Consider the following 144,179-nt stretch of genomic DNA (forward strand, 5'->3'; position numbering starts at 1 on the left):
AAATACCTTGTCCAGATGAAGCAAAGAACTTGAGGCACTTCGACAATTTCTTATATTTAAAATAATAGTCCCCCAAACCTAAATACTATATTAGACTTTTGGTGAAAATAAGTAATAATCCTTAAATTTAACACAGTACTATAACATGAATACTTACTTAAAAAAGAATAAAAATTTACACTATATAAATTTTAAATAAATAGCCATGATAGGTGCACCAAGTTTTATTTGTGTTTAAACGATACAAATAGAACAAATATGTTATTCAAAATAATAAATCTTCTTGAATTTTACATAAGAAAAAGAAACTGAAGTGAAACTGTAGGAATTGCTGAACTTCAGATAAATGTTTCTTCAAAACAAGAGATATTAATTCCTAAAAGATTCCTCTAAAGTTAAAAAAAGATTAAGAAAAACATTAAGCCACTGGGTTAGTATGTTAAAAAAAACCTACATGTTTCTTAATGGACATATGTTTACATTTACAGATAGTAAACTCAGTCTCCTGTCTCATAAAACACAGAAGACATCACTATGTCTAAACTAAGCAAAAAAATAAAGGACTCTTTTCCATATTAAAAAACTTTTAAAACCTAAATCTACCTTAACATTATTTTCCAAGAAAACTTAATAGGGAATGGCTAATCTGAAAGCAAAATGTTGTACAAATCACTTTCAAGAAAGGGAATACACCATGGGATTATGCTTATAGCTAGCAGTATCAGCTAAAACCCCAAACAATGACACATGAACTCAGAGTATCAGCCGGTCCTCTCCTCCCTCCTGAATTACCTGACCAATGGAAGTTTGGCTTTGTTGTTTCAGAAAGCACTGTTTCTTACATTCCATCAATTGTTCAAAATCACGCCACATTTTCACTTGTTTCATATTGGGACCATGACTTTCTCGTACAGCTTTTTGTTTTTCCCGGAGTTTCTATTGTTAAAAAAAAAATCAAGAATAATTAAATCTCATATACGGATTTACTTCTATTGTTCTAATCAGAAGAATATGGTATGCTTTGTACATCTGATGAATAATAGCTAAGCCAGGTTCTCCTATGATAGATGAAAACCAAGATGATAAAAGTTAACTAAATTTATGATAGATCTAGGACAACCTGAATTTAAAAAGAACAGAAAAATGTAAAAGAAAGGAAGGGGGGAAAAAAATAAAGGGAATCTGGAAAGTGGAGCAGTAACATGGTATATAAAAATACGCAGATTTTGGAAGTCAGAAGACTTGAGTTCCAACTCTGGCTGTCACTAGCTGTAGGGAAGACAATTTCTCTGGACTGCAGTTTTCTCAATTGTTAATTAAGGCTAATAATAGGGGTAATTATAAAAGTATCTGCTTTATAAGATTATTTTTTCCACATGACAATAGATATGGAAAAAATTATAAACTACCATGTGTTATACATGTTATTATTATTAAATACTGTATTCTTTCCTGAATCAGTATGCTCTAAGGGTATGCTCTATACCCAAATAAATCAAATTGTATGTAAATATTCCTCAGGGAGAAGGTCTACTGATATTCTAAAAAGGCCCAAATCCTTATCAGAATTGTTTTTGTTACTACTAGCCTATATAGTTCCACCTGCCAAAACTGTTCTACTTACTGACTCTAAAATTATAAATAGGAATAAGAACATTTTTCAGTACATTGCAAAACTATACTTTGGTTCTCTATTATGGCAAATTGAGGAGAGTGACAAAGAAAGGGAGGCACAAAGTCAGCGACAATGAGAGGAAAGAAAAGAAGGAAGGAAAGAAGCGAAAAACAGAGATGATAGTACACACATAAGGAAACAGTGTGACAGAAATACATACACTGACACAGTGTGAGAAATCACCAAGAAGGGCAGAAAAACAAGCAAAGACACAGAAACAGATTACACAGGAATATCTCCATCTTTTCCTCTTTTAGTATACACGGTTGATTTAACAGGTGACCTAAGCACATAAGTGAAAAGGCTGGTCATTGGTACTTGCCCAAATAAGAGGCTAAACTAAACTGAGGCCAGGTTCAAAACGCTTACTAAAGACTGCCCTCTCCATCTATGGTTAATGAAAAGCAAAGTTAACAGCAAATAGCAACAGGAAACAAAACAGAATTAAGAAAATATAATTTAAACATAACCAGCAATTTTTTGACACAATGCCTGGCATGCAAATACATCTATTTAAGTCTATGTTACAAATAAAGTATCTTACAACAAATATTTTTATCCTCATAAACTAAAACAAAAGTAGTAAGTCAGATCAAGAGTACTGAGCATGATTTTAAGATTAAGGTACTACTTAACTGTAACTTTTCTTATATTATTGGAATAATTTCCTTGTCAAAATCCTAACAACCTATAAAAAGTTATTTAAAGAACCAAAGACAGGAGGTGGGGACTGTCTGTATCAGAAATATTATATTACTGTCACTTATTACAGATTTATTTTGTGGATAGTTGCAATGCACAAAAAATACTTGTCACAGATTTCATTGTTCTTAAAAGGAAGAGGTGGTACAGGAGGAGGAAAGTTACAACTTTCAGTACAATATTCCATCTTGGTAAGGCAAATTCTAGTATATGATAGTGTGAATTGTAGCACTATAGCTTGATCTAATTTCAGAAGCTCAGTTGGCATGAGAAGGTCTGTGGATGTCTAGTCTTTGCTGGTTTGGAAGGCATATGCTATTGTCAGTTTCAAAGCCTAGGTATGTTCTGTGTTTGCCTTGAAAATTTAGATCCACTCTAGGAGTGAGAGGATCAAGAAGCTTTGTTTCTTAAATGATACAGCCTGACAATCGGGGCATGAACTAATCAGTGGCTCATTTTGCTGGAACATGCTTGACGTCAGACTGCTGCTACTGCTTTCCCCCAAAATCCTGCAGTAAAACACTACACTGGAAGGGGAAAGAATAATTTTTAATCATATTTAGCAATTAAGTTTGGGTCTTTGAAAGGATTCAAAGTTTGACAAATATTTCTCTACATATAGCATCCATCCAGATACTTTTCAAAACAAATGAAATAGAGGAATATTTTCATATAAAAAATTATATTATTTATGAAATACCTGGATGAAAGTCAATTATTGACAATCATACTAAATCCTAAAACCCCCAAAATCTCTAGTTAAAATACTGTACAAATGAATGTACAACTTGATTCAAATGCATACGTTCAAATATGAAAATTATTTTTTCCTTTTGAGTATGGCATGTCATTTCATAAATGGAATAAGGTGTACAGAACTCAATTTCTCTGATGAAATGGAAGAATCAGCTTTAATGTTTCTTTTTATTTTTTACTTAGATTAATATGATGGACATCTATTCACAATTCATACAAAAAGAACAGATGAACATTTTTTATAGATATGGCTGATTCCAGATTGGGGACAGGAAATGTACAGAATGAGCCTTTTGTCTGGAACATTTTGTCATTCCAGAAAATAAAAAAGCCATCAAAACCTAGTAGGATTGTTTCAAAAGGATTCAGGAGCTGACTTCAAGAGGCTTCCACCGGCCAAACATGGGGCAATTTGGATAGGAATAATAATAAATATTAAATAAATAAAAAAAATAATAAATATAATAATAATAATTGCAATAGATTGAAACATATAAAACATGTTAAATCTGGGAGTTATAAACATACTTTTAAAGGATGATAAAAAATGAACTCATCATTTTGAAAACCAGTAATAAACAAATCAAGCAGTTATTCTGCCTTTCCTATATGACCTGTACTTTAGAGTAACCGGAGTTGGTAAGATGCTCTTAACAGAATTATTCCAGCCAATAAATGAAGAAGGAACAACATAATTAGAATATGACTGTTTTGCAACCTCTAATGAATTAATGGACTGAGGAAGTGATTTTCATTGGCTGCCTACATTACAAAAAGAGAGATTCCCAAATATTGAATTGCATTTAATCAAGTCTCTAAACCCAACTGCCAATTCACAGGACATACTGGGGACGGAAGAACATGCTAACTGACACTACAGGGAGGCCATCAACAAAGCTCAGAATGCTGGAAAATGACAAATGATCAGGGTTTTTTTCTTCCAACAAATAAATTGTAAAGAAAAAAGATGGACTAGTAACCTAGAGAAAAAGGGACTTAAGAAATATATCAAATAATAGCAATGTATGAACTCTTATTAGGATCCTGATCTGAACAAATAAACCATTAAGAAATTATGAGATAATTGGTGAAGTTTGAACACTGACTGGGTATTGGGTATTATGCAATTATTGTTAAATTATTTTTGGCATGATAATAGTATTGCAGTTATGTTAAAAAAAAAAGAGTCTTTATGATACATACTGAAATATGACCAGATAAAACAATTAAATCTCTGAGATTTGCCTAAAAATGGGCAAATCTGGGAGTGGGACTATAGATAAAACAAGACTGGTCACAAATTTAATTACTGAAGTTGAGTGATGGTTACATGTGAGTTCTTTACATTATTTCCTCAATTTTTTATTTAGGCTTGAAATTTTCCATAATAAAAACTTTTAATTTTTTTAGTTCTTTTTAAAGTTTTTTTCAAAAAGACATTTAAAAAGTCTACTTAGCAATTACTTCATTGCTTTCTACACTATTTGTTTTTCTGAAGTTCATCGTTAGAATATTACTTACAGGTTTATGGGAGCTAATTCAGCTTTTATGTAAAAGCAGATATATGTAAATATGTTTTTAATAATGACTCAAATGAAAGTAAGAATGAATAATTTTACTATCACCAATGTATTGAGTCAGACCAATAGCTAAACTGTACAATGCATTAAGACTGAAACAAAGCCATATTTTTCATTTGTACTATTAGGATGGACAAGCCTATATATGTATATAATAAAATCATTTCCAGGCTGCAGCCTCAAGAATATTTGAACGTTGAAATTAGACACCCATATATAATCAGTATTTTAAATGAAAAACTGCAGCCAACAATTTCTAACTCTGATGCTACAAACTTGACACTCCTATTAGAAAAACTTATAAGGAACTTCAATTTTCAATAGTGAAACTAAGTAAAAAACAGATAAAATGGCGTATAGTGAAGCATGGTTAGCATTCACTATGCAACATGGATTTAAAATCATTGAAGATTAGAATCAATTAGAAAAATCAATTAGTCATTTAAGCCCTGATGTTCAAGGCCCCACCACCTCTTCTACTAGGAGTGGCTCAGAGAACTGAGAAAACAAGACTCAATCACATGCTCCTATTTTTAGTAGCCCTCATATAAGACTGGCAGGTAGGGAGTGAGTATCTTAAGTAAAGTTTTTCGATTATTTGTATTAATTGAATCAATGTTTGTAAAGGACTTAAACTAGCCCCTGGCTCATAGTAAGAGCTTTGCGTTTATTAAATAAAATAAATGAATAAGTTTACACTTATAAGTATAATCCCAGTATTCCCAGATACCTGGGGATAAACTGAAACTTGTAGTTCATTAAACGTGGCATTTTGTTTGTTACGCATGAACTCTTTGTTATTTAAAACTGGATTTCCCCCCTCCTCCCAAATTCATGTGCCTTCACTTTTATAAAACTAAATTCCTAAAGAAGAGTCTTCATCTTTGAAAGGGAGTAAGAAAGTTCCAATTTCCTCTATAACCTTAAAAAAAATGACAATGGCATAACCATGTACTGAAAGCCTGAATAGACACATTAAAAAAAACAACATTCTTGGGACTTCCCTGGTGGTGCAGTGGTTAAGAACCCCCCCCCCCCGCCAATGCAGGGGACACAAGTTCGATCCCTGGTCCAGGGAGATCCCACATGCCACGGAGCAACTAAGCCCGTGCGCCACAACTACTGAGCCTGTGCTCTAGAGCCCACATACCACAACTACTGAGCCCACGTGCTGCAACTACTGAAGCCTGTGTGCCTACAGCCCGTGCTCCGCAACAAGAGAAGCCATAGCAATGAGAAGCCCGTGTCCCTGCTCGCTGCAACTAGAGAAAGCCTGCGTGCAGCAACGAAGACCCAACGCAGCCAAAAAAAAAAATGCATTCTTACCTTTCCAAGATTTTCCTGTTCAGCAATATTTTTGGTATACTGTTCCCTGGGGAGTAAACATAATGATTTAGTTTACATTTACTTCAATCGATTTGATCATACAACTAAATTATAAATTAACATATCTATCTAAATATATTAGACAATACAGTTTATAGAGTACTAGAGTCAGAATGAAACCCATTATCAAACACTCCCTTTTCCAATCTTTAGTCAGTTCATCTAATAAACAGTAATATAAGGAAAAAACCAAGGCAAAATATCATGTAAGAAGTTAAGTACCATTTCCAGTTAATCTACACTTAAATCAATGGTAATCCATTTGCTTAAATTACACTTTTTTTTTAAAGAGGTTTGCAGAAGAGAGAAAGGATACACATTTTTAAAAAACATTAAATAGCATCTAACCCAGCAATCCAACTTCTAGGAAGTCATCCTACAGAAAAACTCTCATAAGTTAATAAAGATGAAAGCAAAGACTATTACTTCACCATTGCTTATAGTAGTGAAAATCTGCAACCAACTAAATGTTGATAGACGGGGAAATGTTTAAATAAATTATGGTACATCCGTTCAAAGGAATAATACAGAGTTGTAAAAAAAGAATGAGGTAGATCTATAAATACTAAAGTGGAAAAAATTCTAGATAAATTATTAAGAAAAAAACTGTATATGTAGCTTAATTTTATTTATGTATACACACATATACAGACATATTAGCAAAAGCATGGGAAAAGAATATGGGATAATATGCAACAAAATATTAACAGTAGACATTTATGAGGTATGGCAGTGTGGACAACATTCAATTTTTGTGTGCTATACTTGATAATGGTTACTTTTTGTTTTTATAAGTATTTCTTTTGTAAGCTAAAAAAGTTACAAATTTTTAATGTAAAAATAGAAATACAAATAACGTATTGTATTTTTAAACAAAGGTATAATTATATTTTAATATTATATAAGACAAAAAGTGAGATTTGAAGTGTTAAGGACAAAGATTGAAGGATGAGGACACAGGAACCAAGGACAAAGGAACCAGTGACAAGAAGATAAGAGACTTTAGACCTCAAATTTGTATGGAAAAAGACTATATTTCTGTGTAAAGCTACACAGTAGTACTTAAGAAGAAATTAAACAACACAAAATTGGGAATCTAAGAAATCATAAACCACAAACTCTAGCAGCTTAAGTGAAGAAAGATTTGCATTTATGTCAAAAGGGAGGTAAACATGATTAGAACAGAGAGAATGGCAATCAAAAGTACCTGAAGCCCTTACAGAGCTGAAGTGAAGGTAGAATTTGTGCACAGGAATAAGAATGGAAGGGAATAGACACAATCTTGATGAACCTTCATTTTGCCCTTAAAATTTATGAGACACTAAGTCAAAATTGTTTACCTTTCTAGCTCTTCAATGAAAAAAAGCTGGGAGGAACTAAATGACATATCCCTCAAGAAGAATGTATGATTATTATTAAGAGAGCTTTAAATAATTCATTTATTACCCTAGGCCCGAGGAATGTCCAAACTGTTTTAGAATTTCCATTTATATTTTATCAAGAAATCGACAGGCACATGCTCTTTCCCCATAACAGTAATATGTAATTTTAATTTATTCAATGAATTTATTCAAGAAATAATTACAGAGCACCTGTTATGTACCAAGCATGCCCTGGGATTTCAAAAAGAAAACAGGACAGACAGGGTCCTTGCCCTCTAGGAATTCATACTATATCATTTCTAAAATACTGCTGCATACATTATATTTAACTTGAGCCTCTGTGGTATATATTATTCTCCTTATTTTATAGATGAGGAATGATTTGTCCAAGGTCACAAAATAGGAACTGGAAAAATCAGGTTAGAAACAATTTTATGGTCTCTCTCTAGTACTTTCATATATAATATGCTGCCTCTTTAAGTAAAATTAAAATTTGCAGATGATCTTTCAAAACCAAGCTAATTTCTTACACCTTTGGCCTTACCAGGAAGTACCATAAAAGTAGAAAATGAAATAACATTAAAAATATTGTGTCTACAATAGTTATAATATTTTAAACATGTATCAGTGAGTTTAGAGTATAATTAACTCCATTTTATTCTTAACATTCTTATCATGTACTACTCTAGCCAGGGCGCAGTATTTTTCTATTGGAAAACTGAGGAATGGTAAAGGTTTACAATGATTTTTAAAATGATGAAGAGGAATATCTAGCTAGAAAACTGATAAGAAAACCAATAGTTCAGGAGCTATACTTCCTTTTTTACTATTTATATTGATCACTTTGGAAGAAAAGAAACAATTTCTAAAACTTTTATTTTTCAAGAACAAAATTAACTTCTCACATTTGTGAAATATTAGCATTGACTATATAGATTTAATGAGCAAAGTTTACATTCAATGAAAGAATTTGTATAAGTACATTCAGTATGTTTTTTTAATGTAGACTTATTATTTTTTTTTAATATTTATTTATTTATTTGGCTGTGTCGGGTCTTAGTTGCGGCATTTGGGATCTTTCGTTGCGGTGCGCGGACTCTCTAGTTGTGGCGCGCAGGCTCCAGAGCGTGCGGGCTTCACTACATGCAGCACACGGGCTCTCTAGTTGTGGCACGTGGGCTCTGGAGTGCGCAGGCTCAGTCGTTGCAGCATGTGGGCTTAGTTGCTCTGCGGCATGTGGGATCTTAGTTCCCTGACTAGGGATCGAACCTGTGTCCCCCTGCATTGCAGGGGGATTCTTAACCACAGGACCACCAGGGAAATCCCTGTATGTTTAATATGTTAGACTATTAAAAAATAATATCCTATTTATAGGATATTTTTGGTCTGGCCTGCATTATATAAAAAAAATTTAGACTTTGCAAAACATTCTATTTCTTAGATTCCTTTTTATAATATTAACGTATATGCCACTAAAAATCTCAACTGCCGTCTAGAATAAGTGTGAATCCTACACTTCATTTGAGTTCTTACCGAATGGTAAAAGCAAAACATTTGAATTACGATTAGGGGCAAAGAAAGCTTATCTTGTTCATTACTGCATTTTATCAAAGCTAGCAATTCAACTATAAACGTATTTTTTAAGACAGCATTTGATTTATTACAATATGCTGCAAGCTAGGATTACAAAAAGAAAAAATCACCATATAAGGACTAGTAGTATTTATACACCCTTCTTTGCTTTAAAGGCTGACACACTGCAGTCACACAGTTTCTAGCTGAAATGCAGTCACTCACACTGCACAATGAGCAGGCCAACAACCAGAGTCCAGGCCATGTAGGACTTGAAAAATAGACCAACCTTAGTGCTTTTAAAAAAGCAATTATGAAATTATACATATTCCTGAGGAGGGGGTAATGGGGATTAACTGCTTAATGGTTGTCAGAGTTTCTGTTTCGGGTGATGAAAAAGTTTTGGTAATATATAGTGGTTATGGTTGCATAATATTTTTAATGTAATCAATGCAACACTTTTAATTATACACTTAAAAATGGCAAATTTTATGTTATTTACCTTTTGCCACAATAAAAAAGTAAGCAAGCAAGCAAGAAAAATTATATGTATTCTTACTTAGTCAGCAGGGCTGGACTATCCAGAAGATGTTTAACAAGATTTAATCCTAGATAATATCTTACTATATGCTTATTTAAGTACTCTGACTTTGTATAATTCCATCTTATTTATAAAACTTCTATAGATTAAAACATTAAGTAACTCAATATAAAAACAACAAAATTACTTGCCTAATTGCCTTTCTTTTTTCTTGTTGATCAGAAGAGACATATGCCTTCATTTCATCAGTAGCACGACAAAGTTGTACTTCTAGGTTCTAAGTGGAAAGACTAAGCTTTAGGTTAAGTCCTTGATACAGAAAAATCTCAGAAAAGTTTTTGATCCACTTTCTTTGTCTTACCTTAATCATACAATTTGTATAATGGTATCTACTTTCGTCTTGAAGACATTCTTCACGGAGTCCTCTGACTTCCTAATGTATATAATTTTAAATGGGCAACATTATCGAAAGAATAATCAGATACAGAAAGGATGACTATATTTACAACAAAAGAAATACCATCAGAGTATTTCCTCTTCTGCAACCGAAACTTTATTATAATAGACTAGGTTGCAATCTTTTCTAGAGACCACTCATATCACTCTACAACCTATAAGTTTAGTTATTTATTAAGTACCTACTGTGTGCCCAGCTCTGTGCTAGGTGCTGGGGACAGAGGAGTGAACAAGACAGGTCCCTGCTCTCATTCAAGTAGAGGAAACAGACATAAACAAGGAAACATGTAATGAAGGTAGTTTCAGATGGGAAAAAGTGCCATGAAGAAAATTCTGCAGTGGAATGTGATAGGGTGACTGAGTGGGCAATATTAGGTGATCAGAGAAGACCTCTAGGAGGATGTGACATTTAGGGTGAGACCTAAAAGGTGAAAAGGAGAGATCAAGGCAAATAGTTGGTGGTAGAGTATCCCAGAGAGAGAAAAATACATGCAAAACCCCCAAGGTGAAAACAAGCTTGTCCTGTTTGAAGTACAAGAAGGCGGCCAGTGTGGCTGGGGCCCTGTGGGCGAGGAGTAGAGCACGTGGATATGAAGTTCATGGAAGCAGGTAGGGCCTTATAGACCACAGTTCTGAAGTTAGATTTTAAGTGCAACAGGAAGCCAGTGGAGGGTAGCCTAACTGCTGTATAGGTTTCTTTGGCTGCTCTACGGAGAATAAACCTTAGGAAGGCAAGCGTGGAAGGGGAGAGTAGGTGGGAGGTTACAGTGCGAGTCTAGGGGGCCTGGACTCTGGCGGTAGGGGTGTAGATGGAGAATTTAGTATGTACACATCAAGTTTGAAGAAATAAAAATCTCTGCAGCTTAGGAGACAGACTCGGGATGAGGGTAAAGATTTGGGAATCTTTTGACATCGGTAGTGAAAATACGCATATACAGGCAGTTTCTGCTAAGTTGTTAAAATAAAAACTGTCTTCTTACCTGTTCTAATTTGGACCGATTACTTTCAAGGCCTGCTGCACAGCTATCATACTGGGATTTCTTTTCATCACACTCCTGGGTTAATTCCTAGTATGAAAAGGGTAATTAATTGAATAAGTAAAAAACAAAGGCCTAAAATGTGGCTCTGAAACAATACATGCCCTTGTCAGTCTTGTAACTTAACTCTAAGCTTCTTGGCATACTTACGAGTTATTTATACAACAATCAGACATTTGAGAATTATGACAGATGAAGGTGCTGATAAAAACAATAGCTGCCATGTATTAAGCTGTGTGCCAGGCTCTCTGTTAGAAGCTGGGAATAAAACAGTGAGTAAAACAGCCAAAAATCCTTCCCCTCAAGTAATGCTCAGACAAGTAAACAGGCTGAGTGCTATGATGGATGAATGCAAGGTGTTACAGGAGCACATGGGACGCTCACTGGACCTAACCCAGGCTTGGGGATCAGTGCGGACAACCTGCTGGAGAAATTGATATCTAAGCTGAGGTACGAAGGATTAGTAAGCATAGTTAGAAGGGACAAGAGGAGGAGAATGTTCATAAAAAAAGGAACACTATGTATGAAGTCTTGGACTTGGAACTAGAGAGAAGAAGGACAATTTAGGACATATAAGTAGTTTATTATACTGGAGCATGTCTGGGAAATGTGAGAAGAGGCTGAAGACTTTGGCAGAGGCCTGATCAGAACTTTGTAAACCATGTTAAGGGTGTTTGAGCTTTACCTTTAACAATAACTAAGTCTCAAAACAACCTCTTGAGGTAGGTATTAATATCCCCACATCGTGCAAGGACAAGTATCTTGTAAAAGATTGTACTGCTGGAAAGACGTGTTAGAATTTGAATTCAGGCTATTTGAGTAGTTTCACACTTTCTTCTAACATAATATTTTGAAACTGATAATTTGAAAATCATCTTCTACCGACACCTGGAAATGCTAAAAGTATCAACAAATGCTTGATAAGGCAGGGCAAACATCCTTTCAGATCCAGAGCTAACTGAACTCTCAAGGAAGTAAAAGGAATTACCAGGACTAGAAACAAAGGATGACAGCCTATGGCTACACTTGGTGAAGGAGTTGGAAGCCAATCTTGATAACAGAATGATTATTATCTCCAGGCAGGGCAAAAGACCTGGAAACCTGTGAATAAAGGGTTAACACCAGGCCTGGATTGATTCAGGCCAGACTGGGAATGGTTTCACACAGCACAGTTTCCTTGGGAACTGGAGAGTTAACATAAATGGGTAATATTGTGTGGTGCTTCTGCTGTGTGGGACTGCATCTGGTTTGGGGTGACTAGCACAGTATAAAAGACTGGTGGGAAAAAGGAGCCATGGCTTTTGTGAATCAAAGTGACCTACAGACATCTAAGGCTCTCATGGTTGACATGAGAAGGGGCAACAGAGGCTGTGTACTTGGGTAGCTGCTGGGCCTGTCAGTGAGATGAAGATACTATAGTATATGAAAGCCTTTTTTTGTTTGTGAGTTTTATGGCCAAACTGATCAGTAAATGCAGTTATGCTACTTCAGAGGAGGATGGAAAAAAGGAGTCTGTCCTCAGGCAGGTTTGGGATTTGGATTTACCCTACCTACGTGGTCTAAGAACTCCCAAGCTGAGACATTAACTCAAATTAGCTCCAAGCTTGTGATATTCCTAAAACACCTGGCAGAACAACAGCAAAACCACTCTGGAGGGACACACCCTCCATCTTAGCTGCCAGGACTCAAGAGACAAAACCCTACTAAAGATAAACTCACAATCCAAAAGTATAAATATATAAGGAACAATCAATCCATTATGAGTGAGAATCAGAAGATATAAAACACACAGCAGGACTATACCTCCAGGAACTTCGAATACTAGAAGAAAGTCTATTAAATAAGTATGCTTAAAATAATTAAAGTTATAAAGGAGGAACTGAAAATAAAAGACTAAAAAAAGGCACAGTGAGTAAAAATAGACAAAAACAAAAAAAAAAAGTCACTGAAATTAAAAACTAAGTAGGTGACATAAACATAAGATTGGCTCAGGAGATGAAAGAATGAACTAAAAAACAGAGCTGAAGAAATTATCCAAAATTCATCACAGAGAGAGACAAAGAGATGAAAATATGAAAATGAGGTTAAACAACAGGGAACAGAATAAATACGTCTAACATATATCTAACAGGAGTTGCTGAAGAACAGACTAGAAAGACCAGGGGAGAGAATATTTGAAGATATCATGTAGAATTTTTCCAGAATTAATGGGAGACAAAAAAGCACAGATTCCAGCAGAGCAGATAAAACTAAATCTAATCTTAGATCATGGCAGTGAAACTGGACAACACCAAAGACAAAGATAAAAATATTAAAACCGTCTACAGATTTAAGGCAATCCCTATCAAAATACCAATGTTACTTTTCACACAACTAGAACAAATAATTTAAAAACTTGTATGGAAACACAAAAGACCCTGAATAGCCAAAACAATCTTCAGAAAGTAGAATAGAGCTGGAAGTATCATACTCCCTGACTTCAGACTATACTACAAAACTATGGTAATCAAAATAGTATGGTACTGGCAACAAAAACAGACACGTAGATCAATGGAACAGAATAGAGAGCCCAGAAATAAACCCACACACTTATGACCAACTAATCTATGACAAAGGAGACAAGAATATACAATTGAGAAAAGACAGTCTCTGCAATAAGTGGTGATGGGAAAACTGGACAGCTAAGTGTAAAGGAATGAAATTGGAACATTTCCTCACACCATGTACAAAAATAAACTCAAAATGGAAAAGGGAACCCTCTTGCACTGTTGGCGGGAATGTAAATTGATACAGCCACTATGGAGAACAGTATGGAGGTTCCTTAAAAAACTAAAAATAGAACTACCATATGACCCAGCAATCCCACTACTGGGCATATACCCTGAGAAAACCATAATTCAAAAGCAGTCATGTACCACAATGTTCATTGCAGCACTATTTACAATAGCCAGGACATGGAAGCAACTTAAGTGTCCATCAACAGATGAATGGATAAAGAAGATGTGGCACATATATATAATGGAATACTACTCAGTCATAAAAAGAAATGAAATTTAGTTATTTGTAATGAGGTGGATGGACCTAGAGTCTGTCATACAGAGTGAAGTAAGTCAGAAAGAGAAAAACAAATACCATATGCTAACACATATATATAGAATCTGAAAAAAAAAACAAAAACGTTGTGAAGAACCTAGGGGCAGGACAGGAATAAAGACGCAGATGTAGGGAATGGACTTGAGGACATTGGGAGGGGGAAGGGTAAGCTGGGACGAAGTGAGAGAGTGGCATGGACATATATACGCTACCAAATGTAAAATAGATAGCTAGTGGGAAGCAGCCACATAGCACAGGGAGATCAGCTCTGTGCTTTGTGACCACCTAGAGGGGTGGGATAGGGAGGGTGGGAGGGAGGAGAAATGGGGATATACATATATGTATAGCTGATTTACTTTGTTACACAGCAGAAATTAACACACCGTTGTAAAGCAATTTTACTCCAATAAAGATGTTAAAACAAAAAAAAACTAATAAGAAAAATAAACTCAAAATGGATTAAAAATCTAAATGTAAAAAACCATAAAACTCCCAGAAGAAAACATAGGCAGAACACTCTTTGACCTAAATCACAGCCATATTTTTTGGGTCTGTCTCCTAAAACAAAGGAAACAAAAGCAAAAATAAACCAATGGGACCTAATTAAACTTAAAAGCTTTTGCATAGCAGAGGAAACCATGGACAAAATGGAAGATAACCTACTGAATGGGAGAAAACATTTACAAATGATATCATTAATAAGAGGTTAATATCCAAAATATATAAACAGCTCATATAACTCAAAAAAAAAAAACCAGTTAAAAAATGGGCAGAAGACCTGAAAAGACATTTTTCCAAAGAAAATATACAGATGGCCAACAGGAACATGAAAACATGCTCAATATCATTAATCATCAGCGAAATACAAATCAAACCCACAATGAGATATCACCTCACACCTGTCAGAATGGCTATTATCAAAAAAGACCACAAATAACAAATATTGGTAAGGATGTGGAGAAAAGGGAACCTTTGTACATTTTTGATGAGAATGTAAATTGGTGCAGCCACTGTGGAAAACAGTATGGAGGTTCCTCAAAAAACTGAAAATAGAACTACCACATGATCCAGCAATTCCACTCCTGAGTATATAACCAAGGAAAATGAAAACATTAATTTGAAAAGATATATGCATCCCAATGTTCATAGCAGCATTATTTACAATAGCCAAGACATGGAAGCAACCTAAGTGTCAATCAAGAGACGAATGGAAAAAGAAGACGTGGTATATATATATATATATACACACACACACACACACACAATAGAATACTACTCATCCATTAAAAAGAATGAAATTTTGCCATTTACAACAACGTGGATGAACTTGGAGGGTACTATGCTTAGTGAAATAAGTCAGAAAGAGAAAGACAAATACTGTACAATATTACTTTTCTGTGGAATCTAAATAATAAAACAAACTAGTGACTATAACAAAAATTAAAACTATATATAGGGAAGACATTATCTAAAAAGAAATGAGAATTAAACCGATAGCAGATCCCTCAACACAACAAGAGAAAGCAGAAAGCAATGAAAATAATTTTTTTTTCTGACCAAGTCACTATTTAAGAAGAAAAACAAAGATGGTTTACTTTTGGCAATGATTCTTTACTAACAGAACTACTAAAAGAAAAAAAAATAAAGCAAGGAAATTTCATTTTAGGAAGAAGGAAACTGAATCCAGAAGTAAGGAATAAAGTACATGAAGCAATGTTGAGAACTGCTAAATATGTGGGTAAATCTAAACAGGAAATGACTGTACGAAGTAGTAATTATAACAGTAATGACCACCATGACAACCACTTTTAGAGATGAAGAAATAAAATGGAAATAAAATACCACAGGATAACAACACATGTGTAAGGCAGGAGAGGGTGTTAAATTATTCTGAGGTTCCTGTATTGTTCAGGAGATTAACAATTGTTCAGCTGATTAACTTTAGGCAGGAAAAATATGTTAAAAATTTAAGAGTAAACAATATCAGAATAGAAGAAGATAGAAAGGGAAATAAAGGGAAAAAAGAATATAAAGAAAACAGGATTGGTGCAACGGAGGGCAGAAAGAGGAAAAGAAACATAGAAAAGCACAGTACATAGGATGTACAAAATAGAAATAAATTCCAATGTATCAATAATAAGAGTAAATGGGACTAAACTCACCAATTAAAAGACAGATTCTCACACTGTAAAGCAACTATACTCCAATAAAAATTTTCTTAAAAAAAGATTCTCAAACTGGATGTAAGAAACTATATCCACACAAAATCCAACTATATGCTATTTATGAGACTTACATAGGACAAAAATAAGGACATAGAAAGCTGAAAGTGAACAAATAAAAAGACATAGCAAGCAACACTAATCCTAAGAAAGCTGCCACACTTACATTAATAGCAGACAAAATACGGCTCCTAGACAAAAAGCACTGCAAGGAATAAAGAGTCATAAAATAATGATAAAATGAATAATTTTAAGTGTTTTTTTAAAAACCAGGAATCTTTAAATTGTGGTAAAATACACATAAAATTTACCATTTTAACCATTTTTAAGGCTACAGTTCAGCTGTATTAAAAACATTCACGTTATTGTGCAACCAATCTCCAGAACTCTTTTCACCTTGCAAAACTGAAACTCTATACTCATTACACCACAAGTCCCCATTCACCAGGAAGTTTTGAACAACACATTTAAGAAGCTTGATCTGACAAACACATGGAGAACCCAGCACTCAACAACTGGAAAATACATTCTTTTCCGGATCAAGTCACTAAAAAAATTATGTTGGCCTCAGCTCTCTCCATGGCCACACTTAACTCTCAAAGACTGTGGAGCTACACTTTAAAAATCCTCAAGGAAAGAAAGCATGATGTAAGGGCTTTTATGCTCAATCAAGCAGTTGTTGAAATATTTAAGGCAACAAATTCTAGATTTGCAAGAATTCATCAGGTAATATTGCTCTACTAAGCTTTGAGGACTCTACTAGAAAACAAATGAGAGACAATAAAAAGTAGGAAAATGGGCAGTGAGAGGATTGTTAATGAGCACTGAATCTGACAAGTACAGGTATAATACTAAAGACAAAAGTGGGAACTAGGGTAATAGAACAGAACATAAATGTTATATGCCCTGACAGTGTAGACACGATACCATAAAACCTGCAGGGAGGGGAAGGGGAAAAGAAGGTGGAAGGTAGAATGAATAAGCCAGCTTCCTCAATTTTTAATTGCTGGGGATGGATGGGGGAATGTCAAAAGATATAATTTAAACCTGATGAATCAAGTCATAGTATAAGCATATTACAAGTATAAAGGCAAACAGTAAGAAAGACAATACAAATGACCAAAATTAGGTGCTAAAGCAAAGGGAAGGAGAAGTTAGAGGAAAAATACCAATTTCACCACTGCTCATAGTGGGGATTAATACATACTATCAACAGAAATGGATGATTAATGGTGGCATTACAGATATAACCAGTAGAGCAAAACCAGAGCCAGAAAATATGAGAGAGAGACACAGACACAGAGAATGAACAGAGGAATTTATTTTTATAGGATTTAAAGTCAGAAGCAAAACATAAAATGCACAAAGACCAAATATGTCTACATATCAATAAATATGAATTGGCTAAACTTATTTATTAAAATAAACCTTTCAGATTATGTCACAACACAAAACACAGTTCAAGATCTATTCAGAGACACACCTAAAACAAGGTAAATTTTTAAAAGCTGAAAGCAAAAGATGGGCAAAAGTATAGCAGGCAAATGCAAACAAAAGGAAGCAAACATTAGTATCAGTCAGAGTTGACTTCTGGCACCCCACCAAAAAAAAAGCTTTTGTTTTTTTTAGAGAGTAAGAACAAAGGTGTGGAGATCAAACTTCAGGTAGCCAATAAATAATTATCCATTCATGAATTTTCAGAAAATTTCTGGAAAATATATAAGGAACTGTTATCAGTTATTATTTCTGGGGAGTATGCTAGGGGTGGAGTGTAGAGAGAGAAATAATTTCTATTCTTTCCCTTAACCAATTCCTTACAGTTTGAATTCTGGCCAAGAGCATGGTTTTACTTCTATAAGAAAAAGCAATCAACAAGAAATATTTCAGTGAAATCAATAATTACCACATTGTATATATACTCTAAAACAAGTATTTTAGCTTTTTCCCATATATTAGCAATTATATGTATTATGTCATTTAATTACATATAAATTTATAATTTATGGAACGGCATCTAAAAAAACAAACATGAAGATTTTCAAGATGCTATCTAACTCTAGATAATTATAAAAGATTTAGATAAATATAAGTTGTGATTTTCAAAGTCTTGAGATTTTCAAACAATTTTCAAACAGTTATGAATATTCAAATTTATAACAAAATGCAAATAAAAAGAATGGAAATGTACTAACACTTCACTATAAAATTTCCTAAATATTTGAGAGTTGTCCATGAAAGCAAGAAGTATAAAGTATTTTTAAGAACTCCTGCACTTTAACAATACGATAATACATCTGTGTAGTTTTGAGTGTTAAATATACTTACACAAGTTAAAAATAAACACTATTCAAAGCAGAGAACAATTATGAATTTCAGTTAATATTTGGCAACAGCTTAAAGTCAATGAAGCAGCTTGTTTTTTCAGTATACTTTTTATTACAAAAGTTTTCTGGGTAAAAATAGAACTATAGGGACTTCCCTGGTGGTGCAGTGGTTAGGAATCTGCCTGCCAATGCAGGGGACATGGGTTCGATCCGTGGTCCGGGAAGATGCCACGTGCCGCGGAGCAACTAAGCCCGTGCACCACAACTACCGAGCCTGCGCTCTAGAGCCCGCAAGTCACAACTACTGAGCCCACGCTCCACAACCACTGAAGCCTGCGCGCCTAGATCCTGTGCTCCCAAACAAGAGAAGCCACTGCAATGAAAAGCCCACGCACCGCAATGAAGAGTAGCCCCGGCTCGGCGCAACTAGAGAAAGCCCGCGCACAGCAACGAAGACCCAATGCAGCGAAGAAAAAAAGAACTATACATGGATGTGGGAGATTAACACATGGAGCTAAGCAAAATGAGCATCAAGGACTCACCAACTGCACTGAATTCAAACATTGAAAAAAACTAAAAAGTTAATGAAAATGTGGGCAAGTTCTATACTGTTAGATTTTTTAAATTATGGTAAAATATACATAAAATAAAAATTATTACTTAAACCATTTTTAAGTGTGCAGTTCAGTGGCATTAAGTACCTTCACACTGCTGTGCAACCATCACCACCATCCATCTCCAGAACTCTTTTCATCTTCTAAAACTGAAACTCGGTGCCCATTACTTTTCAACATGGCAGAAGACAGAGATGAAAATGCTTAGAGGACCTAGGCGCCCCTTGACTTGATGAATGTGTTAAGAACTGGAGAGTTGTATTATTTGAGAATAGTAGTGAGACAGCTATATTTCTTTGTAATGGAAGAGGCAGGAAGTACTTGACATACAGAGAAATCTAGTTAAATTGTATAAAAATGAACTGCAGGTTCTGGTTACATTATTATAATAAATGACTTTTTTCTAATTTATTTATTTATTTTTGGCTGCGTTGGGTCTTCGTTGCTGCACTCTGTCTTTCTCTAGTTGCAGCGAGCAGGGGCTACTCTGTTGCGGTGCACAGGCTTCTCATTGCTGTGGCTTCTTTTGTTGTGGAGCACGGGCTCTAGGTGTGTGGGCTTCAGTAGTTGTGGCACGTGGGCTCAGTAGTTGTGGCTCACAGGCTCTAGAGCACTGGCTCAGTAGTTGTGGTGCACGGGCTTAGTTGCTCTGTGGCATGTGGGAATCTCCCCGGACCAGGGCTCGAACCCCTGTCCCCTGCATTGGCAGGCAGATTCCTAACCACTGCACCACGAGGGAAGTCCCTATAATAAATGACTTTGCAGAATTAAAGGTCTGGTATATGATTTTACTTAGAAAACAATTTAGTTGAAAAGCAATAGTATTCCTTCCTTTAAAACCATTTTTTAATAGTTATAATGATAAATACCTTTTTTAAAAGTCCTTATGTGTTAGTCATTGCTGTTGCAAAGTACCTTATATGTGTTATTTAATTTTACAACCACCCTATTAAGAAGGGAGTAGTTTACAGGTGAGGAAACTGAAGTTTATAGAGATGAAGTCATCTACCCAAGGTTATCTAGGGTCTGCCTGATTCTCTAGCCCATGTTCTTAAATCATTCTATCCATATTGTCTCCCTGTAATTAGCACAATTGGTACCCTTTGCTTTTCACCTGCTGACATTGAGGATAAAGCTTATCCTAAATCTATGTGACATATGCACTAAATGGCCCAAGACTGACAGATGGCACAGTTTAGTTTCATACATTAAATGGTTCTTTTACTGAACTAATAAATTATCAATATATTTCAAAAGAATTAACAAGTGTGGAGCAGAACGGCACAATATAGAGGAAGAGGGCTTTGAACTCACAGAGACTGCAGTTTGAGTTCTTGTGCCAACACTTAAGTCATCTTAAATAAGTTATTTGACTTCTCTAAGCTTCAATTTCCTTATCTAAGGACAATCTGAAAATATTTTATAGTTGTGAATATTAAATGCATGAATGAGAAAGCATTAAGAGAATACTGTGAGGGCTCAATAATAATTATTTATATAATTCTGTAGAGGTCTGCTTCTAGCTCTAGAAGATTCTTGCCACTTATATTTATACTTGATTTTTAAAATACTTTTAAAAATGTTCTGTTAATGAAGTCAACAAATGTTTACTGAACAACTACATTGTTCTAAACGTGGTTCTATAAACCAGACACTCACAACTCTGGTAGATATTACTGTAAGGACCTTAATAGCAAATTTTTTTTAACTCCCAAAATAGAGAATTCCCTGGTGGTCCAGTGGTTAGGACTCCATGCTTTCACTGCTGAGGGTCCACCCAGGGTCAGGGAGCTAAGATCCCACAAGCTGCGTGTTGTGGCAAAAAAGAACCCCAAACACAAAAAACAAAAATAAACTCTAAGTACACGAAGTAATTTCATTTGCATCATATAGTATTAAACCAAAACCCAAGAGGGTCTTTCCTGAAGTCTTCTCAGACTTCATCTAGTCTTACTCCATGCTCTTTTCGGTAACTGCATCTTCTCCTGAGCTATGATCAAACATCACATCTAGGCAGATGATTACACACTTCAACTTGAGCCCCGATATCTTCTCCTGAACTCTTGCTGGATATTAACCTTGAAGTGTCTATAAGAAATTCATCATTTCTCCTCTTCTTCGTCCACTGCTACCACCAAAACTAGCTCTTCCTCATCCCTAATCTGCACTGTTAGTGGTTTCAAACCTCAAAATTATCTTGCTATCTCTTGTTCCCTTGTCTGTAATTAGTGTTCTTCCATATACCATTCAGATCTATTCCTTCTTGTCCATTCCTTCCACCAACACTAGTTTGGGACCTCATTCCCTCTAACTTAGGCTATCGAAAGGCACTTGATGTCACTTTTATTTGTTGAAAAGAATAATTATAAAGACTATGGCAAACAAGGGAAATATATTAACTGAATAGAAACTTAAAGTAATTAAACGCAATGTATACTACCATTCCAACCATGTAGAAAAAGTATATATAAGAGGACAAGGATAAAATGCAAAGATGAACACTGTTCAGCTGTTAATAAGAGGATAATGGGTGGTGTAGTAAAGATGTTAAACAGCAGTCCCCAACCTTTTTGGCACCAGGGACCAGTTTTGAGGAAGACAATTTTACCACGGACCAGGGCAGGGTGGGGGATGGTTCAGGCAGTAATGCCAGCAATGGGGAGCAATAGGGCGCGGCAGATGAAGCTTCATTCGCCTGCCTGCTGCTCACCTCCTTCTCTGTGGCCCGGTTCCTAACAGGCCACAGACCAGTACCAGTCCACAGCCCAGGGGTTGGGGACCCCTGAAGTAAAGTACCCAAAGTACCCATAGCCTCTCCAGAAGGAAAATTCTCTAGGCAGCCATATTTAGTACCATATCACCCTCCTTTCTTCTGATCCTTACCCACAAGCATAGCCGGTTACACTAAGGATGGATCCTCGGTCTGACCCGAGGATAGCCAGTAATCTCTGAGGTAGTCTGGTGTGGAAAACTGCCCCCAAAAGAGAGGAGCTGCACCAGGAGTTTAAATTAGAAAAGGCAGAGAAAACAGGGCAGTTATAGTGAAAACGTCAACATATATGTAGAGAGAAAGGCTACAGTGTGAGATATGAACAATGAGGAGCCATAAGCGAGCTAAGGTTACAAGTATGCCAATCCAAAGAATGGAGAGAAACTAAAAGATGGAGAAAAGAAACACAGGCAGACACACAGCTGGTGGCAGGCACAGTGAGAAGCCAATACAGAGTGATTCACTGAGTCATGTTATTGGTGTAGTATGAGTATGAAGAACTTGGCTCTGCCATTTACCAGCTGTGTAGCCTTGGGCAAGTCCTTTACCCCTCTGTACCTTTATTTGCTCATCTGTGTAAAGGGTGGTTTATCTAACTGGGTGGTTACGAGGCCTGAATGAGTAATGTAACAGTGCCTGGCACACAGAAAGCACTTGATAAATGCTATTACTATCACATTCATCATCATTATCCACAAGCTCCTGCTAAGGTTCCTGAAGGTTCCCTGAGCCAAAATGCTCGGTAGAGAAGTATAGTACCTCTACCTGCTCCAGAGAGACTATAGTTCTGATCCTTGGATTTCCAAAACAGCATATTTCCTTTAATGTTCTAAATATCCTTTCAATAAAACTCCTCATTTAAAATGTAAATGGACTTAATAAAAGAACTACAGGCATACCTTAGAGATATTGTGGGTTCTGCCCCAGACCACTGCAAAAAAGTGAATATTGCAATAAAGCAAATCACATGAATTTTTTGTTTTCCCAGTACATATAAAACTTATGTTTACACTATACTGTAGTCTATTAAGTGTGTAATAGCATTATGTCTAAAAATGTATATATTTTAAAATACTTTATTGCTAAAAAATGCTAACCACCATCTGAGTCTTCAGCAAGTCAATCTTTTTGCAATAGTAACATCAAAGATCACTGAGCACAGATTACCATAACAAATATATAATAAAGAAAAAGTTTGAAATATTGCAAGAGTTACCAAAATGTGACACAGAGACACGAAGTAAGCAAATGTTGTTGGAAAAATGGCACTGACAGACTTACTTGACACAGGGTTGCTACAAACCTTTAATTTGTAAAAAATGTAATAAAATGAAGTATGCCTGTATTTACAAACAGATTTATTTTACTATATTTTATTTTATTATATATTTTACTTTTACCATTAGGGAGAAATTTTACCATCACCAGAAATACATATAAGTGTTCCCTTTTGTCTGTAAGTTGCTGACTCAAGAAAAGCATTAAGAAAATCAATTCTTTAGAACGTACCCATGAAAACAATCCTTGATGTCCTCAATCTGAAAACCCTGCTCAAAAATCTCCTTTCTGGGGGCTTCCCTGGTGGTGCAGTGGTTGAGAGTCCGCCTGCCGATGCAGGGGACGCGGGTTCATGCCCCGGTCCGGGAAGATCCCACATGCCGCGGAGCGGCTGGGCCCGTGAGCCATGGCCGCTGAGCCTGCGCGTCCGGAGCCTGTGCTCCGCAATGGGAGAGGCCACAACAGTGAGAGGCCAGCGTACCACAAAAAAAAAAAAAAAAAAAAAAAAAATCTCCATTCTGAAATCTTCCTTTCCTGACAATCATTTCATTTCCTTATTTCCTTCATTTCCTTCCCTTTTCCTTATCAGTTAAGTATATGATTCTGATTATATTTTTTCTATATTGTTCTTAGGTTGGGTTATCTTTTATTTTTCCTAATTTCCTCATGTGTTTGTTCCCTCTCACCTATGACAGTATGAACCCCAGAGAACAGGGACTTGTCTCTTCCATTTCTTTCGTGGCAGCAGGAGTGTATAATGAAATAAGCAGGAGATTTAAAATAAGATGCTAGAGATGCTAGAGTCAAGCCCCAACTCTCTCACTTCCTACTTCTCTCTTTGGATAAGTCACTCAACCTGTCTCAGACTCCATGGCATTTTCTATAAAAAAGGAAACAATATCCATCTGATTTCAGAGTCCATGTGATTTCTCACTCTGCTTCTCTAACTCTGATAGATGGCATTCATGAAGAGTTATATAGTTCCATCCTTAGGCACATGCAGTACAGCTCACATTCAAACCTAAAATTACTACGTGGAGAATGATAAAATAACAATTGTTAAGGACAAACGGCGAAGGCCACCTTATCTGGATTTGTGGAGGGCATTTACCTTCTCACAGTTTATCTTTAAAGCAGTGCCTGGAATTAGTTTCCAAGTAACTGTATTTCATCACTTAATCATAAGCCATCATGGTTTGCCCCCCACCCTGCTCCCTAGCAAAGCAAGTTCATTAATCTAACATTAACTTGTCACCACTCGTTGGCAGACTCTGAACTTTTACCTGGCCACAGAAGAATGTGACTTCATAACTCTGACATGAGTATGATTTAAAGCAAAAATCTCATTTGGCTGCACTTGTGATTTTAGCTTAAACTCCTTCCTCTCCTTCTCTCCCTGCCCCCATCCAAAATTTATGACAAAACAAACAGCATAAATTAAACAAAAACTGTTGTAGGTCACATTATTATTCTCTTCTGCAGAATCATATAAAAAATAATAATTTATTTCCAGAAATTACCCAAGTAAAATATTTGGGATTCTAACTAATACAGCTGAACAAGAGAGAGTATTAAAAGTATCACAAAATTACCACCTAGGGGGGGTGGGACAGGGAGGGTGGGAGGGAGATGCAAGAGGGAGGAGATATGGGGATATATGTATAGCTGATTCACTTTGTTATAAAGTAGAAACTAACACACCATTGTAAAGCAATTATACTCCAATAAGTATGTTTAAAAAAAAGTATCACAAAATTAAATTCACTTACTTGACATTTCTGACGCAATTGTCGTAGTTCTTTTATAACTGGAGCTAGAGCTGATTTCTTTTCAGATACCAGAGAATTTAGTCTTTTCACCTGTCATTTAAACAAAATATATGACATCTAAGAAAAGAACTCAAAAGAACAAAAATACCATAAAGGTATTTATTGAAGTGTTATATGAGTGAAAAAAACTATAAATTACTTCAATGTCAAACAATGGGGAACTCATTTAGTAAGTACTGATTCCTCAATAAGAAAGAATATCATTTAACTCTTCAAAATGTCAATTATTAAAACTGCAAACCATTATGGGAAAATATTTACAATCTAGTACTGAATAACTAAAACAAATTACAAAGTTGCCTTTATACAGTTTTGTATTATGTAAAAAGTATACAATTATGTAGGTTATATAAAATACACATAAACATAGATGAAGTGATATTCAAGATAATTAATAACCCAAAAGGCATAAGTAATGACCAATCAGAATGGACACCAGCCATAGAGATGAACAGGGTCTTGGAGGCCTCTGCTGTACTAAATGTTCATCTTTATAGGAGTTAGAATGTGGTGAAATCCAGAGGGTTCTGGGACCAATGTGGACAAGACAGGTGGAGGTGGGTACTCTGAGAGTTTGGGGCAGCAGCTATTTACCAATAAGTAGTGAAAGATTTCAACATTTTAATGCCTGATGAAGCTGTATCCGTGCATTCTGGCTGAATAGCAGTCCTGAATACAGAAAGATACTAAGGACATACACAAAAATGAAATAATTGTATTAATTTAAGTAGCATGATTTGGGGACACTTGTTTTTTATCTTAAATATTTCTTTAATACCATGTAACTTTTTTTTTTTGGCTGAGCTGTGCAGCATGAGGGATCTTAGTTCCCTGACCAGGGACCGAACCTGAGCCTCCTGCAATGGAAGCACAGAGTCCTAACCACTAGACTGCCAGGTAATTCCCAATGCTATGTAACTTTTACACACTTCAAAAACCACAAAATTGAACAACCTCTTTACAACCTCATTAGAATGGAAAATTCAAAAGAGAGTGATAAAGACAGGTGAAAGAATGTAAAGAAAACAATGTGCAGAAATGAAAATTTGAATGCTTCACTGAAAACAGAACACAAAAATATCTGCCTCAGAGGTAGACCATAAAACAAATAAACAAACAAAGCCTGTGTAATCACCATTTCAGACATGTCATCCAGTGTTCGTCCTTTCACTTCATCAACTTCACTCTTCAGAGCGGATACTCTTTCTAGCTCTTCTTGGGTGTAACTATATCCAGATATACCCTTTTTCTCCTCAATAGTTTGCTAAAAGTAAAGAATAAAATAGGTGTAAAAAATGGGGTCCACAAAATGGGTGTCAAAACCTTGATGATTCCATAATAAGTCTATAGATTTAATAGGTAACAATAAAGTCATAAATAAAGTAGTTTAAATCCTAAAGAACAATCTTTATTGACTTCAACAATAATTACGTTCCTTTATATGTTGTAAACTTATACTGAAGAACTGAGAGGATGGAGCGCCCATTTGTTGAGATGAGGAGGACTTGGGAGGAACAGGTAAGGGAGTAGTAAAGATCAGAAGTTTAGTTTTGGACATGTTACAAATCTGAAATCTCTAGTAGAAATCCAAGAGAGTTCAAGATGTTGCATATACAAGACTGGAATTTGAGAAGCAACTGGAGATACAAATTTGTGAGTTGTCTGCATAGACAATATCTTTAAAGCCATAAGAGAATAAGATCACCAAGGGAGTGAGGGTAGAGAAGAGATCCAAGGCCTAAGCCTGGGGAACTCAAACATCTAGGCTTTGGAGAAATGATAAGAAATCCACCATGGAGTAGGAACAGGAGTGTTAGTAAGGGAAAAACAAGGAGAGTGCAGTGTGCTAGAAGACAAGTAAAGAAAAATTTTACAGGAAGAGGGAGTTATGAACTATGTCAGACACTGCCAATAGGAAGATAACTAAAATGAATCTGTATGGACTCATCTCAGGATATTTTCAGTGGATACTGTGGGTGCTCTGCCCTGATCTGCTTATTGTGTCAGGGTACCCATCCCCTAGCTGTTGTGAGAATTGGTATTTTGATGGTCTACAGCTGTCCCTTCTTCAAAGTGTACCCCTGGTTTAACAGGAACTGTATCACACCACTTCTTGGGTGGTAGTAAGAGGGTCCATAGCAAATTACTGACTGACACAGGGGTCCAAAGGGGTAGCCCTCTTGCCTAAAGATGAGACCAACTCTGTGAGGCAATTTATGCTCCAGAGGTCCTTATGCAATCAGAATGAAATTGGACTCCAACTGAATCCACTTTTTCCTCTTGCTTCATCTTTTTTCCTAAGAGCACTCACTGAATTATTCATATGAGGAGGAATAAGAATTCTTGTTTCAGGTTCTGCTTCTAGAGAACCTGACCAAACTACAAGGATGGGCTTCTAAGGTAGGATCACTCCCTAGGTGAATGGAACTGAGAGCCCTATCATTGGGGGCAAGCAGAGTATCGTTAGTCCTAGGCATGTTATAGCAGTACAATTGCTAAGACTGGTGAACTAGGGCAGAATATAGGTGGAAGGGATTATGGTGGGCATGACAATGGAAGGCTTGAATCTCCTTCAAGAGAGTTTGCTGAGAGGAACAAAGTTGACTGACAGCCATAACTGCTGCCCCTCTGGATCCACCATCACGTTCACACCAAGGCCATGCTTCCCCCAGGCTGTTCCCAGCCAGAGGCTGACCCATTCCTGCCTGACAGGGAACTCCTCTAATTGGTGACTGGCTCAGGAACTCCCCATCATCCCAACCAAAACTTCCTTAAAACTGTGCTTACAGCCTAAGGCTCTTCCTCTCCAATCCTCCTTCCTTCTTCTTCCTTCACAGAACAGCCTAAAGGCATTTAGAGCCTAAAGGCTTTCCCTGCCGCCTGCTGCTCAATTCCCTTTACCCTTCACAAAGACTTCCTCCAATAAATCTCTTGTACATCTAATCCAATCTGGGCGTATGCTTCTTGGAGGACCTGAACTATCACAGGAACATACTAGCTGGTACAGTGTTGCCGGTGTTCGAGAAGCATGAAGAAATCGTAACTATAAGGACTATGAAATTGGGGTGGCTGTTGCTAAGCTCAAATGACAGGCTCAAATCCATTAATCAGTAATTTAAAGCAAAGTGATAAGTCAGAGTACCTCCTTAGGAGCTTTAAAGAAACCCTCATTTCCTGTGGCTATGAGGCAGAGAGAGCTGAAAACCACGGACAGGACTTAAATTGTAAGACTGGCAAAACTTCAGAGAAGGCTGAATATATCCTATGTCAAAGTCAGGGCTCTGATAGGGAAGGGAAAGGGTGCTGAGTCTGAAATGGGGATAACTGGATAGGCTCACTTGAGAACCTTAAAACCTCAGATTATCTTTTATCTTCTGGGCAGTGGCAAATGGCTTAGCTTGTTGGGTCAGGGGCCTGGAGGAAGCAAGATAGCAAGACTAAATGACTGGGGACAAGGAGGTCTCGGGAAGAGGCATCTGGATCGAGCTATAAGAGTTAACACTAAGTGTGAAGATCTCTTCATCACATGTATATGGCCACTGGACAATGTACACAGTAGAAGAGGCACTCAGCAGCCGAGTGGAAAGGATGATTTGGCCTTTCCAAAAAGGCCAAAAAGGCTGACAGTAGATGTCAGCCAGTCTCTGTCATTGGCCACCCAGTGTGTGGACAATGGGCTCATGAACAGAATGGCTATGTTGGCAGAGATGGAGGCTAAGTATGGACCAAATAACATGGGCTCTCTCACTAATGCTCATCTAGCTAATGCTACTGCCAAGTGTCTGAGCTGGCGGCAACACAGACCAATCCTGAATTCTGGGTATGGAATCATCCCTTGAGGAAACTGATCATCTACTTAGTGGCAATTTGATAACACCAGATTCTTTCTACTTTGAAAAGAACAACACTTCATCCTGAATGAGACTGACCCATATTGTGGGTAAGGGTTTGCTTTTCTTGCCCACAGCGCTTTAGGCAGCACCACTATCCAAAGGCTCAGAATGTCTGGTCTACTGATGTGGAATCCCACATAATATCACCTGAGACCAAGGGACCTACTTTATGGCAAAGTAGGTATGGCGATGGGAACATGACCACAGGATTCAGTCACTGTACCACACACCATCCAGAAAGCTAATGGCCTGACTGAATAGTGGAAGGGCCCTATGAACGTAAAGCTAAGGTGCCAGCTTGGAATTCATGGCCTGTGAAGATAAGTTCTATTCTTCATGATGGAGTGTATATCTTAAGCCAATGCCCATTACATGGTGTTGGGTTCCAAATAGATCCAAAGACCCAAAAATACATGGGTCTTGGAACCATGAGATGAAAGTATGAGTGTTATCACTCACCAGAATTCCTATTCATCCACAGGGAATTATGTTTCCCTTCTTGACAACTTTAGGTTCTGTGGGTATAAATGTTCTGGTTTCCATAAGGCACATGCTTCCACCGGAAGGCACATTGAGAAGCCCTTTAAACTTAATGCTCTGCCTACCATCTTGTCACTTGGGCTCCTCATGCCCACAGACCAGCAGGCAAAGAAAAGAGCGATTTATTGGCAGAATATGTTAAGGGTATACAGATGCTGTTATATAATGAGGGACAGATAGGAATAAGTTTGGCATTCAGGTGAGCCATTAGGGCATATCTTGGTACTCTCATGCCCAGTTTTAACAGTAAATGGGTAAGTTTACCAACCACAGCCTGATAAGGGCATTGTACTAGAATCTCATACCTCTTAAGGATGAGGAACTGAGTCATCCCACCAAGTGAGTCATCTAGCAGTCCCAACCTTTTTGGCACCAGGGACCAGGTTCGTGTAAAACAATTTTTCCACAGACGGCGGAGGGTGGGGGTTGGGGGGATGGTTCAGGCAGTAATGCCAGCGACGGGGAGCGGCAGATGAAGCATTGCTGGCTCGTCTACTGCTGACCTCCTGCTGTGCAGCCCAGTTCCTAACAGGCTGCAGACCAGTACCGGTCCATGGCCCGGGAGTTGGGGACCCCTGATAGACCACTGGAGGTGCTAGCCAAAGGTGTGGGGAATCTAGGATGGATGGTAGAGGAAGGAGATATTGAGTATCAATTATGTCCTTGGGACCAAATGAAGCAAAGAGAGTTTTAATTTGTCCTCCTCACCCTCCTGTTTTCCTAGAAATTTTGACCAACTGTAATCCTGTATAAACTATACCAGGATGGAGTGACTTTAGTGTGAGAAGCAAGTAGATCTCAGTAGTACAAGGGGTGGCTTATAGTGAATGCTGTTGGTGCTCTACTCAAACCTCATCTGCAAGCTGCAATGAGTGTTGACTGCTAATGGCTCACAGATGCCCCCTTCTCCAGAACATGCCCTTAGCCCAATGGGGGCTGCCTCATCTAGAAGGTTATACCGTGCAATAGCCAATGACTGACTGATATGGGAGTATAAAAGGCCAGCCCCCTTGCCTCAAGGTGGAACCAACTCCACGGTGCAATGTGTGCTCCAAAGTTCCTCATGGGATCTAAATGAAGCTGTTTTCAGTCGGGAATACATCCTTGCTTGGCTTTTTTCTGCTGCTCCATCTGTTTCCCTCATTCCCTTTCTTCTGAAGGTACTCCCTCCCTCAGTAAATCACTTGCACCAAGTATTCCCCTCTCAGGCTCTGCTTCTAAGGAACCCAGCTTAAGAAAAGATGTAAAGCAAAAACTGATGGAACTAAAAGGAAAAAGATCATAGATATACTAAAACATCTTTTTCAATAACTGATGGAATAAGCAGATGAAAATATAAATAGAAACATGAATACATGGAGGCTAAACAATACACTACTTAATAACCAAGAGATCACTGAAGAAATCAAAGAGGAAATCAAAAAATACCTAGAAATACATGACAATAAAAACACAACAACCCAAAACCTATGGGATGCAGCAAAAGCAGTTCGAAGAGGGAAGTTTATAGCAATACAATCCTACCTCAAGAAACAAGAAACATCTCAAATAAACAGCCTAACCTTACACCTAAAGCAAATAGAGAAAGAAGAACAAAAAAACCCCCAAAGTTAGCAGAAGGAAAGAAATCATAAAGATCAGATCAGAAATAAATGAAAAAGAAATGAAGGAAACAATAGCAAAGATCAATAAAACTAAAAACTGGTCCTTTGAGAAGATAAACAAAATTGATAAACCATTAGCCAGACTCATCAAGAAAAAAAGGGAGAACACTCAGATCAATAGAATTAGATATGAAAAAGGAGAAGTAACAATTGACACTGCAGAAATACAAAGGAACATGAGAGATTACTACAAGCAACTATATGCCAATAAAATGGACAACCTGGAGGAAATGGACAAATTCTTAGAAAAGCACAACCTTCCAAGATTGAACCAGGAAGAAATAGAAAATATAAACAGACAAATCACAAGCACTGAAATTTAGACTGTGATTAAAAATCTTCCAACAAACAAAAGCCCAGGACCAGATGGCTTCACAGGTGAATTCTATCAAACATTTAGAGAAGAGCTAACACCTATCCTTCTCAAGCTCTTCCAAAATATAGCAGAGGTAGGAACACTCCCAAACTTATTCTACGAGGCCACCATCACCCTGATACCAAAACTACACAAAGATGTCACAAAGAAAGAAAACTACAGGCCAGTATCACTGATGAACATAGATGCAAAAATCCTCAACAAAACACTAGCAAACAGAATCCAACAGCACATTAAAAGGATCATACACCATGATCGAGTGGGGTTTATCCCAGGAATCCAAGGATTCTTCAATATACACAAATCAATCAATGTGATACATCGTATTAACAAATTGAAGGATAAAAACCATACGATAATCTCAAGAGATGCAGAAAAAGCTTTGGAAAATTCAACATCCATTTATGATAAAAACCCTCCAGAAAGTAGGCATAGAAGGAACTCACCTCAACATAATAAAGGCCATATATGACAAACCCACAGCCAACATCATTCTCAATGGTGAAAAACTGAAACCATTTCCACTAAGATCAGGAACAAGACAAGGTTGCCCAATCTCACCACTATTATTCTATTATTCAACATAGCTTTGGAAGTTTTAGCCACAGCAATCAGAGAAGAAAAAGAAATAAAAGGAATCCAAATCAGAAAAGAAGAAGTAAAGCTGTCACTGTTTGCAGATGACATGATACTATACAGAGAGAATCCTAAAGACGCTATCAGAAAACTACTAGAGCTAATCAATGAATTTGGTAAAGTAGTAGGATACAAAATTAATGCACAGGAATCTCTTGCATTCCTATACACTAATGATGAAAAATCTGAAAGAGAAATTAAGGAAACACTCCCATTTACCATTGCAATAAAAATAAAATACCTAAGAATAAACCTACCTAGGGAGACAAAAGACCTGTATGCAGAACACTAAAAGACACTGATGAAAGAAATTAAAGATGATACAAACAGATGGAGAGATATACCACGTTCTTGGATTGGAAGAATCAACATTGTGAAAATGACTATACTACCCAAAGCAATCTAGAGTCAATGCGATCCCTATCAAACTACCAATGGCATTTTTCACAGAATTAGAACAAAAAAATTTCACAATTTGTATGGAAACAAAAAGACCCCGAATAGCCAAAGCAATCTTGAGAAAGAAAAATGGAGCTGGAGGAATCAGGCCCCTTGACTTCAGACTATACTACAAAGCTACAGTAATCAAGACAGTATGGTACTGGCACAAAAACAGAAATATAGATCAATGGAACAGGATAGAAAGCCCAGAGATAAACCCACACACATATGGTCACCTTATTTTTGATAAAGGAGGCAAGAATATACAATGGAGAAAAGACAGCCTCTTCAATAAGTGGTGCTGGGAAAACTGGATAGCTACATGTAAAAGAATGAAATTAGAACACTCCCTAACACCATACACAAAAAATAAACTCAAAATGGATTAAAGACCAAAATGTAAGGCCAGACATTATAAAACTCTTAGAGGAAAACATAGGCAGAACACTCTATGACATAAATCACAGCAAGATCCTTTTTGACCCACCTCCTAGAGAAATGAAAATAAAAACAAAAATAAACAAATGGGACCTAATGAAACTTCAAAGCTTTTGCACAGCAAAGGAAACCATAAACAAGACAAAAAGACAACCCTCAGAAAGGGAGGAAATATTTGCAAATGAAGCAACTGACAAAGGATTAATCTCCAAAATTTACAAGCAGCTCATGCAGCTCAATATCAAAAAGACAAACAACCCAATCCAAAAATGGGCAGAAGACCTAAATAGACATTTCTCCAAAGAAGATATACAGATTGCCAACAAACACATGAAAGGATGCTCAACATCACTAATCATTAGAGAACTGCAAATCAAAACTACAATTAGGTATCACCTCACACCAGTCAGAATGGCCATCATCAAAAAACCTACAAACAATAAATGCTGGAGAGGGTGTGGAGAAAAGGAGCCCTCTTGCACTGTTGGTGGGAATGTAAATTGATATAGCCACTATGGAGAACAGTATGGAGGTTCCTTAAAAAACTAAAAGTAGAACTACCATACAACCCAGCAATCCCACTACTGGGCATATACCCTGAGAAAACTATAATTCAAAAAGAGTCATGTACCAGAATGTTCACTGCAGCTTTATTTACAATAGCCAGGACATGGAAGCAACCTAAGTATCCATTGACAGATGAATGGATAAAGAAGATGTGGCACATATATACAATGGCATATTACTCAGTCATAAAAAGAAACGAAATTGAGTTATTTGTAGTGAGGTGGATGGACCTAGAGTCTGTCATACAGAGTGAAGTAAGTCAGAAAGAGAAAAACAAATACTGTATGCTAACACATATATATGGAATCATAAAAAAAAAAAAGGTTCTGAAGAACCTAGTGGCAGGACAGGAATAAAGACGCAGATGTAGAGAATGGACTTGAGGACATGGGGAGGGGGAAGGGTAAGCTGGGATGAAGTGAGAGAGTGGCATGGACATATATACACTACCAAATGTAAAATCGATAGCTAGTGGGAAGCAGCCGCATAGCACAGGGAGATTAGCTCCGTGCTTTATGAGCACCTAGAGGGGTGGGATAGGGAGGGTGGGAGGGAGACACAAGAGGCAGGAGATATGGGGATATATGTATATGTATAGCTGATTCACTCTGTTATAAAGCAGAAACTACATACCACTGTAAAGCAATTATACTCCAATAGCAATGTTAAAAAAAAAAACATGGAAGATTTGAGTATCATGGTTAACATACTGGACTGAATTGACTTTTATGGAACGCCATCCCCCACAACTGCAGAATATATATTCTTCTCAACTGCACATGGAACAATGATCAAAACAGACCACATGCTGGGCCATAATGCAACATTCAAAAATTTCAAAGGCCTGAAATCACAGAGTATGTTTCCTGGTTACAGGGGAAATAAGCTAGAAATGAATAACAGAAAGGTAACTAGAAAACCCCCAAGTGTTTGGTTTTAAGCAATGACCATAGGTCAAAGAAATCACAATGAAAATGAGAAAATATTTTAAAGTGAGCAATAATGCAGTTACTACATATCAATTTTAAAAGTGCTGTTACAATCTATGTTTAGTGCTGTTAGAATCTATGTTTGATGCACTGTAAATTTTCAATCTTAAGTTCCCTAGAAGCAAACAATATTCAGCAGCATGAGACAGAAAAGTTCATATTGCCAGCTAATTACAACTGGTTCAAATTTCATTCACCTCTACCAGATTATTGCTAGCTGGTAAGCCAACATCCTGATGAAATCATTTCCCCATGGGTAAAAGAAAAAAAAAAGCCAAATCAAGAAAACTCAGAGGACCTGGTACCCACGATGAGAATAGCTTTGCTGCTAGAGGGATTTCTCTGGGTTTAACTTTTTTCTGACAACCAAGGCACAAATATATAAGGAACAAGCCTGCAGGCAAACCTCCATACAGAACCCTCCCTGGATACTTCTTTCCAAAGCTCCAGGGAAGTGGCTGCTTAGATTTCTGCCCAGCAGGCCACGATAAATAAATTATTTTATAGTCAATCTCTTGGTATGATCATTTTGGTCATATTAACTAGCTAACCAAAAGAAAAACCTACTTAATAGAATTCAACTTCTATTAATTACACCAAAGTCAGAACACATAAAAAAGTTAGTGCCTACTGCTACAGTAAAATACAAAAAATCAGCTTTTATGTCATCTCTGTAATTAATCAGAGAAAATGAATAATTTTATGGTTTTTCTAATAAAAACAATGACCTCAGTAAAAAGCTATAACCTATAAACCTCCTGGCATTTGTACTTTTAGAACCCCAAGATAACACTGTATTACCAGTTGATGTTGAATATTTTCATGACGTTGCTTAATAAGTTCTTCTGTCCTCTGCAAGAGACCAAATTCAGCTTTAAATTCAGCTATTATCTGATGCTTCTTTTTGAAAACTGTACTCTTGCTTCGAAGTTTACTGACATATCGTTTGAACTGTAAAAGAACATAACATGTAGTTTAATAAGTAGAAAAGTAGTTGCTAAATATATATAACCTCAGTGTATTAGAAAAATTTTCTTTTCTACCATCCTACATGTGGGTCACAAGTACATAATAATAACTTAGTCTTATTAGAAAAGTTGGAAAGACTAACTGTTCAGTTAAAATATTTTGTGTATGTTTTTATTTTTTGGACCCATTAAACACTGTAAATCATTATACAAAAGCTATTTATTTTGGGCTTTACAAATAAGGATTAGGAAAACAGAAACTTCAACACTATAAAAGTAAAAAGGTTAAAAAGAAGAAGGGACTTCCCTGGTGGTTCGGTGGGTAACACTCCATGCTCCCAGTGCAGGGGGCCGGGGTTCAATCTCTGGCCAGGGAACTAGATCCCACATGCATGCTGCAACTAAGATCTGGCGCAGCCAAAATAAATAAATAAATAAATAAATATTAAAAAAGAAGAAGAAGGAAGTAGAAGACCATTTCTGGTTGTGGTCTTATCATGATATCTCTTATGTACTGTACTATTTTGGTGCACTGGATCTACTGGGGTTAAAATAGCCAACCAGAATAGTCAACACTTGTAATAACTATTTATCATTTAAGAAAGGTACTGTGACCATATACCCTAAGAAGCATCTGAAGTTCATCCCAAATGTTAAAAAGCTAAAAATATTCCAAATTAGTGGGAACTCAGAGTTGCTTAATCCAGCTATTTACCTACTAATGATATTAAAGTTATAACTACTCTAATGGAAAGACTCTGTTATTAAATAATACCAACAAGAGTTTGGAAAAACAAGTGAAGTGGATATTTAAAGGAATTCATTTGACAAGTACTATTTATTAACTGTTATGTACTAGGCACTGTGCCAGACGCAGAGAATACAATGCTAAACAAGATGCTTACATGTCCTGCCCTCATCAAGCTTAAGGAATAGTGGGGAAAATAAACATTGAACTGATGTTCACAACCATGGTGAACATTATGAAGCAGTGAAAGGGCCCTGAGAATAAATAACAGGAGTTTAAACTGGGTTGTGATGAAGGTAGGAAATGTGGGGTTGGATTTTAGGGAGGTGGGTTTTGACAAGTTTCTCAAAAATAATTTAAGCCAAGACTGAAGTAGCAGGAATACATTAGAGGAAGGACAAAGGAGCAAGGAAGAGCATTCCAAGTAGAGGAAACAGCAGGTGTAAAGGTCCCAAGGCACTGGCTCATTAAAAGTATTGCTCAATATGAGAAGCAAATGTGAAAATTTTCTGGTATTTCTGAAACAGAAACATAACACATAAAAAAAAATCACTTTCTCTTATGTACCATTAGTACTAAGAATTTTTACTACATAAAATATTTTTTTCTGCTCCAACCTTTTATTAACTACATTATTTTTAAAATGTCCATAGTAAGAATCTGGCTTATTATACTTAAACTCATCACTTCAAAACAGAAGTAAGCCTCCATATTACCTAATATGAGAAAATTCTTTGATAATCTTAGCCTTTTAAATGCCCAATTCTTTACAAGGATAATTGGGGGGGGGTTATAAATAATTTTATAAATAATAAAAGTAACGAATGTATTACTGAAATTTTAGAAAACAGAAAAAATTCACTCAAAGCCACTATCCCAATGCAAGCTCTATTATCATACGGTATTTTACCTCCTAATTTTAAAGGCTAAATCTAAGGTCAGTAATTATAAATTGTAAGGTAGCAAAATAGGAAGGAGAACATTTCTAAAATTTAGGTTTTTTTTTTCTTAAAGACTTGATTGATTCCTGAATATACAAAGTCCTTAAAAATAGTAAGATTAAAAATTCTTCACATAAAAATAACCCTCTAATTCCTAGTTTAGACATCTTTTTGGCCTCTTCCGTTGCGGAGCACAGGCTCCGGACGCGCAGGCTCAGCGGCCATGGCTCACGGGCCCAGCTGCTTCACGGCATGTGGGATCTTCCCGGACCGGGGCACAAACCCATGTGCTCTGCGTCGGCAGGTGGACTCTCAACCACTGCGCCACCAGGGAAGCCCTAGACATCTTTTTTAAACGTGACTTAAACTTTGAAAGAAATGAGGAACACATTGTGTTTTAGAGAAAGGAAGTTCAAAATATTTTTCTATTTATGACTTAGTTTTAATATTAAGGAATCCAGCCCACAAAAAGCAAATTATCAACGGCTGTATTACAGAAACAGTTTAAAAAATTTAGTCATACCAATGTACCTAGAATCTAATTACTTGCAATTTTTCCTTTTAAAGAATAAATGTGTAAGCCTGACATAACCACCGATTCAGAATCCCCAGACTAACTATATGTTCTATTAAAAGTGTCCTGGGCAAAGTGCCCAAAATGAAATCAATCCTGTTCATCTGCTATCCTCTGTATTATCTAGGCCAATCTTCCCCTTCTCTATCTTGCTGTGCTCTGGAACTATTTTTAAAAGCTAAAAGCTATAAATGTTTTTGGTGAAAGAACAAACCTACCGATTACTCAATGTGCTCTATGCTGATTGGTTATTATTTGGCATTCACTGGACAAACTACCTAGGGGAAAGGGAGTCAGGGTCAGATTAATGACAGTTCCATAAAATTAAGCAATAGGTGGCCATCAAAGCACTCTAAGGGTTCCATTACCTTAGACTGAATTAGAGGAATTAGAGGGGAAAAAATGCATTATCCATGATTTTCTTCCATTGGAAGTTTTTTCTAACTATCATTTGGATTTTAGGTTATTTTTGAACTTTCAGATTATTGAAAAAAAAACCATGATAAAAATATTGAAGCTAAATCTTGAGACACATTCTTAATAATTTCTATAGGCCATACTTCCAAAAATGGTCAGAAGGAAATTTTTTTTTTACCTTTAACTTAGTTTTATTTTTTTAATTTTTATTGGGTTTTGATACCTTCTGCCAAACTGCCCTTCAAAGGCTATTTATAGTACTGTTTATAATTGTCAATTTAATAAGCAGAATAGTATCTTATATTTTGTTTGCATTTCTTTATTAGGGAACTTCACTTTTTGCCATGGTAATTGTGCATTTGTGTGGATTTTTTAAAATGATATGCCTGTCTTTGGCTCATTTTTTAATTGGAGCCTTTCTTGTGGATCTGTAATAGTGATTTTCAAACTTTTGGGCCTTAGGAACCCTTTATTAATGATCTCAAAGGGATTTTGTTTATGTACATTGCTGGCATGATAAATCTGAGGAAAAAGAATAGAATACTCATTAGTAAACCAAATCCTACAACACGTAAAAAGGATCATACACCATGATCAAGTTGGATTCATTCCAGGGATGCAAGGATGGTTCAACATATGCAAATCAATCAATGTGATAACACCACATCAACAAAAGAAAAGACAAAAACCACATGCTCATCTAAATAGATGTAGAAAAAGCATCTGAAAAAATTCAATATCCATTCATGATAAAAAATTCTCACCAAAGTGGGTATAGAAGGGGACATATCTAATAAACCCATTTATGACAAACCCACACCCAGAAGCTGAAAGACTTCCCACTAAATTCTGGAACAAGTATGCTCACTCTCACCACTTTTATTCAACACAGTATTGGAAGTCTTAGCCACAGCAATCAGACAAGAAAAAGAAATAAAAGGTATCCAAATTGGAAGGGAGGAGGTAAAATTGTCATTATATGTAGGTGACATGATACTCTACATAGAAAACCCTAAAGACTTCACACAAAAATTATTAGAACTCATCAGTGAATTCAGCAAGGTAGCAGAATACAAGATTAATATACAGAAATCTGTTGTATTTCTTTACACTAACAATGAAATATCAGAAAGAGAAAGTAAAAAAAAAAAATTCTGTTTAAAATCATGTCAAGGGAATTCCCTGGCAGTCCAGTAGTTAGGACTCCATGCTTTCACTGCCAAGGGGCCAGGTTCAATCCCAGGTCAGGGAACTAAGATCCTACAAGCCATGTGGTACGGCCAAATAAATAAAATAAAATAAATAAGAAAATAAAATTAAATCACATCCAAAAAAAAACACAAAAACCTAGGAATAAACCTAACCAAGGAGGTGAAAGACCTATATGCTGAGAACTATAAAACATTGAAAAAGGAAACTGAAGATGATTCCAAAAATCAGAAAGGTATCCCAAGCTCTTGGATTGCAAGAATCAATATTGTTAAAATGGCCATACTACCCAAAGCAATCTACGGATTCAATGCGATCCCTATTAAATTACCCATGACATTTTTCACAGAACTAGAACAAATAATCCTAAAATTTATGTGGAACTACAAAGGATCCAGAATTGCCAAAGCAATCCTAAGGAAAAAGAACTAAACTGGAGGCATAACCCTCCCAGACTACAGACAATATTACAAAGCTACAGTAATCAAAACAGCATGGTATTGGCACAAAAAAAGACATATGGGGCTTCCCTGGTGGCGCAGTGGTTGAGAGTCCACCTGCCGATGCAGGGGACGCGGGTTCATGCCCCGGCCAGGGAGGATCCCACATGCCGCGGAGCGGCTGGGCCCGTGAGCCATGGCCACTGAGCCTGCACTTCCGGAGCCTGTGCTCCGCAATGGGAGAGGCCACAACAGTGAGAGGCCCGCGTAATGCAAAAAAAAAAAAAAAAAAAAAAAAGACATATGGATCAGTAGAACAGAATAGAGAGTCCAGAAATAAATTCACACACCTATGGTCAATTAATCTTTAACAAAGGAGGCAAGAATATACAATGGAGAAGGGACAATCTCTTCAGAAAGTGGTGTTGGGAAAGCTGGAGAGCTGTATTACCCCAGCCCTCACACCATACACAAAAATAAACTCAAACTGGCTTAAAGACTTAAATATAAGACATGACACCGTAAAACTTCTAGAAGAGAACATAGGCAAAACATTCGCTGACGTAAACTGTAGCAATGTTTTCTTAGTTCAGTTTCCCAAGGCAAAAGAAGTAAAAGAAACAAATGGGACCTAATCAAACTTATAAGCTTTTGCACAGCAAAAGAAACCATAAACAAAATGAAAAGACAACCTATGGAATGGGAGAAAATATCTGCAAATGATGCAGCTGACAAGGGCTTAATTTCTAAAATATACAAACAGCTCATACAGCTCAATATTAAAAAACACAAAAATCCAATCACAAAATGGGCAGAAGACCTAAATAGACATTTCTCTAAGGAAGACATACAGATGGCCAACAGGCACATGAAAAGATGCTCAATATCGCTAATTATTAGAGAAATGCAAATCAAAACTACAATGAGGTATCACCTCACACCAGTTAGAATGGCCATCATCAAAAAGTCTACAAATAATAAATGCTGGAGAGGGTGTGGAGAAAAGGGAACCCTCCTACACTGTTGGTGGGAATGTAAATTGGTGCAGCCACTATGGAGAACAGTATGGAGGTTCCATAAAAAACTAAAAATAGAGTTACCATATGATCCAGCAATCCCACTCCTGGGTATATATCCAGAGGAAACTCTGATTCAAAAAGACACATGGGGCTTCCCTGGTGGCTCAGTGGTTGAGGGTCCGCCTGCCAGTGCAGGGGACACAGGTTCAAGCCCTGGTCCGGGAGGATCCCGCATGCCACGGGGCAGCTAGGCCCGTGTGCCACAACTACTGAGCCTGTGCTCTAGAGCCCACAAGCCACAACTGCTGAGCCCGCGCACCTAGAGCCCGTGCTCCGCAACAGGAGAGGCCACCGCAGTGAGAGGCCCACACACCGCAACGAAGAGTAGCTCCCCCGCTCACTGCAGCTAGAGGGGGCCCACACACAGCAATGAAGACCCAATGCAGCCAAAAATAAATAAATAAAATTTAACAAAAAGCCACATGCACCCCACTGTTCATAGCAGCAGTATTTACAATAGCCAAGACATGGACGCAACCTAAGCGTCCATCAACAGATTAATGGATAAAGAAGATGTGGTATATATACATGATGGAATATAACTCAGCCATAGAATGAAATACTATGAATACCAAAGAATGAAATACTACCATTTGCAGCAACATGGATGGACCTAGAGATTATCATACTAAGTGAAGTAAGTCAGACAGAGAAAGACAAATATCATATGATATCACTTACATGTGGAATCTAAAATATGATACAAATGAACTCATTTATAAGACAGAAACAGACTCGTAGACACAGAAAACAAACTTATGATTACTGAAGGGGAAGGGGGCATGGTAAATTAGGACTATGGAATTAACAGGTACACACCACTATATATAAAATAGATAATATGGATTTACTGTATAGCACAGGGAAATGTATTTAATGTCTTGTAATAACCTATAATGGAAAAGAATCTGAAAAATATATACATAACTGAATCACTTTGCTGTACAACTGAAACCAACACTGAGACTAACAACTATACTTCAGTTTAAAAAAAGAATAGAATATTCAATCATTGGACCCCTTACTTCATAATGCATAAAAATCAATTCCAACTGGATTACAGACTTATATGTGAAAGACAGAATGAAAACTCTAGAATATAGGAAAATATTACTATGATTATTGAGATAGTAAAGGATTTATTAAATAAAACACAAAAAAAGCACAAACTGAAAACAGATGTTGATAAACTTGACTTTGCTAAAATTGAGAACTTTTGTTCATCAAAATATATATTAAGATATTAAGAATATAAGTCACAAGTTGGGAGAATATATTTACAACACATTAATCCAATAAAGAATTTGTATCCAAAAATACATAAATTAAACCTACAAATCAATGAGAGAAAGGCAAATAATCCAACAGAAAAATGGATAAAATACTTGAATAGTCACTTCATAGAAAAGAAAATCCAAAATGGCCAATAAGCATATTAAAAGACGTTTGACCTCATCTGTAATCAAATTAGTAATGCAAATTAAAGCCACAATAAGATAACATTGTAATACCCACCCAGTTAGCAAAATTAAAAAGTCCCTCAATACTAAGTGTTGTTGAAGACGTGGAGGAAATAGCACACCTATACACCACTGACAGTGAGGGATACATAATTTAGGACAATAGATTGGAAGACAACTTGGCATACCTACTAAAGTTGACCTGTGTTCACCCCATGCCCCATCAACTCCACTCCCACAAACAGCAGGGTTTCTCACACTTAGCTATGGTGATGGACCAGTTTTTTAAAATTTCTAACCATTTGTGGACTGGATACTTTTATAAAATAACAAAAATGTCTATACAATATCAAATTACTATAAACGTTTCTAAATGCTTCCTCTTAATTTATATGGTTGTGGCTTAGTAACTTAACAGTTTGTAGACTAGAACTGGTCTTCAGACCACACTTTGAGAAGCACTGTCCCAGGGGTTCATCCTGAATGGGGTATGCTCCAGTATACTCATGTGGCACAAATATTATGGGTGTGCCAAGATGTGCAAGATATTATAAAGAACTCCAAAGCCAGTAATCCTCAGCTATAAGCAGCCTTATCCTTTTACCTCAGTATGCTAAACAATAACCATTTTCTTTAAGTGTCATATTGTGAAAAAAGGTAAGAAACGGAACACTACCCTGGAAAAACCCTTGCTCATAGTCACTGGGAGACATACATAAGAATATTGATACCGTTTTACTTTTTTTTCCCATAAATTTATTTATTTTATTTATTTATTTTTGGCTGCGTTGGGTCTTCGTTGCTGCGCACGGGGTTTCTCTAGTTGCAGCAAGCGGGGGCTACTCTTCCTCGCAATGCATGGGCTTCTCATTGCTGTGGCTTCTCTTGTTGCAGAGCACGGGCTCTAGGCGCGCGGGCTTCAGTGGTTGTGGTGCGTGGGCTCAGTAGTTGGGGCTTGCGGGCTCTAGAGTGCAGGCTCAGTAGTTGTGGTGCATGGGCTTAGCTGCTCCACGGCATGTGGGATCTTCTAGGACCAGGGCTCGAACCCGTGTCCCCTGCATTGGCAGGCAGATTCTTAACCACTGTGCCACCAGGGAAGCCCCCCGTTTTACTTTTTAAACTACATATTTGTATTAATCTAAACAATTATGATTAAAAGAACAATCCACCCCAAAAAAGCCCATCACCAACAAAAACCTAACAGCTGATAGATTTTATTTTGAATAGACTTAGGGTATTAAAAATTAAATTTACTCATAATTCTGTGTAATAATAACTTATCTGAGCAAAAATTCACAAATTTATAAATTAATCATTAAAGGTCCTAGGAGCAGTACAATAGGGTCACAGAAGCAGTTCAGAGAGTTGTTGAGACCAACGGGCTGTGTTGTCAGAGAAACATGATTTCAAATCCTGACCCCACCACTTAAAGTGACCTTGGGGAGGTTTCTAAATAAGATCTATAAAACGTACTAAAGTTCTATAAAAATTGAATAATGGATAATGATTAATAATATCTGTCATTTTGTTTGAACACAGTTAAAAAGTACCTAGAAAATGAGATAATTTACTGTTCCTTCTAAATACTAAGAAACAAGGAAATGTCAAGTAATTAGAACAAACAGAAGAGTAAAGGTCTAGGTGTGACACAATGCTCTTTAGAACTAAAACAGAACAATCACTACTGCAAGGAACTACAAATCTACATACTCTGAGTACAACTATGTAAAATGTTTGTATGTATGTCTATGAACCAAGATTGGGAGAGAATGAAGAAATAAAAATAGCTGTTGTGTTGGGCAGGTAGGGTTATGAGTGAATTCTTTGAGATTTATTTTTTAAATATTTAAGTTAAAAAAATATTTTAAAGGAACTCTGGCATAGGAGATAAGCAATAAATCCTTGGAATATTAAGGAAAAAGTTTTCAATAGTGCACTATAGCAGGCCAATCAAGCAAATTTGTCATGAAAGTGAACTATAAAGATTGCCATTGTGCAGGAAGGCCCATTATAGCAGTTATTACTAATCATTTGGTCCAATACACATTTGTAATCTAAATTTGTCATTTATGAAAGAGCAGCCATCATTTTAGATGCCGAGATCAGTAAGATTAATGTTTTAATTACTTCTGACTTCAGAACCAATTTTACAGACTCAGCTCCTCTGTGATCAAAATGGTATTTGACAGATCTTCTTTCTCCTTTACCCATTTAATATGTTTTAGAACCTTTAATAGTAATGATCTAGGCAAGCTTTTTAAAAGGACAAGGCAGCTTATTTCCCTAAGTATGTAACCATTTACAAATGCTTTTCAAGCTTATCTGGAACTCAAAAGTATTACTGGATTCCAGACATCATTCTGGATATTTATGTGGAAACAAGAATCTCTGCTCCTGTTGCAAATTTCCAACTCAATATCTGGTGTGAAACTATTTTCACAGTAATTAGCTGTGAAGACTTTATACAATAAGTACTTTATATTGTCCAGAACCACAAAGAACCATTTTTTAAAAATACTATTCCCCCTTTTACAGGGAAGAAACCTATAGAGAAATTAATACAACTCATCAAAGTTCAGAAAGTTAGAAAAACTGGAATAGAATGAATACTTCTGTCCTCAAATCCTGTTAGTCCACTATTCATGCTATTTTCCACTTATTAACTAAATCACATCTTTGTCAGGTATTTCATCAAATGATTTTTAAGCACAGAAAACTACAGAAATAGGCCCAAGAGAGTTAGGTATGAAATGGATAACACCAACTGTTCAAGAGTAGAACGAATATGCCCAAATGGCCATAATTTTTTTTGCCCATTTGTCAGTGTTCCTATTTTGTCTGAATTCAGACTTGCAGAAAACCTGAAAAGGCCATCTTTTAAGTCATGCTTCATGTCATAAATCATTTGGACTCCCTGAAGTCTCGTCTCAGAGTTGCTATTTGTTTTAAGGCATGAAAAAATGTTTTAAAGCAACTTTTGTTTTCTGCTAAAATGTTAGTCTTTTCAAATCACCCATCATAACAAGTGCAATATATATAGACATACAAATACTACTCAAACCTTTTTCCAACATGTCAGTACTATGTTTTCAACTTTAAATGAGAAAATCTCACCAAGCCAAGCATAAACAATGCAATTACCCACATATGGTAGTGGTTGGTTAACTGCTGATTCTCTTGAGAGAGTCTATAATAAGCAATATGATATATGCTAGTAGAAATCTGTCTTAATAGAAACTTGTGGTACAGGAACATCCATCTGGGAAACACAGGTAATCATACCATCCAAGGTCTCCCTGCTTCTGTTATAAATCAAATCACCACCACACAGCTGTTACTATATCTCTAATGGGGATTTCAACTGCTGTCCAAGCAGTTAACTCTCAAAAAAAATTTCTATGAAAAGTTTTCACGTTTTGGGTTAACATTGTGGGATTACCTAAACTGCATATATAACACCCTACTTCTATTACAGTGAATTGGGCCAAATTTATTTGATTCTGTTTTGTTCCATCTCCTGGGAAATTTTAGGGGCCTTAGGTCCTGCTATGAACTCTAAAGAGTGTAATGTGATTTGAAAGGCTCTAAAAATATCACAGGTTTGCCTGGGCTCACTTAGAAGGGTGGATGATTCAATTACAAGTGTCAAAATTTGATTCCTAATTTTTCAGAATCTGACAGCTGCAGCTAATCTTGCCAGGATCCCTTATCTTCATTGCGCTTCTCTTTGAAGTATTTAAAGAAGATTTCATAATCTTTGCAATTTAGCTCTAGGATTTCTGTCAGTAGCTGTAGAATGAATTGGTTGGCTCTTTCTTAAGCTGCTTATTCATATTATTTGATCAAGCACATTGTAAAAGTAGCCATTAACTGCAAAACAGCTGAACTTCTTGTAAGGTTTGGGAAGAAAACGTAACGAACTTTAAACCCATACACCATAAACCAGGAGTGACCTTTCAATGCATGAAATGACAATGGAACCTTAACCAAAGGTTCATTTGTTGCTATAAAAAATTTCAGATTCAAAAGGCACGCATTCATTTCAATCACAGTTCTGAGAAGGGTACTAGCATGACATCATTGGGGCTAATTTTTTGTTTTGCTTTTCAAATAATTAATGCAGAGATTCAGAGGTACCAAGGTGATGAAAACGGTAAAGACCAGTAGCTATTTAGCACTACTACAAGAAGTAGAGCTTCTATTCTTTGCTCTTCCATAAGTGAGACAAAATCATTAGGCTCAGATTGTTGCCTATGAATGGGTAAAAATCATATTTACCATGTGCTGTGTTTTGTCACACAGAGGGTTTTCTTCCCTTTTTTCCCCCAGATTTATTGAGATAGAATTAACATACAATAAACTGCAGGTATTTAAAGTACAAATTGTTGCTGTTGTTCCATGCTATGATAGCTTCATATTTTGGGACAGAATTTTAATATTAAGTGACCTTAGTTTTCCATAATTTGAAGTGTTATAAAAATGTTTACATAGAAATATCTTGCTTTATGCAGGATTCAGTGTGAGAGGAGATAGAAAAACAGTGTTATAGCATAGTATAATAGTTAATGTTCATAATTATGACTCTGAGTTGTCAATAAAAGGTTGCTGTGATCAGTATGATTTTAAGATAACAGAAAGAGCTGAAGTAGCATGTCTCCCACGAATCATACCATGTTACTATTTTCCCAGCTCACACCCCATAACCCTGAAATGTATTCCCATACCACTCTGTTAATGTGTGTTCTAACATACAGCTCACTTAAGATCACTTGTTAAATTTCTGACTCCCCTAAGAAACCATTAAGCTCTGTGATGGCAGGACCATATCTCTTTCTCACCACCATTTACTTAATAGTTGGCATGTAAAAGACACTTGGTAAATGTGTAGAAAACCTGAATAGAACTGTATAATCTAATCTAGATACATAATTTTTCATTAGAAAATTGATAACATTTAAAATGTCTTGGTACTTCAGTTGATAAGGAAAAATTATTTATATGTAAGTCTTCCTCCTAACCATAATTGTTTATTTTATTGTATAAAGTTATTTTTAAATACCTAATCAGAAACATAAATTTGCCATGTAACACAGTAGCCCCCACTTATCATAGCATGGAACAACAGAAACAACTTGTACTTTAAATATATGCAGTTTATTGTATGTTAATTATATCTCAATAAGGCTGTTTGGAAAAAACAGGGAAGAAAACCCTCTGTGTGACAAAACACAGCGTATACAAAGCTAAGAGACAAATGACAGACTAGAAGAAAACAATTACCCAGATTAATCCAGAATAGGTAAAAATATGAGAAACAGATAAGGAAAAACATTCAATTAGTACAAAAATGTGAGCGTACTTTGTGCCACTGAACTGTACAGTTAAATATGGTTAAAATAGTATGTTTTATATTATGTGACTTGTACCACAAAAAAAATTTAAAAAAAGAAAATACATTCAATCCATTAGAAAAAAATGAAGAAAGACAATAAAAGGGCAAACGACAGAAGAAATACAAGTGACCAAACATGTATGTGGACAGATGTTCAATCTTAATCAAGAAAAACGAAAATTAAAATGAAATACTGTCAGAATGATAAAAAAAATAAAGGACTGAGGATCAAGTGCTGTTTTAAATAACAGAGGAAACAGATGCGCTTGTACGCCCTTGGATGGAATAAAGAAATTGTACATACATTCTATAGAACACAATGTAGCAATTAAAAATTTTAAAGTACATGATAATAATTATTATTATAACTGTAGGTAGCATTTATGAAGTGCTTCCTATAAGCCAGCCACTGTTGTATACTGCTAAGTTGTATTAACTCATTTAGCCCTCACAACCACCATATGAGGTGAGTACTGTTATTATCTCCCCTTTATAGATAAGAAAACTGAGGCACAGAGCAGTTAGGTAACTGCTGTAATTAACTGTTAGGTTGAACATCTAATAGGTGGCAGAGGTGAGATCTGCACATAGGTGTTCTGGCTTCAGAGCTGATCCTCTTAACCTCTAGAGAATAGCCTCTTCATTTACTGACATGGAAAAATCTCTAAGACGTGTTATTAAAAGCAAGTTGCACAATACACACGGTATAATACCATTCATATTTTTTAAAACTCACAAAACGGTATTATCTGTATCTGTATCTATCTCCAGAGAAAGGACTGAAAGGGTTTACAAAACTGGTGACAGCGGTTTCTCTTTGGAAAAGGGTCTAAGGGACTGGGAATGGGGATAGGAGGTAATCAATAGGGACTTTTGTTTTATGTGTATTGTTTGCTTTTCAGACCATGAAAATGTATTCAGATATTACTTGTATAATCTGATTTTTAAAATATTATTCTATTTTATTTTATTATTATTATTTTTTATACCCTGGAATAAATCCTACTTGATCATGGTATGTGATTCTTTTAATGTATTGTTGAATTCAGTTTGATTTGGGGATGGAAAAAGGTATTCCATGCAAATGGAAACAAAAAGTAAGCTGAGGTAGTAATATTAATATCAGACGCAATAGATTTTAAAACAAAGACTACAGCAAGAGATGAAGAAGGACATTACATAATAGTAAAGGGATCAATCCAACAAGGAGATATAACAATCATAGATGCATTCAAGATAGGAGCACCTAAATACACAAAGCTAATATTAACAAACATAAAGGGAGAAACTGACAGTAACACAATAACAGTAGGGGACTTTAATACCCACCTACATCAATAGACAGTTCATCTAGACAGAAAATCAATAAGGAAACACTGGCCTTAATGACACATTAGACCAGATGAATTTAATAGATCCAGAAAGAACATTCCATCCAAAAACAATAATAATACTAATCCATCTGTATCAGGGGTCCCCAAGACCATCCCCAGGTTCAATGATTTGCTAGGAGAACTCACAGGACTCAGCATAAAGTCATATTCTTGGCTATGTTTTATTACAGTGAAAAGGTACAAAGCAAAACCAGCAAAAGGAAAAGGCACATGGGGTGAAGTCAGAAGGAAACCAGGGGCAAGCTTCCAAGAGTCTTCTCCCTTAATTCCTCCAACAGCGAGTTGTAACAATACGTGTGAAAGGCTGCCAACCAGGGAAGCTCATTAGAGACTCAGCGCCCAGGGTTTTTACTAGGGGCTGGTCACGTAGGCATACTCTGCCTAGCCCATACCAAAATTCCAGACTCCAAGAAGGAAAGCAGGTGTTCAACATAAACCACACTCTGTACATACAGTTTAGGCACGTGAGCCATTCTTATCAAGGAATGGTGGGAATTCTAAAATCCAAGCTCCCAGATGCCAGCCAAGGGCCAATCCTGCAAGCAAGTTTTTCTAAGAATAGCAGTTTCAGGCTTGCTATGTTAACTCTTTTCTGCACACCATCCTTTCCATAATCCTTGTGATATTAAAATGCAGTTCTATTATGTCTTTCTTTAGTGTTTTGTTCTCAGCTAATTCATAATTAATTCTTTCTGTGAATGTTTCCAGACTTTTCATTTGTTTTAGTCACCTTCATCTAGACTCTGGCTTGACTATGTCTTTCTTAAAACATGAAGCCAAAAATGTAAAATAATATTCCAGGCATAATTTCACGTAAATGGGATATTATATTTTTATTAATAGAGTATAATTAAAAAAAAAATTTTTTTTTTTTGGCCAAGCCACGCAGCTTATGGGATTTTAGTTCCCCGACCAGGGATTGAACCCTGGGCCCCGGCAGTGAGAGCGTCAAGTCCTAACCACTGGAGTGCCATGGAATTCCCAACATTTTGTTTTTTAAAGCTGCATTATTATTGGATGATTTCTGAGCAGCAGATAAAACTCAGATTCTATGACATTATTATTTATAATCCCATTAATGACACTTTGTTTGCTTAAGCACAATGTTTTTAACTACCAAGATGATTTTGAATCACAATTCTATCATCTCAGATTGACTATTCCTTCTAGCTTCCTGTCATGTCATGTGAAAATTATTAAGGGTTCTGGAGCCAGACTACTGCAATTCACATCATGGTACCACTAATTACTAGCAATGTGACCTTGGATAAGTTAGCATAAGTCCTCTGTGTGCCGTAGTTTCCTTATTTGTAAAAACTAGTAATAATAATCATATCTATCTCATATACCTCAATGAAATAAATGAGATAATGTACATAATAAACCTATTATGCTATCTGGCACGTTGTAATTACATAATAAACATTACTTATTATAATTAATCTAAGTTATTGATAAGAATAATAAATAGGTCAGGATCAAAGTTCCATAGCATTTTGGGGTGATTCCTCTCAGCAATGAAGGCAGTCAAAATTCTTTGAGAATATCAATTCCATGAGACTTATACTTTATTATGTATTTAAATCCAATATAGAAAACTTCATGATATAAAGGAGAGTTAGATATTATTATAAATTTTCAGTTATGTCAGAAACTGTAGTCTCTAAACTTAACCTTTTTATCACCTAGCAAACACTTGTTTGAAGAGAAAGAAATCAAGATAGACTAGACTGGCAAGAAAATCTCCATCACTAAGAAGATAATTTCAACTGTTTGAGAAATTCCTACCTATGTCAGAAGTCTGGCAGAATAAGATTTTGCTGTGCTTATTCCTGTATACTGACTACAAGGCAATACAATGAAAATACAGTGTTAAAGTGATAACGAAAGTATAAGAAAAGCAAGAAGTATTTTTAGACTCTTCATCTTTTTTAATAAGAAAAATCAAGGGAACACAAATGAAAACATCTAGTAAGAACAAATGCCCGTAGCACTTGTCATCTGCAATCAGAAGAGCTAAAATTCTTAGACGAAATATAACATCTGGAATATTGACTTTAATGGCAGTAGGAAGCATCAAAATGTACTTCAAAATGCACACCTCTAAAGAGAAAACGACAAAGGAATATAAATTACTATATGTATAGTATTTGTTACATTTATCCTTACACAGTCACATTCCTAAATTTTTCCAAGAAAAGATTAATCAAACATCTACATATGGATAATCAAGGAATGAAGTTTCTAGCAAGTTTCTAGCAGGCTTTTGTTTCCAGTTAATGACTGTCTACAATGTGGTCCTATTTAGAGTCAAATATGAATCTTAAAATTAACTCATTCTAATAGTGTCTTGAAGAATAGCTCAGCATTCACTTAGGAGCACAGCTGCTGAGGCATTCAGATTTGGATTCAAATCCTTGCTGTGCAACTCACTGTGTGACTTCAGGCAAGTTACTTAAATTTCTCTAAGCCTATTTCCTCAATAATAAAATGGAGATAATATTTACCTCATAGGCTTTTTGAGAGGATGAATTAGCATATGTTGTATGTGTGTTTTATTGTAGTTAAATATACTTAATGTAAAACTTACCATTTTAACTATTTTTAAGTGTACAGTTCTGTGGCATTAAATGCATTCACAGCACCAGCAACTTGTGCAACCAGCACCAAGGATATGTTTTTGTTTTTATTTTATTTTATTTATTTTATTTTTATTTCTTTTGCAGTACGCGGGCCTCTCACTGTTGTGGCCTCTCCTGCTGCGGAGCACAGGCTCCAGACGCACAGGCCCCGGACACGCAGGCTCAGCCGCCATGGCTCACGGGCCTAGCCGCTCCGCGGCATGTGGGATCTTCTCGGCCCGGGGCACGAACCCGGGTCCCCTGCATCGGCAGGTGGACTCTCAACCACTGCGCCACCAAGGAAGCCCTGTTTTTGTTTTTATTTTTATTTTTTAGGTAAGAAGCAGATTTACTTAGAAACACACTCCAGAGTGTGGGTCATCTCAGAAGGTGAGAAAGGCCAAGGATATGGGTTTTTAAAAAAATAAATTTATTTATCGTATTTATTTATTTTTGGCTGCGTTGGGTCTTCGTTGCTGTGTGTGGGCTTTCTCTAGTTGTGGTGAGCGGGGGCTACTCTTTGTTGCGGTGTGCGGGCTTCTCATTGCGGTGGCTTCTCTTGTTGCAGAGCATGGGCACTAGGCGTGTGGGCTCAGTAGTTGTGGCTAACAGGCTCTAGAGCGCAGCCTCAGTAGTTGCAGCGCACGGGCTTAGGTGCTCCACGGCATGTGGGATCTTCCTGGACCAGGGCTCGAACCTGTGTCCCCTGCATTGGCAGGCAGATTCTTAACCACTGCGCCACCAGGGAAGCCCCAAGGATGTGTTTTTAAAGTGCTCAAGATTGAGCACACAGGTATTGCTTGGTGAACAGCAGCTAAAATGACTCAGTGCTATCTCATCACATCTTGAATCTGTGCAATTTATTTTATCTCTATTTCATATTTATTTCTACTGAATTGCTCCCAATCTGGAAAATACTAATATCAATTTTTAAGCTGTAAACTGTATTACTTACTTTCAAATTCTTCATCCAGGTAAATAAATACATAAAAATATTAAGAGCTAATACTTATTGAGCACTTAGTATGTGCCTGGTGCTATTCTAAGCACTTAACAGGTATTAACTCATTTAATCCACACAATAATAATTCTAGGCGGTATATACTAATAACTGTCACATTTTACATGTGAATACAAAGAGGTTAAGGAACCTGGCCAAAGTCACCCAGCTAATTGGCTGACAAAGCCAGGATCTGCACTCAAATCAAGTTCTAGAGACCACGCTCTTAGTTATTCCACTATCCTGCTTCTCCCACATGCAGTAACATGGGGCCCACAGGAATGATTACTTTCAGATGCCAGATGTTATATGTTGACTTAACCTCTGAATTTCTCAGAAGCTTGGACATCCATTATTTCATGTGTTCTTCCTAACGACAATGAAGAGCAACTTCTCCCATTTTACAGATGGAGAAGTCATTTTCCTTAAGGTCAATAGGAACATGTGAGAGAGACCTGGATCCTGCTTGGCCACTTATTAGTTGTGTAAATCTTTACTTTTCCTGAGTTTCAACTAATTGTAAAATGGAAATAACAATAATATCTCTTATAAGAAGAAGAGAATATATGTTTGCCAATCATCTAGCAGAGAGCCTTATCTAAAAATTGCTCAATAAAGGTTTACCCCTCCCTTTCCTCATTCTCCTATTTGTGACTCCGGGCATAATATTCTTTTCAAACACCGTGCTACCATTTCTTGATACCCTCTCACCAACTGCATTAACAGATTGGTGGTAAAGAACATGATTTTTTGGTAATTACCATGTGATACCAAATGAAACCTTAGTGAAGTCCAGCTGTATTATATAATTTTAAGTATAACAAACTTTCTCCCTTTTGTCCATATGGTCTACCACTTTATCAGAGTAGAAAACAAAATTGGTCTACCAAGATTTGTTCTTTATAAAATTGGGCTTAATGTTCCCCAATACCTTCTGTTCTTTTAGGTGACCGCCAAATGATTTACTTGATTTGTTCTAGTTTCTGACCAAACATTGTTTAAAAATTAAGTTGACCTCATCATATCCAAAGTTATCTTTTTCCCCTTTAAAAAAATGTGTCTTTTTCTGTCATCAGATACTTTTCCTATTCACCATAATTTGTCAAAGATAAAAGCTAATAGCTTGGCACTAGGTTCTTTTCCGTCACATTTGCAGAGAGAGGATATCTAATACTGAATTATAAGCACTATTCATGCCAAATATGGCCATAGCAATTGGTATTTCTGGTCAAATGGGCAACATTTTCCTAAGAAAAAATTAAAATGCTAGGAGATAGCATGTTCTCTTACAAAACGAAACTGCTGCATAATTAATATTTTTTTCCTGGATAGCAAGGATATCACAAAGCACACTCTGTTGGCTTCCAAGTATCATTTAAAATACTCCCATGTCTTAAAGCAATCTGGAAGTGGATGTTAAAAGCCAAAGGAATTTTTTTTTGTACTGCAGGTTCTTATTAGTTATCTATTTTATACATATTCGTGTATATATGTCAATCCCAATCTCCCAATTCATCCCACCACCACCACCCACCACGCCCTCCCCCGCCACTTTCCCCCCTTGGTGTCCATACGTTTGTTCTCTACATCTGTGTCTCAATTTCTGCCCTGCAAACCGGTTCATCTGTACCATTTTTCTAAGTTCCACATATATGCGTTAATATACAATATTTGTTTTTCTCCTTCTGACTTACTTCACTCTGTATGACAGTCTCTAGATCCATCCAGGTCTCTACTAATGACCCAATTTCGTTCCTTTCTATGAAAGCCAAAGGAATTTTTCAATCAACTGTTGACTTCTGAATTCTACTACCTTCCCAATAAGCTAGAAGGCATACTGGGAGGCTACAATCAGAAGCACCAGAGAAAAGTGGTGCTGTGGAAACAATTCATTTGTGTTTGGCATAGTTAAGGTTCATTGCCAATTTGTAACGGTATGAATTCAATAACTTTCCAAAGCCAAAAATGAAGTTTGGACCTAAGCAGCTTTTCAAAGTAGCTTTTGCTGAGGGCTAGTACTTAATATAAAATAAAAAAGCTGTTAGAGGTGGTAAAGTGAGGCAATGTTTAAGAATTAAAATATGACCTATTGGGCTTCCCTGGTGGCGCAATGGTTGAGAGTCCACCTGCCGATGCAGGGGACGCGGGTTCGTGCCCCGGTCCGGGAGGATCCCACGTGCCGCGGAGCGGCTGGGCCCGTGGGCCATGGCCGCTGGGCCTGTGCGTCCAGAGCCTGTGCTCCGCAACGGGAGAGGCCGCAGCAGTGAGAAGCCCATGTACCGCAAAATAAATAAATAAAAAAAAAATAATAAAAAAAATAAAAAAAATAAAATAAAATAAAATAAAATAAAATATGACCTAGCACTTGATTTGCTAAAAAAAAAAAAAAAAAGCACTGAGTTAAAGGCAAGATATTTTGCTTCAGTCATTCACTCTTTCTTGAGCTAAGAAAGAGCGAAAGAGCCCCTTTATGAAAAGGAGATGGGGATTATATTTTGTCTATAAATGACAATATTACTCGTCCTACTAATCTCATGAGTCTGACAGAAGGATAAGTGAAATAAGAGCTGTTAAAGCATTGTTCAAAATGTAAAGTAGATAGCAATGTAAGACATAATTATATTTTTAAAATTTGTAAGCATTTACAACAAAGTCATTTTATGGTGCCAGCCCCACTGGCCAACTACACATTACTGACAAAGTAACTTAGTGATACTTTCTCAGCCCTTTATGGAATTATATTTATCAAAAAATATGAATATTTGTCTTATCTGTCAGTTTCTACTCATTTGGTTTCACCTTTATAACTTAATACTTATAATAAATAAACCCAATATAAATCCACCTAATTAAAAAGTGAAAATTTGGAACATTATCTCATAAAAATCACTAAAATCTCCATCATTATATGTCAAGAATATCTCAATATTACTGCAAAGAGCTTTCAGTTTTAAATAAATAGGCTTCATAAAATAAATTAACTTCTCATTATTGACAGTCAAAATAAAAAGTAAAAAAAATTAATGGTTTCAAACAAAAACAACACTCATATCCTTGTCCCATTAGACACCTCAACTTACTTCATCTCCCTTCAAAACTTCGGTGCCATCAAATTCACGGGTCTGATTTGTCTTCGCTGACACTTCTCTCTCTAGGTTGGCTAACTTCTCCTTTGCCTCCTGAAGTTCCTCAGCTTTGGCTTCTTTTTTACGAGAAATGATGGATGCCTAATTGAGCATTAAATATGAGTGTAAAATAAGATATACAATCAACTTTCTATTATCTTGTGAAATTAAGTATTTTTTAGATTTTACTGAGCTAAATTTTCAATATCAGGTTGACTTCTCCTGACAATAATACCCCTTGCCCTACTACCTACTATCACCAGTTATATATTTAGTATAAGTATGCATTGTGTATATATATATATATATATATAAAATACATTTATATTCTTTTTTGGCTGCACTGTGCGGCTTACAGGATCTTAGTGTCCCCAACAGGGATCGAACCTGGGCACCCGTGGTGAAAGCGCCGAGTCCTACGACTGGACCACCGGGGAATTCCCTGCAACGTATATTAAATAGCAACCTAAAAACATTATGGAAGACAAAAGCCCTGAAAATATAGGACGTATCAGCAGAGAAACAGAAATGCGATAGTAATAAAAATATTAAAATCTTGTTAAGTAACACTCAAATGCTAATGAAAATACCTTCTAGGTAAGTACAGAAGCTAACACTAGGTCTACTGTTTTTCTGCATGGTCAGTTTCCTTTCATTGGAAGAAAACAAGAATGCTTTATTCTCAAAACTACAACACAGGTCTTCTTATCTAAATTCAATATCCATACTTTTAAAATAAAATGTTAAAACATTTATTATATTTGGGGCAATCTAATAAATAAAATGCAGGTTCAAAATCAAACATCTGACTCACCAGAATTATGCAAACGTTTACACAATCCAGATGGCTGCTCTTAGCCATAATGGCAGCATTTTATATTAGTTAGCAACTCACGGGGGATTTCCTTAAAAGAACCATGGCTGTACTGGTTTAAGAAAAACATTAGCTAAACTGTCTTCTCAAGTGAAATAGTACAAATATTTTCTTCAAACAAATTTGACAAGAAGGGGGAAATCTTTAGTCTAAACCCTTTAAAAAACTCTATTGTCCTCCCTGTTTAAAAAATGAAAAAAGACAGATGATGAAGGAATGTTTCCCTCTATAGAACTCTTTCAGCCAAAAAAAAAGAGAAGTAATGATTAGAGTACCAGAATTGTATAGGAATTGATGGTATGCTTCCTCAACATGATAAAATAAATAAATATAAACCTCAGCCCAAACCAGGATCTTATTTAATAGAGACATATGAGCATATATCCCGCCAAAGTCTGAAACAAGGTAAAAATGCCCAGCATCTCCACTACAATTTAATACTGTGCTGAAGGTATCTGCACACACCATTAGACAAGAGAAAGCAATTAGAAGCACAAGAATCTGAAAGGAAAAATTGGAATTTTCACAGTATATGATTATGTACCTAAAAAATCAAAAGAATCTACAGGAAATAAATCAATAGCTTTCATAGACAAATCAGTCAGAAAACATTTGGAAAGAAAAGCCCTCATTTATAAAAGCAAAAACCAAAATTAAATATGTAAGCATAAGTTTAACAAGAGAAGTTCCAAAATTTTATGAGGAAAACTATTCAACACTCCTGAAAGATACAAAAATAAACTTGAACAAATGGAGAGACATACCATGTTCTTAGATAGGAAGACTCAATATTGTAAAGATGTAAGTTCTAAGGTAATTGATAAATACAAAGCAACCCTAATAATTTTAAAAGTATGATTTTTTTCTAGAGATAGACAAATTGATAATAAAAGTTATTTGGAAGAACATACAAATAAGAATTGTAAGGGATTTCCCTGGCGGCGCCATGGTTAAGAATCCGCCTGCCAATGCAGGGGACAAAGGTTCAAGCCCTGGTCCGGGAAGATCCCACATTCTGCGGAGCAACTAAGCCTGTGCACCACAACTACCGAGCCTGCGCTCTAGAGCCTGCAAGCCACAACTACTGAGCCCACATGCCACAACTACTGAAGCCCACACGCCTAGAGCCCGTGCTCTGCAACAAGAGAAGCCACCACAATGAGAAGCCCACGCACCGCAACGAAGAGTAGCCCCCGCTCACTGCAACCAGAGAAAGCCTGTGTGCAGCAACGAAGACCCAATGCAGCCAAAAATAAATAAATTTATTTAAAAAAAAAGAATTGTAAGGAAACCCTAAAAAAGTAAAACAACTGGGGATGAAAATGGCTACTTTTATTAGATATTAGAACTTGATGATAAAGTTTCTATAATTAAAACAGTTAATATGGGTACATAAGCAGACAGGTCAACAGAACAACAGAAAATCTAGAAATAGATCCAACAGCATTTAAAAAATTTAAATAAAACAAAGGAGGACTCTCAAATCCATAGGGGAAAAATGGACTTTTTACCAACTGGTATTGGAACAACTGGATAATTGGACAGCCATATACAATAAATACCATATACCAAAGAAAAATTCTAAACAGATCAAAGATTTAATTACAAAAATTAAATCACAGAATTCCAAAAAGGAAACTTGAGTAAATTTCTCTATAACTTTCAAGAGGGAAAAACATTCCTAAATATGACTTGAAACCTGAAATGATAAGTGAAAAAATTAATAAATTTGATTTCCTAAAAATGAAGAACTTTCCCATGGCAAAATAATACCATAAACAAAGTAAAAAGGCAAGTACCAAACTGGGGAAAATGTTACACTTATAAGTTAGATAAAGAGTAAATATTCCTGATATGTAAAGAGTTTCTAAAACTAGAAAAAAAAGGCCTACAGCCCTATAGAAAAATAGGTATAGATAGGAAGGGATAATTCACAGAAAAAGAATTAAAATGACTGTTACTCATGTGAAAAGATGCTCAACCTTGTTTATGGTAAGATAAAAGAAATTAAAACTATCATAAGATACCATTTCTCATCTACAAGGATGGCAAAAATCTTAAAGTTTGACAACATACTCTGTCGGTGAGGCTGTAAGGAAACAGGTGCTCTCATACACTGCAGATAGGAATGTAAAATGCTAAAACCCCCATGAGGAGGAATTAGGCAATACTTAGCAAACTTACATCTACATTTATCGTTTGATGTAGCAATCTCACTTCTGAGACTATATCCCAAAGATACGCTGGCAAAAAATTGCAAAGACATAAACAAAAAGCTATTTATTTAAGTATGATTTGTAATAGCACAAAAATGGCAACAACCCAAATGTCCATTAATGGGGATTGGTTGAATAAACTGTGGTATAACCACTCAGTGCAGTATGTCTGTGAACAGGAATAAGCATATCCACTAGGACGGCTATAATTAAAAAGACAGATAATAACAAGTGTTGCTAAGAATGTGGAGAAATCAGAACCTTCATACACTGTTGGTGGGAATGTAAAATGGTACAGCTGTTTTGGAAAGCAGTCTGGCATTTCCTTAAAATGTAAAACACAGAATTATCATAGGAACCAACAACTGCACTCCTAGGAGTATACTCAAGAGAAATGAAAACTTATTTTGAAACAAAAACTTGTACAAGAATGCTCCTACCAGCATTATTCATAATAGCCAAAAAAGTAGAGACAACCCAAATGCTCATCAACTGGTGAAGAGAAAAACAAAACGTGATATATCCATACAATGGGATATTATTCAGTAACAAAAAGGAATAAAGTATGTACAGATACATGCTACATCATGGATGAATTTTAAAAACTTTACACTAAGTAAAAGAAGCCAGTCACGAAGGACCACATATTGTATGATTCCATTTATATGAAATGTCCATGACAGGCAAATTTATAGAGATAGTTTGGTCTTTGGTAGGATTTGGGGGAAATGAGAAGTGACTGCTAATGATGGCTTTGGGGGTTATTTTTGGGGTGATAAAAATGTTCTAAAATTGATTGTGTAATGATTGCACAACTCTGTGATGCTAAAAACCATTGAATTGTAAATTTTAAATGGATGAATTGTACAGTATGTAAACTGTATCTCAATAAAGTTATAAAGGAATAAAAATTATTTTACTATTCACAAGCATATATTAAGAAAAAAGCATGGAGAATAAAAGTGTATAATATGCTCTTCTTTCTCTGAGGATGGAAATATATGAATATATGTATATGTAGTATTATTTTTAATGGAATAATAAACTATAAAATTAAAAAATACCTATGGGAGAAGGAAAGAATAGCATGGATAGCACAGAGGTAGATGCTAGAAACTTCAAATACTTCTTGTTTTATAGGTTTGACTTGGAATCATGTAAATATTTTAAATAATTATAAAATTAATCTCGAAAATGTAATCCATAAAAATCAAAATGACCATATATATTTATCCAGTTTCCTTTGTGGCCTAACCATACAGAAGAATTATTCCCAGTAACTTTAGAACAGTAATTTGACTATATAACCCTAGGGGGATATATCCTAAAGACAAAACAAACTAAAAAACAATTTTCAGCAGTAATCGTATTTTTGATGGTAGTACTGGTACTTTTATTTTGAAACTGTTGCATGTAATGCATGGATTTAAGCAAATGATGAACTATGTTGGTGCCAATGGAATGAAGCAAATAATGAATGCAATTATGTTGATGCTTCTGAGAACCAGAATTTTCAATTTGGGATAAGGAGGAAAATGGGAGATTGATGAGGTGAAGTAAAAACCCAGTAGTCCTGGAGGGCATTTCGTTTGTGGAACAGACAACCCTACACTTTCAAAACACAGATTCCAATGTCTAGTCATGGGTCAATTTAAAAGGTTGAAGAATATCTACCATTGGTCACACTACAGGAGGCCAGGGACCATCATATTAAAATGGGTGTTGGGTCTTTTCCTTCCAGAGCAAAAAAGGGGGAGGTGGGGCTTACTGTGGGAAGTCATAAACCACAGAGAGATTAACCTAATCATCCTGGCTCTTTTCCACACTCCACCATGCCAAGCAAACATCCTCTGAGCAGTCAGCATGAGAGTGCTTGGAAAAGAGTCATAATAATTACCCAGTATTTTCTGGATAGATCCTTGATACACCTTCTATATGTTTCTTTCATTCTAAAGTTGTTCTCTGAGGAGCTGATGTCTTATTCCAATAATGACCCATGCTTATCTGCTCTGATATGAGGCCATCTACTGAGCAGGAACAAATACTGTAGAATTCCCTCCTATTCAGAGAAGCCATATCAAAAGGATTGCTAGCCATCAATAATTGAGCAAGAACTGTTTTTCTATAAACAAATATTGGGCAGAATGGCCCTCTCTGACAGCAAAGTAGAGATAAAAAAGTAATCACCTAACTTCATCTCCTCTATATTCCAGGGAATGGCAAATTGGAGATTTACTTACCTAGAATTTTAATTCATTCTTCAGGACCAAGTTAATAAAAGACCAAGAAACTCCTGATTAAACTGGATATGGAGTATTTTGTAGACAGGGCTGCAGATTTTGGCTTTGTTATATTTCTGCTTTCTCAGTTAACATTTCAGAGCTGAAACATTCCACATTCCCCAGCAGTGTGGGGGCCAACTCAGGCTTACAATTCTGACTAAAAATCACCCTGTGCTTCTAGCTTATCCAAATTTTCTGCCCCTCACTAAGCATTACACTATCCAGGAGATACACTAGCAAGTTGTGCAACTGAAAAAAACCCACACTTTTCATTTAGATTCTTGCAACTGTATCATATGTAATATTATCACTTTTTCTACATTTTGGTCAAATAAATTTTTATATCAACTAAAAACAAACAAACAAACAAAACCAGTAGTCTTGAATCTGAACTGAAAGGATCAGTATGAACTCATGGTGTACTTTATGAGAGAGAAAGAGAAAAAATACTTCCTAGCTCTGTCCACTAAAAAGACCTAAAAACAATGGCCACCCCAGTAGCAATGAGAAGTACTAATACCAGATTGTGGTCTGTAAATATCATTTCCTACTAAAACATATCAGGCTCATAGAAGAAAGTCTAATTCCAAGACTGGGGTAGGAAATGTAAAAGATGAGCCTAGAAACTATCTTAATCATACCAGAAAGCAAGGATGTTATCAAAGACAAATAGTATTTTAAAAGGACTCAGAAGTTAACTGGAAAAGCCTCCTACCAGCCAAAAATGGGACAATTTAAGCATCATTAAGGGAAATGTCTGCAACCTAAATTTCATTACATCTATGGTTCATAATAACATTAAATAGATAAGAAACCAAAAAAATTAAAAACTAACCCTAATTAATCATTTTTAATGTTAGACGCAACCAATCCATTTTGAAAACTGAAAAATAAAAATAAGAATCAAGCATGTACCCTGACTTTCCTATATGAACTATACTCCAGGATAATCAAATAGCTGATGAGAGGAGGTTTCTCTTTTCAGAAGTAGTCCAGCTCCAACATCGCTAATTATTAGAGAAATGCAAGTCAAAACTACAATGAGGTACCACCTCACACCAGTCAGAATGGCCATCATTAAGACGTCTACAAATAACAAATGCTGGAGAGGGTGTGGAGAAAAGGGAACCCTCCTACACGGTTGGTCGGAATCTAAATTAGTGCAGCCACTGTGTAAAACAGTATGGAGGTTCCTCAAAAAACTGAAAATAGAGTTGCCATATGATCCAGCAATACTACTCCTGGGCATATATATGGACAAAAACATAATTCAAAAGACACATGCACCCCTATGTTCATAGCAGCACTATTCACAATAGCCAAGACATGGAAACAACCTAACTGTCCGTTGACAGATGAGTGGATAAAGATATGGTACATATATACAATGGAATACTACTCAGCCATAAAAAAAGAATGAAATAATGCCATTTGCAGCTACATGGATGGACCTAGAGATTATCATACTAAGTAAAGTAAGTCAGAAAGAGAAAGACAAAAACAAGGTCCTACTGTACAGCACAGGGAACTATATTCAATATTCTGTGATAAGTCATAATGGAAAAGAATATAAAAAAAGAATGTATATATGTATAACTGATTCACTTTGCTGTACAACAGAAATTAACACAACACTGTAAATCAACTATATTTCAATAAAAAAAGTAGTCCTGCTAATAAATGAAGAAGGAATCATAGTATCAACATTTTATTATCCCTAATGAAATAAATGGGCAGGCACTGATAATCAATGGCACAAAAAAAATCACAAAAAAAGAGACAACCAGACATTAGTCCCTCCAAATGAAAGTATAAAATACCACTTATAGTCTTGACCAAAAAAAAAAAAAAAATCAAAACAGAACCTGTTCAAGCTTCTAGATCTAATATATAGGAAATACAGGAAACAGAGGAACATTTTAAAAGGACACCATCAGGTTGCAATCAGTAAAACACCAACTATGGGAAATGCTATAGGATAAATAAACAAGTTTCAATTAAAAAAACTGCAAGAAAATTATTAAATGAATGGATAAATAAGTAGGGAAGAGAGCCTATAGATTAAAAGAGACAAATATATCAACCAAATGCAGTGTATAAATCCTGTATGGATCCTAATTAAAACAAAGCCACTGGGGGAAAAAAAAACAGGAAAGGAAAAAAAGAAAGAAAGAGACAATCAAGGAAATCTGAACATTGATTGGATATTTGCCAATATTAAGGAAGTAATAAAAGTGTTCAAATGTGGTATGTTAAGTTTTTTAAAAGTATTTTTTAAAGACACGTTCTGAGATATTTGTAGATGAAATTATATGAAGTCTAAGATTTGCTTCAAATAATCCAGTTGGGGCGGGGGGTATAGATGAAATAAGAATGGCCATGATTGCTATAGCTGAGGGACACACGAGGGTTTACTGAACTATTTTCTCTACCTTCATATATGGTTAAATTTTTCCATTATAAAAAGTTTTTTTTAAAAATTCTAGTATCCTTGAATAATGCTTTGTTATGCTGCTCAGTATTTTCTGAGGTTACAGAATGCTCTTCACACTAAACTCTTCTTGCCAAGGTTCTTGTCAGGTAATCCATGGCTGTCATTTGAGCCTTCTGTCTAGAAATACATAACAACATATATACCCTCATGACTTCTGGATAAAATGATAAATGCCTTAGCACTAAAATTCAATTTATTCTGTATTTTTTCAAACTAACTTTAAACCTGAAAAAGTATATTGCCTTTAGTTCATTAAAGATTATAAATAGTCTTATTTATATCACTTAAAGTAAGCATTCATATAAAAAATCAAATTTCACACTCACAGATATAACCACAAAGAGCTCTATCACCACAGTTGGCAGACACTAAGGAAACTAAGCATTATCAGATATATTGAATTTCAAACCTGAACATGTGTCTTTTGTGGCTTTTCCACAAATTCTTTCTTATAATCTGGAGATTAGCAATGACAGGAGAACATTTATTCTTTGCTTCCTTCTCACTTTAAGACTATCGATAACACAGACGATGGTATTAATGAAAATGTTCACCAACAAGATTACAGACCTAAATATGTGAACCAAAAGGAGTGGTCTTACCTGTTGCCTATATAGTGACAGTTTGCCTTCAATTGGCTCATTTCTCATCATTTTCTTTTCAATCAGCTGACTGATCTGTGTGTTTATTTCATTTATCTAAAACAGTATGAAAATAAAAAGGTTAAAACTCTGCCTATGATTACCCAAACTAAGGGACATCTGGCCAAAAAAAACTTTGAATTTACAGTTGTTATTATCAGTAATTTGATGGGAGGATCAGCTCCATTAACATTATGAGTGGGCTGTTACGATTACTTTTAGAGACAACTTGCATTTCACAGTTCATGATATATATTTACACAATTTGATTACTTACATGGATTTAACCATCTATATCTAAATTATCCTAAAGTATTCTACATGAAATATTTATATATTACTATCAAAAAGATGATTTCTAAAAATCTGAAGTTATCCCTTCACCTAGGCTGTGACTTTCAAGTAACTGTAAGTGATAAAGCAAATCTGGACTAACATTCCCCAGGGATTTAGTACAAGGAATTCACGAACCCAGCTGAGAGTTGACATGAATGACATCTAAAAACCCTTCCTGTTCTAATGAATGATCTATGATTCTATAATAGCTGTCACTTATCCTATTGATTAATCCAAACTTTGCTCAAATGTAGTAAAACTGAATAAAGCCAACAGAAGCATATAGTCCTATAATAAATTTTTTTAAATTACATGGCTTTCAGTATAACTATCCTTTGAAAAACTAGAATTTTCCTGTTAATCTTATAACATTAAACTGAGCCAAATCTGACTTGGACAACTAATTTCTATACATAAATTAAAAGAATAAAATCATTAGAATTATGTATTTAATTGTAGTGGCTATTAAGCACATTAAAGTCAAAATCTTTCAATCAATTTTCATGATATTTAATTATTATTTTAAAAAATATACATTTGATTAGTGTTTTTAGGGAAGAAAAATGTTATACCAGGTTTCAATGAGCATTACAAGAAAGTTTAGTAATTCCAAAGCAGGCATAAAAAGCTAATAAAAAACATTAGCTTTAAATACAAAATTGCTATAACATTATTCTTGGAAATAAAAAGTAATCACATTTACGATATTTTAAAAATTGTCAACTAAATTATTATATTCTGAATATATAAACTTATGAGTCAATCATATACATTAATTTATATATCCAATTTACCCACTTTCCTAATCAGTTGACTAGGTTTTTATAACACCATGTGGATTAAGTGACAGCATTATGTGCTATAATTTCTCATAAAGAACAACTCCTCATAAGAGCTGTCAGCTCTTAGCACAGGTTAACTTAACAGTCAAGAGTAGGACACTATAGAAAGCAGTTCACATAATTTTCACAGGAGTGGGGATGAGATAAAATTGGAAGCTTATAAAAAGAAGATGATTGTTACTTACTTTAGATTCAAGTTCAAGAAGATCAGAATGACCCATAGCAGGCTCTGAAACCACTTTCTGTAAAAAATGCAATTCTTTTTTCTTGTTCTCTAATTCTTTAGGAAATTTTTCAGTTACCATATATGAATTAAACTTTATCTCCTCCTCTAGCCTCTTCATTAAACCTATAAAAATAAAATAAATGAATATTCAGCCCAAGAGAGTAGGTAAAGTGATGCTTTGTACATTTTAAAACATAAGACCTGCATAGTACGGCACATCCATTGAGAGCATTCTGTATAATACCTAGCATAGAACAATAAAAGATTGGCCACTGAAATTTTTTGCTGTTAATTAGAGTGATAATGAAGGACAATTTACATAGAAGAATATTTAAATTATAGAAAAAGTAATATTATGATCTTTCCAAATTACCACCTAATTCTTTTACAGTCCACAATATGCAAAAATAACCTTTACGGTGCCAAATATTTTGTTGGGTCATATTTTGTCGTCTAAGTATTTAAGGAATCCATGAACCAAATGACAACACAAATGAAATCTAATCCAGGTTATTTCTTCTATAAGTGGTCATTTATTCTTCTTCTTTTGCAGTACTTATGATGCAATTTATATTTCTATTCTAATACTTCATAAATGGTAATACATTATCATTTTTAGCTTTAAACCAATGAAGATATTACTAAAGGTACAAGTTAAAATCTGAAAAAGAGAAATTATCTACATTCATAAACATTTTCAGTTTTCCATGTTTGGTAGTTTTGATTTTGTAAAGTATTAGTTTACAGTTAAGTGGCAACTTAAATTACATTTTCTTATTCTGGCAGTATTAGTTGACAGTTAAGTGGCAACTTAAAATACATTTTCTTATTCTGGCAGAGTGAACAAACATACACATATACAGATTTTCAGTGAATAATGGTTTTGTTATAAATTCCCAGCCTTGAGAGCTTTAAAAAGTTTATTTCAGATCTTTCCATTACACATTTACAAATTCTGGCTTGACTTTTTAAAACACTGGATTTCCGGTTTAAGTAATCTACGTACGTAGATTGCATAATAAATCTCAGCCAAAGCCTTAAAATTATTTTTAGTTCTGCTGTGCTAACCGTATATTAATGTGTAAAATTTTATTAATGGTAAATTCACGAGTCTTCCATTCATCCCTACAATTTTCCACCTCTTTTTTTAGGGACTGGGGATAGGAAGGGAAAAGAAAGTGTTTACTGAATCACACTATAATTAGGCAGACATTCCTATATGGTTTCCGATTAACTCTACCACCTGGCTTCTTTGGCTATTAGATGACTAGTTTTTCCACCTTCAAGTTCTTAAACATAGTACATGTAATCAGAGATGCAAGAAATCAAAATCTAAAATGTTTTTAAAGATTTAAAATTCTTTAATATTACTTTCCTTATTTAAAAAAAGTTTCTAATTCTAGAAAATACAAACCAATCTATAGTAACAGAAAGCAGATCAATGGTTGCCTGGGGTGGGTTAGAGAGGCAGAGAGGGACAGGAGTGAGATATTACAAAGGGGCACAAGGAAATGTTTAGGGGTGATGGATATATTTGTTATTTTGATTAAGGTTGACAGTTTCACTAGTGTATATGTATGTCAAAATTTATCAAGTGTATACTCTAAACATGTGCTGTTTACTGTATGTCCATTTTACCTCAGTAAAGCTATTAAAAAACAAAAACAGAGTTTCCATCACATTTTAAATTCTTCTCTTAAAAATTTTAACTTATGAAAAGTGGACACGTTTCTATGCAGTTTTTTAAAAATTATCTTTGAAAATCCTGGTGAAATTAAATATAAGGTCACTTAAGATCTCCGCAAACATTTTGATTAAAAACCCTTTGAAAACGTCTCACTGATCCTATTACAACTAAATGAGTAGCTTCTTTTACATAATAAATCTCAGGAATATGTAGAGTATAAAGATGAATTAACAAGTGAGTATTTTATAATACAGCTGTTACTCTGAAAAAATACAAATTATACTGTTATACTAAAAATACTTTTATGTTATTTAAGCAAACAGAAATTTTTTGTAAGCCATTTGTTGTTACTAAAAAATTTCGATGGACCTTATTAAACTAAATACCTGAAGCAACTGAACATCTGTTTAATTTACTCTTTTCCTAGGCTGCTGAATATAATCCTTAAGACTCTGCTTCCCAGAAAGATGTCAACAAATCAGGAACTCCTTAACTTCCTGCTCCCCACTCCCTGTCCATCCACAAAAAACATATATTGCACACATAATACCTTATTTTTATATTTTCAGCCATTTTTTTTTCTTACTTGATTTCCCTCCTACCCGTGGAAAAGATCATTTTCTTCCTATGCAGGGTTAAGGTCTCTACTCCCACCACCCAACTATTTAACAGATTGTTTACTGAATGCTGGCTGTGTGTAATCTGTGTGCTAAGGCCTGAAAATAGAAAGAACAATTATGACTTGGTGACTAGCCTGTTTAGCTGTGTCAGAGTCAGATATGCCAACAATTAACATATTATGGTAATTGCTGTAGAACATTCAGCGCAATACAGGGACACAATGGGAGCACACAGGAAAGGTTGTTACCAATTCTCACCTTTTCCTCCTGAATCTTCCAATCTTCCTTTGTCTGACTGACTCTCCAGCAATGTGAACACCACTAGACCACTACCCTGCCTCAATCTATGCACAGTACTATATTTCTCAATCATTTGCACACTCTCTCCCTTGCTTTCTTTTCAAAGACAAGCAGTCAGAAGAAGCCTGCCCTTTTATCGCTACTTCTTCCTCCATCATTTGCTTAGCTTACTACATTTATGTTCTTTTAGGTCACTCTGCCTTGGCATGGAATGTCTTCCACTCTTCTACCTCTCCAGCTTTAATTTAACTCAATTGCCACACCTCCAGGAAACCATTTGACTCTGTGTTAGCGTTTAGTGCTCTTTGCCTCTTTGTTCTCATGGGAGCCTGTGCTGAGCTCCATCGGTGTATTTGTCACACTGCATTATAATTGTCCACTGCTTGTCATTTCTCCATTAGACTGTGAGCACTTTAATAGAAATAGCTTTTCTTTCTATTCCTAGCACTTAGCACAGTATCTGACAAGTAGCAGATGTCCAGTAAACACTGAATTAATGGACTATTGGTTTTGAGCCAATTACTTCTGTTACTGCGTAACAACACAATTGACTTTACTGTTTAGCATCATCTACTAACATTTCGAGAGATGCCCAAAACAGAACAACTTTATTTGTCCATTTTATTACTAAATAATTATGTATTTCCTGGCCCAAACAATTCTATTTAGGCTAGAAAGCCAAAGCAAAACAAAGTCTATCAATTCAAACAAAAAATGAAATATTACTAATACTATAAATATCTTTGGATATTCTGTTTAGTTACCAGAATTAAAACATAATAGCAAGAAATATTTAACCAAATAAAACTGAGGATAAGCAGAAACACATGTTCAGGCTAACATTTTAAGTTGTATTAAACTGTACTGATCAATCAATTTTTCTGCATACCAAATCTTTCAATTCTTATATACATTACCTTCATTTTCAAAAATTCACTATTAATGTTAAGTTCTAGAAATTTCTTAGCAAGGATAGACATATGAAAACAAATTGCTTATTGATATTAATTTTTAAATGGCTATAATTTAAGGAATTTCTTTTGAAGATTTATCTTAATTTTTTTACAGTAAAGATGTGAAGGAACCTACATCAAACCCAAAGAACATATACTAAAAAGATATACTATATACAATACTAAGGAGGAAAAAAAGCACTAAAAAATTACTTTCTTTTGTCCTAAACATTCTCCTAAAAGGTGAAAACCTAGTGAATAAGGAATCAAATGACACCAACAACTAAATGCATGGCAACTTCCAGGTACTGCTTGAATCTGAATTTATGACTGAGAGGAGTCAGAGATTCTATGGAAAGCCACTAATTAATACGTATGAACCATACATTTTATAGGGAGTACTATACTGGTTTCTTAAATATCAATTAAATATGCCGTATTTCCTTGATTTTAAGATGCCATCAACTAAATTACAAATACCATGTGAAATTCATACATAAAGTATAAGATGTATCTCAATTGCAAAACCAATTAAAATGGTAAAGAACATGTGTCTAGAATCAAGGAAATACTGTATTACCTCTTTCAACAGCTTTATTGAGATATAATTTACCACACAGCCATAAAATTCATCTGTTTAAAGTGTACAATTCAATGGCTTTTAGTAAATTCACAGAATTGTGTAACGATTACCACAATCAATTTTAGACAATTTTAATCAGCTTAAAAAGAAGCCTCTATACCCACTAGCAGTCACCTCCTCCCCCCATCATCCACCTACCAACACAGCTGTCCTCCCCTACAGTTCCCCAACCCTAGGCAATCACTAGTTTGACTTCCATCTCTATGGATTTGCTTATTCTGGAAATTTCATACAAATGGGGTCATATAATATGTTTTTGTGACTAGTTTCTTTCACTTAAGATGTTTTTGGGGTTCATGCATATTGTAGCATGTATCAACACTTCATTCCTTTTAATGTTGAATAACATTCCACTGTATGGATATGCTACAGTTTGTTTATTCATTCATCAGTTTAGGGATACTGGGGTTGTTTTTACTTTTTGGCTATTATGAACAATGCTGCTATGAACATTTATGTACAACTTTTTGGGTGGACATAAGTTTTAAACTCTCTTGGTAGAATAAAATTGCCGGATCATATGGTAATTCTAGGTTTAACACTTTGAGGAACTGCCAAACTGTTTTCCAAAGTGGATGCATCATTTTACATTCCCACTAGCAAAGTATGCAGGTTCCAATTTCTCTACATCCTTGTCAACACCTGTTATTGACTGTCTTTTTTATTACAGTCATTCTGTATATTATATCTTAGAGTATAATATTTCACAGAATACTAGAAAAAGATAAATTAACCTTCCCATAGCTGGATATTTATACTGAAATATTTCTCCAATACCAATGAGAACTTTTTACTGCTCTTCCAATTTACATGGTCTCCCTTCTGATGAGCACACTTTAAAAATGCCTAGGATAGGTTTGGTGGTATAATCTGGGATATCAGAACAATGTATCCTCTATGTAAAGCTAATGTGCCAGCAGAGCCAGGGATACCCATGTCATTAGCACAACCCAAAATATGAAACACTCAGTTTTAAGGGTCCAGCATTTTACTCTTTTTCTTTATAGCCCTGGCACTAAAACAATATTCACATTTTTTCCATCCATCATTCTCATAAAATACATTCTAAGTATTTTATACATTCACACACCAGAGAGCCTCTCTCCATCGTGGTTGTCATTAGTTCACCCTCTGACAAAACACTGAAAGGGAATTTAAAAACCACAGGTGAACACTTAAGGATGTCTTCATCAGGGCTGTCACTTGCTAGCTAGGAAATGATGCCCTAAAATGCTGAGCTATCACTTGATGATAATTAGTTCCCATTAGTAAGGAAGACTACTGATTTAAATTAATATTCTCGCTAATATGATGACTTATATCATATTATATGATCATCATATAATTTCCACTTACTTTCAGGCTTCGCATCTGCTGCTGCATGGCGCATACTTTTCAACTGGTTTTGTATTCTTTGCAGTCTCTGCACTGCATGAAATAGCTTTAAAATACAATTAGATCTATTACTTCCTTAGTCTAATGAAACCTACCATTCATAGACATGCAATGAAAAATACAAGTTCCACATAATTATTATGCTGTAAAGGGAACAAATGATAAGAACTAAAAAATTACTAAGCTAAACCCAAAATGTAATTGGTTCGCTCAATACCCTCTCATGTAAAACTTAAAAGAAAAGCTTTCAGAAACTTTTTCTTTAGTTATTTGTTGAATTAGGTGATCAAGGAAAAATGCTGGTTAGAAAAGTATATGCACCAGGCTTTTCTTGTTAAAACATGGTTTTCTTTATTCTAAGGAATGCTAGCATTCTCAGAAATGATGGCTCAGGAATCGGAAACTGATGCTAAGTAACCATTCAGGGCGTGGGCAATGCAGCTTACTGCTGCAGGGTAACTATTATGATGCCAAGCCAAGTTCCAAAAGAGCCAAACATTTAAACTGCTCACTTAGTAGGAAATGAAGCTGATTTGAAATATATTTTTAATGTACAAGTCTACTCAGTGTTAAGATAGATTTTTTTTTTTTTTTTTTTTTTTTTTTTTTTGCGGTACACAGGCCTCTCACTGTTGTGGCCTCTCCCGTCGCGGAGCACAGGCTCCGGACACGCAGGCTCAGCGGCCATGGCTCACGGGCCCAGCCGCTCCACAGCATGTGGAATCTTCCCAGACCGGGGCACGAACCCGTGTCCCCTGCATCGGCAGGCGGACTCTCAACCACTGCACCACCAGGGAAGCCCTAAGATAGATTTTTAATAAAATAGAAGAAATACTTTCTGGCCGGGAATTCCCTGGTGGCGCAGTGGTTAAGAATCCACTTGCCAGTGCAGGGGACACAGGTTCGAGCCCTGGTCCGGGAAGATCCCACATGCCGTGGAGCAACTAAGCCCATGCGCCACAACTACTGAGCCTGTGCTCTAGAGCCCATGAGCCACAACCACTGAGCCCATGCACCGCAACTACTGAAGCCCGTGTGCCTAGAGCCCATGCTCCACAACAAGAGAAGCCTCTGCAATGGGAAGCCCGCGCACCACAGCAAACAGTAGCCCCTGCTCGCTGCAACTAAAGAAAACCTACGTGCAGCAATGAAGACCAAATGCAGCCAAAAATAAATAAATAAAATAAATAAATTTTTTTAAAAAAAGAAATTCTGGCCAAATTATTTTTTCTTTAAGGCAAAGTCTAAAAACGTGGAGTGTGGGTAATTTTGAGCCTTTTCAAGATCTGCTTATTTGCCCATGGAGTAAAGTGTAAAGAATACAGTGATCAGTGGAATAAAATGGATGTTTTTTCATAGCCCCACAATCTCAGGACACCCTTTAAGAGATTCTAGAAGTTTTATTAGCAGTTAATCTTACTGCTTAACATTACAATGGATATTCTGTAATGCTGGAACAACATGAGTTAAGCATGGGCCAAAAGATAGTGTATAGATACCTACAGAGAATAGAACCCAAAAGATGGTATTGTTTTTGCTGTTGGTGCCACACAATACTCTTTTTTTGTTGTTGTTTGTTTGTTTGTTTTTATAAATTTATTTATTTACTTTATATTTTATTTTTGGCTGTGTTGGGTCTTCGTTTCTGTGCAACAGCTTTCTCCAGTTGCGGCGAGCAGGGGCCACTCTTCATCGCGGTGCACGGGCCTCTCACTCTTGCGGCCTCTCCCGTTGCGGAGTATAGGCTCCAGATGTGCAGGCTCAGTAGTTGTGGCTCACGGGCTTAGTTGCTCCACAGCATGTGGGATCTTCCCAGACCAGGGTTCGAACCCATGTCCCCTGCATTGGCAGGCAGATTCTTAACCACTGCGCCACCAGGGAAGCTTACCACACAATACTCTTAAAAAGAGTATTTCATCATGTTAACAAAGGGAATCGTGAACTACAATTCTAAAAAGTCTTCTTTACATTTGAATGATCAGCAGGAACTATTTCTTTCACAATGAGAATATAAACTTTTATGTGGGTACCTGATTCTTTTGTTCCTGTTTCTGTTGTGCAAGAAATTCTTCTCTCTCTTTCTCAACTCGAAGTTGCCTTGCTATTTTAAGCATCCGTTGATGATTCTGAACTGTCTCCACCTACAGTGAGGGAATAAATAGTATATATTACTATCAGGTTTAAGAAAGACATTAGCATGTCATGTGACTCAGACATCCACTTAATCATTTCCTTTTGGTAAACAGTATTCCCTAGAGATGACACTAAAGTTTCAGACTCCAGGTCCTTAACAAGTTTTGGGCTGCTGCCTAGGGAGATTCCCTTTCCATCAATGTATTTGACTCCAGCCTCCGATGTACACTCATGCCTTGCTTAATCTTTATTTGCATTCCTAAATCTTTGCAAGTCCTTGGGAATTGGGGCCAAAGTCTTACAGTGCTAATTCTTGCCTTACCCTTTTCTTCAAACGTTCAACTCTCTTAATGAGCTGATCCTTTTCTTCCTCCATTGCACTGATATCCTAAAAAGTAGTCAAGAAGACGTTATAAGAAAAAGTATTCTTTGTCTGTAGAATTCAGATAAGGTCTTTACATGATTATGCATCTACCATTTCCATCATTTATAACCAGAGCATTAAGGAACAAAGATCCTCTTTTGGATGAAGGGCATTTCTATTCCCACCCCTCACCCCAGGGTTCTTTATGCAGGGTAATTTATTTGGTAGCTTGGTGTTCATCTAGAAAAGCAACTGAAACAGGTTACAAAGCAGTAAGGTAAAGCTGCCAACCAGACATTTGTGTTCTGATTCCAAATATGGGCACATGATTTTTCAAAAATCTTCTATAATGGAAAGTGTACAGGTCTAAAAACATGAACAACAGCTGCTGACATCCCGTCTGCTCTGTTAAATACCAAACTATATATTCTGTCAATTTTCCACCAAAATTATTTTTAAGGCTATGGTGTTTTCAAGACATAAATTTGTATCTGGTTTTGTCAATTAACCAATTCCATTTCTAAAAATAAAGATTTCAAAAATGTCTTTTAACCAGCTCCACAATAGTTTCTAGTGAAAACAAACAAAAAATCCTTCCTAACCCAAAAAACTAATAGGCTAACTCTCACAGTAATAATAAAAGGAAAAATATATACGGTAGTCAGTACTGACAGGATTTGGGGAAATAAGCACTGTTACTACTGGTGGCATTATATTGAAGAACAATATCAAAAGTCTTAAAATAAATGTGTATGCATTCTGGCTCAGTAATTTCACCTCTGGGAATCTATAAAGATCCTCATAGATGTCAATTATATCTGAAATTTGGAAATGACCCAAATGTCTGAGGATTATTAAGTAAATCATGGCACAACACAATGAAAATCACTAAAAATCATGAAGAACGTTGAATGACATGAGAAAAAGTCATGATATGACATTACTTGAAAGAAGCAGATTATAACATTTATATATAATATAATACCAAGAAAAATATATTAAATATATTCACTAAAATATCAGTAGCAGTTATCACTAGAGCATGGCATTTTGAGTGAATTATTTTCTATTTTTTGCTTAATCATACTTCTTTACAAAGAATATGTTGAAAAATACTTTGGTAATAATTAATAAAATTAAAATCACAGACGCTAAGTTATTTTATCATTTTAGTTTACTCACATGACATAATGGAGGAACCATAGACAGACATCACTCTTATTCCATACTTTGTGATAACTATCTACTTATGGGTCTTTCTTTTCCATTAGATGTGAGTTCATCTTTCATTTCTTATACATTCATACATACATTCTCAAACTCTTATTGAGAACCTCCGACATGCAGGGCACTGTGATAGGCACTGGGGATACTGTGGTGAACAAGATATGTAGACGTGGTCCCTGCCCTCACTGGGTTTAAATACAGTTGGTAAGACAGGCATTAAAATAATCATAAGTGTAATGAGTGTTATGAAACAGAAAGAACTGGGGGGAACTAATCTATCTAGGGAATCAGGGAAGGCCTCCCTGAGGAAGCAACTTCTAATGTTTCCTGTTCGAATGAAAAGATAAAGATGTGATTTCTAAAAATACAACATCCATGAAAGTGAGAACTAGCAATTGTTTAGAGAAAGAACTTACACACCTAGCAAGAATATAAAGACATTTTTTGGAGAACACTAAGTAACATACATCAAAAGTCCTAAAAATTCTCATATGCTTTAATAATCAATTCTACTTCTAGGAATTTACTCTAAGGAAACAATCGCAGGTACCCCCAAATAAATTTATGTAGAAGATAATCACAGCATTATCTATGACAGCAAAAAATGAAAACAAAACACCAAAAATTGTTAGACTATCCATACCACAGAATATTAAATTAATATTAATAATTAATATAAATTTAGTCATGAAAAATCATACTGTAGAAAGATAACAATGGGAATATATTCCCATGTAATGATTAAAAAAACAAATAATTATGTATAGCATGATCCCAAATACACACACACATATATTTTTTTTTCTATATCATATATATATATTAGATAAAGACCCAATTTTTTTTTTTTTTTTTTTGCAGTATGCGGGCCTCTCACTGTTGTGGCCTCTCCAGTTGTGGAGCACAGGCTCTGGACGTGCAGGCTCAGCGGCCATGGCTCACGGGCCCAGCCGCTCCGCAGCATATGGGATCTTCCCGGACCGGGGCACGAACCCATGTCCCCTGCATCAGCAGGCAGACTCTCAACCACTGCGCCACCAGGGAAGCCCAAGACCCAAATTTTAATTGCTTTTAATCCATGGTAATGGTCTATATAGTACATAAGAACTAATTATGAAGTTACCCTGGCCTCATTAATTTCTTCAGTAAAGAATAAGCAAAGGTCCTACAAAAGAAAATTTGCCATTTGCTATCACTAGTTTCCACATAATCTTAAGACTCATACTGAATTTAATTCAAGTTCCCCAAAAAATGGTTATTATGTTTTTTTCCTTTACCCTTCTTATTTCTGCTGTAGAAAATCCAGATGTCTTGAGCTGCTCACATTCTTTATGCAAAGTTTTAAAGGCTTCCATCAAATCTTCATACTAAAAGAACAAGTTAAAAAATTATAAACTAGTGACTAGATCCAGTAGGCTTTTCTTAATCAGGTTATCTATTAAAGTGATTACTTAATCGGTATAGAACAGCATTTAAATATATCCTTAAACATTTATACAGGACACAAAAAAAGTTGGTGTATATAATCTGGCCTCTAAAGATTTCTCTGGTTACTTCCCTAACTAACACTCTATTCACTAGCTTTGTTGATCTTCTTTCAATCCCTGGAATATTCCACCTTCACTTTACACACCCTATTCCCTCTGAGAATACTCTATGACTCCCTCACCATTTGCCAGGATAGCTCCTATTAATCCTTCAGGTCTCAGCACAGACACCACTATCCTCAAAGAAGCCTTCTCTAGCCCTGTACCTATTCCATATCAGAGTACCATGATATCAGAGTAAATATCATATAAAATTATAATTGCTAGTTACTTTAGACAGTGAGAGTCAGGAGGATAAGAATCATATTACTTGTGGAGACTTCTACATTCCTAGGGCTTAGCATAGTGCATAACCAATACAGGTGTGCAATAAAAAGTAGTTAAATGAATGAAAAAAATCACAACTCTTATCCAAAAATTTTTAAAAATAGGTCTTTTTGTGGATAATGACAGAAAATTAATGATATTTTTTCTTGACTGATCATATTCTGCAAGTCTGTAAATCATTCTAAAACTCTTCATTCAGAAAGACAATGTTCTTTTTTTTTTTTTTTGCGATACGCGGGCCTCTCACTGCTGTGGCCTCCCCCGTTGCAGAGCACAGGTTCCGAACGCGCAGGCTCAGCGGCCATGGCTCACGGGCCCAGCCGCCCCACGGCATGTGGGGTCTTCCCGGACCGGGGCACGAACCCGTGTCCCCTGCATTGCCAGGCGGACTCTCAACCACTGCGCCACCAGGGAAGCCCACAATGTTCATTTTTTATTAGGCTCTCTGCTAAATGGCTAAATGTGTAAGTCATTTTATACATATACTTCAAACATGCTTCGAGGACAAACATGTCTTATAATTAATCCTTCCATTAATAATTAGCTGGGCGTGTTTAGTAAAAGCCTATTAATAACCTTCCTCCAGGGACGTCCCTGGTGGTGCAGTGTTTAAGAATCCGCCTGCCAGTGCAGGGGACACGGGTTTGAGCCCTGGTCCGGGAAGATCCCACGTGCCACGGAGCAACTAAGCCCGTGCGCCACAACTACCGAGCCGGTGCTCTAGAGCCCACGTGCCACAACTACTGAAGCCCACGTGCCTAGAGCCCGCGCTCCGCAACAAGAGAAGCCACCGCAACGAGAAGCGTGAGCCCCGCAACGAAGAGTTGCCCCCACTCGCCCCAACTAGAGAAAGCCTGCGCACAGCAACGAAGACCCAACACAGGCAAATAAATAAATAAATTTATTTAAAAAATAAAATAAAATAACCTTACTCCAGAGGAATTGGTTTCTATCAAATTTATTGATGTGCGGGCTTCCCTGGTGGCGCAGTGGTTGCGAGTCCGCCTGCCGATGCAGGGGACGTGGGTTTGTGCCCCGGTCCGGGAAGATCCCACATGCCACGGAGTGGCTGGGCCCGTGAGCCATGGCCGCTGAGCCTGCGCTCCGCAACGGGAGAGGCCACAGCAGTGAGAGGCCCATGTACCACAAAAAAAAAAAAAAAAAAAAAAATTTATTGATGTGGGAGGGTAGGGAGGATAAAATATTTCATATTTACAATAAATAAAATAAAATATAAAATAATAAAATATTTCATATTTACACCTCTCTATTTCTTACATTATGTAAAGTATTCAAAGGTAGGGGCTGCATTGGTCTCATTCTGCTATACTTTTCTCAAGGCATCTACTGTAACATTTGACATAATTATTTGCATAAATCTTTCAACCCTAGAAATGTCTTAAGAGATCAATACTGACTCTATTTTGAGTGACTGCTATGGATGAAATATATTTCATCCAAAATATATGGATGAAAAAACATTTAGTTGATGGTTTCGATTAATACAAATTTTGAGCACATACCATATAGAAGCAACCCTACCAAACTCTGCAGGAGAACAAAGATGGATAAGACATGATATCTGTTTTCATAGATCTCATAATCTATTGGGAGAGACAGATTGACAGACTACTCACAACAAACTGGCACAAAACGGCCTACATACCTACTATAGAACAAAAGCACAAACACTAAACAGAGGCAAATTTTTTTCTTTTAAATCAAAGTTCTTTGAAATCTTAAGCCTAAATTCTTTCTTTCCATAGTCTTTGATCAGCAATGTGCTTTGAAATCCCAGGACCAGGAGCCAGACCAGCCAGAATCCTGAGTAGTCAAGAGCTTTAAGTCCTTAAGGCCAGAACCTAGTATCACCCCAAAACTCTGGAGAGGAAAGTACACTGAAATTACAAATTCCTGGTCCTTTCTCTACCTTCTGCCTGACTGGAACATCCTTTGAGATCATAAGCTTGGCTTCTTTGTCTACACACAATCTTTGAAGGTGCTCACATGTACCAATTCGCCTGGCATACTGTCAATTTATACCTTTTGCTCCAGTGTAATTATGATAACCCCTTTCCTCTCTGATTTGGATGACAAATTATACAGTCACAGAACTGATCAACAAAGTATTCTGCAGTCCCAAGCCCAGGATCCTAACTACCCACAATTCTTTTTTTTTTTTATTCAACCCACATTTATTTATTTATTTTTTAAACATCTTTATTGGAGTATAATTGCTTTACAATGGTGTGTTAGTTTCTGCTTTATAACAAAGTGAATCAGCTATACATATACATATATCCCCATATCTCCTCCCTTTTGCGTCTCCCTCCCACCTTTCCTATCCCACCCCTCTAGGTGGTCACAAAGCACCGAGCTGATCTCCCTATGCTACGCACCTGCTTCCCACTAGCTATCTATTTTACATTTGGTAGTGTATATATGTCCATGCCACTCTCTCACTTCGTCCCAGCTTACCCTTCCCCCTCCCCGTGTCCTCAAGTCCATTCTCTACGTCTGCATCTTTATTCCTGTCCTGCCCCTAGGTTTTTCATAACTTTTTTTTTTTTTTTTAGATTCCATATATGTATGTTAGCATACGGTATTTGTTTTTCTCTTTCTGACTTACTTCACTCTGTATGACAGACTCTAGGTCCATCCACCTCACTACAAATAACTCAATTTCGTTTCTTTTTATGGCTGAGTATAAAATATGGAACACTTCATGAATTTGCGTGTCATCCTTGCGCCGGGGCCATGCTAACCTTCTCTGAGTCGTTCCAATTTTTAGTATATGTGCTGCCGGAGCGAGCACCACAATTCTTAAGTAATAAATTATTCTAAGATCCAAATTTCAGGTGTTTTTTTTCTATCCACATACTCTATCACCAAAAAGGTATTTGTGTGCAAAAGTCAGTATTTTCATAAGTGATTACAGCTGAACATTAGCTGATAACTGTTTTACCTTTTGATGCCACTGGAAATACGGAGAGAGCAAATAAACTAAAGTGAGATCAATATATATTTGAATGTGTGCACCTTGAAATCCACTATGGATAGCTTAAAAATACCATTTATATATTGTATACCTGTTTATTGGTATCAGCCACGGTTTCATCCTGAAGAAACTCACTTGGTACCTCAAGTTTTATTAAAAAACGAGCTAAATATGCTCTTTTCTTCAGTTCATTAGTCCTCTGAAGAAGCCAGTGGAGCACTGGGTAAATCACAGGTTTACTTCCAATCACCAGACCCTGACGAAAGTTACTCCTATAAAAAGAAAATAAACACACACACCCACACACACACACAGAGGCTTATAAGTAAACCTTGAAAAGAGGTAACATTTGCTCAAAATCCAATTTACAATTTCCTGATTGCGTTCCATGATTATTTTAAAAAGATAAAACCAAGGCTAATCTAAAGTCAGTCTGCACATTAACAATAATCATAAAATTAGGCCTTTAATATATCACTGGAATATACAGGGAGGTTGTTTTGGAACCATTAACCGGTACAGTCAGCCTAAATACTTCACTTCATTGACTGGACAGGTTTAAGTCATTGTTTTTGTCTAGGATGGCAGATAAATGATAAAATGGAATCATGGATTTGCCTGACTTTTCTGATTAAGAGAAAGAACTGACTCACTTAAGACTCCTGCATGACAAAATAACATTAAGAATTCAAGATTATTTTGAAATTCAGTGATTTTCTGAGGCCACTGACTTAGGGAAAACAGGTATTGCCAGAAAGACTGACTGTGAAGGTTTGGATATTACAGCACAGCTCTAAGAAAGCAACACTTGATCAGATTCTTACATGTCCGTGGCATTTCCTGGAGGTTTGTATTTAAGGATACCAAGAAGGCTCAACATCCTTTTGGCTGTCTGCTCTGGCATCTCCTCTCTGATATCAACAACTTGCTAACAAAGAAATTGAAAAAATGTTATTATTGTATATCTAACAAAGTACAATATTTAAACTCACTGACAAAATTGTTCTGCTAGAGCATAAAAGTCACAATGGTCTCTTCAAAAACAGATTAAGTATGGAGGCCCCCAGATTCCAAGTGAGGGTACATACAAGTACAATCAGGATTCATATTAAGAAGGTCAAGCTTAAAAAAGTCTCAGTGGAAAAGACCAGTGTATGAGACACATGAGCCAACTTGCACACAATAAAACCTTTCGTAAAAGCATCTTCATTCCAGGACCAAATCTATTTATGTTTGGAAGTAGACAAATAATTTCTAAATAAGGTACAAGTAGATAATTTAGTTTTTGAGCTATTAAGAAACCTTAAAGATCATCTACTATCTACAGCTTTACAGGCATGGAAAATTAGACCCAGAGAGGTTAAATAATTTGCCCTAGATGCACAGATATTTAATGGCAGAAACTGGCCTTCTTGCCACCCTTTTCATCACAGAGAAAAAGAAAACTCTTACCTTTGGGTCAATCTCAGCCAGAACATCACTGAGAACTTGTAATAGTTGCATTGGCTCCAGGGAATCAAATGTGATTAAGTTATAGTTCTTCCTAAAAGGCTCCTTATTGAGATTGTCCACGATGAATTTGATTTGATCACTCATAATTAGGTCTTATAATTTATACTAAAGAGTAAAAATACAGACAAAAATTCCTCAATATTGGTAACAAAAGTTCTGTATTAACAAAATACAGTCAACAGAAAGTCAGTATTAAGTTCATAGGAAGTAGGCATGGGAAGTATTCTACATGGCATATAAAATGCTGTGAAGGGGTTATTTTGTTGAAAGAAAAAGAGTATGCAGACTTTCTTAGGAATGCTACAGTACATACTGTTAATATTTAATGACCTGTTTTTGTATATGCATCTGATAGCAATCATCTGAATTAACATTGAATTAATGTGGACAAATGAATACAAAATCCACCGACATTAACATTTCTCCCACTCAGCTTCACAAATTCTACCTAGAGGTAAAAACTTGTTAGCCTGTAAACATACTTCTAATATATATATATTTTTAATTAGCAGCCCACATTAATCCAAATTACCAATTTCTCTGGAAAATCAGATCTGGCAACCCTGGACCCACTAGGTACATGGCCACAACCACCTGAAGCTGGGTAGAGGCTGCAAGCTTCAGCCTTGGGGGTGCACTCTTTGGTTTTGTTTTGGGTTTCCTCCACCAGGTACTCTTCACACATTGATGCATCAACTCTGCCACCCTTGAGTAATTAAGGTCTTCATTTCCTTTGCCTTCAATAGTTCCAGTCTCTGCCTCTCCCATTCCAAATCATTTTGTAGGCGTCTCATTGCCTACAAAATAAAGTCCAAACTTCTTGGATTTTGAGACCCTTTAAGATCTAGCTCAATTTACAGTTTCTCAATATTATTTCCAATTGTTACCTTACACCCTTTCAAACTTCAGCTGACTGAAATAAGCACTGCTCCCTAAATAGCTTTTCCATCTCTGCCTTCCGTTAATGCTGTGTTTTCTGCCTAGGACTGTTCTCCCTTTCCCCCGTCTCCAGAGGTGCAAATCCTAACCATGTTTCAAGCCCTGCCCTCCAAATCCAAGTTCCTCTAGGAGATCTTTCTCAAGCTATCCCCCAGTTCTGCATCAGAATAGCAGCATTTGCCCTCCAAGCTGACCACTTTATCTGCACTGCTCTCCTGGAGTTACTTTTCCCTTTTGTACTAGTTACTTACCGACAGTTTCTCTTCTCTACTAAACTGTAAATTCCGTGAGGACATATCTGTGCCTAATTCTATCTCTGAATATCCACTGCATCTAAAACAGTGACTTCTTCCACTAGACTGAATTTGTTCACAGGCCCAAGGCCAGAAAATAAGCATAAGCCTAAATAGAGTGGCAGTGAGGAAGATCATAACTTTTTAAAAAATTGATTACCTGATTATTTAACTGCTGAAACAGTTTAACCAAGGCTATTAGTGTTTCTTGCACACAGATATCACTTGTTTAGTATGAGAAAAAGTGGTAGAAATTTGCAGACAGGCAATTTTTTAGAGTAGCTATTTTTAAAAATGAATTTAAAAATGAACTACTAAAAAAAGAAATAAAGAGGGCTTCCCTGGTGGCGCAGTGGTTGAGAGTCCGCCTGCCGATGCAGGGGACACGGGTTCGTGTCCACGAACACGGTCCAGGAGGATCCCACATGCCGCGGAGCGGCTGGGCCCGTGAGCCGTGGCCGCTGGGGCTGCGCGTCCGGAGCCTGTGCTCCGCAAAGGGGGAGGCCACGGCAGTGGGAGGCCCACGTACCGCAAAAAAAAAAAAAAAAAAAAAGAGAGAAATAAATACTTCAGTGCTTCCTAATAGCTCCTAACCATGAAATGAAGAGATGCTATTTTATTTAAGACATTCATTGGAGCTGCATGCACCTTGCTCTGAAATAGGTTTTTTAAAGTGGGTGGGTGGAGCTAGATACCTAACATTGAAATGTAAAAATATTATCATTTCCTCATAAGTATGATAAAATTATGAGTAAATGATTATTATTTTTGAAAAATAAGCCAAAAGATGGTAGAAAAGATAATCAATGTGGTTTAAAATTTTGAGGTTTCCTCCATACTGTTTCCTTTAAGCTATAAAAGGAAAACTTTACATAAATGAAATAAAAATCCACACTGGAGATGCAAATTTTCCACTGTTGAAAGTATTTTAAGTATAAGTCCACGTCACAACCTTCACACACAGATATATTAATTTTTAACTCTTTAGAAATTATATACATGTAGAAATTACACATACACAAAACGTAACATATACACACAGATATATATATTTTTTTCCCTTCCCAAAACCAGAATACTTGGACAAACAAGTAAAACGTTCCCAGGAGACAAAGATGTACTGAACAGGTAGGTTGTCTGTGCCCAGTGGGCTCTGCGCTCTAAAATTAGCAAAAGCAATCACTCTCCCTCTTCCAAAGGAAAGTCGCCACACTAATTCACAAGCACTCACCCACATAAGAACCCGAGAGGGTGGGGGAGAAGAACTGAAACCAGGACATGCGTTTATCTGGCACAACTCGGCACAGAAACGACGCTGCCCTGGTCCCAGGCTGGCACGCACGCTGGACCAGCAGCCTCCCAAGATTCCCCAAAATAGTATCTCCCCCACCCCCTCACTCCCCGGGGCTCGCGAGAGCGGACAGAGGACCCCACGTCAGACCCAGGCACCTCGCGAGGGCTGCTCTGGGCTCCCCTGCGGTTCATCCCGCGGGGGAGCCGCCCGGATCACTGCGAGGCACCACAGGGGCCGACCCCCGATGTTGGGGTTGAACTGCTGCTACCCCTCCGTTCTCGAGGTGCTGCACTGGGAAAGGAAGGAGTTCTCTCCTACTTAGGGGTTTGGGGGAGCTTCCGACCGCGGCTTGGCGAAGTTACCTCAAATTCTCCTCACGAAACCACTTCCCCCCCCGGAGGCATCCGGGCTCTAGTGAGTTCCTAGAGACGAGCTCCTTGGCAACGGTTGCTAGGCCGTGGACACATCACTTCCGGGGGCGGGAGGGTCGGCGCGTTTCCGCGAGGCCCCGGGCGCGCGCTCTGTGGCCAAGGCCCTGGAGGCGAAAGAAGGAGGGAGGGGGGGCCCACCTGCAAACTAGGTTCACAGGTTCTGAGCCACTGCGGACAGCTTAGAGAGTTGCGGGTTGTTACCGTGGCAATAAACTTTCCCCAGCGTCCTGCAGTTTGCAGTTTACGAAACACTCTCTTCGTTTTTCACCCATGTTAAATTCGTGTGCTCTTTCCTCCTTCCCTCCTTCCTGCTTTCCTTCCCTCCTTCCTTCACCAAACATCGGTGATGACATCTTTAAGGCAGGGCCAGTGGGATTTGGGTTGAGAAAGCATTTGGCCTGGGCTTCAAATTTAGATTTTTGACATAAGTATCTCCAAATTAGGTTACACGTAGGAACAATTGTAGTCTCTTCTGTGAATTGTAGATTAACAGAAGGCACATTCATCATAGAGATGTCAGCTTCTTTGTCACATTATTGGGCCACATAGCCCGTACTGGGAATTAATTTTTTTCATCCAGAGTTTCTTTAATATTCTGAGAGCCTAAAAAAAAAAGGAAATGGCCTAAGGCTCTCTTTGGCTTCTGAGAGTCTATTTTTAGGCGCCTGCAGAAATGAATATAGTTCTTACATTTTCACGCGGTTCACGTTCTACGAGGTAGGCGTGGGGGGCGGAGATCTTCATGTCTAGATCACAGAGGAGGCCAGGAAGACTGGAGCCGAGAGAATCCCGGGACTGCACTAACTGGCTTCAGGGGAGAGATTAATTGATGAATGGTATTTTGAACTGCCCCTATTAGGGTGGAAACCACTGTACCCCGTGATGTCAGCTGGCAATGGAGAAATGAGAAGAAAAAAAAATGAAATTCCTCACACTCTGAAAACTTAGTTGCTGCTCAAACATCTTGGAAGAAACCAACTACAGATTTAGCATCAGACTTACAAAATAAAGCAAGACAAAACAAAAAAAAATTCCATATTAGGCATCTCCTGTAGGCCCTGCTCTTTGCTGGCTGCTGGGGATGCAGTGGAAGGCAGGGAATTACCTGGCCCCTGTCCTCACGGAGCTGACAGTCTATGCAAGGAGAGATAGTTGAACAGGCAACACCAATATAACCATGACAAATGCTATAAAGAAGGAACCAATGATGGGAGAGTCCAGATGAAGGGTCACAAGTTTATTTGGAGCTGAAGGGATTGTACTGTTAGGAGAGGTTCCATCGGACAATGTGACATTTAAGGGTCAGTAAAAATTAGCCAAACAAGAAAGGGGAGAGTTTTTTGGGCAGAGGGAACAAAACATTCCAAGAAGGGTACATTGCTGGCTGCAGGGCGCTTGGAGAGAAACTAAGACAGGTCCCAGCTCACAGATGCTCAAGACTAGTTGGAGGAGGCAACACTTAAAACCTTGAAAAATTAAATAACTCTGAGAGAAGCAATAAAAGGTGCAAACAAGGGATTATATAATTACTTGATCCTATTGGGTGTGTTAGGAGATTCTCCTGGCTCCCTGGATTTGGGTATTGGATTGCCATTGTATGGCCTCACGTGAGATTTCTTTTCCTCATCTCTAAAATGTGGCTATAATAATACGAGGATTACATGAGTTGATATGGGTTTAGCGATTAGACCAGTGTCCGATACTGGAAGAGCTAAGGACATTTTACCTTTTTTGTCCCCTTTTTTTTAAAAAAATTAGATGGTTAGATTTGCTCCTTCTATAGTCTAAAGATGTCAGCCATACAAAGGTAAGAGTGGCTTTTCTAGTAGTTTTTAGTTCCTCCTCTGCCTGTTGCTGCTATTACAGTTATAAGAACGTGTCAATTCAAGTAAGCAATGGAATCTACTCTTTGCACTCAAACTTGATTTTGTGCTTAATGTGATTGCTCTGGAACACAGGAAAGAACTGGAAGCCAGTCTGCATGCTTCCTGGGATCCATATACTGAGAAGCTTATATTCCAATCTGGAGCAAAGAAGAGAGACATTGAGCAGCCTTGCACATGTTGGGTCCCTGCCTATCAGACCCACACACAGACCAAAGGAAGACTTGTAACCACCCCTTGATTCATTTAAGATAAAAAGATTCATTGAGGTATCCAAGAAGAGCTTACCAAGCAACAATTTCACAACAGTGGAGGCATTGCTGAGTACATCCCAAGTTTAGCCACACACACGAAGGCTTTTTTTTCCTTAGATGCTTTACTGAGTCTTCCTTGTAAACCCCCAAAGCTGCCTCTTGGCTGAACTATAGTTGACACTTTTAACAGGTGAAGGGAAGTCTCAGTCATGTGAGACAGCCTCTCTGAAAGATTCCCACTCCTACCCTGACTCTTTTTTTTAATAGCTTATTAAGATATAATCCACATACATACAATCCACCCATTTAAAATATACAATTCAGTTGCTTTTAGCATCTTTACAGAGTTGTGCAACCATTACCACTATCTAATCCAAGAACATTTCATTACCCCAAAAAGAAACCCCATTCCCTTTAGCCATCATCTCCCAGTTTGCTTAATGTGATTAAGCAAACCCACCACCACTTCTCAGCCCCTGGCAACCATTAATCTGCTTTCCTTCTTTATGGACTTGCCTTTTCTGGACATTTCATATAAATGGAATCATAAAATATGTGGCTCTTTGTGTCTGGCTTCTTTCACTTAGTTGTAATATTTTCAAGGTTCATCCAAGTTGTAGCACATATCAGTACTTCATTCCACTTTATGGTAGAATAATATTTCATTGTATGGATTTTTGTTCATCCATTTATCTATTAATAGACATTTGGATTGTTTCCACCTTTGGGCTATAAAAAACAGTGCTGCTATGAACATTCATGTACATAACTCCACTGTCTCATGGATAAAGCACTTCCATTAGCTAAGTCAGGTAAGCAGGGTATGCACATCAGGGACATGGGTAAATGGAGGGGTGGCCTTTCTTGGATTTGTCTTTTCCTTTCAATTCTTGTTAATTTTGGCTTCTTGGGTGCTCAAGGTTGCAGACTATGGGACCTAAGATATGGATTCTTTAGCAGTTTTTGGTTGTAAAATCAGACTGTTGTTGAAACCTACTCTACCCTTGCTACCAAAGCACTAAAAGAAAATGCTGTTATTTGGTATTATCCTTTAAATGTTCACCAGCCACCAGTGGAGGAGAAGGTGAGGAGGAGTGCGGAGGAGATGAGAGAGAAACTGGAAGCTGCCCCTTCTAGCTCCCTTATTTAACCTTATAGATACTGCAAAGACCATCCACAGTTGTGAACCTCTGCTCTGGTTATTCAGAGGGGAAAAAAAAATCACTCCTGGTCAAGTGTTTTTTCAAGACTGAGTTTAGTACTAGATAAAAAAAATAAGGAGAATGGTCATTATTTCATGTAATTTTAAAGTCCAAGGAAATCACTACCTTCAGGTATGGTTTGATCCAGGAGCTCAGTGATGTCATCTTAACTTTCTTTCTCCCTCCATCTTCCTGTCTCTCATCCCCACTTTTCTCTGAATGGGCTGTTAGGAGCAAGAGGCTTACATTCTTCAAGCATAGCATCCTCAATAAAAGTAGAATCTTTGCTTCAATAGTTCCAGCAATTTCCCAGTGCAAATTCTCATTGGTCTGAAATGTGTCAGATCATTCTTGAATCAATTGTTATGACTCTGCTGGACACAGTAATTGATTGGGTAAGGGTGGTTTCCCAAAAGAAAGGGCTGGATTTTCTTACCAGAGGTAGAGACACTGTGCAAACAAGAACAACAGATGTCCCGTTCAGGTGGTCAGGGAAGGTGGTTAAATCTCAAAAGTTGGGTAAGCAAAACCAGAAATGAGTCTGCTTATTGTGGAGAGTTTGTGTGTTAGTGCGAACCTTCTCCCTGATTTCCTTCCAACAAATTATCTTTCTTCAATGCAGACTCCCATCATGGGCCAAATGAGGTCTTGGGATAACAGCAGACCTTCCAAATCCCTGTAAAAATCTGAGGATGCCATGAACTTAATGTCTCCAGCCCCTTCTCATTTCAGAACTTTCAAACAAGAACTTTCCTGTGCAGAGTACAGGGAAGCCAAGCCAATTTTCTGTTTTTGGTATTAAATTTAGACCTTTCATCCTGACCATGAGATATTTCTGGATTCTGCATGAGTATTCAGCGAATGCCAGTGTTCAAGATGCTATCCCATCTGGGGCTACTCTGCACACTGCCCACTTTATCTCATTCTTTTAAAACTGGGAAAAATGACCCAGACATAGGAACAAATTCAGAAGTAGGTTATTCCGTTATCCATTAATTGTCATTTAATGCCTTTGCCATCTAGGTTATTTGGAGATGAAAGAAATTAAATTTAAACCGAAACCTGAATTGAGCTTTGCAGAGACCCTAAATTGTCTCTGCTCTGGCGATTTAATCTTGTGGGTATGTTTAGCAGCAGAATGTGCTTTCCTAAAATGTTAAAAGGTAAATAATATGTGAAAAGTTAAACTGAATGGATGGGATTCCAGAGGTCTTATTAAATGCGTGCCTGGTACTACATTTTTGTCAAATGGTTTTTTAAAATGGATTTTGTGAGATTAATGGGTAATGTAGAGGAGCCAAAATAATATGCAATTCATATTAGTTCTTTGGTTATAATTATGGGCTGAAAAATAGAATGCACCTAACATTCTTACTGTGCTCAAATAATAATTATAGCATCACTTATTGAGCGCTTACTGTATGTCAGGGACTTTGTTGAATACTTCACGTATGTGTCAGAATTTATTAAAATGTTAATTTATGTGTGTACTCCTTCTGTTTCCCCTCCTCTTGAAGCAATTTGCATTGCCTTGAGTTTTACAGGCTGAAATTAGAAACAGTACTTATGCCTTTTGTAAAGGTCTGAAGTCTTTAGAGGAGCTTATACTGGTTGTCCTCAAGGGGGGAGTGGAGAGGAAAGTTCCTATTAGAGTAAGAAGAGAGTAGAGAGATGCTAAGAAGATTGGGAAAGGATCACAGGTGGTAAGTTTGGGGCAGCTCTTGAGGAGGCTACACCATCAGTCCGGTGGCTTCCAGTGTGGCCCAAGCTTTCCTTGTCCCAGGTCTGACATGGAAGCATCAATGCCATTGGACCTAAAAGGACCAGGCAGCCTGGGATGATGGGTGGGTGACCAAGCAAGCACCACGATGGGCCATCAGCAGAAGACTGCAAGTGATTCTCTGAGGCCTTGTCACTGCAAAAGAATCCAGAGACTTGCAGCCCCCAGGAAGTGTGTGAGGAAGAGATGCTCAGTAATGACAGGATGGGGGTTCAGAGTTGGATTTCAGTTGATTATAAAATAATATACTTCCTCTAGCAAATCTGAGTTGTGAACTAAAATGGGTGGCCTCTGCATCAGTCAGCTTCCTGGCAGGATAAAGACGGCACATTCTGGACAACTGATGAGAGCTTAATAAAGGACTATGTATAAAGGTGTGGGCAGGGTTTAGGGAAACCAGCAAGGGTCCAGCAACAAAGGCAGCTATTGCATCCCTAAACCTGAAGCAGCCAGAGAAGGGAACAGGCACCAGAAGCCCAACACAGCAGCTGTATGGAAAAGGTTACCCAACAGGAGCCTTTAGATACAGCCAGTCTTGAACTCACTCTCCTTCCACTCTCTGATCTCCTGCCTGGCCTCCCCTTGGCTAAACCCAACAGGGAACCAAAGGAGCAGGCAACCCCTTGAAGACCATCCATGCAGACTGGCCTCCCAAGGGAGAAAATGGCAGAGTGGGGATCTGGAGGGGCAGATGGACTGAATTATAAATTGAATTATACAGTCAAAATGATGGGCAGGAAGGCCCTGTGAGGCCACCCAAGCCACCGCCGCATCTCTAAGCTTCCCTGGTTCTCCAGCTGAAGATCTAGGCATCGGTGGAGTTAGGTCTAATTCTATTTCTGCACACTGCCCACACCCACGTCATCTCATTTAATCTTCACAATAGGTCTGCAAGGACAGTATTGCTTTTTCCATTTTGTAATTAAGGAAACTGAGTCCTGGAGAGTTAATAGAGGGCCCAAGGTCACATAGCCAGCAGCTGGCTGACCCAAGATTCACACACAGGTCTCCCTGATCCCAAAGCTATTTACACCAACCCACTAAACTGTCTCAAAACTGGCTCAGTGAAGTCTGGAAGAAGGATCATAAATCAGGCCGCTGAGGCAAAGTGATTTTCTGTGTGAGGCAGAGGGATTTTCTATGTGTGAGGGCCAGGGTTAACATGCTATCTGGCTTTCTCTGCCTACAAGGGCTTTGCCAAGGAAACTCTTTTCTTTCCCAGGTAGGGCTAGTGGTTTGAAATACAAGCGCTTACCCTGGAATCAAAGAGGGAGAAGATGGAGAGAAAACACTTGGCTGATGATGGGAAAAAAGTGTATTTTCATTTCAGATGCCTTTCAAGTTCTTTTTTTTCCAGCTGAGTGTTGGTGTATTTATAGAATTCAGGGGGAGTATTTAAGGGTAACCAGCAGTGGAGCTGCATTTTGGGACATCAGGAAGCTCAGAATCATGCAGGAAAATGTTGATGGGGTGGGACAAGAAAAGGCCAGGAGCAGCAGGGCACAAATCTTCTTCTTCATGTTGTCAAGACCTTTTCTCCCTTCTGGGATGATGACGTCAAATCAAGGTCTTTAAGAGTGCTATAGATGGAATATAGAATCAAAATGACGTGCAAACGGATGGAAGGCTGAACAATTTGTGGTATAAACATACGGCAGAATATTATTCAGCCATAAAAAGAAATGAAGTATGAATACATGTTGCAACAGGGATGAACCTTGAAAACACCTTAAGTGAAAGAAGCCAGACACAAAAGGCCACATATTGTATGATTCCATTTATATGAAATATCTAGAAAAGCCAAATCCATAGGACAGAATGCAAGCTGGTGATTGCCAGGGGCTGGGGTGGTGGTAGGGGTGGGAGAATGTGGAGCAAAGGCTTCATGGGTATGGGATTTTCTTTGAGGACGATGGAAACCTGGAAATAGACAGAGGTAGTGGTTGCACAATACTGTGAATGTACCAAATGCCACTGAATTTTCCCTTTAAAAAGGTTAATTTTATGTTATATGAATCTCACCTCAATTTTTTTAAAAAATGATGGGCAGTCAGGCCCTTAGGAGGTCACCCCAAGTCTTCCAAGCTGTGTTTGCTCCCTATGGTTGAAGTTCCAGGAGCTGCATGGTATAAGGTCTGATTTCATTCTAGGTTTCCCTTCTCTCTCTACTCCTCCGACCACTGGGTTCCATTCAGTTGCTCAGACAAAACAAACCCATCCCAGCCTCAAGATCTTTGCACTGCTGTTCCTTCTGCCTGGCCGTTCTTTCCCCAGATCTTCACCAGCCTGGCTCTGTCTCCTCAGCCAGGTCACAGCTCAAATGCTAGTTTCTCATCTAACATCTGAGGAGGTCAGGAGGTCTTTCCTGACGCTGTTACTTAAAGTAATACACCCACCAGTCATTCTCCATCATTGTGCTCTGCAGACTGTCTGTTATGGCCCATTAGTGGGTACTGAAATCAGTTTAATCATTAACTCAGTTTAATGTAAATCATGATTGACATTTTTAAAAACTGAAATTAAGTGGAATAGAAAATATCACACAGAATAAGGGTAAATATTTCTTTGACAGAAATATTTTTGCTGCATTCAAACCACTCCAAATTTATTGGCTTAAAAACAATACCTTTTGGGACTTCCCTTGTGGTACAGTGGTTAAGAATCTGCCTGCCAAAGCAGGGGACACAGGTTCGAGTTCTGGAACGGGAAGATCCCACATGCTGCGGAGCAGCTAAGCCCATGCACCACAACTACTGAGCCTGCACTCTAGAGCCCGCAAGCCACAACTACCAAGCCTGCGTGCCACAGCTACTGAAGCCCATTCTCTGCAACAAGTGAAGCCACCTCCCACCTCAATGAGAAGCCCGCACACCACAACGAAGAGTAGCCCCCGCTGGCCACAACTAGAGAAAGCCCACGCGCAGCAACGAAAACCCAATGCAGCCTAAATAAATAAATAAATAAATATTTTTTTAAAAAACCCTTTCCCCCCACAAGTCTGTGGATGAGCTCAGCTGGGCAGTTCTTCTGCTCCATGTGGTATCTCCTGGGTCATCATGTGACTAAGTTAGGCTGGGAGCTTGTCTGGGGCTGGAACATCCAAGATGGCTTCCCTCCTTTCTGGGGCCTCAGTGCTGGCTGCCATTTCTCCCTCGTGGGGACTCTCTCTTTATCCTTGTGGTGTTTCATCACTCAGTGGTCTAACCTGAGCTTCTTTACATGGCAGCTGGGTACTAATGGCATAAAAGTGAAAGCCACCAGGCCTCTTAAAGCTGAGGCCCAGAACAAGTACAGTGATCATTTCCATTGGTCAAAGCAAGTCATAAGACCCTCTCGGGTGCAGAGTCCTAACCACTGGACTGCCAGGGAATTCCCTAGACTCTACCTATTGACTGGGGAGTGGCATGTGCATACCAGGAATGATGCTTGCCAAACTGCTGGCAGATATCTTGACAGACAATCTACCACAACTGTTCTGTGAAAGTTTCATTTCAGCTTAATGAACATGCATGGGTGTTCACTGGGTCACACAATAAGCATATTTCTTACTGTGAATCACAGTCAAAAGGTTTAAAAAACACACTTCTTCCACATCCCTTTTTTAATATCTTCCATAGCACTTAGTACTCTCAGATCTTAATTTACTTTATTATATCACCCCCATGAGAATATAAGCTCTCTGAGGGCTTGTCTGTCTTGTTCACTGCTATATCTCCAGCACCTGTCAGGGCCTGGCACCTAATTGGTGCTTAATAAACATCTGTTGTTGTTGAATAGGTAGTAAGAGTTATTATTAGGTGCTGAGCAGTTAAAAGAATTATCTCATTTAATTCGTTTAACACATTTGAGCTCCTACTGTGTGCTGGTGAGACAACAGTGAACAAAACAGACAATAATTGCTGCCACAGAGTTTACATTAGACTAAGATACTAGAATAGTATTGAGTAGATTTGTTGATGTTATTTTGACAGATAAGGAAACTGAGAGTCAGAGGACTCAGTCAATTTACCCAAGGTCACATAGCTAATAATTTCACCCTGATACCTGGTTCTTCTCTACCCTGCCGCAGAGGCTGGGCTTTGCCCAGAGATGGGCCTAAGTGGTTACTGATCTCAATTCCTGCAACTGCTTCTCTGAAGGATCAGACATCTTTCTGGGAATCAGGCACAAGGTAGTGGGAAGAGGAGAGTCCCATGACCTCAGGGTCCCTGCCTTCCCCACTCCCTGCCCCCCCCCCCCCACTCCGTGATGACGTCTCACACCTGGGGTGTTGCAGATTTGAGCCACAGGTCTCAGTCACCCCCGACTGTCTTATCGGCATGTGACATCCCCAAGTGGCTGGGGCCTGCAGGCCTGGCAAAGAATGCAGCCCGAACAAAAATAAACCTGCCACATTCTTTGGCAGCCCCCTGCCCCTTCCCGCTCTCCAGCCATCCATCCTCACAGCAGAGCCTGCCAACGAAGGCCGAGAGAGGGAGAGCAGGGTGGAGGAAGTACTGCTGCAGTCCAACCCTGAGAAAGAGAGGGAGAGGGGAAGAGAGGAAGAGAAAGAGAGAGAGAGATCACCTTATATGGGAACGTGCGCAGACAATATGTGGCAATGGCTTAGAGGGCAGCAGAGGTCAGATACCAGACAGATGGAAGAAATTAAACATGGGACAGAGAGTGTTCCTGGGCCCTGAAAACAGCTCTTGTTTCACAGCGAGTTCGCACAAAACCTGGCCCGTTTTCCTTTTTAGCCTAGGCCAAGCAAGATTTGCGTCCTAAACGCTACATGACTTTGAATCAGGCCCCTGACTCTGGCTGGCCGAGGTCTCAATCCTCTCAAGTCATTTCTCTGACGAACAAAATTCCTCTTTGCAAAAAAAAAAAAAAAAAAAAGACGAGGCCTGTTTCCCAAGAGTTTCCAATACCTCTCCAAAGCACATAAATTTGCTGTTAGTGAGTAAATACCCCTTCATTTCGCATTCATTCAACAAATATTGAGGACCAATTATACCCCATGCACTGAGCCAGGGTCTGGAAAGACAGTGTTGATGATGATGATGATGATGATGATGATGATGATAATAGTCGTAATAATAATAATAATAGTTACCATGTGTTGATTTGCACTCATCTGGTAATGTTTCAGTTCATAATAATTTACTTAGTACCTTCCATGTTCTAGTCATTGGTGATACTGAATGTTGATCTAGAATCATCTGGTCCCTGCCCTTGTGGAGTTTACAAGGGAGTGGGGGAGTAGAAGTGACAGATATTGAACAAGTGATCCCCCTGGATCCTCACAACAGTTTTTTGAGTTAGCTACCATTACCATCTCCATTTTATACGGGGTTTTTCAGCTTCAGCGTTACGGACATTTTGGGTTGGATCATTCTGTGCTGTGTGTGTGTGTGTGTGTGTGTGTGTTTGGGAGCGGCTCTGTGCACTGTAGGATATTTTGCAATATCCCTGGCCTCCACCCACTAGGCATCAGTAGCAATAACCAACACCCTCAGTTCCTCCAGTTGTAACAACCAAAAAATGCCTCTAGACATTGCCAAATGTCCCTGGGGGACAAAATTGCTTCTGGTTGAGAATCACTTTTTTCAACAGATGAGGAAGTAAGAGGGGTTATAAAACTTCCTTAAGGTCATACCACTGGCATGTAGGGCTCACACCTCTGTCATTTTGATTCCAAAGCCCACGGGCCTAACCATTACAGTGTGAAAACCTGTATCCTTGACAACAGATGACTCTGGGTTTGGATGATTGTAGACCTCACTAGCTCATTTCACAAAATGGAAGTCATCTGTGTTAGTTCAGATCCTCTGAGAAGCAGATACCACGCTGAGCACAAATTTGCAGATTTACTGAGGATTGATTTATTTATGCCTATGAGGGATAAAGGGCAAGGGAGTGAGAATAGGCAAGAGACTGTTCAGACTGTGATGCTGGTCTGATACCTTGGAAGGAGAGGGGGACAGAAGGATTGGGTAGGAAGAGCCTTGGACAGCAGCACAGTTCTAAGAAAGTTTTGGCCATGCTGAAAGGGAGTTCCCCAGCCACAGTCAGCTGTGAGAGGGATTCCAAGTCAGGCAGCAGTGGGGCTTCACTAGCACTCCCAGTGTGCTCTGTTATTGGCTGGGAGCAGCCCGGGGAGGTATGGCCTTGGCATGAGCTTGGTGGATCCAGAGGGGTGGGAACTAGTGCTGTCAGTCAACCATGCTCTTCGAAGCAGACACTCAGGAAGGAGTTCTGAGTGGTGCACTCCATCCATGGCTGCCACATCATCAGAGAAGTGCTGCCCAGTAGTTACAGTCACCTTAAGACAAGGAGATAAAGGCACTGGAGATGCAGTGGGCAAAAAAGCCAGGTTGGCATCCTTTAAGCAAAAGGGTTCATTTTCCTTGCAATGTCTTGAACTTCTTAGTGAAATTTGAAGTCAGCTCTAACTTGGGTACCATCAGCAAGGAGGTAAAGAGTGCAGTCTTGAGGGTCTAGTTTGTAGTTTGTGAAAGTGGGCACTCTCTGAGCCTCAGTTTCCCCATGCATGTAATGGAGTTAACCTGCTTTATCTCATAGGGTTGATGTGAGGATTGAATGAATGTTCATGGAATTGCTTTTCAGAAGAAGATGGAGGTCCTCCTGCACAAACTTTCTGCCCATCCTTTGGTTTTGTAAGGACATCTCCCTGCTAGCCACACTCTCATCCTTCCAACTAAGATTCATCTTGGCATATACCCAAGGGACAACAAACTAGCATCCCCAGGGCTAAGTATGACAGATAGGCAAGTTGTGTTTGGCTCACAGAGCACTAAACAAACAAGCAGAATGAACCAACATCTGGAAATCGAGATATTTCAGGATGAGGCCAATCAAAACCAGTGAGACTCAATTGCATTTGTTGGGACTGTCTGGATTTCTGGAAATCTGGATATACTATGTGGAAGCTTGGCTTAAGCTGAGAAGAGGCTTCCTGCTTCAGGTGGGACATGCACTGACCTGTTTGCCACAGTTCCCCCTGCTCCCTAACATGTGTGATCTGGAAGCCACTGTCAGTTGCTGATTATCGTCACGTTTGTGCTGCCGTTCTTCCTAGAATAACATTCCTTTGTCTCGTGTACCTATTGAAGGGGCACGTGTAGACCAGGAAGCCTATGTTCTTTCTTGTATCTGCTCCTACTTCACTCACTTAGACCATCTCCTGGTGCCTGTAGCGTCCAAGTTTACCTTTAAGCTTGCCATCCTTTTAAGCCCTTCTGGAATCTTCTTCCTAAAATTATCCCTGCAATTTCATAAGAAATCTCTACATTACACCTAGAATCTTCCCCCACCACTGACTCCTTCCTCTAGCCTTCCCAATATGCACCAGTCTTCTTCTCCACACCCACCTCCCCTGCCTTGTTCCTGGGACATTCCCTTCCTCTCATGGGAAGGCCACCCTCATACCCTCTTTCCTCATTCAAATTGACTTCAAGACCCAGGTCAACCCCCTCCCCCCATTCAACCATTCCGGGCTACAATGAAATTGTTCTTCTGGGAACTCCTAGTACAGTGAGAATCTGAACCACACACACCAGCACTCAGCTCCATAGCTGTTGAATGAATGAATGAGGGGATAATCTACATGAGTTGCAATAATTAGAAAGCAGGGTCAAGATTAGGACAAAATAAACAAAAATGTTAGTGGGAGCTATTTTGATAGGTTATGGGTGATTCTGGCTTTTCTTTATTCCTTTTAGTTTTTCCTACAATTGAGAAAAAAAAGATAATAGTGAAAAGGAAGTAATGTGAGTCTGGTTTAAACATCTAGACTATAAGCAAGGTGAGGGCAAGGACCAAGTGTTAATTCTGATATATCCTCCTAACTCCCAGCAGCAGGGCACACACAGTGAGCTAGGGAGAGCTCCCTGGGAGCTAAATTAACAGCACCAGGGCATATAACAGAGACTGTCGATTCACTTCTCGAAAGCTTCTTAGTGAAGATGTCCCCCTTTCCTCTTTCAGACTCTCCAAACCCCAATTTTGTGTGGTGTCCCCTGCCTCTTCTTCACTGCCATGTGCTTCATGGAAGAAGAGTCCAGTCCCAACCCCTGCACTGATCAGTCTAGCCCAGGGTTTCTCAACCTCAGTACTATTGACATTTTGGGCAGGATAATTCTGCTAATCTTGTTGAGTTGTTGTACGTGCCACCTTGGAGTTTACTTGTTATATGAAGTAAAATTTTCCTTAATGTTGAACTGTTTAAGCTAATTTGAGTTGTGCCTTTCTGTTGCAGCATCTTAACCAACCCAGGGATGTCTTAAAGACATTGCACTCACATACAAATAAAACGACCATCAAAAACAGTGATGATCTGGGTGGTTGAGGGCAGATAGCAGCCTCTGGAGTTGGGGATAGGTGTGTCAATTAATAGTCCCTTTTTTTTTTTTTTTTGCGGTACGCGGGCCTCCCACTGCCGTGGCCTCTCCCGTTGCGGAGCACAGGCTCCGGACGCGCAGGCTCCGGACGCGCAGGCCCAGCCGCTCCGCGGCACGCGGGATCGTCCTGGACCGGGGCACGAACCCGCGCCCCCTGCATCGGCAGGCGGACCCCCAACCACCGCGCCACCAGGGAAGCCCTTAATAGTCCCTTTTGAGTACCATTGCTGATCTAAAGCTATTCCAGTTCTACGTGAAATTGCTGATAACCTGTGCAGATGCTGAGACAAAGAGAGAGGAGTTTAATTTCTTTTGCAAAACAAGGAGCAATATCTGGACTCGAACCCACTATGTCCCATCATATGAAAACTGCTGCAAAACACCAAGTTCTGTAGTTGTTAAGCTAATATTTCTGGGAGTCTACCAAACAGCCTGTAAGATGGAGCTGATTAAGGAAATGCTAAGCCAAATGGCATAACCTCTAGAAGCCTCAGTATTCTCATCTGTAAGTTGGGGAGAACAAGAGGAGAATCCCCTGGTATTGAGGATCAGAAAATACTTCATGAACCATAAAGAAGGTAATGTGTTATCAACACTAAGCAGACAAGACATACAGCAATGCTGTTCCTAAAATTGGAATGTTCTAAATTTAGGATGTGGTATGAACAAAATTATCTGTTGATTGTTTGTATGTAGTCTTGTTAAATTTCTTATGCTTCTGAGGTTCTGCTTTCTCATTTGTGTACTGGGGCAAGACCTCATTCTGACTGTGCGCTGAGGATAAAATAAGGCTCTTTGAAAAAGAGAAACATACTACTATCATTATTTCACCACAGTTTTCTTGCCCGGAGTCAGATGATAGCAACAGGGCAAACAAGACGTGCAGGCACGGACTCTACAGTGAATGTCGGCTCACCGCTACCCTCTACTGGTCATTAGCGGTGCACAGGTAGATACAGAGAAGAGAGGGTCCTTGGAGAGGGACCCCAGGAAACTGAGGCTCAGAGAGGGAAAGGGACTTGCTCGAGGGCATGGAGATAGTCTTGGACAGAACATTTGGGACTCCTGATTCTTAGCTTTTTCCAAAGGGAGAAAAATGAGAGCTGGAAACTCATTATGGCTTCACTCTTGCTAAGTTCTCACGAGCTTTTCTAGATAGTCTGATTGGGACTTTTCTCTCCTGTTCTTCCCTCACCACCCAAACTGCTTGGACTTCCCATCCTTTTCTTCATACCAAGGTGGCCACCATCGGCCCTGAGGCTAAGAGTCCTGTTGGGTGCTGGGTGCTTCACAAAAGTGATCTCAGATCCTTACAACTGCTTTATAAGGTAGGCCGGGAAACTAAAGCTCAGAGAGATTAAGACTCTTGCCCAAGGTCCAACAGCAAGTAAGCACAGGAACCAGGATCTCAACTCTCACCTGAGACCCCAAAGCCCACATTCTACCTGCCACCAAAACACAAAACAAAGCAAAACATCATGGCAACTTGTGTTGAAGACATGATTAAAGGTAATCTTGTGGTTTTTTTAATGCCCCAAATGGCATTTGCTGGGCAGACATATGATGAAGCAACAAAAGAGGGAAATTTTTTGAGCACTACCACATACCAGTGACACTCATATATATTATCTATCAATTCTCCGATGACACATATATGATCTTGAATCCTGTCAACAATATTGAGTCACAAATGAGGAAATTGAGTTAAAAGAGATTAAGAAATTTGCCTAAAGTCACTTGGTGAAAGCTGGCATTCAGACTCTAATCCTCCTGCTTGGTGTTAGTATATAAACAAATTATGCTCTTAGAAGCATAAATAGAGGAGAGTATATGGTAGCCTGTGTCAGGCTAGACTGCAGGCCTCCCCTCCACAAAACCCCTCAGGCTCTCCTATAAACCATTTTCTTCCTGGAGGCCTCAGGATTTGAAGTCCTCCTGATCTGAGTTCAAACCCCTTTCCTTTTTTTTTTTTTTTTGAATTTTATTTTATTTATTTTTTTATACAGCAGGTTCTTACTAGTCATCCATTTTATACACATCAGTGTATACATGTCAATCCCAATCTCCCAATTCATCCCCCACCACCACCCCCGCCACTTTCCCCACTTGGTGTCCATACGTTTGTTCTCTACATCTGTGTCTCTATTTCTGCCCTGCAAACCGGTTCATCTGTACCATTTTTCTAGGTTCCACATATATGCATTAACGTACGATATTTGTTTTTCTCTTTCTGACTTACTTTACTCTGTATGACAGTCTCTAGATCCATCCACGTCTCTACAAATGACCCAGTTTTGTTCCTTTTTATGGCTGAGTAATATTCCATTGTATACATGTACCACATCTTCTTTATCCATTTGTCTGTTGATGGGCATTTAGGTTGCTTCCATGACCTGGCTATTGTAAATAGTGCTGCAATGAACATTGGGGTGCATGTGTCTTTTTGAATTATGGTCAAACCCATTTCTGAGCCCTACTATGTGCCAGGCCCTGGCTGGGTATATATTTAATTTAATTCTTGAGAGAACACTGCGAGGTAGATAGCAATTATTATCCCTATTTTACAGGTGAGCAGATTGAAGCTCTGAGAAGTACAGTTGACTGTTGAAAAACATGGGTTTGAACTGCCTTGATGCACTTCCACAAAGATTTTTTTCAATAGTAAATACTACAGTACTTCATGATGCATAGTTGATTGAATCTGCAGATGTGGACAAACCACAGATATGGAGGGTTGACTCTGTATATACTCGGATTTTCAACCACGAGGACAGTCGATGCCCCTAACCCCTGTGTTGTTGAAGGGTCAACTGTATCTTGCTCAAGTATGTGGGCGAGCCCAGGTGTTGATAATTTGCCAACATTCTATGTGATATTTTCTTCATGGTCTTATTCTTCCCCATTAGCATACAGGAAAATAGAGTTAAAGACAAGTGAAAATGACTGGCCTCAGGGCCTCTGCACTTACTGTTCCCTCTGCGTGCAGTGCTCTTCCCAGACATCCTGGTGGCTTGCTCCCTCATCCTCCTAAGGTCTTCACTTAAAAATCATCTTCTGGGACTTCCCTGGTGCCGCAGTGGTTAAGAATCTGCCTGCCAATGCAGGGGACACAGGTTCGAGCCCTGGTCCGGGAAGATCCCACATGCCGCGGAGCAACTAAACCCGTGCACCACAACTACTGAGCCTGCACTCTAGAGCCCACGAGCCACAATTACTGAAGCCCACGTGCCCTAGTACCCGTGCTCCACAACAAGAGAAGCCACCACAGTGAGAAGCCCACGCACCACAACGAAGAGTAGCCCCTGCTCACCGCAACTAGAGAAAGCCCACGCGCAGCAACGAAGACCCAACACAGCCAAAAATAAAAACAAATAAATTAATTAATTTAAAAAGAATGTGATATAGCCACTCAATGGAATATTACTCGGCCACAAAACGGAATGAGCTACTGATACACTCTAAAACATGGATGAACCTTGAAAACATTACACTAAACGAAAGAAGCCAGTCACTAAAGACCACATAGTGTATGATTCCATTTATGCGAAATGTCCGTAATAGGTAAATCCATGAAGACAGAAAGAAAACTGGTGGTTACAAGGGGCTGGTACATCCATAGAGACAGAAGGTAGATTGACAGTTGCCAGGGGCAGCGGAGGAAGAGGGAATGGAGAGTGACTGCTTAGTGGGTAAGGGTTTTCCTTTTGGGGTGATGAAAATGTTTTGGAACTAGATAGAGATGGTGGTTGCACAACACTGAGAATGTACTAAATGCCACTGAATTCTATACTTTAAAATGGTTAATTTTATGTTGTGTGAAGCTCACCTCAATTTTACCAAAAAGTTCAACCCTAAGCACATCTTATCTTCCTTCCCTGTTTGATTTTTCTCGATGGAGCACATGGCCCTCTCACATACTATATATTAGTATCTATTGTTCATCCTGTTTCTTTAGAATATAAACACCAAGAGGGTAGGGATTTTGATCTCTTTAGTTATCTCACCCCAAAGAGTCCCTGGCACTCTGTAGGTATTCGTTGCATAAATGAATTACAAAAAGTGTGGTGATGAACCAGAGTCCCGCCCCACCAACCCACCCCGCTCTCTAGTTCTAACGGGCTCTTGATCCTCAAGCAAATTAACAGTAATCTTCAGTATGGGCTCATTTTTTCCTCCTTTTCCTAAAGAGCTAAATCCATAGGCTCTCAGCTCAGCTCTTTAAACCCTTCTCTGCAGAGAGTCTGAGAGAAGAGGGGCAGGAGAGGAGACAACGAATCCATCACTATGTGGAGAAACACTGTCCACTCTGCCGCTCTGTGGCTGCCCGCAGCAATTGATTGTAACCCCAAACTGATGCTGTGAGGCCATCTTGTCCCCCAGCCAGGAGGACATCATTCCCAGCTGCTGCACAGGTGGCTCTTCAGGAGGGATATTTACAGGAACGAGTCAATAACCATTTATGAACAGCCATTCTGACACAGCTGTATACCAGGCACTTGGCCGAGTTACAAATGTAAGATATAATCATTCATTTGATCATTCATTCACTTATGTGGTTATCAAACATTCATTGAGCACCTACCATGGGTCTTACATTATGGCCCTTGATTTCAGTTTACAATTGAATTTACAGCCAAGGCACCAACACAGTATAGACCAGAGTTTCTCAGCCTTGGCACTATTGACATTTTAGACCAGACAGTTCTTTGCTGTGGGCGTTGATCTGTGTATTGTCGGATGTTTAGCAGCATCTCTGGCCATTAGATGCCAGTAGCACTCCCTCAATCATGACAACGAGAAATGTCTCCAGACATTGCCAAATGTCCCCTGGGGGTGAACAATCACCCCTGTAATGAACCACTGGTTTAGATGAGTATTTTTTCCCCAAACCCAGATAAACCACAATTATCAGAGAGAAGAAAAACACATTTAAAATTATTTTTGCTGTTCAATCTTTCCTCTCTGTCTCTTTCTGTCTCTCTCTGTCTATTTCTTTCTGTGTCTCTGTCTCTTTCTCTATCTCTCTGTCTCTGTCATTCTCTGTCTCTGTCTCTTTGTCTCTGTCTCTCTGTTTCTCTCTCTATGTATATACATATATGTATATATTCTTTCTTTTGCTAGTTAAATTGGAAAGGGAGAGCATAACAGCTAACATCTGTAAAGGGCATATAGTGTTAACTTTATTATAATAATAATTATTATGAACCTGCACCATTCAACACTTTAAGTCCCTTATCTCGATTACTCTCACAACCACCCTACGAAGAAGATGCCATCAATGCCCATTTTACAGATGAAGAAATTGAGGTTCAGAGGTGTTAATCAACCACACTGAGAGTAATGGGCACAGCTAGTGTTCAAATCCAGTTCTGTATGATTCCAAAACATGAGCTTTTCACCACCACATTACATATTCCCAGCTCCTGGCACAGAGCCTTGCACATAGTAGGTGTTCAGTAAACATTTGTTGTCTGAATTAATAAACAAAGGGATGGGGAAAGGATTGTAAGAAAGGTCTGGAGAAGCATAGGCTCCTACTTTGGGGCCTGATGCTCAGGAGGGACATGTACTATTTTACTTCTTTCTATTATTCATCCATCCACCAGTCCATTGGTCTATCCATCAATCCATTCATTCATTCACCAAGCATTCCCTGAAAACGTGGGTTGTGCCTGCTACCTAGGTGGGATTCTGGTTTCAAGATACTTGAGGAGACATGACATGTGTTCAGAAATAATTGCAACCTCAGGTTCAAAGTGATAAGCCATATTATGAAGGTACACATAAAGGTTCTACTAGTCAAGACTCTTTTGGTTCAAAGTGATAGGAGGGTCTGCTTCAACTGGCTTAAGCAGAAAAGGGAAGTTACTCGCTCCTGAAACTAGTCAGGCCTTCTGGCATGGCTTGATCCAGATGTTCAAATAATGTCATCAGGAATCCCTCCATCATTTCCCTCTGGATTTCTGTGAGTTGACTTCATTCCCTGCTGCCAAATGGCCACCAATAATTTTAGGCCCATATCCTACCAGCTTAGCAACTCCAGCATAAAGAGAGCACCACTGTTTCAGTAATTTTAACCAAAGTTCCAAGACATATCAGACTGACCTGGCTCACATGTCCAGTCTTGAACAGAGCACAGTAGCAATGACGAAGTGTCTCAGACTGGTCCTGGATCCACTCCTGGGGCCTGTGGGTGGGGACAAAATCAACTGAGAATGTAGAAGGCACGGTTCTGTCAAAGGAAAACCAGAAGAGAAAATAAGGCCAGACAACAAAAGCAACAGATGTCTACTCCAGGTATGATGGGGGTTCAAAGGAGAGAGCAGCCTCTTCTAGCTGGCAGATCAGGGAAGACTTTTTGGATCTTGTGGAGTCTGTGAGCTTTGATATCACCTAAGGAACCCAGAACAGGACACAGCCTAGGAACTGATTGGAGACTCTAATACTCCACACCCAAGACTTTGACTTTCAGACACCCCCGTCAGTGCCAAGATAGGGCCCATTCCCTTGGGAAAAACACAAATAGGTCATTATTTACCTGGGCAAATAAATTCTCTATAGAGCTCTTCCCAGGCTGGGCCATATTACATGCCTTATAGCTGTCCAGGTCCCCTATGAACACAAAGATTTCCTTCCGCATGTGGGAGAGGCTACTCATTCAGCTCCAGGTCAAAGGACCATTCCATTGGTACCAGTGGCAGGAACTCTTGCTTGTCTTTCAATATCCATTCTCCTTTCTCAAGAAAAGTAAGAAAACTCCTGATCCAATTTTAAGCAAGCAACATGGTCAAACAGAATAAGGACTACATTTCCCACCTCTTGTTGCAGGTAGGTGTGGTCACGTGACTAAGTTCTGACCAATGAGCTGCAAGTGGCAGTGACAGGCCACGCCCTTGAAGGGAGGAACATGCCCTTTCTTTCTCCTTTCCTCCTTCTTCCATCCTTCTATTTGGAATTTGATCCTGATGGGGAGCCATTTTTGACCATGCTGATGAGGGCAACACCCTAGAGATGGGTCCCTGATGAATTCATTGCTCAGAACCGCCATACCAGCCCTGGACCATTTTCATCCACACTGCATGTGAGAAAGAAATCAATTTCTACCTTATTTAGGCTACTGTTATTTGGGGTCTCTATTGCATGCAGTTGAGCTCTGTATCCTAACTGATATAGTGCCTGTATCTGGACATTTCCAATGACCTTTGGGCAGAGAAGGGAAAAAAATGAGGATGTACGTCCTTGATAAATGCTAGTATGAGACTGCACTACCTCATTTAATCACCAGGACATCATAAGGTAGGTATTACCATCCCCTTTTACAGATGGGGAAAATGAGGCTCAGGGAGGTTAAATAACTTTCTTCAGATCACATAGAAGTGGCAGAGTTGCGATATATGCTCAGAACCACCTATTCAAATTAGCTCCAGAAAATGATTTTCATATTAAAGACATAGTTCTCATGGAATCTCCTACAAAATCTATAGCCTTAGGAAGGGCAAGAATCAGGGTGATTCCAGGGACCACATCAGTTAGAGCTGGAGGACTTTCACCCTAGAGCTCCTCCTTTTACTTGATTCCCTTAATGCCTTTGTCTCTTAATTTAAATTCTTTTTTTTAAAAAATATTTATTTATTTATTTGGCTGTGCCCGGTCTTAGCTGCAGCATGGGGGATCTTTTAGTTGTGGCATGCGGGATCTTTAATTGTGGCACACGGGCTCTTTAGTTGCGGTGTGTGAACACTTAGTTTTGGCCTGTGGGATCTAGTTCCCTGACCAGGGATTGAACCGGGGTCCCCTGCATTGGGAGCGTGGAGTCTTAGCCACTGGACCACCAGGGAAGTCCCTTAATTTATATTCTTTTTTTAAAAATTAATTTAGTTATTTATTGTGGCTGCGTTGGGTCTTTGTCGCTGCAATCAGGCTTTCTCTAGTTGTGGCGAGTGGGGGCTACTCTTTGTTGTGGTGTGCGGGCTTCTCATTGCAGTGGCTTCTCTTGTTGTGGAGCACAGGCTCTAGGTGTGTGGGTTCCAGTAGTTGTGGCACGCGGGCTCAGTAGTTGTGGCTCACGGGCTTAGTTGCTCCATGGCATGTGGGATCTTCCCGGACCAGGGCTCCAGCCCATGTCCCCCTGCATTGGCAGGTGGATTCTTAACCACTGCACCACCAGGGAAGCCCCTTAATTTGTATTCTTGATAGAGAGATCCCAATTGGTCACTGGCCAGCCACTGTGCTGACTCTGCTTGGCAGTTACCCATCCTGGTCCAATCAGCCCTGGTTAGGGATATGAAGGCCTGCTGATTTCAGGTTGAGCTAGAAGAAGTTAGGCATGGCAGAAAAATTTATAATCTCTGCTAAAATTCAATCTTTGAATATTGGGTTATTGAACCTGGGCATAGAGCAACCACTCTCCTTGTCTTCTAGGAGCTTATATCCTCTTATTATTATTGTTACTATAATTAATAACGTATCACTATTAATGAAAAGCTGCAATTCGCTGAACACTATTATGTACCAGCCATGGTGCTTTTAATGAGTAATCTCATGTAATTCCTTTAAAGAAAATCAGTCAATCAGAGACCTTTCATCATGTATGGCAACACAGGGACATTTGGGATTTAAGAGGTGTGCTTTGGGAAAAGAAGTATAATTATTCCATTTTCACTTAATTGGAGAAACTAAGTGGTAGGTGCAGTTGTAAAGGAAGGCAAGCTCCTGGGAAGGCAGATGGTAAGTAGGAGGCTGTTCAGGCATAAGGGAAATGGGGGTGGGAATGAAAAAGAGACAGACAAGGGAAATTAAGTTTGACTGGATAAAATGGACAGTGAGAGTTTTGATAAGAGCAATGAAATGGGCAGGGAGAAGTACAGAGGTCTTCAAATCATGGACTCTCTCACCACGCCCTCCCTCTTCCACCAGAAGAGAACTAGGGTGCTCTCCCCACCTCTTCTTCCTGGGGCCTCCAGAGACCCTGAGCTCAGCCTGCTGGCCTGCCCCTCAGCTAGGGGCCTCACTTCCTGTTTGCTGTAACTGCTCTATTCCATGTCACCATCTCCATGTGTCCAGATCCAGCCTGGTGGCCTGATCCCTGTTCCTATCCATTCCATTGGCTTCTCCATTTGGCTTGGAACTCTTGAGCTAGACTGAGACTATGCTGATGAATGCCACATGACTGGCTCCACAAAAAGGGTGGAAGTAAGTCAACATCTTTGACGTGAAGATGCTGTCATTTTGACAGGGGCCAAGAGAATGAGACTATTTTAGTTAAACTTGTTTGATGGTGAGGCATAAATACTCAGTCACACTATGTCACTGTGATATAATAAGAATATATATTAGGTCTCAGCCCCTGGTTCCTGACACAGAGCTCCTAAAACCCTTGTAATTTCCTGAGTTATAGGGGTGCTAGGAGCATCTTTTGTTTGAATGTTTGGTCTTTGTCCCTGATTCCTGACACAGAGCTCCTGAATTTCTTGGAATTTCCTGGGTTATAGGAGCATCTTTTGTCCTAAAGAGGCCACTCTTGGTGGGCTCCTGGACAGGCTCAGGATAGGGCTGGTCACCAAGAAGACCAAGCCATGATTAGAGGCTTGGAACTTTCAGTCCCATCCCCATCCCCCAGGGAGGGAAGAGGGGCTGGATATTGAGTTAATAACCAATCATGCCTAAGTGATGGAGCCTCCATAAAAATCCCTGTACTATGGAGCTTGGAGAGCTTCTGGGTTGGTGAACATGTCCACGTGCTGGGAGGGTGGCAAACCCCAACTCCATGGGGACAGAAGTTCCTGTACTTGGGCCCCTTCCAGACCTCGCCACCCTATCTATGTACCTCTTCACCTGGCTGTTCTTTTGTCTCCTTTTTTATGTCCTTTACAGTAAACCAATAAACATGTTTCCCTGAGTTCTCTGAGCCATTACAGTAAATTACTAAACCCGAGGAAGGGGTCACGAGAACCCCCAATTTGTAGCCAATCAAACACCTGGGACGCACTACTTGTGACTCGCATCTGAAGTGGGGGCAGTCTTGTGGGACTGAGCCCTTAACCTGCGGGGTCTGTGCTAACTCTAAGTAGTTAGTGTCATGATTGAATTGTAGGACCCCCTTTTGGTGTCCAGAGAGCTGGGAAATTGGTTGGTGTGGAAAACCCACATATTTGGTGTCAGGAGTGTTGTGAGTGTAGAGACTGACAGTGGCTTTTCCTTTTAGTCACAATTATTATACATATGATCAGAGAGAAATATATAACATGGGATTTCATGAAAAAAAACCAAAATAAGTTGTAAATGGGTCAGGGTTCTTGGACTCCAGAATTAATGAGGAATTCTCTGTTCGGGGTCACTCTAGGGACCTTCGGAGCTGGTGGGTCTTCATGCTGCAGCCCCACCCTCAGCTCCTCTGTGCGTTCTCTCTGTCTCCCTGCTTCTGCTTTTCATTTCATGTCCTAAATTTCCATCTATTCAGCATAACTTTATTCTGCTTTCCCCTCTATGCTCTGTAACAGAATGCCTGTTGGAATTAAACTAATGGTTTTTATCTCTGCTTTAATGAGAGAGATGGTGACTCACTGATACAAGGAAAGTATTTCGCCTCCTGAGGGTGATGTATTCAGCTTTGGGGTTAAAAAGGGGAAGCTTTCAAGCACATGTGGATATCCTGGTAAGTTAAAAAAAACCAAAGAACAGAAAACTTGGTTTCTAAAAGAAATTAAACATACAATTGCCATGATCTAGCAATTCCACTTCTGGCTATATACCCCAAAGAATTGAAAACAGGGACATGAACAGAAATCTGTACAATGATGTTCAGAGAAGGACTATTCACAATAGCCAAAAAGGTGGAAACAAACTAAATGGAGAGAGAGAGAGAGAGAATTATTCAGATTTTAAAAGGAACGAAATTCTTTCTTTCTTTCTTTCTTTCTTTTTCTTTCTTTCTTTTCTTTCTTTCTTTCTTTCTTTCTTTCTTTCTTTCTTTCATTTATTTTTTGCGGTACGCGGGCCTCTCACTGTTGTGGCCTCTCCCGTTGCGGAGCACAGGCTCTGGACGCACAGGCTCAGCGGCCATGGCTCACAGGCCTAGCCGCTCCACAGCATGTGGGATCTTCCCAGACCGGGGCATGAACCTGTGTCCCCTGCATCGGCAGGCGGACTCTCAACCACTGTGCCACCAGGGAAGCCCCGAAATTCTTTTTTTAAATTGAAGTATGGTTGATTTTACAATATGTGTTAGTTTCTGGTGTACAGCAAAGTGATTCAGATTATATATATATATGTGTGTATGTGTGTGTGTGTATGTGTATATTCTTTACCATTATAGTTTGTTAAAGATATTGAATATAGCTCCCTGTGCTGTACAGTAGAACCTTGTTGTTTATCTATTTTATATATAGTAAGTTATATCTGCTAATCCCAAACTCCTAATTTATACCCACCCCCTTCCCACTTTGGTAAGCATAAATTTGTTTTCTATGTCTGCAAGTCTGTTTCTATTTTGTAAATAAGTTCATTTGTATCATATTTTAGATTCCACATATAAGTGATATTGTATGATATTTGTCTTTCTCTGTCTGACTTGCTTCACTTAATATGATAATCTCTAGGTCCATCCATGTTGCTGCAAATGGCATTATTTCATTCTTTTTAATGGCTAAGTAGTATTCCATTGTATATATACACGACACCTTCTTTATCCATTCATCTGTCAATGGACATTTAGGTTGCTTCCAAGTCTTGGCTATTGTAAATAGGGCTGCTATGAACATTGGGGTGCATGTATCTTTTTGAATTAGAGTTTTCTCTGGATATATGCCAGGAGTGGGATTGCTGGATCATATGGTAACTCTATTTTCAGTTTTCTTAAGGAAACTCCATCATTTGCCAATATTTTCTCCCATTCTGTAGGTTGTTTTTTCATTTTGTTTATGATTTCCTTCACTGTGCAAAAACGTGTAAGTCTGATTAGGTCCCATTTGTTTATTTTTGCTTTTATTTCTATGGCCTTGGGAGATTGACCTAAGAAACATTGCTACATTATATGTCTGAGAATTTTTGCCTATGTTCTCTTCTAGGAATTTTAGGGTGTCATATCTTATATTTAAGTCTTTAAGCCATTTTGAGTTTATTTTTATGTATGGTGTGAGGGGGTGTTCTAAATTCACTGATTTACATGTGGCTGTCCAGTTTTCCCAATACTGCTTGCTGAAGAGACTGACTTTTCTCCATTGTATATTCTTGCCTTCTTTGTCAAAGATTAATGGACTGTGGGTTTATTTCTGGGCTCTCTATTCTGTTCCATTGATCCATATGTCTGTTTTTGTGCCAGTATCACACAGTTTTCATTCCTTTGAATATTTTGTTGAATATTACTTTGAATGGCTTTGTAGTATTGCCTGAAGTCTGGGAGGGTTATGTCTCCACCTTTGTTCTTCTTCCTTAGGAGCGCTTTGGCAATTCTGGGTCTTTTATGGTTCCATATAAATTTTAGGATTATTTGTTCTAGTTCTGTGAATAATGTCATGGGTAATTTGATAGGGATCACATTAAATCTGTAGATTGCTTCGGGCAGTATGGCCATTTTAACCACATTAATTCTTCCAATCCAGGAAGAGATGAAATTCTGACATGTTACAACATGGACGAACCTAGAAGACGTTATGCTAAGTGAAATAAGCCAGACACAAAAGGACTAGTATGGTATGATTCCACTTTTATGAGGTACCCAGAGTAGTCAAACTCATAGAGACAGAAAGTAGAATGGTGGTTGCCAGGGGCTGGGTGGCGGGGAAGGAATGAAGGGTTATTGTTTAATGGGTACAGAGTTTCAGTTTGAGATAATAAAAAAGTTCTGGAGATAAATGGTTGTGATGGTTGTACAACAAGGTGAATGTACTTAATGTCACTGAACTGTATACTTAAAATTGGTTAAAATGTTGGGGAGGGAAGGATTGGGCATTTGGGATTAGCAGATGCGAACTGGTATATATAGGATGGATAAACAACAAGGTCCTACTCTATAGCCCAGGGAACTATATTCAATATCCTGTGATAAGCCATAATGGGAAAGAATATGAAAAAGAATATATATATGTATAACTGAATCACTTTGCTGTACAGCAGAAAGTAACACAACATTGTAAATCAACTATACTTCAATAAAATGCTTTTAAAAAACTGGTTAAAATGGTAAAATTTGTTATGTATATTTTACAACAATTTTTAGAAAAGTTTTTGGTTTTTGGAAAGTTAGAGGTAGTCAACCCATCTGTCATTTGAGTGAGAGCATCTCTTGTGTTAATTGGTCTAAAGGAGAAGCTGGCAGAACTCTCACAGAGAATTAAAAAAGGGAAGAGAACTGAGGCTTTGAGTATACAAGGTAGCAGATACCTGAGCCATATTCTGATAACATATTCCAGAGTTCAAATATCACCAGGAGATTCCAGGGTAAGGACATCAAGGAAAAGATGACAGGGGCGGGGGGTTTGTCAGGGTGCTGGACTTAAGATGCATCCCGGATATTGGGCAGGCTGCCTCTTGGCAGTTGAGTCCCCGCTGTCTCTGTACCTCAAGGAGGCAGCCCACTGTCCTTAATTACCCCATACATTGTATATCTGCCTGTTCTGTGCTTCAGAGGTATTGTCTGCCAGCCTCCTGATGAACTTTATAGCAGTTGCCTAGCAATGCTTCTTAAATCAGAATGCTTCAGCTATGATGAGTAAAAGAAAGCCCAGTTAAAATGGTTTAAACAATATATATATATATTTTTTCTTTTTTAAATAAATTAATTTAATTTAATTTATTTATTTTTGGCTGTGTTGGGTCTTCGCTGCTGCGTGCGGGCTTTCTCTAGGTGCAGCGAGCGGGGCCTACTCTTTGTTGCAGTGCACGGGCTTCTCATTGCGCGGGCTTCTCATTGTGGAGCACGGGCTCTAGGCGCACGGGCGTCAGTAGTTGCGGTACGCGGCCTCAGTATTTGTGGCTCGCAGGCTCTAGAGCGCAGCCTCAGTAGTTGTGACACATGGGCTTAGTTGCTCCGCGGCATGTGGGATCTTCCCGGACCAGGGATCGAACCCGTGTCCCCTGCACTGGCAGGCGGATTCTCAACCACTGCGCCACCAGGGAAACCCTAAACACTATATTTAAGAAAAGAAGTCCTAAGGTAGGATGGCTCCAGAGTTACTTAACTCAGTGGTGCCAACAAGTTCTTTGCATTGTTCTGCCCTGCCACCGTGAGCATGTCACATTAGAAAGACCATTTCTTCTCATGCCTCTCTCTTAGGAATGACATCTTTCTTTAGAAGACCTCTAATAAACTTTCATGTTTTGGTGGCCATAATTAGCTTTCATATTCATTCCTACCTAAACCAGTCACCCACAGGTAGAATGGGATTAACGTGATGCCCTTGAGGTGGGTACAGAGTTATCTTTCCTGAAGGTTTGAAACCTGGACAAAATTGGGGATTCTCTTAACAAAGAAAAAGAGAGCAGATTTCAAATGAGTAGCTGAGTGTCTGCTACACCCCTAGATACTGATAAGCTTGGGGGATTAATGGACATTTAGGAAGGGTTGTTTTGGACTTGTTTCTATTATTAACCAGTGGGTGAGGAGTATGAGTTCTCATACGCTGGATCAAATATGGCTCACCTCTGGGTTTCATTCCAAATTGTGGGAACGGAATAGAGAACAGTGGAAGGCATGCTCTTTTCTTTTTCAGGTCATGACCTCAACATACAGAGTTCCTTCTACTTCCTGCCTCCCGTAAACTTGGTTCTCCCCTGACAGTCCTGAAGCCCTCCCCAGAGGATGCAAATCCTTCTCCGACTCTCATGGTGTCCCCCATGGTCCTCAACTCTATCAGTGGTCCTTCATCTTGATTAAACTCTGAGGCTCAAGTCATCTACGTGTACCACCTTCAATACCTTCTCATTGCTGATGTCTACTAATCAGTCAGTCCTTGTTCTTAAGAGGACTATAGCATCTGGCTCATCCCTCCTCCCCATCCCAGTTCCTACCACCATACTAATGATTTTGATGACGAGGATGACCCAAGACTTGGCCAACCTCCTGGCCCCTTGGCTCCTGTCTCTCCTCATTCCAGTGATCTTCACCTCCACTCCTCTTGAGCCACCCCCTCCCTTGACCATGTCGTAGACCTCAGTTTTTCCTGGAACTAATCTTCCTCCAAAGGCTTACATTTCTCTGACCACACTCTTGTATCCTCTGTTCTTTCAGTTATTGCAGGCTTAGCAGTTCTTTGAACTCCAGAATCCCAGACCCTTCGACTCTCTCCCTCTCAGGACCCTCCTTCCTCCACTTCATTCCCTATCCAGCATAGATCCTGTGGTCCTCACTTTAGCTACTTTATTGCCAGTCCTCAAGTAGTGGACATTATAGATGAGTCCCCAATATCTACTTGAACTCAGGTGATTGGTCCGAGTTGGTCATGGTCATTTCCTCTCCCTTGTCAGTAAAGGAACAGGCATGTGACTCAATTCTAGTACTAGAGGGTAGAGTAAGGTGGGGAGAGAGGGGCTCTGGGAAAGACTTTCCCATGAAAGAGACAAAAGAATTGATGATCTTTCTTTCTGAGGATGAACGCAACAACAAAGGGGGTGGTGCAGAGAGATAGAAAGAACCTGGGTCCTTGATGATGTTGTCAAGCCACAAGATCAACCCAATCTGAAGTTTGTCCTCCCTCTCGATATCTTGTTATATAAGATAATAATTTATTTCATATTAAGCCAGTTTGAATCAAGCATTCTATTACTTTCACATGAAACACCCTAAATGACATAGTTTTTAACTCCCAGCAAAAGCTCAGCCCTGGATCAATATACATATCCTTCTTTTTTTTTTCTTTTTCTTTTTAAAAATTTATTTATGGCTGCATTGGATCTTCATTGCTGCACGCAGGCTTTCTTTAGTTGCAGCGAGCGAAGGCTACTCTTCACTGTGGTGTGCGGGCTTCTCATTGCAGTGGCTTCTCTTGTCATGGAGCACGGGCTCTAGGCACATGGGATTCAGTAGTTGTGGCATGCAGTCTCAGTAGTTGTGGTGCACGGGCTTAGTTGCTCCGCGGCATGTGGGATCTTCCCGGACCAGGGCTCGAACCCATGTCCCCTGCATTGGCAGGCAGATTCTTAACCACTGCGCCACCAGGAAAGCCCACATATCTTTCTATACTGTCTTCATACCTGTCCTGCTAAGACTGATGGAGAAAACAATAGGTCCCTGGTCCTCTAGAAACCCCAAACACCTCTCTCCCATCCACCATTAGAAGAAGAATGACAGTTTACCCCATCCTTCCCCATCCTCTGTGTTTAAGATTGCAGAACACCTCAGTTATCACCTGAAGTGGCCAGCTCTTGACTAGGAAATGGATTTTAAAAGTTTCCAAGAAGAGCTTATATATTTGGCTTGGATGGAGTGGAGTGGAGAGATGATCTTGGGATTGAAAGAATCCAGCACCCATGAGAAGGATACAAGAATTACACCCAGAATAAATTGAGTGAAACAAGACATTCCTAGTGCTTGGGTTGAGTTAGGGGGAAAAGAGGAGCTTCTTGCCTTGCATTGTGGGGCTGGCAAGGGATACAAGCCCCAGGAAAAGGGTGACTTAGGTGGAAGGCGAGGCAGAGACGTAGCTTTGCTCACAATGTTTCTGGAACAAATGTAGAAGACCAGAATAAAGGTAGTAGATATCAGTGATTACAAACTCTAAAACTATCTGAACCACTTGGCAAGAGCTGGTTGGTCTCTGGGTGGGGAGGTGGGAGGTGGATCCTGTAGGTGGGAAGGCCCTTATCATAATCTCAGTCATACAGACTGTTGCAATAACAAATTCATAGTCTTTAATTCTCAGCACCACCCTGGAATTCCTGTTTTCTTTGTTGGCTCTCTTCTCCTGGTTACCATAGCAACTGTTTTGAATCTTCTTCACGCTCATGGACCCTCCTACTCCTCTGCCTTCCCTTTCTCTCTCATCAGGCAACTTTGCCTCCTATTTCACACAAAAAAATAGATGCCATCTGACTGGGACCGCCCTCACCTTCCTCATTTACTTGCAACTGTATATCACCTTTTCCTCTATCCCACAAATTTAGTCAGTAGTGCTGCCCGATAGATCTTTCTCCGGTGGTGGAAATGTTCTACATCTTCACTGGGGTAGCCATTGGCCACATGTAGCTGTTGAGCACTGGAATAATGGCAAGTGGGACTGAGGGACTGAATTTTAAATTTCACTTGATTTTAATTAATTTAAATTTAAATAGCCACGTATGGCTAGTGGCCACTCCCTTAGACAGCACCAATTTAGTGTAACTCAAGGAAAAACATTTTTGAACACCAGGGCACTGGGTATTTCTCCTAACTCTGTGACATCCCTAAGCAACAGACTCTTGACCAACTTATTATAAGAATTATGAATTAGGTGATGAGAAGGAAGGAAGAGAGGGTTAGAGCGGCAGGTTCACAAGAAATTGCCATGGAGAAATATAGGTGAAATTAACATCATTTTGACATGCTTTTTTTAGTAGCTCCAGTTACCAAGAAAGAAACCACAGTGAATCCTGGCTGAAACATATTCCTGAAGGAGAGTAAGAGGCTCTCATCATCATCTTTTCATCACTGCAAATCCATCCTAGTCTTTTTTTTTTTTTTAATTTATTTTTGGCTGCGTTGGGTCTTCGTTGCTGCACGTGGGCTTTTCTCTAGTTGCAGCAAGCGGGCTACTCTTCATTGCGGTGCTCAGGCTTCTTATTGCGGGCTTCTCATGCTTCTCTTGTTGCAGAGCACGGGCTCTAGGTGCGTGGGCTTCAGTAGTCGTGGCTCACGGGCTCTAGAGCGACTCAGTAGTTGTGGCGCATGGGCTTAGTTGCTCCATGACATGTGGGATCTTCCTGGACCAGGGCTCAAACCCGTGTCCCCTGCATTGGCAGGCGGATTCTTAACCACTGCGCCACGAGGGAAGTCTCTCCATCCTAGTCTTGACACCAAGGAGGAGTCTGAGTGGGAGAAAGAACCAAGCATCAGCCCGGTGCTGGTGTGGTATAGTTATCAGTTGAGTTATTTCAAAGGGCATCCAGTTATCTTTGCATTTCTACGATAACGCAAAATGTGTGCAACACAAACAGAACGGTGACTTGAATATCCCTTTTGTGTAGCTGATTTTGTTCACTTTCGATGATTCTATCACATTTCAAACAGCTACACATCTTTTATTTATTTATTTATTTTGCGGTACGCGGGCCTCTCATTGTTGTGGCCTCTCCCGTTGCGGAGCACAGCCTCCGGACGCACAGGCTCAGCGGTCATGGCTCACGGGCCCAGCCGCTCCGCGGCATGTGGGATCTTCCCGGACCGGGGCACGAACCCGTGTCCCCTGCATCGGCAGGCGGACTCTCAACCACTGCGCCACTAGGGAAGCCCTCTCCCCTGATTTTAAAATGCTTTTATCATATGCTAAGTTCCCACCTATCTTTGGGTTTAATACTTGACTCGATCCTGTTCCATTACGTGTCAGCTTCCTCACTAGTGCCCTTTAATTCTGCAGCATTCTAATCGCTCTTAGTATGTCCTGTGGCCCCTGGCTTATTTGTGAACTGCTCTCCGGTTGGCTTCTGAGTGCACACCCCCCCTTGGTTTTCCTCGCCTTCCCTGATGCCTCTGCTTAGTCTCCTTGGTGTTGGATTCTTTGGGGATCTGCCCTCAGCCCCCCTCCATGTCACTATGCCCCCTCCGTGGGCAGAACCCCTGCCTCACTCTTACCCCGTCTATCCACTTCCACAGTGCAGCCAGAGTAATTTTACTACAGTGCAAATAAGATCATGCCACAACGCTGCTTAGAAGTCCACCTATTGCTCTCAGAGTAAATTCCCCACTCCTTAACGGCAGCACAAGAGACTGAAATAGACTGGGTTTCCCCAAAGCAGACCCTGGGTGCAAATAGCTTATTTGAGATGAGCCCAGGAAGGGGAGTGGGGAAGTGGCACGGGGAAGGAAGGGAAGGCAGCCAATACAGGAAGCATTCAAGAGCATGTCACTGCTGTGGGCATCTGGGGCCCAAACTCACTAGGGACCTCTGGGAGACTGCCTAGGCTGCCTTTGAACTGTCCCACCTGAGAGAGAGGGGCTGGGGTATTTAAGCAGAGCCCCCCAGCCTAGGAGCCTCTATTCTCTGAGAGCCACACCTCTCTCTCTCCCTCCCTCCATTCTTTCTTCCTCCCAGTCCTGTCTCCCCTCCCTCTCCTCACCAAGGCAGGGCCCCTGATGCTGTATTTGTTCTGTGACGCCATCCACAGCCATAGCTGATTGGACCAGAGGTAAATAGCCAGAACAATCAGATCCACTCCCCTGGGATTCTGGAACCGGGCGTTGATCTGGGCTTTCTCTTGAACTTTCACGTGGACATCTGACCATGATAGCCTTGTTTGGCCACAGGTCCTCAGAGAAGAAGAGATGGCCAGTGTTTAGAGAGACACATGGTGGGTGGACAGAGAGACAGGCAGAGGTGGGACCTCATAGCTTCAGGCAAATTGAAAGAGCAGCCTCAGCGTGGGACATTTTCGTTTCCTGTCCTACTCATGAGTTCTCACGATTTGGAGCCACATTTCATGCATTTGAGTTCTGGGAGATAACGGTGTTTCCTCAAAAAAACTTGCTTCTTTTCTGAAGAAAGTCACTTGATTTTCTGACCTGTAACCAGAAACACACACACACACACACACACACACACACACACACACACACACACACACACACACACACACACTTAACTAAGAGGAATTCACCCAAGCCCTCCAACCTCTGTTCCATTCATGACCTGAGTTCCTACTTCACAAAGAAACAGGTCACTGTTCTTGACATTCCACTTTGAACATCTTTGAACGGCTCAAATGTTTCCATCTTAACCACACACACCAATCTTCCCTTGACTCTATGACCCCCATTAAAAAATCTCCCTTACCCCTCTTCTCACATAGCCAAGCTAACAGGAAATGTAGACCCCATTTACTGTCTCCACTCTTTTGCTCTCATTAGTCCTTGCTCACACTATTATTTTATGGGAAAATGTTCCGTTTTTAAGTTGTGATTTGAAGTGTCTGCGGGATATTTAGGTCTGCAGGTTCATAGACCACAGGTATGGAGCTCAAAAGGCAGGTTTGGTCTGGAGATATAGCTTTTAAAAATCTATCAGTGTGTGTGTGTGTGTGTGTGTGTGTGTGTGTGTGTTTGTTTTTTTAAATAATGCATACATATGGTGGAGAAAACTTCATAGAAAGGTGATAAGTCTCTTGACACTGACTAATCCCCCTGTTCCCTCCCCAGAGACCATCTTTTTTTTTTTAGTATTTATTTATTTATTTGGCTGTGGTGGGTCTTAGTTGTGGCATGCAGGATTTTCATTGCTGCCTGTGGGATCTTAGTTGTGGCACACAGGATCTTTTAGTTGTGGCATGCGGGCTGACCAGGGATGGAACCCGGGCACCCTGCATTGGGAGCGCAGTCTTAACCACATTCCACAGACAGTAAGAGCAGAAATGGATAAAGTCCACGGCACAGGGAACACGAAACAGTATTTCTGTGTAGCTGTAAGGTGATAATAGCCCCCATCTTTGAGTGAGTGACTGCTACTTTGTTACTTACTGAGAAACATCACCCTCTAAAATCATAGACTATCACAAACTTTGCTATTTGAAATTGCATCTGTAAGAATGAAATGTTCCTGTTTTGCCTGGAGGATCTAAGTCACCTTGAAACAGAGAGGCAGCCTCGATTTGCAGCTCAGGTGCAGAACTTCAGATATTGGGTTTCTGGAAACAACAAGCAACATCTATCTTAGCTTTGTTGCTTCCAAGGAAACAGGGCCCTGGGTCCACTTTGCAATCCAGATCTAAAGTTGACTGTTTTATATAAAACTGCTTTGCTTTGAACCTGTGAAAACTTGATTTCATTTAAATTTGATCTAAACTCCACCTTCCCCAGAATCTGATGATAATTCTATCCCTTTGTTTGTATACTCCCTCATTGGATGGGTCAATAAACCTCATTTTGTTGGATGGCAGGTTTGTTTCTTAGGCTGATTGGGCTAGGTCATGGGTTGACCTCCCGGGGGAATGAAGCAGAGTGGAAAGTGGATCTTGAGGGTCAGGCAGGAAATATCCAGCATAGAAATAAAGTCCTCCCCCAAACCCAGCCCCCAGCAAATCTAATTCCTCCTCTACAGACCAGAGTGTTGTGAGGACGTGAGGGAGGGAGGAGCGGGGAGACCTTCATTCATCCAGTGTTCACATACATCTGGGGCTAAATAAAGGGTTGTAGAAATGAACTAATCAGTCTCTGAGTGGGGCTTGAGGCAATGGAAAGATCTAGGCTCTTTCTTAAGGCACAGTGGAAGCTCTGGGTCTCCTGACATTTGAAGGGCTGCCCCTTTACCCCAACTGAAATGAGCCCCAAAAAAGTGAAAGGAAAAAGGGGATAAGGCAGAATTCTTAAAATGCCTTTCCTTTGAACACCATCTTTGTGCAGGCATCCGGGGGAGGCCAGCTGGGGCGGGGACATCCGCCAGCTAGGCCTGTTGGACTTGGCTTTTCTTGTTTATTCTCAGCCACATCTTGGGCAGCTGCCAGTGCCCGCCCCGACTCTGACATCATTGGAGGAACTCAAACTTAAAGGTTCCTGCTAAGAATAAGGACGCTTCATTTTCCTCTTACTGTTGGGTCTGCCGTGGCCGGTCTGGGAGGGCTGAGCCCTGGTCCAGCCCCGAGTGGAGAGCGAGCCTCTCACCATGACAGCCTGTTGCAGCTGGAACGATGTTTTCCAGTATGAGACAAACAAAGTCATCCGGATCCAGAGCATGAATTATGGCACCATTAAATGGTTCTTCCATGTGTTGTTCTTTTCCTACATTAGGTAAGTGGGCTGTGGGGATGACCTTAAATCTCTGCAGTGGCTGGCAGCACAGAAAACCTCAAGGTCCAGCTTCTTGTGCATATCCTGAATTCCCTGTGGTTTTAAAATCTGAGACATGAGGCTCACAGCAAGCTGGGGAGAAATGGGAGTCAGGGGAGGAAGCAGCAGGCGGGAGGAAGTATGCCAGTTTCCTGCAGGGAGAAGCAAGAAAGGAGGGTGACACTTTGGGTTCTAACCCAGGACTGCTGGGGTGAGCTGGGCAGGGCATGCCTGGGGCAGGTGGGAAAATGCAGGGCAACACCCTGGATTCCCAGGGAGGAGTCAAGGATTCAGGGCACGCCTGGTGATAATGCTGGCATCTACATGAGTCATCACCGCTTAGGGGGAGGAATAGGACCAGACCTGTAAATGTAACTTTAGGTCCTCACCAGGGTCAGAAAGACCCTCCTTGCTCTTTTTTTTTTTTTAAACAACTTATTGAGATATAATTCACATACCATTCAACTCACTCATTTAAAGTGTATAATTCAGTAGTTTTTACTATATTCAAAGAGTTGTGCAACCATCACCACAATCAATTTTAGAATATTTTCATCGCCTCAAAAAAAAAAAAACCAACCCACTCCCTCATCCCTTAACCATCACTCTCAATCCTCCTATTCCCCTGCAGCTCCAGGCACCCACTGATCTACTTTCTGTCTCTATGGATTTGCATATTCTGGATATTTCATTCTAAATGGAATCATGCAATATGTGATCATTTGTGTCTGGCTTCTTCCACTTAGCATTATGTTTTCAAGGTTCATCCATGTTGGAATAGGTATCTCTACTGCACTCCTTTTTTTTTTTTTTTTTGGCTGAGTAATACTCCATTATATGGATATACCACTTTTGGGTGGAAATTTGGGTTGTTTCCAATTTTCAGCTATGATGAACAATGCTGCTGTGAACGTTTGTGTACACATTTTTGTATGAACATGTCTTCAGTTTTCTTAGGTATGTACCTAAAAATGGAATTGGTGGATCTCTTGGTAAACTTTAATTTTATTTTATTATTTTATTTATTTATTTTTATTTATTTATTTTTGCTATGTTGGGTCTTCGTTTCTGTGCGAGGGCTTTCTCTAGTTGTGGCAAGCGGGGGCCACTCTTCATCGCGGTGCGGGGGCCACTCTTCATCGCGGTGCGCGGGCCACTCACTATCGCGGCCTCTCTTGTTGCGGAGCACAGGCTCCAGACGCGCAGGCTCAGTAATTGTGGGTCATGGGCCTAGTCGCTCCGCGGCATGTGGGATCTTCCCAGACTAGGGCTCGAACCCGCGTCCCCTGCATTGGCAGGCAGATTCTCAACCACTGCGCCACCAGGGAAGCTCCTAAACTCTAATTTTAATCTTTTGAGAAACTACCCAGTTGTTTTTCACAGTGGCTGCACCATTTCATATTCCCACCAACAATGTATGTTCCAGTCCTTCACATCCTCATCATCACTTGTTATTGTCTCTTGGATTATAGGCATCCTAGTTAGTATCTCGTTGTGATTTTGATTCCTATTTCCCTAATGGCTAATGCCCCCTTGTTCTTTGTGATGGTGGTGATGATGATGATGATAACTTGCATCTATTAGAGAGACAATGCAGTTTACCAGCTAAAAGTTAAAGCAACTTATTTCATAAACCTGGCTAAGTTTCCTTGATCAAGTCACTTAACATATTATAATTATACAAGAAAAGGCACGACAAGCTCTTATCAATGCCTAGCATAGGGTAAGAGCTTCACAAATGGTAGCTATTTTTTAAAAATAATCTTTTTGAATATAATAGGTACTTTCATATACACTCTCTCCTTTGACCCTCAAGGTAATCATGCCCAAGCTTGGGACTTCAGATCTGGAAATGTGGATTCAAAACTCCTTCGCCGGGTTTCCCTGGTGGCGCAGTGGTTGAAAGTCTGCCTGCCGATGCAGGGGACACGGGTTCGTGCCCCGGTCCGAGAAGATCCCACGTGCCGCGGAGCGGCTGGGCCCGTGAGCCATGGCCGCTGAGCCTGCGCATCTGGAGCCTGTGCTCCACAACAGGAGAGGCCCGTGTACCACAAAAAAAAAAAACCAATAAAAAACAAAAAAAAAACCTCCTTCGCCTTTATGAGCCTTGGTTCCCCATCTGATATTATTAGGATTATCATTATTTGAGTCATATGTTTTCTATGCAACAAATATTAAATAATAAGCATGTATATTAAAATTCTAAAGACATATTACTTAGACCAGATATCACAGAATGGATAATAAAGAATATAGTTAATAAATTCTCCCTTATGAATCAATACATAGATCATATGTCACAATTCCACATTGTGATGTGGCTTCCTGGTATTCTTGGGCCTAGCACGCAATGTCTTAAAAGAAGATTGCTGTATATATATGAACAGATTATTATGAGAACACCTTATAATGATATTTTTCTTTCATATGGTGGAATCTTTTCTTACGAGCTTTTAATTCCCTCAAATTCAGTTGTACATGTTCCACAGGAGCATGGAGAGAGAGCACAATTTAAACAGTGCAATGATTCAGCAGTTGGGTGCCCCAGAGTAAACGTGAGAATGGGGTTCCCTCAGTCAGTTTCTGTTCCCACACGCTTCTCATAGCATGAGCATCTTGCCTCCCTACCTGTGAACATTTTCCACTCAACATGTCCCCTAAAATAAGCCAACTCCTTCACCTCCACCTTTGAGACCCAAGCTTTTCAAACATATGCACCATGCAACAACACTTTGGTACACAGGAAATAGCATAGGGTGCTGGGCATGAGCAGAATTCATCTTAAGGAATGGATGGGGACAGTACCAGCCTTGACCTACACAATAGGGACCACTTCCTGGACCCCACACTTTAGAGACCCCACCCTGGCCCTCTGCTAGCTGCAAGCTTCCCCACGGAGTGAGGAACCTGTGGGGCTGTATTAGTTTTCTGTTGCTGCGTAACAAATTACCACAAACTCAGTGGCCTAAAACAGCATCACTTATTAGCTCACAGTTCTGTAGATCAGTAGTTTGGGCCTGGCATGACTGGGTGCTCTGCTCAGGGTCTCACAAGGTTGAAATCAAAGTGTCGGCTGTGCTGGGTTCTCACTTTGGGACTCTGGGAGAAAATTCACTTCTAGGCTCATTCTTCCTGTTGGTAGAATTCAGTCCCATGCCGTCATGGGATTCAGAGCTCTGTCAGCCAGGGGCCACTCTCACATCCTAGAGACCACTTGCACTATTTACCATATGGCCCCTTCCATCTTCAAGCCAGTGATGATACAATGTTTTCATGCCTCAAATCTTTGACCTCTCTTCTGGGACCAGCCAAAGGAAATTCTCTGCTTTTAAAGGACTCATGTGTTTGGGTCAGGCCCACCCAGATGATCTTGCTAGCTTCAGGTCAACTGTATAGTATAATCTAATTGTGGAAGCATTTCCATCATACTCAAAGTTTGGGGGATTAGGCAGGGTGTGTATGCCAGGATACAGGAAATATGGGTGTCCCCTTAGAAGTCTGCTGCCTCAGGGGCAGAATGTGCCAATCCAGAGCACTGGATGCACTCCCCCCATCCCACCATGCTCGGTATGTAGGACCCCAGAATTCTCTTCCCAAATGGCCCTTAACCTTTTCACAGATTTATCCTCTTGAGAGGAGACCATAGCACCCAGGGGCATGCTCCTGAGATCAAGGGATGGCCAAGGGGCAGCTGAATGCAGGTGGAGGGTGTGGAGGGGGCTTAGGCATAGAGCGCAGGGCATCCAATAGGTGCACGAGGCCCTCACAGAGCTGGGAGGAGCCAGAGTGAGATGAGAAGGGGGGTGGGCTAAGGGATAAGGGTCAGAGGCCTCTTCAACCAATGCTTCCAAGTTCTGGCACAGAATTCTGAGGAGTCCAAGAATTCGAAAGTTGAATCTGGCCTTCCAGGTTGTAATGAAGGTATGTCTGGGTAGATGAAAAAACACGTTTCATTTTAAAGTCTGTTATGACTTTTAGGGACTTCCCTGGTGGCGCAGTGGTTAAGAATCCACCTGCCAATGCAGGGGACATGGGTTTGAGCCCTTGTCCAGGAAGATCCCACATGCTGCAGAGCAACTAAGCCTGTGTGCCACAACTACTGAGCCTGTGCTCTAGAGCCCGCGAGCCACAACTACTGAGCCCGTGCACCACAACTACTGAAGCCCACGTGCCTAGAGCCCATGCTCCACAACAAGAGAAACCACCCACGCAATGCAACAAAGAGCAGCCCCTGCTCACCGCAACTAGAGAAAGCCCACGTGCAGCAACGAAGACCCAACGCAGCCAAAAATAAATAAATTTATACAAAAAAAAGTCTGTTATGACTTTTAAATGTCTGAATAAGCAGTATGTGGACCTCCACTTGTTCTCTTGCCCAGTTGTCAGTTGCCTGTCATTGCTGTAACAATTAACCACAAACTTGGTAACTTAAAACAACGATTTATTCTCTCACAGTTCTAGAGACATCTAAAATCAGTATCACTGGGCCAAAATCAAGGTGTTGGCAGGGCCACGCTCCCTCCAAGTCTCCAGGGGAGAATCCTTCCTTGCCTCTTCCAGCTTCTGGGTGTGGCCTGTGTTCCCTGGCTTGTGATCACATCACTCCAATCTTCAAGGCCAGCATCCTTGACTCTGCTCCACCTTCACAAAACTTTCTCCTGTGTGTGTGTGTGTGTGTGTGTGTGTGTGTGCGTGCATGCATGAAATCTCCCTCTGTCTCTCTGTTATAAGAACACATATGATGGCACGTAGGGCCTACCTTGATAATCCAGGATCATCTCACCATCTAAAAATCCTTAACTTAATCACATCTGTAAAGACCCTTTTCCCAAATAGGGTAACAGTTATAAATTCTGGGGATTAGGACCTGATAGCTTTGGGGCCATTATTCAGCCTACTATAGGAGGTATAGCCCCAGGCATTCAGCTCATTGGGGATGGCAGTGACTAAGATTCTGGCACTCATTCCCAAACATTATTGGCATGAGTTTCCACCTTAGGGCTTAGCAGTGGCTGGCCGAGTCTTTTCTCTGGAACAGTCCCTGCTCTCTGGGTGTTGTTCCTGGCTGTGTAGTGTCTCAGCAATCCTGGTTTTTGGTCCTCCAAGAGATTGTAAGAACTGCCTAATGTCCTTTAAAATCTCTTTCTTCCTTTACTTTTTAACAACTTTATTGGGGTATAAATTTATATATCACAAAATCACCAATTTTAAGCATACACTTCAATGATTTTTAGTAAATTTGCCAAGTTGTACAACCGTCATCATAATCCAGTTTTAGAACATTTCATCACCCCAATAAGATCCCTCATTCCCATTTGCAGTCACTCCCCATTTCCACCCCCTGGACCCAGGCAACCACTAATCTATTCCCTGCCTCTATAGATTTGCCTTTTCTAGACAATCTTTCTTCTTAAACTAGGCAGAGTGAACTCTGTTGTTTAGAACTAGAAACCCTGACCAATATAATATTAATATCCCCTAATTATAGAAGAAGAAATGATGACTCAGAAAGGCTAAGTTACTTACATAAAGTCATGTAGGTAGTAAGTGGTAGAGCCAACGTTGAACCCAAGTATCTCACCCCAGAGTCCAAGCTCCCACTAACGTACTGCAGAGAATGGAGGAGGTAAGAGTACAAACGGAGGGAGGGAGACAATGTAGGAGGCTATTGGGTCATCCAGGTGAGAGTTAATGGTGATCTGGTGATCTGGTCTGAGGAGTGGTAGAGGAGAGAAGTAGACTGTTTTGAATAACATTAGGAAGATAAAACAAAAAAATTTGACAATTGAATGGATGGGGGGAATGAGGGAAAGGATGAATCAGGGTGTGTGCCATGTTCTGGCTTGGGCAATTGAAGAGTGGTGGAAGAACTTATGGGGATAGGAAATGTGAGGAAAAAAAGCCCATTTAGGGTGGAAGATGAATTCAGAACTGAAGACTCTGAGCTTGACAAATCTATGGGACATACAAACACAGATGCTTAGTTGGATATATGAATCTGGAGCTGGAGGTGTAGATTTATATATCACCAGCATACAAATGGTAACTAGAAATATAGAAGTAGCTGCAACTGACCAGCAAGAGAGGATGTAGGTGAGAAGGCAAGAGGGCTTAGAACAGACCCCTAAGGAATGCTAACCTTTAAATGATGGGAAGCACAGAGGTCTCCAAAGGATTCTCAGAAAGGGCGAACGTGGAGAACCAAAGAAAGTCAGGAGAATGTGGATTCTGGGAAGCTGAGGGAAGAAGGGGAGGCAGGGAGATGGTGCATGGTCACTGGTGTCAAATGCTGCTGAGAATTTGCCAGGTCTGTGGCGTGTCTATTGGATTTACCGATGGTGGTGTTGTTCACTTGGCATGAGAAGCTTTATAGAAGTTCTGGGGCTGGGCGGGGAGCCAGACTGGAGTGAGCAGAGGAGTGAATGGAGATGCGGAAATGGATGTGATGACTCACTTTTTCAAGGGACTTCGCTACAAAGGAGAAGAGAGGCATCAAGTGGTAGAAGGAGAAGAATGTGGGGTTGAGGGAGGGTTTATTTTTAAAATGGGAAATGATGTTGAAATGCAGATGGAGAGGAGACTCGAGAGAAAAGGAGATGATGAGATAAATGAAAATTATCATCACGTTGTCATCGTTATCGACACCATCATCATCATCATCATCGTTGCTCTCGTCACCAACTAGCAACCACAAGGAAAGCTTGTTCTGTTCTGGGACTGTTCTAATTGTTAGACATTTCTTCCTTACATTGAACCCAAATCTAACTCCCTGTAATTTTTCCCTTTGATTAGAGTTCTGCCCTGTGGTCCCTTTTCTACTGGACACTTTCCAAATGGCTGCAGACTGCTATTATATTTCTCAACTTCTCCAAACTAATAGCCCCAGTCCCTCTGGCTATGTCCCCCTAACACAGTATCCAGACCCTTTACTATCTCAGCCAACCCCACACAACCACATTCTTGTTTGTCAAGGCTCTCTTAAAAGGTGGTGCATGCACACTTTTTTTTTATACATCTTTATTGGAGTATAATTATTTACATTGTTGTGTTAGTTTCTGCTGTACAACAAAGTGAATCAGCTATATGCATACATATATCCCCATATCCCCTCCTTCTTAAGCCTCCCTCCGACCCTCCCTATCCCACCCCTCTAGGTCATCACAAAGCACCAAGCTTATCTTCCTCTGCTATGCGGCTGCTTCCCACTAACTACATTTGGTAGTGTATATATGTTAATGTTACTCTCTCACTACTTCCCAGCCTCCCCTTCCCCGCTGTGTCTTCAAGTCTGTTCTCAACGTCTGCATCTTTATTCCTGCCCTACCACTAGGTTCATCAGTACCATTTTTCTAGATTCCATATATATGCATTAGCATATAGTATTCGTTTTTCTCTTTCTGACTTACTTCACTCTGTATGACAGACTCTAGGTCCATCTACCTCACTACAAATAACTCAATTTCATTCCTTTGTATGGCTGAGTAATATTCCATTGTATGTATGTGCCGCATCTTTTTTATCCATTCATCTGTCAATGGACATTTAGGTTGTTTCCATGTCCTGGCTATTGTAAATAGTGCTGCAATGAACATTGTGGTACATGTATCTTTTTTTTGTGGTACGCGGGCCTCTCACTGCCGTGGCCTCTCCCGTTGCAGAGCAGAGGCTCCGGACGCGCAGGCTCAGCGGCCATGGCCCACGGGCCCAGCCGCTCCGCGGCATGTGGGATCCTCCCGGACCGGGGCACGAACCCACGTCCCCTGCATCGGCAGGTGGACTCTCAACCACTGCGCCACCAGGGAAGCCCCAATACATGTGTCTTTTTGAATTTTCTCAGCGTATATGCCCAGTAGTGGGATGGCTGGGTCATATGGTAGTTCTATTTTTCATTTTTTAAGGAACCTCCATACTGTTCTCCATAGTGGCTGTATCAATTTACATTCCCACCAACAGGGCAGGAAGGCTCCCTTTTCTCTACACCCTCTCCAGCATTTATTGTTTCTAGATTTTAATGACGGCCATTCTGACCGGTGTGAGGTGATATCTCATTGTGGTTTTGATTTGCATTTCTCTAATGATTAGTGATGTTGAGCATCTTTTCATGTGTTTGTTGGCCATCTGTATGTCTTCTTTGGAGAAAGGTCTTCCGTCCATTTTTGGATTGGGTTGTGTTTTTTTTATATTGAGCTGCATGAGCTACTTGTATATTTTGGAGATTAATCCTTTGTCAGCTGCTTCGTTTGCAAATATTTTCTCCCATTCTGAGGGTTGTGGTGCATGCACTCTTGCTTTGCTGGTGAAAACAGGAAGTGCTTCAAGATTTTGTGGTTTGGCAAAATGAATCAAGATAAAAAATGTACACATCCTTTGACCCAGAAATTTATTTTAAGGTGTGAATTTACCTCAGGTGTGAAAATATTCTTTTATTCATTTATTTATTTATTTTTGGCTGCATTGGGTCTTCATTGCTGAGTGCAGGCTTTCTCTAGTTGCGGCGAGCGGGGCTACTCTTTTTTTTTTTTTTTTTTTTTTGCGGTTCGCGGGCTTCTCACTGCTGTGGCCTTCCCTGGTGGTCCAGTGGTTAAGATCTGCGGGTTCGTGCCCTGGTCCGGGAAGATTCTGCATGCCACGGAGCGGCTGGGCCCGTGAGCCATGGCCGCTGAGCCTGCGCGTCCAGAGCCTGTGTTCCGCAACGGGAGAAGCCACAACAGTGAAAGGCCCGCGTACCGCAAAAAAAAAAAAAAAAAAAAAAATCTATTGTGTTTCTATACACCCACAATGAGCAATCTAAAAAAGAAATTAAGAAAACAATTCCATTTACAATAGCACACAAAAGAGCATAAGCTGTGGAGCCAGTTTTGCTACTTACTATGTGTCTTAGTTCACTGGGGCCACTATAACAAAATGCCATAGACTGAGTAGCTTATAAACAACAGAAATTTCTTTCTCATGGTTCTAGAAGCTGGAAATTCCAAGATCAATGCACCAGCAGATATGGTATCTGGCGAGAACCTGCTTCCTGGTTCATAGATGGTCATCTTTTTGCTGTACCCTCACATGGAAGAAGAGGTGAAGTTTTTCTGGGGCCTCTTTTATAAGGGCACTAATCCCATTCGTAAGGGCTCCACCTTCATGACCTATTCACTTCCCAAAGGCCCCACCTCCTCATACAAACACATAGGGGTTAGGTTTCAACTTATGAATTTTGGGGGGTCTCAAACATTCAGTCTATAGTACTATGTGAACTTGGGCGCACTTTCTCTGTGCCACAGTTTGTTCAGCTATAAGGTGTGGGTAACACTATAGCTTCTTTACAGGATTATTTTTGGGAAGGTTAGGATTGAAAGAGTTAATATTTATTATTAATATACACTTAGAAGAGTGCTTGGCATGTAGTAAAAGCTATATCAAGATTATCAAAAATGTTTATAAGTGGGAAAAATGAACAAAAGTTCCATTTAAATATCCATCAGTAAGAGACCAGCTGGCAAATTTTCACAATTCACTTCTTAGGCTGAACCGTATGAAATTGCCAATATTCTACTGTTTTGGTCTACAAAATGGGCAATTTCATATGTTCCAACCTGAATACTAGAATACTCCGTAACTATTCAAAGTGGTTACATATCATAGATCTATCTTTATCATACATTTATCAATACTGTTGTGGAAAGAGTTAATAACATATTATTGAGTAAAAACAGCAGGTTATATAATAGCATGTAGAGCATGGCCATGTTTGTGTGTCTAGGTGGGGGCATAAAGAGACATCTGGAAGATACTCTCAAAGTTTCCACAGTGAAAACCTCTGGGAGGGAGAACGTTGGAACCTTTTCATGTTCTTTGTGCTTTTCTGTGAAACTTCTACTTTTACAACAGCAAAAGGGATTCTCTTAAAAAATGTGGCTTATAAGACCTGAACTCGGGGCTCCCACTGCTTGCTGCCTAATTAGGGCATAGGGCATTGGCTTATCACCACCCTCATGTGGAATATTCTACTTCTCTCACCAAAGTTTTAGACAACACTAGATTTTTGGGTTTTGTTTTCTAGATGATATAACATAACATTGGTTAATATGGGTTTAGAGTTATTTAAAATTTTGGGTCTCTAAGATAAACCTCTGCCAGTCTGGGTGGTCCATGGCCTGTATATGCATAACTGAGTTTTGGAGCTCAATGCCTTTACATGTATCCATTATATTTCCTCTAGCTGGTAAACGTTAACTAATAGGTTAGGACTCACTCTCTGCTCTCCATACAGTAGGATGCGTAGAAAGTATTGTGTTCTGCAGTAGGCGTTTTTTGAATGAGGGGGACATAGTTTGGGAAGTATGAAAAGGAAGGGTTTTCCAGGTATACTAGATGGTGGAGAAGAAGTGCAATAGTCAAAGGGTATTAGAAGGGCGGGTGATGTCTTAGCCAAGCTGTGGGTTACAAGAAACTGAACCCTCTCACTAGCTAGCTCAAGGAAAGGCGGGCAGAGTAGAACAGGCTGAATAATGCCTCCCCACCCCACACCAAAATCTCCATGTCCTAATCTCTGGAACTTGTGAATATGTCACCTTCTGTGGCAAAAGGAACTTTGAAGATGTGATTACGTTCAAGGTCTCGAGATGGACAGATTATTCTTGATTATCTGAGTGGCCCCAGTGTGATCACAAGAGTCCTTATCAAGGGGAGGCAAGAGGGTCAAAATCAAAAAAAGGAGATGTGACAAGAGGAGCTGAGGTTGGAGTGATGCGGCTGTGAGCCCAGGGATACCAAGGCAGTCTCCAGAAGCTGGAAGAGATGAGAACAGACTCTCTAGTGGAGCTCCAGAAGGGACCAGGCCTGCCATCACCTTGATTTTAGTCCTGTAAGAATGATTCTAGGCATCTGACCCCCAAAACTAAGAGAAAAATGTTTCTGTTATTTTAAGTCACAAAGTTCATGATGGTCTGTTACAGCAGCAAAGGGAAACTAACACAACCGGCATTTAACTTGCCTTGGGGATGCAGGCTCTCCTCCACTTTCTTCTCAGTGCATCTCTGGCTGCCCCTGGCCCTTTCCTGACCTCCGCCTACAGCTGAATGGATCAGGGTTGGACATAATCAGATTCTTCTCCTGGGATTTTAAATATAAGACACAGAGGATGCAGGCTCAACTTCTCCATGAGGCACAGAGGGTGCAGGACCAATGGTTCTCTTGGAGGCCCACGAAAATATCTATTGGCCCCCGGTGTAAGCGTCAGTTAACCTGATGGAAGGGTAGTTCACTTTCAGGTCACATCCTTTCACTCTAGTGTTACCTTTGTTCAGTGAGCTCTGTGAGGGCAAGTCAGGCTTTGCTGAGAGGCACTTCCTCCTCGTGGTGCTTTGAGGACTCTCTTACCATGGCTTACAGTCGATTCCACCTGAGCTGCCAGCATACGTCTGCGAAAGTTGTTCTCATTGAAAACTTATGGATTGGGACTCTGAAGAAGCTCTTCATAGTGGGCACCTTGCTCTACATATGGTGAGTCAGGTGCAGTGTGCCACTGAGGACTCCCTGGGCTGACCTCACTCTCCATCCTTCCCTCCTCTGCCCCTCTACAGCTCTCCTCTTCAGCCAGCCTGGCCTGTGAGGACCCAGGTTTCTATCACATTCATTCTCTTCCACCTTCCCAGACTCTTCAGCTTTCCTCTCCCCGCTCTCTACTCATCCTACAAGGCCCGGCTGAAACCCCAGCTGCCCTGTTCGCTCCAGGGACCAGTGGTTTTGCCCTCTTCAGAATGCAGAGAATAGTAGCTTCTTAGAGACAAAAGGTCATAGGGATTAGGGAGCCAGGCAGTTATCCCCTCATTCAGGGACTAAATCCATGGCCCAGAGAGGTGGCATGGCTTGTCTGAGTCACCAAGCAGGTGAGGAGAGAGCTGCTGGGACAGTCATTAGAATGTTCCTTCCATAGGGCAGGATACTGCAAACTCTTTCTCTTCCTTTTTTTTCCCTTTGACGCATCTCTGAAGCATTTTAATTCTTTTTTTTTTTTTTTTTGGTGGTACGCGGGCCTCTCACTGTTGCGGCCTCTCCCGTTGCGGAGCACAGGCTCCTGACGCGCAGGCTCAGCGGCCATGGCTCACGGGCCCAGCTGCTCCGTGGCATGTGGGATCTTCCTGGACCAGGGCACGAACCCGTGTCCCCTGCATAGGCAGGCGGACTCTCAACCACTGCGCCACCAGGGAAGCCCCAATTCTTAAAATGATATGTTCATTATTATATAAAGGCAAGTTTTCTGATTTATGAGAGGGTTGGATTCCATTAAGGCTGATCTATAACATGTTGTGCATTTTGGGATGAATATGAGAGACTGAGCTTCCCAAATGGAGGGCCAAACTGACCCAGTGTTATACTGGGAGGCTGTTGCAGCATCCAGCACAAAAGAACATTGCACATACATGTGCACGTTGTGATGCTAGACTGAAATATATTGTTGAGTAAGTATTACTGTATTTGTCTATGGAATTACATTGAATAGCTCTGTCTCATATATGCTGATTGGATCTCAAATCTGGATCTCTGGCCCCAACGTCTTTCATTTTTTAAAAAATATATTTATTTATTTAGGCTGCACCAGGTCTTAACTGCAGCACGTGGGATCTTCGTTTTGGCATGTGGGATCTTTAGTTGCGGCATGCGGACTCTTAGTTGTAGCATGCAGACTCTTAGTTGAGGCATGCATGTGGGATCTAGTTCCCGAACGAGGAATCAAACCCAGGCCCCCTGCATTGGGAGTGTGGAGTCTTACCCACTGGAAGGCCAGGGAAGGTCAACCCAGCGTCTTTCTTGATGAGCTTTCTTGATGAATGTTATAGAAATACGAAAATATATCGAGAATAATAAACACTCAGGTAGGACCATCAAACTTAATTACTAACCCAGTTTTTGCTCCCAGAAAACCTAGCCTTTATCCCATTCTCTTTCATCTTCCCTTATAAATATCCCCCTTGAATTTGGTGTTTGTTATTCTATGTTTTTTTGTTTTTTCTGTTTTTTTTTTCTGCGGTACGCGGACCTCTCACTGCTGTGGCCTCTCCCGTTGCGGAGCACAGGCTCCGGATGCGCAGGCTCAGCGGCCACGGCTCACGGGCCCAGCCGCTCCACGGCATGTGGGAACTTCCCAGACCAGGGCACGAACCCATGTCCCCTGCATCGGCAGGTGGACTCTCAACCACTGCACCACCAGGGAAGCCCTCTATGTTTGTTTTAATACTTCTACAACGTATGTCTATTATCTATAAAAAATATTTTTTCCTTTTTTAATTTAATTTTTTTTTATACAGCAGGTTCTTATTAGTCATCCTTTTTTTTTTTAGTCATCCATTTTATACACATCAGTGTATACATGTCAATCTCAATCTGCCAATTCATCCCACCACCCCACCACCCCCCACTGCTTTCCCCCCTTGGTGTCCATACGTTTTTTTCTCTACTTCTGTGTATCAATTTCTGCTCTGCAAAATGGTTCATCTGTACCATTTTCTAGGTTCCACACATATGCGTTAATATATGTTATTTGTTTTTCTCTTTCTGACTTACTTCACTCCGTATGACAGTCTCTAGATGCATCCATGTCTCAACAAATGACTCAATTTCGTTCCTTTTTATGGCTGAGTAATAGTCCATTGTATATAGGTACCACAACTCCTTTATCCATTCGTCTGTCGATGGGCATTTAGGCTGCTTCCATGACCTGGCTATTGTAAATAGTGCTGCAATGAACATTGGGGTGCATGTGTCTTTTTGAATTATGGCTTTCTCTGGGTATATGCCTAGTAGTGGGATTGCTGGATCATATGGTAATTCTATTTTTAGTTTTTTAAAGAACCTCCATACTGTTCTCCATAGTGGCTGTATCAATTTACATTCCCACCAACAGTGCAGGAGGGTTCCCTTTTCTCCACATCCTCTCCAGCATTTGTTGTTTGTAGATTTTCTGATGATGCCCATTCTAACTGGTGTGAGGTGACACCTCATTGTAGTTTTGATTTGCATTTCTCTAATAATTAGTGATGTTTAGCAGCTTTTCATGTGCTTCTTGGCCATCTGTATGTCTTCTTTGGAAAAATGTCTATTTAGGTCTTCTGCCCATTTTTGGATTGGGTTGTTTGTTTTTTTAATATTGAACTGCATGAGCTGTTTATATATTTTGGAGATTAATCATTTCTCCGATGATTCGTTTGCAAATATTTCTCCCATTCTGAGAGTTGTCTTTTCATCTTGTTTATGGTTTCCTTTGCTGTGCAAAAGCTTTTAAGTTTCATTAGGTCCCATTTGTTTATTTTTGTTTTTATTTCCATTACTCTAGGAGGTGGATCAAAAAAGATCTTGCTGTGATTTATGTCAAAGAGTGTTCTTCCTATGTTTTCCTCTAAGAGTTTTATAGTGTCTGGTCTTACATTTAGGTCTCGAATCCATTTTGAGTTTATTTTTGTGTATGGTGTTAGGGAGTGTTCTAAGTTCATTCTTTTACATATAGCTGTCCAGTTTTCCCAGCACCACTTATTGAAGAGACTCACTTTTCTCCATTGTATATCCTTGCCTCCTTTGTCATAGATTAGTCAATCATAGGTGCGTAGGTTTATCTCTGGGCTTTCTATCCTGTTCCATTGATCTATATTTCTGTTTTTGTGCTAGTACCATATTGTCTTGATTACTGTAGCTTTGTAGTATAGTCTGAAGTCAGGGAGTCTGATTCCTCCAGCAATGCTTCTTTCCCTCAAGACTGCTTTGGCTATTCGGGGTCTTTTGTGTCTCCATACAAATTTTAAGATTTTTTGTTCTAGTTCTGTAAAAAATGCCATTGGTAATTTGATAGGGATTGCATTGAATCTGTAGATTGCTTTGGGTAGTAGAGTCATTTTCACAATATTGATTGTTTCAATCCAAGAACATGGTATATCTCTCCATCTGTTGGTATCATCTTTAATTTCTTTCATCAGTGTCTTATAGTTTTCTGCATACAGGTCTTTTGTCTCCCTAGGTAGGTTTATTCTTAGGTATTTTATTCTTTTTGTTGCAGGGGTAAATGGGATTGTTTCTTTAGTTTCTCTTTCAGATTTTTCATCATTAGTGTATAGGAATGCAAGAGATTTCTGTGCATTAATTTTATATCCTGCAACTTTACCAATTCATTGATTAGCTCTAGTAGTTTTCTGGTGGCATCTTTAGGATTCTCTATGTATAGTATCATGTCATCTTCAAACAGTGACAGTTTTACTTCTTCTTTTCCAATTTGTATTCCTTTTATTTCTGTTTCTTCTCTGATTGCCATAGCTAGGACTTCCAAAACTATGTTGAATAATAGTGGTGAGAGTGGACATCCTTGTCTGGTCCTGATCTTACAGGAAATGCTTTCAGTTTTTCACCATTGAGAATGATGTTTGCTTTGGGTTTGTCATATATGGCCTTTATTATGTTGAAATAGGTTCTCTCTATGCCCACTTTCTGGAGAGTTTTTATCATAAATGGGTGTTGAATTTTGTCAAAAGCTTTTTCTGCATCTATTGAGATGATCATATGGTTTTTATTCTTCAATTTGTTAATATGGTGTATCACATTGATTGATTTGTGTATATTGAAGAATCCTTGCATCTCTGGGATAAATCCCACTTGATCATGGTGTATGATCTTTTTAGTGTGTTGTTGGATTCTGTTTGCTAGTATTTTGTTGAGGATTTTTTCATCTATATTCATCAGTGATATTGGTCTGTAATTTTCTTTTTTTGTAGTACCTTTGTCTGGTTTTGGTATCAGGGTGATGGTGGCCTCACAGAATGAGTTTGGGAGTTTTCCTTCCTATGCAATTTTTTGGAAGAGTTTGAGAAGGATGGGTGTTATCTCTTCTCTAAATGTTTGACAGAATTCACCTGTGAAGCCATCAGGTCCTGGACATTTGTTTGTTGGAAGATTTTTAATCACAGTTTCAATTTCATTACTTGTGATTGGTCTGTCCATATTTTCTATTTCTTCCTGGTTCAGTCTTGGAAGGTAATACCTTTCTAAGCATTTGTCTGTTTCTTCCAGGTTGTCCATTTTATTGGCATAGAGTTGCCTGTAGTAGTCTCTTAGGATGCTTTGTATTTCTGTGGTGTCTGTTGTAACTTCTCCTTTTTCATTTCTATTTTTATTGATCTGAGTCCTCTCCCTCTTTTTCTTGATGAGTCTGGCTAATGGTTTATCAATTTTGTTTATCTTCTCAAAGAACCAGCTTTTAGTTTTATTGATCTTTGCTATTGTTTTCTTTGTTTCTATTTCATTTATTTCTGCTCTGATCTTTATGATTTCTTTCCTTCTGCTAACTTTGGGTTTTGTTTGTTCTTCTTTCTCTAGTTCCTTTAGGTGTAACGTTAGATTGTTTATTTGAGATTTTCTTGTTTCTTGAGGTAGGCTTGTATAGCTATAAACGTCCCTCTTAGAACGCCTTTTGCTGCATCCCATAGGTTTTGGATCGTCGTGTTTTCATTGTCATTTGTCTCTAGGTATTTTTTTATTTCCTCTTTGATTTCTTCAGTGATCTCTTGGTTATTTAGTAACGTATGTTTAGCATCCATGTGTTTGTATTTTTTACGTTTTTTCCCTGTCATTCATTTCTAATCTCATAGCGTTGTGGTCAGAAAAGATGCTTGATATGATTTCAATTTTCTTAAATTTACTGAGGCTTGATTTGTGACCCAGGATGTGATCTATCCTGGAGAATGTTCCGTGTGCACTTGAGAAGAAAGTGTAATCTGCTGCTTTTGGATGGAATGTCGTATAAATATCAATTAAATCTATCTGGCCTATGGTGTCGTTTAAAGCTTGTGTTTCCTTATTAATTTTCTGCTTGGATGATCTGTCCATTGGTGTAAGTGAGGTGTTAAAGTCCCCCACTATTACTGTGTTACTGTCGATTTCCTCTTTTATAGTTGTTAGCAGTTGCCTTATATATTGAGGTGCTCCTATGTTGGGTGCATATATATTTATAATTGTTATTTCTTCTTCTTGGATTGATCCCTTGATCATTATATAGTGTCTTTCCTTGTCTCTTGCAACATTTTTTATTTGAAAGTCTATTTCATCTGATAGGAGCATTGCTACTCCAGCTTTCTTTTGATTTCCATTTGCATGGAATATCTTTTTCCATCCCCTCACTTTCAGTCTGTATGTGTCCCTAGGTCTGAAGTGGGTCTCTTGTAGACAGCATATATATGGGTCTTGTTTTTGTATCCATTCAGCAAGCCTGTGTCTTTTGGTTGGAGCATTTAATCTATTCACGTCCAACGTAGTTATTGATATGTATGTTCTTATTACCATTTTCTTAATTGTTTTGGGTTTGTTTTTGTGGGAACAAAACATTTGTGTTTTGTTTGGGAAACTCTTGTGTTTCCCACTTAGAGAAGTTCCTTTAGCATTTGTTGTAGAGCTGGTTTGGGGTTGCTGTATTCTCTTAGCTTTTGCTTGTCTGTAAAGCTTTTGATGTCTCCATCAAATGTGAATGAGATCCTTGCTGGGCAGAGTAATCTTGGTTGTAGGTTCTTCCCTTTCATCACTTTAAGTATATCATCCCACTCCTTTCTGGCTTGTAGAGTTTCTGCTGAGAAATCAGCTGTTAACCTTATGGGAGTTCCCTTGTATGTTATTTGTCATTTTTCCTTTGCTGCTATCAATAATTTTTCTTTGTCATTAATTTTTGCCAATTTGATTACTACATGTCTCAGCGTGTTTCTCCTTGGGTTTATCCTGTATGGGACTCTCTGTGCTTCCTGGACTTGGGTGGCTATTTCCTTTCCCATGTTAGGAAGTTTTCGACTATAATCTCTTCAAATATTTTCTCAAGTCCTTTCTCTCTTTCTACTCCTTCTGGGACCCCTATAATGCGAATGTTGTTGCATTTAATGCTGTCCCAGAGGTCTCTTAGGCTGTCTTCATTTCTTTTCATTCTTTTTTCTTTATTCTGTTCTGCAGCAGTGAATTCCACCATTCTGTCTTCCAGGTCACTTATCCGTTCTTCTGCCTCAGTTATTTTGCTATTGATTCCTTCTAGTGTAGTTTTCATTTTGGTTATTGTATTGTTCATCTCTGTTTGTTTGTTCTTTAATTCTTCTAGGTCTTTGTTAAACATTTCTTACATCTTCTCGATCTTTGCCTCCATTCTTTTTCCGAGGTCCTGGATCATCTTCACTATCATTATTCTGAATTCTTTTTCTGGAAGGTTGCCTATCTCCACTTCATTTAGTTGTTTTTCTGGGGTTTTATCTTGTTCCTTCATCTGGTACATAGCCCTCTGCCTTTTCATCTTGTCTATGTGAATGTGGTTTTTGTTCCACAGGCTGCAGGATTATAGTTCTTGCTTCTGCTGTCTGCCCTCTGATGGATGAGGCTATCTATCTAAGAGGCTTGTGGAAGTTTCCTGTTTCCTTTTTTTAATTGAGGTGAAATTCATAGAACATAAAAATTAACGATTTAAAGTGAACAAGTCAGTGGCATTTAGTGCCTTCACAATGCTGTGCAACCACCACCTCTATCTAGTTCCAAAACATTTTTATCTCCCAAAACGCAAACTTCATTATGCGGTTACTTCCAATTTACCTCTTCCCCCAGCCCCTGGCAGCCATAAATCCACTCTCTGTCTCAATGGATTTACCTATTCTGGACATTTTATATAAGTGGAATCATACACTAAGTGGCCTTTTGTGTCTGTCTTCTTTCACTTGGCACAATGTTTTTTGAGGTTCATCCACAGTATAACATGTGCATCCTTTCATTCCTTTTTGTGGGTAGATAATATTCCATTGTTTGGATAGACCACATTTTGTTTATCCATTCATCTTTTAATGAACATTTTGATTGTTTCCACCTTTTGACTATTGTGAATAGTGCTGCTATGAATATGCGTGGACAGGTATTTGTTTAAGTATATAATGTTTTTTGAACTTCTTTAAACTTTCTCTCATTCTGTGGCATGCTTTGCTTACTCAATATTATGTTATTTCCATATTGATACAAGCAGCTCTCCATTCATTTTCACTGTTGCAGAACATCCCATTGGATGAATCCAACAATTTATTCACCCATTCAATGTTCAAGGACATTTAGGTTATTTCCAGTTTTCCCTATTGCAAATAGTACAACTTTATACTTTCTTGTATATGACTCCTTGGGCACATGTTTGAGGGTTTCTCTGGGGCATGTACCTAAGAGTGGAATTGTTGGGGCGTGGGGAATGCATTTCAAATGTACATTACTTCATATTGCCAAATGTGACCTGTCTTTCCGTGAGTGTCCCAGGGGTCCTCAACCCTGGCAGTGCATTAAAATCAACTTTAGAAAAATATATAGGTACCTGGTTAACTCTCCAGACCTTCTGAATCAGAGTTTCCAGGGATAAGATAGGGGAGCTGCAATTTTGAAAGCTCCCTAAGTAATTATACTGTACAGCCAAGGTTGAGAACAGCTGGGACCAAGCCTTGGCCCACTGTGTCTTGGTTTCCCAATGTCAGCTCATAGAGGGCATCCATTGGCTTAGACTTCCTAATATCATTCAGATATCAGAGACTGAGCAGAGGGAAGAGACCAAAATAGGTACCTGTCAAATGAATAAACAAAGCATTTAAAATAAACTCTTAAGGGACTTTCCTGGCAGTCCAGTGGTTAAGACTCCATGCTTCCACTGCATGGGGGTGTGGGTTCAATCCCTGGTCAGGGAACTAGGATCCCATGTGCCATACGGCATGGCCAAAAAAAACCCCCAAAATAAAACATAAAATAAACTCAATTATTCAGGGCAATGGGAGACAGGGAAAAGAGATAAATGGGGATGGAATCTACCATTTTTAGTTATCAATTCCACTTTCTCCCTCTCTTCCCCCACCATATAATTTAGATTCATATTCTAAAGAAGATATTAACAGCTAATGAATGGATCAAAAGGCAGGAAACCAGAGGCAGAGCCACATGATGCAGGTACAAGTACAGTACATGGTTAAGAGGTCTGGCTCTGGGCTATAAGGTAGACCAATCAAGGACCTCAGTCCTGCCACTGACTACCTGTGTAACCTTGGGCAAGATCCTTCACCTCTCTGAGCCCATTCCCTCATCTACAAAAGGGTGATGATTACAGTAACTATCTCCTATTGCTGTTGTGAACATTAAAGGAGAGGATGCATACAGAGCACATAGCATGTATTAAGTGCTCAATAAAGGGTAGCTGCTATTATCCATATTATTTGTAAATCAGGTGGGTGTTTCTGGAAAACAGGAGGCTGACCTGCTGGACACACCCTTAAAAAGATGCTAATGTGTTACTGAGCCCCAAAACAAAGCTGGTGGACCAACCTGGGGTGGACTTTGGTATTTGAGAAGGCAACCTATAAATTAGGGTGTATATTAGGCAATATTAGAAGTTGGTATTGGGGCCAATAGTTTCTATGTAGTGAAAGCTCACCATGCTCCAGATATAGCGCTGTGGAGTTTGCATGCATATCTCGTTCCATCCTCACAACAACCCTATGAGGTAGGTATGACTATTCTTCCCATTTTACAGGTAAGGAAAATGAGTCACAGAGATGGCAAGTCACTTGCCCGAAGTCACCCAGCAAGCTAGGATTTTAATGGAGGTGACTTTCAGAACCTGCATCCAAAACCAATGCACTGTGCCTCACTTGAGAAAACCATTGATGCTTTTCTGTGTCTGCCATTTAGCTTTGCTTTGGTGAATGACAAGCGGTACCAATGGAAAGAACCTGTCATCAGTTCTGTGCATGCCAAGGTGAAAGGGGTGGGAGAGGTGAAAAAGGAGATTATGGAGAACGGACTGAAGAAGGTAGTGTGGAATGTCTTCGACACGGCAGATTACACTGTCCCCTTGCAGGTGAGCACTTATCAGCATCCTCCCAGGACTCGTCCCTGGTCACTGTCCCCAGGACCTCGCACCCCTCCCTGGGACCTAGAGCCTCACTCCAGAAAAACACTGGCCCCATTTAAAAAGCTCTGTGAAAATCCCAACTGAGAAAACCTAAAAATTGCAAAATTGGGTCAGATCCAGCAACTCGAAGGAGATGATTCTTTGCTTTATCAAGTCCTACAGGGTTTCTCAAAATAGCAGTGTGTCCTGGTGCATTGAAAACATGATTTGATTCACTCACACTTGATTTATACACAGTTTTTCAGAAGCAGGGCCATCAAGTCAGCAAACTTTGCCTAGATCCAGAAAGGTAAAGAACTTTCTGCCTAGAGGGGACCAGCCCTTCTATATTGTTTGTGTGACATTTTATCAACAAAAATGTCTCCAGAAAAACACTCTTGGGTACAGTTTTGCACAAGGGAAAGGAAGGGTGTGGCTCACAAAGAAAGGGCATGAGATTGTCTCAATTTGCAAGAAGAGAAAATGAAAGTAGAATTCTCAAAAGGGAGAAACTGAAGTGGGGTTGAGAACAAAAAAGAACAGATGGGGGGTTGGAGGGACAAAAGGGCACGCTGGCAGCCCTTGGGAGCTGGAAAGCTTTTCGAAACCATAAAAGCCAAGCTGCTATCCGTTTTTGTCTCTAACAGTGGGTCATTAAAACCTCCAGCTATTTCCCAGGTGGTGGGATGACCTACTGCCCTTTCATTAAAGTCCTGGATAATCTGAACAGCCTTCTGATGGAGGTGACACCTCCACCTCTGCCTCCCCAGGTCTCTTGAATTTCAACTTAATGGGTTTTCACTGTGTCCGAAAAATGAAAAGGCTGCTTTTGAGGCTGGAATGGAAAACCAATGCTCAATCAATTTGAACTGTTCCTCTGCTCTCCCTCAGCTCAGCAGGGCGGCTCATCCAGCTTTGCTATTAGGCCTCAGGGCTGTCAGTTGCTTCCAGACCCTGATTTCTAGACTGAAACTTAGAAGAGTGGAAAGGTTTGCCCCCAGGCACTTGGCCAGCTGGATTACTATGATTAAGTAGTTCTGTTCTCAAGGGCTTTACATTTGCCTTCTCTCCTTTTTCTCTGCAGGGGAACTCTTTTTTTGTGATGACAAACTTTCTCAAGATAGAAGGCCAAGAGCAAGGGTTGTGTCCTGAGGTAAGATGTGATGGGTGACAAGAGTTCCTGGAAGAGACACAGGTCAGAGGAAATGGAAACTGACACCAGGCGTGTTTTGGAGCCTGCGAATATTTACTGAGCCTCTGCTTGCTACAAAGCAGGGGTGTAGATCTGGGCTGGGTGGAAAGGGCGAGAAGATGTTGTAGTTCTCCCTCTGTAACCACCAGATCTTGATCTGTCCCCCTGGGTCTCCAGCTCCAGCACTAGGAGCCTGTGCAGCTCAAGGCCCCCTTTCTCCATCGCTCACTCCCTGTGCAGCTCATGACAACAGGGATCCTTGGCCTTTGCACAGCACCTCATGTTTCAGTGGAGCCTCACTTGAACTTTAGGGGGGTAACAGCATTCCCAGCCCCATTTTACAGGTCAGCACAAAGATCAGAGAGGTTCAGTGACCTCCCCAATGTCACACAGCTTGCTGGAGGCAGAGCCAAGCTTAGAATCCAGTTGTCCTCATTCACAGCTTCTGCCACGGTCCACTGTGAACTGCCTGCAGGGCCAGCCTGGGAATCAAGTTTGATTTTTCATCTCACTTCTTAGAGTTTTAGGCTCTATATCAGGTAGGAATGCTCCCATGTCTCTTGCCGTCACCACTACCACCCATGCAGTCTTTCCCAGACTGCATGGGTGGTAGTGGTGATGGCGGGAGACATGGCTAGTGGGTAGTGGTGAAGGCGGGAGTGGGTAGTGGTGAAGGAGGGAGACATGGGAGCATTGCCCTCTCCGTACTCTCCACCTTCCCCTACTTTTTCTGGAAAACTTTCTTCCCTATCAAAACATACTGGTCCTATTCTGTCCCATCCCAGTCCTGCTCTCTGCTCTGTAAAGTGATAACTAGCTATTCTGGTAAGTTTGTCTATAGCAAAATTTGTCTAGGCAACACACTCCTGCTGTTCCCCTCTCGAGTAACTCACCTGCGCTTTACCAGGGACCGTCCCAACTGAGGGGCACAACGCTGTGGCAATATTGAGCAGGTCCCCAGCCTGTGGGGAAGACCAGCCTTGCCTGTGGGTCTTGCTCGTCAGCCTACTCTGGTGACAAGGCCTAGATTTCTGAGTGTCTGAGAGATCAGGGTGGATAAGCTCTATCTCATTACAGTCTTTGGCGTCATTTCTACCTAAACTTGGAAACAAGCTAACATTCCCTTGGTGTCTATCTCAATGACGTTCCCCTAAAAGTAGACCTCTCTCTGTTTATCTTGCCCCCATCTCCCCTTAAATGTTCCTGCTACTCTAACGAAGTAGCAGGCATCAGTCCAACTAAACACTCCCTCCCACCTCCCTTCCCAGCAGCATCCAAAATTGTGTCCAGTTTGGGGCCAGTTTGGGGCCAGTTTTGCTTCCCATACTCTGGAATTGCTACTTACCCTCCACCCCTGTGGTACTTTGCACAGATGCTTTCCTTTTCGTTTCTTTTTTTGGCTTGCTGCGGCTTGTGGGATTTTTGTTCCCCGACCAGGGGTTGAACCCGTGCCCTCAGCAGTGAGAGCTCGGAGTCCTAACCACTTGACCACCAGGGAAGTCCCCCACAGCACTTTTCAAGTTACTGAGACTGGTAAGGAAGACAGTTAGGGTAGCCCAGAGCCTGGATTTAGGAGCTAGACTGTAAATGGTTTAATACTTGACGTATTAGCTTTGTGACTTTGGGCAGGTAGCTTCACCACTCTGTGCCTTGATATGTTCATTTGCAAAATGGGGCTAATTACAAAACCTAGCTCTTAGGATTTTTGAAACAAATGAGCGAATCTCTGTGACAGGCTGGAAACAAGGCATAATACATTGTAAGCACTGGATAAATGCGAGCTGTGACGGTTCGAATGACAAGTTACTCTTTCTCAGACAGGATGTCACTCAGACTGACTGGAACTCAAACAGCAGCCCAGAGAACGCTATGTAACTCTTGGGATTTTAACCTGTGACCCAAGCTGGTTTGGGTTGCT

The 144,179-nt window shown here is 39.4% G+C and overlaps 2 protein-coding genes across 2 annotated transcripts in view; one reads left to right on the top strand and one right to left on the bottom strand.

The window, feature by feature from the left end:
• Nucleotides 1–569: 569 nt before the first annotated feature.
• IFT81 (intraflagellar transport 81) lies at nucleotides 570–81,841 on the bottom strand. The gene is made up of 18 exons (XM_082853347.1): nucleotides 81,687–81,841; nucleotides 81,059–81,162; nucleotides 80,326–80,506; nucleotides 76,640–76,729; nucleotides 74,094–74,159; nucleotides 73,669–73,779; nucleotides 71,600–71,684; nucleotides 66,000–66,163; nucleotides 64,598–64,693; nucleotides 56,085–56,231; nucleotides 35,563–35,712; nucleotides 26,353–26,481; nucleotides 25,158–25,247; nucleotides 11,031–11,117; nucleotides 9,956–10,027; nucleotides 9,782–9,871; nucleotides 6,040–6,078; nucleotides 570–936 (listed from the first exon to the last, which is right to left on the bottom strand). Exons 1-18 carry the CDS (start codon nucleotides 81,828–81,830, stop codon nucleotides 754–756), a joined length of 2,028 nt encoding a protein of 675 aa, XP_082709473.1. The 5' UTR covers nucleotides 81,831–81,841; the 3' UTR covers nucleotides 570–753.
• Nucleotides 81,842–119,947: 38,106 nt separating this feature from the next.
• P2RX7 (purinergic receptor P2X 7) overlaps nucleotides 119,948–144,179 on the top strand; it is a gene marked incomplete at its 3' end in the record, with an annotated part of 51,886 nt that continues 27,654 nt past the window's right edge. Inside the window, exons 1-3 of the mRNA XM_082852879.1 lie at nucleotides 119,948–120,131; nucleotides 140,868–141,036; nucleotides 142,154–142,222. Of these exons, the coding sequence (XP_082709005.1) occupies nucleotides 120,007–120,131; nucleotides 140,868–141,036; nucleotides 142,154–142,222 (363 nt within the window). The 5' untranslated portion in view covers nucleotides 119,948–120,006. The remainder of the gene's footprint in view (nucleotides 120,132–140,867; nucleotides 141,037–142,153; nucleotides 142,223–144,179) is intronic.

Source organism: Leucopleurus acutus (genome assembly GCF_964270905.1).
Source record: "Leucopleurus acutus genome assembly, chromosome: 13".
Taxonomy (NCBI): domain Eukaryota; kingdom Metazoa; phylum Chordata; class Mammalia; order Artiodactyla; family Delphinidae; genus Leucopleurus; species Leucopleurus acutus.

Coding starts and splice junctions, on each gene's coding strand:
- IFT81 (XM_082853347.1), bottom strand. CDS start 81,830: ATGAGTGATCAAATCAAATTCATCGTGGACAATCTCAATAAGGAGCCT. Junction 66,164..71,599: donor AGCAGATGCGAAGCCTGAAA/GTAAGTGGAAAT, acceptor TTATTTTTATAG/GTTTAATGAAGAGGCTAGAG. Junction 25,248..26,352: donor TGGATGACATGTCTGAAATG/GTGATTACACAG, acceptor TTTAAATGACAG/GTGAAAAGACTAAATTCTCT.